Below are 115716 nucleotides of genomic sequence, written 5' to 3' on the forward strand. Positions count from 1 at the left end.
CACCCAACTAGTAAAAAAAATAAAAAGCTTAGTCAAAGAAATTCCATATCTTTATATCCCTCATCCAACAGCATTCAAGATAGTTGAAACTGATGCTTCAGATGTTGGATACGGTGGTATTTTAAAACAAGTAATTAATGGTAAAGAACGCATTATTCAGTATACGTCTGGTCATTGGAACCAAACTCAAATAAATTATTCTACTATTAAAAAGGAGATTCTAAGTATAGTAATTTGCATCAATAAATTCCAATCTGATTTATTAAATCAAAAATTTTTACTTCGTATTGATTGTAAATCTGCAAAAGATGTTTTACAAAAAGATGTAAAAAATCTGGCTTCTAAACAAATTTTTGCAAGATGGCAAGCTTTACTTAGTATATTTGAATTTGATATTGAATTTATTAAAGGAGATAAAAATAACATTCCAGACTTTCTGACTCGCGAATTCTTACAGAACGATGGGCAGGAAAAAGGATAAGGGCAAAGCCCCTAAAGAAGAACCTGAATCACCCACTAAAGCTCTCTCTGAGCATTCAGAAGATTTACCTAAAACCCTAAACACTAAACTTTCTCCAGATCTTAAAAAATGGATTGAACAGCTAAGTCAATCTCCAGAAGTGTTTAAGGCGTTACAAAGTATAGCGTCCTCTTCCACAGAGGCGCCAGGTATGTCTTCTACACCTAAAGCGATCGTACCCGTTCATGGTACGGCTAGTCTGTCTCAAACGGTAGGCAGTAAAGACTTATCAAATCCGTTGATGGCTGTGGATTTGCCAAAAATCCAATATACGCAAGGTATACATAAATGGTTTCTTAAAACTATTTTTCATTATGAAATTGAAATAGAAGATGGATATAATAACACTAATCCTTGGACTGTTTTAAAACAGTACTATCCTGAGGATTGGTACTTTGCTCCAACTGATCTTTCAAAACCCCAAGAATATTATCATAATATTCTCTTGGATACTGGATCTGTAAAAATTAAACATAATTATGATTCAAAAAATAAATCTGTTATTTTATATTCTTCACTTAAAATCCAACGGATTCTTCATCCCAAGGACTGGCCTAAACCCTCTCTTTCTACCCCTGTACAATTTAAAGTTTTATATAAACATGTCCACAGTACTGTATACAATTATTTTGATTATCGTGATGCATGGGACAAAATTTTTGCTATTCAAAATCCCACTGCTACGCATTCATGGTTAATCTATTTTGATACATCCTTTCGTACTGATTGTAAAGTGCCTAACTGGTTTAAAAAATGGTGGGAAACTAGGGGAATTTCCAATGAAATTATCCCTCCTCCAATCCAGGCATTATATCAGTATTTTAAAGCCCATTATAAACCCAATCCTGCAGAAGCCCATATTCCTTCCCTTATGTACTATTGTATGGCCTTCTTCACGCCCTGGGTATATCAATGGTATTTGGACACTCAGTATGCCGTAGGAACATACCAGATTCCTATGTTGGTAAAAAGACACAAGATTAAATGGTGGGGATCTTTCAAGAACTCTACCACGGAACTTAAAATTGATCTCTGGATACGTGATAAATTAAAACAGGTTTCTCCATTAACCTATGCAACCACTCTTGCACTAAAAGATCAACCGACTTTCGGAATCCAAAAAGCACAATGCCAAGCAAGGTTAGCTGCTGCTAAAACTCCAGATGAGTATAGAAGAATCTGCCAAGAAATGCTTCAGCATCTCTCAACAGATTCTGATTCTCCAGTAAAACCCTCATCAAGTAAAAAGCAGGCAGACTGTTCCAGTAAAATATCTAAATCAAGCAAACAGAAGTGGGCTGACATGGCTTCCTCTTCCTCATCAACATCATTCCCACTATCCTCCAACGAAGATAGTAATGATGAAATGTTTGAATCCATTATAGTCAAAAGTAAAGCTGAAAAGGCAAAAGAAAAATTAAAACAAAAAAGCAAAGCAAAGAAAAAAGAAAAGAAAAAGAAGGACACATCGTCCTCATCTGAGTAAAAGGCAGGTGAAACCTTATTTCACCATCATTCAACAGTAAAAGTTCAATCACTGTTTCTACAGGAAAAGCCAACGTATCATCCACAGTAAAGATTCGGTGGCAGACCAACAACTGTTCATCCACAGTAAAGGTCAACACTGCTCAAAATTCGGTGGCAGACCAAGAACTGTTCATAAATAGTAAAAGTAGAATAGTAAAGATTCTTTTCTATGTTATTTAAAGGGAGCCTATCCTCTTGTGAAGGCATAAGCTTGTATAACAATATACTAAACACCCTCTCATCCTCTCCCCAAAAGTTCTTTGTAAGCATTCAACGTTCGAAGTCTGGATTGTAAACTTTTAAATTGTAAGTTTAAATTTGATTTTCATATTTGAATAAAGTTATTTATTTAAATTTATAAATTGTTACTACTAAGCCCTGTTAAAGGCTTTCTTCTCTTCTCCCTCCACAATCTGACTTAGTTCTGGGGATCCCAGGCTAAGGTTGCAGGAACCCTCAACCTTAATTAAAATATTATTAATTAAAATTGGTTGAGTTAATTGATAAATACTATTTTGTATAAGTATGCTCTGTGGTTGCACCTCTGTGTGATCTTCCACATCAGAAATATTGTTCTTGATTGTTCATAAACATAAACTGTTCATTTACTGTTTAGATTAAAACGGATACTGTTCATCTTTAAACAATTACTGTTCAAATTAAAATTCTTTGGTATATCAGCTGGAAACACATAACCTCCTGGTGTTTATCATTGCACTTGATAAACAAGGGAAACTTTGTGCTACAACGCTAAGTACCATATGAATTATATTCATGTTTTTGTAAATTTAAGAGAAAATAATATTTTGATTACAATATATAATATTAATTTAAATATTTTTGAAATATTAATTGATTTAAATAATAGATCTATTTTAGTTGATATGTTCAATATTAATTTGGATAATATAAGTCATTTCTTGTTTGGTTTATAATAAATACTTAAATCGGACGATCTTGGAAGAAAATGGTATCAGAGCCTACGATTTAAGTATTGGTTACTATCACCCAATAAAGTGTTGATTGTTTACTATATTAACGAAGCTTTTAGCTTTGCCCACTGAGCCGATTCCATATGAACCCGTTGTAAGACCCATTTGTTGAAATTTGTTGGGCAGTGAAGGGTATAACCGGAGGGCATAATCGGGTAGCTTCTAAGATTCTTTAATATATTATACAATGGATCCTTTATTGTGTCGATCTGTAAGTAATGTTAAGTCGGATGATTCTGATTCCTCAGAAATAAAAAGAATAATAAATAGAAATGAATTAATATTGCAAGATTTTAGTAAAGCTATAGATGATTGGGAAATACCTAAACCAGAACCTGTTAGGATATATATATATATATATATATATATATATATATATATATAATTAATGCATGATTATATTTCTTTTTTAACAAGATTCATATCTAATACCAGCAAAAACTCTCTCTTCTCGTGTTCCACGGACGATCACTGGTAAGCTCTCACCGGTAGTTATTCATTTTCTTTTTTGTTTGGTTTTTTTCAATAAATCTCATATATGTTTATATATCTAAGTTATTGTTGCCTGTATGTTGGGATTTATTGTTGCTCATACGTTCGGATTTTGTCCTCAAATATAATTCTTAGTTATTGTTATCACCATTATGGTGATTTTGTCTAGTGTCTTTTATTATTTGGATAGTTATGCAGAAAGAACTACAGATCTCATCTCCAATAAATTAAAGAAATTTAAAAATAATCAAATCGAACTTGTAGAAAGACCGTGGAGTCGAACAGTGGCCATGAATAGCTACCAAGTGAAATTCTAGTTTGATTTTTCCAAAAAAAAAAAAAAATTCTAGCAAAATTAAATATCATTAAATTTTTCAATAATATTAAAAAAATGAATTCAATTATTAATTTTATTTTCCTGCTAAATTCAGTTAGCAGACAAGACATTTAGCCATATTTAACACATTTGAAACTATTGACTTTTTTCTTTTCAAAAAAAAAAAACTATTGACTTTTTAATTTATTTAAAGTACTATTTAAATGCAAAAAAGTAGTGAGGAACCAACCATGCCAATTTGTTCAAAGTTTATAATATTAATATTATTATTATTAAAAGAAAATGCATTTAATACCTGAGCTCTTGTATAACTGTTTTGTGTTGACAAAAGAAAATAAAATATTCTTTCAAAAAAAAAAAAGAAAATAAAATATAAAATGAAAGACTGAAAAGATGGCATTCATATTCATACCATCAACTGTCTGTCTATGTCTCAGAATTGAAGGGGTCCCTTTTCGGTTCACTAATGGCATAGATGTCGATTGACACAAGAACTGTAGCAGTTTATTTTGCAGATAGTAGCAGTAACTTCCAAAGAAGGTAAATATTTTGCACACAAAAATTACCTTTCGATTAATTAAATTCAACGTAGGATTTGTTTAATTTGTTCTTGTAGGGAATATATATATAAATGCGGATAATAAACAGCTCAGACACAAGTGGAAGATTATTCAAAGGCTTAGCATTACCAAATGGGGTGGCTCTAAGTAACGACAATTCGTTTGTTCTAGTTGCTGAAACAATGAGTCAAAGAATCTTGAACTAAGCCCATATCCGCAATGCATCTTGCTTATCTTGCCTACGACCCATATCCACAGTACACAAAGTTAAACAAAGGATGGAGAAAATCAGAAAGCGAAGGAGACAGATTATGAGAACAATGCACATCAAAACGTGTGCACGGCCAGTTGAATTGCTTGCTAATAACCACAAGAAAATACAACTGGCAACTGCCATAACTCAAAATTCAAATGCATTGGACTCTTCAATTTTTATACTCGTATATATAAAATATAGAGATAAAAATATAATTTTTTCCTTTTAATCCTGTATGCATATATCCATATGGGCTTAGTGTTGTAATTTCATTAGTAATTCACGATTTAAATCTTAAATAATAGATGAAATGATAATTTAATAGACGAAATCTAAATTATAAAGATAAAAATAATGTAATTTTTAAAATAAAATGATAAAAGTAATTAATTACATGAAAACATAAGGATAAAAATATTATTTGTCCTCAATAATATTCAGTGTCTTAACTTAAGGAATAAGTAATTGGGTATTGTCTTGTGTGTTTGTTTCTATGCGAGAATCAATCACATATTCTTTACACAGTATAGTAATAATATATTACAATATTTATAAAATATGTATTTTTAAATTATGCTTAATAACTGGTGTAGGATAACTGAAAATAATCGCTTGTCCGAATATAATTGGTATAAGCTTCAAAAACTAAATATTTCAAATAAAACACAAATATTTATTTATATTGTAATAAGAATTGATTTATAATAAAAATATATTTGATAATATCATTCAATATTTAAAAATTAAAATTAAAATTTTCATTTAATAATTTCATATTATTTAATAATAATAATAACTTATCAAAATATCACTTTATTTTTCAATTTTATCAAATGCCGACGTAGTTCATATTAAATATGGTGCTTTCGTGAAATAAAAGGTATATAAGAAACATACGCTTGGCATGGTCCTGATATTACAAGAAGCGTGCCGTCAATTTTCAACTGTTTTTTTTTTTTTTTGTTGGAGCAAATAATAAAAAGGAACCAACAGGCCCAGAGCCCAGGGAGCAAGAAAAATAAAAAATAAAAACAAGGCCCATGAGGAAAATCCATCCAAGTGAAGGTCACCAAACACAGCCCCATCTATAAAGCTTTGTCATCTCTAATCTCCCACTTTTCACTTTTACGATATATATAGAATAAACACCATAGTGAAGATTTTTTATCCTCGGCAAGGTGCACTTTTTCTGAAAAGCAAACAAAATGCAACTTAATTTGATATATACAAAGTTGAGAAATAGTTATGTTATAATAAATTAGTTATTTATTTATTTAATAAATAATATAAAAGTAATTACAAAATTTATATTTTAATTATAAAAATATAGAAACATATTATAATGTCAAACCATGCTTTATTTTTATTTAAATTAAATTCAAACATTTCTAAATTAAAACTAATAATATTAGTACACCAAGGCATAGTCTAGTGATAAGTACATAATATGACCTGGTAATAAATTCAAATTTAAATCCTCTCTCCAATGCTTAAAAAAAAATAAATAAATGGGTAATGTTAATTGGGTGTAAAACGTGTATAAATACTAAATAGTGATGGTTGAATTTCAAACGAGCAGAATAACTTAAAAAAAAAAAAAAAAAAAAAAAGAGTACATAATAAAATTATTATTTGTAGACACCTTAGTTCTTGTCATTCACAGTCAATATTTTATTAATAATATTGATATTAATTTTATATTAATATTTTAAATTTTAGAAATTTCTTTTATAAATACTTTAAATGACTACATATATTTTGAATTAAAGTGAATATCGACACAAAAGTAATAAAGGTTTTCAATAGCTAGGTTGTAGGATTAAAAAAAAAATAGAAACTCAAATTCCTTCTCCTTTCTTGATTGCATAATTTCCAACGGAAGAGAAGAACCAATTCTACAGAGAGAGATATTTTCTAACCTAAAATTAATTTTATCTTTAAAAAAATCTCTTTCGAAACCTTAACTAACCATGTCATATCTCTCTATCTATTTTAGATTTTGTAATGCAGATAGATATGAGTTTTTAAATCTCAAATTTGTGAGTTAAAGCTTTGTGTAAAATTTTTTTAAAGGGTTTTTAAGTATTCATCTTGTGTCTGAGTAAATCTTATGAGGACCGCTATAAATGTCGAACCGGAATAAATTTTTTCTGTTGATTTTCTCCTCTTTGCTTGACCTTGCTCACTCTCACACGTATATCTTGATTAAATAATTGCTCTGTGTGCTTAAATGTATAACTTTTGTGATTGAAATTACGTTGAACAAAAACTGATTTTTGAGATGCAGAGTTACGTTGTTTCAGTAAACTAGAATTACAAAATTTTTCAGATTTAATATTTAATTAAGAATGTTTGATTGTTTTTATGCTTAAGTGATTTATATGCTTTTATATTCTGGAAATTGATTGAAGATTATATTGCTTTTGCTATTTTTGGAAAAGGTCATTAATTTAAATGCTAAAAAATTTTATAATACCCAGTTCACTCCTATCGCCTATTGGACCTACACTAATTAATCTCTCTTCGTCCATCATCTCTGCAACTGAAATTCATATATATGTACCTCATAATTAAAGACCGAAAGGAAAGAAAAAGCCTCGTCACAAATCTTCAATGTCAAAGACTACAATTCCACGGTTTAAATTTTTCCCTTGATAAGAATCAAGAAATCAATTGGAATTACAAATACTAATGCTGCGTTTATGTCATACGTAACAACTAATAACTCATTAATTAACATAATCAATTCATGGAATTCTTAATTTTAATATTAGTAATTTGTCTCTAATTATATTAAAAATCTTAATTCAATTATTAATTACATTTTATTGCTAAAGCAAATTACAATCTTCTCTCCTTAACTCAACTGACCACATTGGAAACCAACTAAGTATAATTGTATGAATTACTTGGTTTGTATTTCTGTATCTCCTGTATATATAGATTACAATAGATAAGCTCTAGCTATTCAAATACATATTCAAAACAGAAACAGCTGTAAGGTAGTTACATATCCTTATCACGCCCCCACAATTCTACCCCGAAGGAGGTCGAATTGTTAGTTTTTCTTTGAAAACCTCATGCGGGCGTTTTGACAAGGCCTTAGTGAAGACATCGGCGATTTGATCTTTACTGGAGAGATACTTAACTCGAATTTACTTCTTACTAACTTTGTCACGTACAAAGTGATAATCCACCTCAATATGCTTCATGCGAGAATGAAACACCGGGTTTGCCGAAAGATACGTAGCTCCTATGTTATCACACCAAATTGTTGGTGGAGACGGATTTGGCAGACCAATCTCATTAATCAAAGAAAGCAACCAAGTGATTTCAGCGGTAACAGTCCCAAGTGCTCTGTACTCCGCTTCCGTAGAAGACCTTGCAACCGTCTTTTGCTTCTTAGTTGCCCAAGAAATCAAATTTGTACCCACATATACTGCCATTCCAGAGATTGATTTGCGGTCGATAACATCAGAAGCCCATGTAGCATCAGTATAGGCATGTATATGAAAATGTGAGCTACGTGTAATGTGCAACCCGTGGTCTTTTGTTTGCTGCAAATATCTGAGAATTCTCTTTGCTGCACACCAGTGTTTGATACTCGGACAATGAACAAACTGAGATAAATGGTGAACCGAGAAAGATACATCAGGCCTTGTAAGAGACAAATACTGCAGTGCACCAATGATGACCCGAAATAAATTCGAATCCTCAGCAGAAAGAGATGAATTATCTTGAACATTCTCAATGATAGCGGCTGGAGTGGATAAGCCTTTACAATCATGCATATTGGCTCGCTTCAATACTTCTGTTATATATTTAGTCTGCGTTAAAATTAAACCATGTGTCATTGGTTTTACCTCAATTCCCAGGAAGTAGTCAAGAGCTCCCATATCACGAAGTGAAAATTCCTGTTTCAAAGAAGAAATAATAGAATCCAACTTCGTATTACTACTCCCTGTTAAGATGATATCGTCAACGTAGACTAAACATAACACATGATATCCATTATGCTTGTAATAAAACAAAGAGGCATCAGCCGCTAAACTCTGAAAACCCAAATTTGTTAAAGCTTGAGCAAGTCGTTTATGCCACTGCCGCGGTGATTGCCGCAAACCATATAACGATCTCCTTAATTTGCAGACATAATCTGGTTTATCTTTATCTATAAACCCAGATGGCTAAACCATATAAACATCATGCTCCAAATCACCATGAAGGAACGCGTTACTGACATCCAGTTGGGAGATGCGCCAATTTTTAGAAACAGCATAAGAAAGTACAAGCCGAATTGTTGTGGGCTTGACAACCGGAGAAAATGTGTCAGTAAAATCAATTCCAGGCCGTTGAGTATACCCTTTTGCAACTAGGCGTGCCTTGTATCGGTCAATAGTGCCATCTGCCTTTGTTTTCACACGAAAAACCCATTTGCTCCTAATTAAATTTTGAATGCCAACTCGCGGAACAAGCTCCCAGGTTCCATTTCGAACTAGAGCATTAAATTCTTCCTCCATTGCATGTCTCCAATTCGGATCAGAAACTGCTTTAGTAAAACACGTGGGCACCTCCACACTTGTTGAATAATTACGTGGTTTCAAGCTCCCCGTCTGACTTCGAGTAACCATTGGGTGAGTACGAACTAAAGGCATCAATGAAGCAGTTTGTTGAACAATAATAGCAGGAACCTCAACAGCCACAGGTTCGGCAACCTCAAAATTTGATTGGGGAATCACAGCCAAAGGCTGAGGAGATACAGGCTGCGTCAACTCTGTGGTTGTTTGTATTGGAACTTGACCAAGAATCCCAGGAGATGAAGTTGGTGGTGGCGGTAGATAAATGGGAGTCATGTTTGATTGCGTGTGAACCATGGGGCCGGCTACCATTGGATCTGCAAATGGAAACACCTGTTCAAAGAAAGAAACATGGCGTGAGATAAATATTTTCTTGGTTGTAGGTTCCAAGCAGATATAACCCTTATGCTTTTTACTATAACCCATGAAAACACATCTTTTTGACTTAGGATCCAATTTATGCTTAGAATATGGTTGTAACCACGAGAAACATAAACATCCAAATGTACGAAGCCAATTATAATCGGGTTTTATTTTGAACAATACTTCATATGGTATTTGGTTTGTTGTAGATGGCAGCCTATTAATAACATAAACAGCTGTGTCAAATGCGTATGTCCAATATTGGTATGGAATATGAGCATGATGCAATAAGGCTCTGCCAATTTCAACAATATGCCTGTGCTTCCGTTCAGCACACCCTTTCTGTTCAGGAGTGTATGGACAAGACACTCTTTGTGAAATACCATGACTAGCCAAATACTTCTGCATTGCTTGGAACTCGCCTCCCCAATCTACTTGAAAACTTTTAATAGGCAACTGAAAATATTTCTCAACAAGAGTACGAAATTGAATAAATACAGGCAACACATTTGATTTATTACGCAAGAAATAAACCCAAGAGTATTTACTATAGTGGTCAAAGAAAACAACATAATAACGAAATCCATCTATTGATTGAACCGGGGAAGGTCCCCAAACATCGGAACAAATGAGTTCAAGAGGCTGACTAGCCAAACTAGAAGAATTTGAAAAAGGCAACTTATGCGTTTTGCTAACACAACACGCATGACAAGGCAATATAGAATTTTTATTAGACACTTGAATATTATTGAAAGACAAAACTTGGGTAACAGCACGATCATGAGCATAAGCAAAGCGAGCATGCCAAACTGGAAACTCAACCACATTAACTTCAGGTTTGAACTTGGAAAGAGGCATGGTATGTAAACCATTCTTACTCTGGCCGCGAAACAGGACCCGTCTCGTGTGGATATCCTTTATAAGAAAATAACCAGGAAAAAATTCAACAGAGACTCCATTAGTATTAGTCAAAGCAGAAACAGATAAAAGATTACGATGAACATGAGGAGAACAAAGAATATTAGATAGATAAAGTCTCAAATCTCTAGCAGAAACATAAGAATTGCCAACAGCAGAAATAGGAATTTCATTACCATCTCCAATTGTGATATTATCAGTGCCAGAATAGGGAGCCAAGTTGTCGATGTTTCCAGGTTGTGCAATCAAATGGTAGTTAGCCCCAGAATCCACAGTCCACTGTTGAGGTTGCGATGAAGATTGAACAGCAGCAACATGAGTATTTGGGCGAAAAATAGAACCAGAATTAGTCTTGGGTGATGGACACTGCCTCGAAAGATGCCTAGAGCCTCCACAGTTATAGCACGTAACTGATTGAGAACCAGAATTAGTGTGCCTTCCACGACCCCTGCCTCTGCCATAAGAACCAGAAGAATGCCGTGAAGATGTGGCAGAATTAGAATTCTGGAAATTTCCAGATTTGAAAGTGGACTACCGATTTGCAAACTGAACAGTAGGAAACATGGCAGAAGTGATAGAAAGCTTGTGCATATTAAGTTGCGTTTCCTCACTCAACATGTAACATCCCTTCCCGGTCCACCCGTTAACTCAAATGAACCGAGCTGAGACGCTACAATCTGGTTGAACCTATGTCCTTTCATGCTAATATCATGTTGTATGCTGATTATGATGTCAAGCTGTTGCTTTTTACATTAGGAAAATATAGATATGTACTTAATATTTTTACAAGACATGATACTAATTTTCAAAATGAAATGGGCCCAACTGTGTGCCCTGTACATGCCATGATAAGGATAGACAGAATCAAAATATCCAAATGAGTAGCTACCCTGAAGACTGAGTCTTCCACAGATGAACTGCAGCAGTTGTAAGCTGATTCTCTACGGTCCAGTCTCGAAACCTACGAGTTAAATAAATAACTCGCTGAGCAAATAATGCTCAGTGGATATCTCAATTTAATAAGAAATAAAACAATAAACATATAAGCACACATATCATTATACTTTCATGATTTTACCTGCTGTTCATGATGCTGTATAAATTTTGCAACTTTTATTAACCATCGTATACTTTATAAATAATAAATCACATAACTGCATGGCTCCATAAGGTTATAGTGAAACCAAAGTGATAAGAAAAACTGTATGAACTGTATGAAACTGGATGAATACTGTATGGCTGGGCTGTTATGGCCCGTATATAAATCATATCCACTCAACAGCCTGTAGCTGGAGTACCAAACTGTATGGGGCGCAGATCTGCTATCCTATGTCGCGACATAGTCTTATCTACGTGGTTTCTGCCTAACCTTAATGGAGCATATTATGTGTATTGTGATAATACAAGAATTATTTAGAAAATAGCTAATGAGGAATAATGCATACCATTGATAATGTATAAAGTAACTTGCATGGAAATACTCTAGCTATTGCACCCGCGATGCAATTCTTACTAATATTTATGTAACTAAATTTTACCATTCAGATTAAGGAAATATAGAGTTCTAGGTTGAATTTAGTGTTTAAATCACATGAAAATGGATGGAGAAAGGAAGGAGATGAAGAGAAAGATGAAAGGAGATGAAGAGGAAGATGAAGATGAAGAAGACGTTGAAGATGAAGATGAAGAAAATGAAGAAGGCAAACTGAAATGGAAGTCTCGTGTAGTCCAAATTTATCTTTGATTGTGTGTTAAAAATTACCAAATAGTACCTATATTTTCCATATGTTACATTTTAATACCTAAACTTTATATTTTAGTGCAAGTAAGTCCTACTCCTTATACTTTGATCTTTTTGTTTCATTCAAGTAAGTCCACTTCTTTTACTTATTTAAGTTACATCCCATTCTACCCCACTCTGGATTTAAATGGCTCGAACTGGGTTCTTGTTCGGCCCAACTCGACTCGACTCTATGCAACGATTCGATTCAGTAGGATGTTACACAACATCAACGCGTAAAGATCATCATAACTAATGGGATAATTTCGAGCCTAAATTGAACGGGAAAAGGGTCGGAAATCTTCACCCAATCCCTCAAGAATATCAGTGATCAGATCCTCGTAAAAAATAGGAGAACCCAGAGCTACTAGTTGATCAGAGATATCTCTTGCTCGATGCATGTATTCATCAACAGTATCGGTTCCTTTTTCCAATCGCCGGAGCTGTTTGCGGAGCTGCTGTACTTTGGTACGGGACCCAGTTGAATAAATGGTGGTGAGTTTGTCCCAAGCTGCTTTCGCCTTTTTGATGCCAATGACTTGGGAAAGGATTTGTTCACAAAGAGAATTCCGAATCCAGCTTAAAACAATCTGATCTTGCTGGAACCAAATTCGATACTTGGGATTGGGAGCATTATTTAGCAATTCCGACGGTGGATTAGGATTATCAGAAACATGGTCAACCAGATTATAGCCATTAAGGAGAGGCTCGAGCTGGCTCTTCCACAAAAGGTAATTGGCAGAGGTTAGCTTCAATGTAAGAAATTGAGAGACATTAGGAATAGAGAAAGACTCAGAATTTTCGGCCATTGGTAATTAAACCCTAGAAGGCTCTGATACCATATAATTGTATGAATTACTTGATTTGTATTTCTGTATCTTCTGTATATATAGATTACAATAGATAAGCTCTAGCTATTCAAATACATATTCAAAACAGAAACAGCTGTAAGGTAGTTACATATCCTTATCACACTAAGCAGCAGCCAAGACAAGACATACAGGCATATCTCAGTCCCTTTTTATTTTTAATTACAAGATAATTTTAATTACCTACATTTCAAATTATTGGCCTTTTAATTTATTTATAAATGCAAATATCTACAAACGAGGCCAATAATTTGCTCAAAATTTATATTATTGTTATTATTATTACTATTGAAAGAAAATGCAACTTTAATACCCGACATCTTTTTACTATCTATATTGTAATAAGTACTGAAAGTGGCAACCAACTGCATGTATCAGAATTAATGATAATAATAATTATAATAATAATAAAATGTACATAATGTTGACCTAATTCTGTAAACTGCTACCAGAACACAGACTTTTGATGGTTATAAATGCAGAAGCAGTAGTATACAAGTACTCATTTATATAAACGGGATCATCTTATTATTTGATCTCTTTCTGATCAACAACAGAATGAATACTTTAATTTTATCTTCTTTCTTCTTCGTCGCTTTTTTCTTCTTTATTTCTGCAGAGGGTATCATATCCTACTCTAATAAACTGCTAATAGTTTCAGAAGCTGATGTAATGAAGAGCTATACTCAACTTGATCTCCCTGGAGTTATTGGCCCAGAAAGTCTTGCCTTTGATTGCAATGGCAATGGTCCATATGTTGGTGTTTCTGATGGTAGAATACTCAAATGGCATCAATCCAACCAGTCTTGGCTAGACTTTGCTGTCTCCTCACCCAACAGGCAAGTTATTGCATATATATGTATATATGTTCATGCATGCATGCAGTATTTCATTTTCTTGCTATATATATATATATATATATATATATATATATATATATGATAGACAGATAGATAGATGTTGGGTTTGATTTGTAAATACATCATATATGCATATTTAGTAGGAGTAGAAAACTTGCAAGTGGTTACATCATATAGGCTATTCTACCTATTAAATTGATTCTAGCAAGTGGTTGCATCATATAAATTTTTCCTCTGCTAAAATTAATTTCGCGCTGGTTCACTGTCAATAGCATTTATTTGTTTATACGTGTATATATACATGTTTCATTATTTTTTTTGTTTTTTCAATTTTTCATAGTTTTTTTTATTAGTTGGTCAATGGGATTACTGGTTACCATATTTTTGCTCAGTTAGTGTTTTTTTTTTTAAAAAAAAAATCATAATAAAAAGAAGAGTACTTCATTAATAATTCAGAGAGAACAAATATTGAGGGAGGAAAATCTTAAACAAAAAGATTAGCAAATTGATAGTATGTTCGTGCTAAAGTATATATATGAACACTTATATTGGCTTGTCTTCGAATCCAACATACAACATGCTCACTTAGGATTTGCTTGATGTTGTTATTTGAATTACTGCTGATAAAATAATGTAATTATTACTATAGTATCTGGGCAATAATTATTATTCTAATTAATTTGATGTTTTTTTGAAACTAATTAGTTATTAATAAAAACTACCACCTAAGATATACGTGTTGGTTGAGATGATAAACGATTTCAATCTTGTACAGTTGCAGATCGAACGGAATTACAACTCTTGTTTATATAAAAAAAAATAGCAGCAATAAAAACTTTTTTAACAAGATTCATTGACACTATATATTATAAACATCTGATAACATTATCAAAGTGCTATAGATTCAATTATATATAAAACTTAAACACCATTAATGAATTTGTATTGTATTGTGTTTGATTATTAGGGACAAGAAAGAATGTGATGGCTCAACAGACCCCAACAAGGAACCAGAATGTGGGAGAGCATTAGGCCTCAAATTTAATCCTGCAACCTGTGATCTGTACATTGCAGATGCTTATTATGGGCTTCTGGTAGTAGGGCCAATGGGTGGTGTTCCTACGCAGCTTGCTGCTTCAGCTGAAGGAGTCCCTTTTCGATTCGCTAATGGCTTAGATATTGACCCAAAAACTGGAGCAGTTTATTTTACAGATAGCAGCATTTTCTTCCAAAGAAGGTAAATATTTTGTGAGCTCTCCTGTTCCTAAGAATCTTAACTACTATAACTTTTATAGCCAAACGATTTGTGGCACTCACTTACGATTTGTGATTAATTATGTTCTTGTAGGGAATATTTACGGGCAATACTCAGCTCAGACAGAAGTGGAAGGTTATTAAAGTATGATCCAAATAGCAAGAAAGTGACTGTGCTTTTCAAAGGCTTAGCATTTCCAAATGGGGTGGCTCTAAGTAACGACAATTCCTTTGTTCTAGTTGCTGAAGAAGGCATGCTAAGAATCTTGAAATTTAAGCTTTTAAATAATGATAATCATAATGAAATGCAAGAAGAAGTTTTTGCTGAACTTGGAAGACTCCCTGATAATATTAAGAGAAACGATAATGGAGAATTTTGGGTTGCATTAAACAGCGGAAGAGGAAAGATTCAAAAATATAAAGAGGAAATGATTAATGAAGGATGGGTTTTTAATGATACTGTAGGTATCAAATTTAGCGAAGATGGGAAAGTGGTGAAAATGTTGGATGGAAATGGTGGAGAGATTCTTGATTCTGTTAGTGAAGTTGCAGAATATGATGGAGGGTTGTGGTTTGGATCTTCTGTGCAACCTTATGTTGGTTATACCAAAATTTAGCAAATTTCAAAAGTCAATACAGTTTGTTTATACATCATTATCAAGTGGCTGACATTAAATGAAACGATTGGGGTGTTTTTTTTTTTTTTTGGAAAATAAAACGATTGGGGTGTAGTTATACTAGCCATTTGCATTATGATTGTAAGATAATATCATAATTTATCACACTCCAATCATAATGCAAATGCATATAATTTTTCTCTTTGACACGAGAAAGATAATTACCGCTCTGTTCTCAAATACATGTTAAATTTGAGTATTTTAAGTCTCTTAATAAATTGTTAAGTAAATTGTCTACATTATTCTTAATTAGTCATATACAAAAAGATAAAAATAGAAAAAATAATTTATTATGTGTGAAACCACCGATTTGATAAATATTTGAAATACAATAATTTCTCAAATATGACAAATATTTGGAAACGAAGTGAGTAACTCATATGCTACTAATACATTGAATATATATAGACATCTAATATTAATTTAACATTAATGACAAGATAAACGTTATCTTATCTATATAAGATAATTAACTATGATCTTCTAAATAATGATATATAATCATATGAATACGTGAACCAATATATATATATATATATATATATATATATATATATATATATATATATAATTAATGCATGATTATATTTCTTTTTTAACAAGATGCAGATCTAATACCAGCAAAAACTCTCTCTTCTCAGTCTTCCACGGACGACCACTGGTAAGCTCTCACCGGTAGTTATTCCCTTTTTTTTGTTTGATTTTTTTGTAATAGTTCTCAGATCTGTTTACATATTTAAGTTATTGTTGCCTATATGTTGGGATTTATTGTTGCTCATACATTCAGATTTTGTCCTCAAATCTAGTTCTGAGTTATTATTATCACCATTATGATGATTTTGTCTAGCGTCTTTTATTTTTCGGATAATTATGCAAAAAGAACTGCAGATCTCATCTCCAATAAAATAAAGAAATTTGAAGGTAATCAGATTGGACTTGTAGGAAGACCATGGAGTCGAAAAGTGGCCATGAATAGCCACCGAGTGAAACAAGCGATTGCATATGACATAAATATTATGTTCTGCCAACTCGATCAGATACTTCAAATTAAGATTGTGTTTTATGTTTTATTCTTGTATAAATGGTTTATTATTAGGCTTCCTATACAAAAATATAGAAACATAATGTTTTGTATCTCATATCTGTATACAATTTTCATTAACGAATTTTTAGTTTGATTTAAAAAAAAAAAAATACTAGCAAAATTAAATATCATTAGATTTTTCAATAATATTAAAAAAATGAATTCAATTATTAATTTTATTTTGCTGCTAAATTCAGTTAGCAGACAAGACATTTAACCATATTTAACACATTTAAAACTATTGACTTTTTTCTTTTCAAAAAAAAAAAACTATTGACTTTTTAATTTATTTAAAGTACTATTTAAATGCAAAAAAGTAGTGAGGAACCAACCATGCCAATTTGTTCAAAGTTTATAATATTAATATTATTATTATTAAAAGAAAATGCATTTAATACCTGAGCTCTTGTATAACTGTTTTGTGTTGACAAAAGAAAATAAAATATTCTTTCAAAAAAAAAAAAAGAAAATAAAATATAAAATGAAAGACTGAAAAGATGGCATTCATATTCATACCATCAACTGTCTGTCTATGTCTCAGAATTGAAGGGGTCCCTTTTCGGTTCACTAATGGCATAGATGTCGATTGACACAAGAACTGTAGCAGTTTATTTTGCAGATAGTAGCAGTAACTTCCAAAGAAGGTAAATATTTTGCACACAAAAATTACCTTTCGATTAATTAAATTCAACGTAGGATTTGTTTAATTTGTTCTTGTAGGGAATATATATATATATATGCGGATAATAAACGGCTCAGACACAAGTGCAAGATTATTCAAAGGCTTAGCATTACCAAATGGGGTGGCTCTAAGTAACGACAATTCGTTTGTTCTGGTTGCTGAAACAATGAGTCAAAGAATCTTGAACTAAGCCCATATCCGCAATGCATCTTGCTTATCTTGCCTACGACCCATATCCACAGTACACAAAGTTAAGCAAAGGATGGAGAAAATTAGAAAGGGAAGGAGACAGATTATGAGAACAATGCACATCAAAACGTGTGCACGGCCAGTTGAATTGCTTGCTAATAACCACAAGAAAATACAACTGGCAACTGCCATAACTCAAAATTCAAATGCATTGGACTCTTCAATTTTTATACTCGTATATATAAAATATAGAGATAAAAATATAATTTTTTCCTTTTAATCCTGTATGCATATATCCATATGGGCTTAGTGTTGTAATTTCATTAGTAATTCACGATTTAAATCTTAAATAATAGATGAAATGATAATTTAATAGACGAAATCTAAATTATAAAGATAAAAATAATGTAATTTTTAAAATAAAATGATAAAAGTAATTAATTACATGAAAACATAAGGATACAAATATTATTTGTCCTCAATAATATTCAATGTCTTAACTTAAGGAATAAGTAATTGGGTATTGTCTTGTGTGTTTGTTTCTATGCGAGAATCAATCACATATTCTTTACACAGTATAGTAATAATAGATTACAATATTTATAAAATATGTATTTTTAAATTATGCTTAATAACTGGTGTAGGATAACTGAAAATAATCGCTTGTCCGAATATAATTGGTATAAGCTTCAAAAAATAAATATTTCAAATAAAATACAAATATTTATTTATATTGTAATAAGAATTGATTTATAATAAAAATATATTTGATAATATCATTCAATATTTAAAAATTAAAATTAAAATTTTCATTTAATAATTTCATATTATTTAATAATAATAATAACTTATCAAAATATCACTTTATTTTTCAATTTTACCAAATGCCGACGTAGTTCATATTAAATATGGTGCTTTCGTGAAATAAAAGGTATATAAGAAACATACGCTTGGCATGGTCCTGATATTACAAGAAGCGTGCCGTCAATTTTCAACTGTTTTTTTTTTAACCCAAATGACACGAAAGAAAATGTCGTTAGATATTGATGCTCGTTCCATAATATAAGGAAAAAATGGGACAACCGCACAAATATTAAAAGATTGTAAGAAAATGTACTTTACAAGTTCAAAGGGGAGGCATAAAGTGATAATGAAAGTGAATACAAAACATCAAATAATGTAATTTTGCTTTAGCAAATGATGCTTTGCCCTTGCAATAAAGCTGATACTTTCAATGGACCCCCTAGTATTATATAACAAGTCTTAATGATAAAAAATTTTGAAATTTTATATTTTTTAAAGAAAATTATAAAATTTGTGTAAGTTACAATAAATTATTGAGTAAATTGACTATATTACCCTTAATTTAATATTACTTCTCTTAAAAAATCATTAAATTGAAGTAATAATTATTGGTTATATACAAAGGGTAAACATGAAAAAAATATTTATTACTATTCAAAACCATAAATGTGAAAAGTATTTTAGAACAAACTATTTTTTTAAATGTGATAAATATTATAGAACGGAGGTAATATATTTATTGCTTAAGGGTTCAAATTGACTTAAAACCATTTTGAGTGAATTTTAAAATCGATCAAGTTAAAACTATTAAGTCGAGCTAATTTTGAGCCTTGAATACTAGGGCTGCAAGTAGATTGTATCGGGTTGAGTTACTTGGTTTAAAGTACTTAACCTTGTTAACCTAATTCAATCCAACGAATGCCTAAACTCATATGTTATAAGCGGATTGGATTGGACCAGATTAGGATATGAATTCACATCCTGAAATAAATAATACATAATTCAAATAAGATACTAACTATTTAAAAAAAACTAATTAATAAAATTAAATATACTTAATAACATAATTATATTACATATTAAATTACGACGTAACAAATATTTTGAAAACAAGTTTTAATAATAATAATAATCTAAGTAGAGTAGTTCAGTAATAAAGAACATTCAATGGATTGATCGTCACGGCTCAAACTTGTCTATTCAAAATTGTCGAAACTAGCTAAGCCAAAAATTTATAAAGTTATAATCATAAATATTTATTTTTAATTGTGTGAAGAATAAGTTGGACTGTAATTTTGGGACCCATGGAATATTTATCTGTGCTCTAAAACGACCCCGTGGAGAGGAGAGGAAAAAGAGACGTCAAAGAGAGCAAGCATCAAATTTCTTCCCATTTTATTTGTGAGAGAACCTAATACTCCTTGCTTTAGGGCGGGAGATAAATAAAATCTCTTTGCCTTTTTCCTCTTTTGCCCGTTCGTGCCAAAAGTTTCATTCTTGAAAAGGAAAAAAAAAAAAAAAATTTCCCCAGATTCCTCTGGATCTATTCATTCTAACCGGTTTAGGCTTCTTTTTCAATCCTCAATTTGATTTTCGTTCAGAAATCTTTTTATTTGCTCGTTAGATCTGTGCTTTTTGTCAATCCAATTTCATAGTCATTGCTCTTAGTAGCAAATCAAGGTTAGCGCTTCTCCATTTATTGCCTTTCGCCAGTTTCTTGAAATCTGTTAAATATGTTATCATTTTTAATTCTTGATTTTGGTTCAGGTTGTAGTGACGCTTCATCAGGTTTTCGACGCAATATTTCTGATTATTTTCTTCTTCTTTTTTTTTTCATAATGATTTTTCTTTTGCAGAGGAATGGGGTATATAGGGTCTCATGGAGTAGCAGCACTTCATAGATATAAGTACAGTGGAGTTGATCACTCTTATGTTGCTAAATATGTGTTGCAACCCTTTTGGAGCCGATTTGTTAACTTCTTTCCTCTTTGGATGCCGTGAGTACATTCTTTATGTTTTTGGATTTTTTAGTACTATTTTCATATTTTCTGCATTGTTTATTTGGTTGGGTTGATTTAATTTATTGAAGTGGACCTCTTTCAATGTTCACCAGTTGATGTTGGATTCAAATGTAAGTTCTTTCTAGCATAGGTTAAGCTGGTGAATAGAGGAAAATGAGTATTGATAATGGGTATTGATTTCAGTCTCAAATGGTTTAATTCTGGAGTTAACTATGTGGATTTTTGAATTGGGGACTGGAATGAGGAATTAAGGTTGATTTTGTCTTTGAGCTTTTATTGATGTATCCACAAATGTTTTGGAAGTGCTCCTACTTAATATTGTGTAGTGTAATAAGCTTTGAAATTTACTATGTGAATGCTTTGTTGATGAAACACATGGTCATAACCCAGTTTCTCACTGTTGAACTAAATTGAGAATTTGGTGCTAAAGCTGCATGCTAATTGACCCTATTTAAACTATGCACCAGTTGGCCCTCATTATTTGTCTTTTTTTCTTTTTTCTTTTTTCTTTTTTTATTTTTTTATTTTTTATGCTTCTTGGTATCCCTGGTTGTTATATGTCTGGCATAACAAGGTTTGTCATGTTTAGCTTTTATTTGTGATGGTCCACCTACATAAACTTTGGCTTATGCGCCTAACTTTGATACTTCTTAAACACGCATTATAATAAGATATCTTGTTCATTTCTCTAAGAATATTTCATGATTTGAATGTGCATGGAAGGTTTTGGGACTTTTTACAGTTTATCCATGCTTATGCTTCACGTTAGATTCTTCTTAGAGAAAGATTTGTTCTTATTTGTTAATATTCTAATCTTGTCTTTTTTTTTTTCCCCTTTTTGCATATTTGTCTCCGGATCTTATACAGACCAAACATGGTGAGATAATATGCTCATTGTACTTTGATTTGTGGCATTCACTTGTCTAATGAAATTTTTTTGCTATTGTTTGCTAACCTTTTCTGCTTTGGGTCTTTTAGATCACTCTTACAGGATTCATGTTCTTAGTTACATCTGCACTGCTTGGCTATGTAAGCAGGATTTTCTTTGTTGTAAATTTTGTAGAAAACTAGTTGTTTGATTTAAGTTTTTCTTTTTTATAGTTTCTAATTTACATTTGGATCCCAGTTATATTCACCTCAATTGGATACAGCACCACCAAGATGGGTTCATTTTGCACATGGATTACTTCTATTTTTATATCAGGTGAATCTGATTCTCATTTGCCTCCTGAATTAATAATAATTTGTGTTATACTTTCGTTTGTAGAAGACATACTGAGTTTCTGTTATGGCTTTTACTGACCTCTCAACAATTTCAGACTTTTGATGCTGTTGACGGGAAGCAAGCACGGCGGACAAACTCATCAAGTCCATTAGGAGAACTTTTTGACCATGGTGATTTTTCTTTTATTATTAAATGATTTTCCTTTTTTTTTAATATTTAATATTACCAAGCGTTGCTGAAATATTTTTTTTTTGCTATTCCAATCTATTGCAGGATGTGATGCGCTTGCATGTGCAGTATGTATTTTCCATCATTGGTTATTGATTCTAGCAAGTGTAGTTTTTTTTAACATCTTGTTATTGGTTATTCCCAGTTTGAAAGCATGGCTTTTGGTAGTACTGCCATGTGTGGAAGAGACACCTTCTGGTTTTGGGTTATTTCAGCCGTTCCATTTTATGGTGCAACATGGGAACAGTAAGTGGTTTAAAAATTTCATTCTTTATTTTTAATGAATTGAATGCAAGAGTATGGTACTAGATAGGTTTCATTTCATTTCTCTCTGTCATTTGTTTTTGTTTAGCCCAAGTTGTCATTGCTGTAACTTTTGGATGTGTTATTGGTAACTTGCACTTTATTTCCTTTGATCTAGCTTTTTCACAAATACTCTTATCCTTCCTGCAATTAATGGACCTACAGAGGGCTTGATGATTATATATGTGGCGCATTTTTTCACAGCAATAGTTGGTATAGTCTTTCTACTCCCTTTGTTGTGCTTAAAATTATTCGTAAATGTACCTTTATAAGTTTCTTGATCACATCATATTATTACCTATCTCTTCTGTTTTCCTCTATCTTCTTTCTGTTTACTTATAACTTAAGTTGTTTTCATCTTAAGGCGCTGAGTGGTGGATTCATCACTTCGGAAAGTCTTTACCCTTTCTAAGTTGGGTGCCAATTGTTAGTGGTAAGAATTATGGATTTCTTGGCATCTTCTGTAATTCATGTAATGATGTACTGTGTGCTTCTCCTCTCTCCACTAACCCCTCAACTCACCTCTGGCCCTTCCTCTTGTAGAAACATGCTTTACAACTTCCATGAAAATTCTGATCGACCATTATATCTTTGAAGTAAAATATGTTAGATGCCTTAAGCTGGAGTTTTTTTGTTGTGTTTTTGTCGTATAATGTCCTTAAACCTAGGAATGTGATTTTCATGTGCTCATTTTTGAAAATTCTGTGATATTTGGAATGTAAAATGCATTTACATTTTATGTGTGTTTTCTTTTCTATTCTTTTTTTTTTTTTTTTGAATGATGGTGATGTATGCTATCCTTATTTTTATCATCTTTTATGCATGTTTCTTTAGTTGATAATGATAGCATAAGTGATTTGTGCACATTTATAATTTTTTCCAATTGATCGCTTCACCTTCTACTTTATTTTTTCCACTACACACTCTCAATTAGGATGACTAAAGTTTAGTTTAATCAAGCTCTGCACAAAGACATACCCAAGTTGCTGAAATGCTGTTTTAGTTTTTCTTGGTAGAGTCTCTATGAGAATGAAATACCATGCAACATTTAGTTATGATTTATGGTAATGATACAATGTATTCTGGAGGAAGAGTTTCTCCTATGAATCCTTATTTTTTTATACGCATGCAACGTTTCACATTATATGTCATTTCTGGACATTCTTCATGGTATATTGGATTTTCTACAGCCCCATCTGGAATATTTTCATTTCCATCGGTTAAGGATTTGAAGTCAGATGCCATTAAGTTGCTGGAATTCTTGCACTAAAATGCTCTGTTGTACTGATTTTTTAAGTTTTCTATTGATTGCTTTTGGAATAATGCATTATTACAACAATCACTGCTATCTGGTTATCGATTCATCTCTATCCTTATTGCTCAACTTAGCACTAAAATGTCAATTAGTACTTCCTTGTTAACTTTTTACTTGTTTTATGTAATTATTTTTCTATATGCAGCTGTCTTATGTTCGTAATTTGACTGACTCTTTTATTTTTTACTTCAGAAATCCCAACTTACAGAGCTGTGCTATTCTTCATGATAGCTTTTGGTGTTATACCAACCATTTCATTCAAGTAAGCATTTAAGCATTTCTTAAGTGACTGAAAATTTCATGTCATTTTTGCATGTCTAATTTATATTAATTTACTTTGACAATCATAAACATGATGTTTTTTGTTCTCATCTGGCCACTTCTAGGCTCGTTCTCCTGAAATTGTTTATTGCTACTTGTCCCTTGTTTTATTGCTTTCTTTTTTATTTTCTACTCCTCTATCCAATGGGGTGATGGGTGTTGTGGCTTTTGCTGTTTCCATATTGGCTTGAATTTAAACTACAATGCTACATGCCCAAATGTTTAGCATGAAATTTTTCACATCGGGTTCATTAAAGGTCGTATTATGTTATATATACCACTATAATGATTGCTGTTAGATTAAAGGTCTGCTCGAATTCCTTTATGTAATGTTGGTGCTTTTCTGCAATATGACCTTTTTCTGCAGCGTGTCCAATGTCTACAAGGTTGTACAGTCAAGAAAAGGCAGCATGTTACTGGCATTAGCCATGGTAAATCTGTAAATTCTGGAACATGCATTTCTTGATTATAATTATGCTTGATAGATGCCTTATTCTTGGTTCTTCTTGTCAGCTTTACCCTTTTGTAGTGCTTATAGGAGGCGTCTTGGTATGGTATGACTTAACCTGAAACATTATCTTGCATAATGTCATTTCTTGAGGTTCATATTGGTCTTTATTGAGGATCCTACATCTTATGCAGGGATTATTTGTCTCCGTCTGATATAATGGGGAAGTACCCTCATTTTGTTATACTGGGAACTGGACTTGCTTTTGGGTTTCTTGTGGTAAGACATGGCTCTTTTTTTTTTTATTTTTTTTTTTTTTCAAAATTTTAATAGCTCGGTATACATATATATATATGACAGCGATAATCTCCAAATGCTGTATAGTGGTTGTTGTATATGTCATCATCTAATGGGTTTGGAAATTTTGTTCATGAGTTAGGTCACTCAGCTTTATTGCAATTAATTTTTGGGTTATTTTTGCATTGTTTCAATTTAAAATAGTGATTCGAAGACATTTAGATTACTTGTTATGTCCCGCCTGATGCTATGATTTCCAGGTTTATCTCAGGTTAGAATAGCATTTAACTTTAAGCTTAATATTTAAGGTGGGCATGGATCTGGTAAAATATTTGCCACTTTTTGGTTTGTAAGATATTGTAGTGCCAAATCGTACACAAATTTACTTTGATGAAGGATCAGGTGCTTAAAAGAGGCATCTAATCTCTGGCATTTACAATAATAATTTTTTTAGAATTCTTTTCTAAATTCAACGAACTGCAGTGGACAATTAACCTTCATATATTGTTTCTGAGGAGAGTTTCTTTTGACAGGGAAGGATGATTCTCGCCCACTTGTGTGATGAACCAAAGGGATTGAAAACTAATATGTGCATGGTATGTAGCTTTGGATTCTCTACTATCTATGCTGAAAACCATTTAATATAAAAGGTGGTTTATGTGCATTAAAAGTTGGTGCGAGTTTGAAAGTCATGCATAAATACTTTGTTCAGACTATTCTGTAATAAAAAAGTGCAGGATTGCTTTCAATGAAATATTTATGTATGCTTGTAAAATTCCATTCAATTGCAAACGGGGTATTGCTGTGGGTTTGTTTTAGTTTCCGCAGCCTTTTTTATATCTACAACATATATTCAGTTAATTACTGGGTGAATCAGACAACTGAATTCTTTGTTTTTTAATTGCTGCAGTCTCTATTATATCTACCATTTGCCATCGCAAATGCACTCACAGCCAGACTGAATGATGGGTATGTGGTAGTTTGATTGTAGCTGCTGATTTGTAACAATAGACATTTCTTTTAATAATTGGCTGTCATAGAGTAATTATACCTTTTTGGTTGCAGAGTTCCTTTGGTAGATGAGTTCTGGGTCCTTCTTGGTTACTGTTTATTCACAGGCATGTTACATGAATTTATTTCTATTGAGAATATGAAGTAAATTCGATTTGCTAATGAAAATCCTTTGAAATGATATAGTTTTTGAGATATAGATGTAATTTTATTCTCTTTTGTGATATTCTGTGATATTCTTATATTTTATGCTAAAGAATTTTTTTTTCCACCTCAGTGGGACTATATTTACATTTTGCTACGTCAGTCATTCATGAAATCACAACGGCCTTGGGCATTAATTGTTTCAGGTGAGAATTTGCTTCGTTGGGATGTACTAAACATGGTTCTTTTAGTCAAAATCTAAATTCTGAATCGTGTTTATTTACCATTGAGAAGTAAGGGTTGATTTTCCTCTTGCATTCCTACAAAAGACAGGACCTTGCTTACTGACTCGTTTTCTCTCTCTAAATTGACAGGATAACTAGGAAAGAAGCTTGAAAATGCAGATTCTTATTTTTAGGTACAGCCTCATTAACTATGGTTGTTGAAATTTTCTTTATAACTTCTCAAAATTCTATAATTATTAATATTCAATGCTATATTTCAGTGGTTGACTGCTTTTGATGGACGCGAAATCTGTTTGCCCAATTACGATTCAGCTGGGTTAGGAGCAATGCAGCAAAATTGATGATTTGGTAGTTGTATCTTTTTTGGTTAACAATGATGATGGGGTTGTAACTGGATTCAGGGCACACAATCTGGTTCAACCATTGATGTTATACATTATTTATTTAAAATCACAAAAGAGTAGGCTGGAGGGATGCAAACCGTCATATAGTTATTGCTATATTTTTGAAGTTTTAAAGATGGGAGCTTGAGCTTTTTATACACAGTTGATGTGAGAGAGAGTTTATAGAGTTTAGAGGCTTGCTAGTAATGGGCCTTGGATATAATTAGTAATGGCAGCTTTCACCATTGATATCAGGGTAATTTTAATGCTTTTGTTAGGCTAAAGTACATTTTTATTCGTTAAATGGTGTTGAAACTAAAATTGTTTTGGGAAGCTTCAGCGGGGTTCCAACTTGCTAAAAATATTTAATCATATCTGAATGTACGAGAAGCGAAATGTGATTATGTATATATGCACTATGCAATTGGAGAAATACAAAATATCATATATAAATCCGGTTGTGAAATTTGAAAAAAAAAAAAAAAAAAAAAAAAACAAAAGGAAACACTAACATGTCACAGAGCTCAATAAATGATGATAAAGGAGATTAACCAAGAAAAAAAGATTCCAGGAAATCCTGCTTCAAACTTTATGAAATTGGAACGTCTCTCTCAAAACTAGATAAATGAATCAAATGACCAATTAAAAGAATAGTCCATTATACGCTTTTACTGAGCTTAGTACAACTTCAGGAGTTCAATTTATCAAGTATATTCGAACTTAATAACAACAGATAAATTTAAATACATAACAAAAGGCATTGAACTCTGCTCAATACAATCTAGCTTGTTATCCAAGTGTTCCACTAGGGTTTAATGAAAAAACTGAAATTAGCTACTATGCTGGTAGCGTATGATTGTCTGTTTGTGTTGCAGTATAAGAGGTCACCCTTCTTAACTTCAAGAATTTCTGTTTGTGGCAATTGAACTCAACTAAGCCCTAAAACTAGTATAGATATATCTAGGTGAGGCAACACTCTTGACTTGTGTGTTGCCAGGAATATGATACCATGTACATGTGAATGACTTACAATTTATAAGGCCTTCTCAAGCCATCTTGGCAATCTCAATGAATCTTTCATCCCAAGCCGTGTGAGGAACACAGAATATAAAAGGTGTAGCAAAAAAACAAAGAATCCACTATTTAGCAATACCTGTTTGGCGATTAGAAAATATATTGTCATAATTATTTTAAAAAGAACGAGAAGGAAATCACGGAGAGAAGGGATAGCTAAAGTTACCAGAATCCCAAATATAGCATATATCACTTCCATTGACGGAATCACATTGACACCAATGGCAGTAAATATTAATGTCAGAGAAGCATGAATGTTTATGGTAATCTGCAAGAAAATTAAAGAACTTCATAACCAAACTGCTGATGCAGTGACGCAGAGTAAAGGAAAATCAAGGAGTCAGAAGTAGACATTTACCAAAGTAAGTATGTTTTCTCTTATTAAGAATGAAGATGTAAATAAATAGCCCATGGCACCAATTGATCGAGCCTGCATTTTAAGAATGTGTCGATAAATGCAAATTTTGAAAACAAGAAAATTGGAAGTCTAAGGCCAAAGGGAGCAAACACTACAATTGTGCACAAAAATATCGAAAGACCCCAATCTGCTCTCAACCTGAAAAGATTCAAAAACAAAAAAATCCACCAAGTATTACTGTGACTGATTAATTTAAAATAAAATGGTCTCATGTTTTTGTTCTCTAGATAGGGTTTGCTTTAAATATAATTATTAATTATATGTCATAAGAGTAGCTGAAAGCTCATTTTTGGTATCATAATGGCAAAGCCACTAATTAAACTCATATGACAATGGATCACTAAAGAATGTAACTTTTACCAAATCCAGTTAGCCCGATGCTAATGAGAATTTGAAAATTAGTTTTCAGATAAGGAAAGTACAAATCAATGTGTTAAACTGTCAACAGTTGAAGGAATGAAATTATGACAAAATTATTTCAGGAATAAACATTATGTGATATTTTTTTAATATATTATTGTCACTTAAATATTAGATAAAATTGAGATATTCGATAGATAAGCAAAAACAAGTAGAAATTATAAAGCAATGACAAGTACCTCCACAATGAAGCCATTGTGAAACCAAGTATTCCATGTGTTAGCTGAAAAAAGGAAGCACAAACACAAACATTGTCAGCTATTTGCAGAGAACGACTAAATTATGAATTAATAGAAAGGCAGGCGTATTAAGGTAGTTCACAAATCATCTTGAGGTTTCAACAAATATAACTTCAAGTACACTTCTGCAAACTTATTTAATATGCTCATAAACTAATGCCTTGTCATTGTTATTATGATTGGAATCCAAATTTTAACTAAGTCAAGAGTATGAAACTTTACTTCTTTCGTTCATTCCACTAACCATGGATAATCAAATAATGACGTTATGTAAAGTAACAACCATTACTTAATGGGTTTTATCTTTCCTGTTATTTAACAGAGGTAGCAAACAATTAGAGTTAAAGCCCATTACTTAATCATGTAGTCACCTTCCCCTCCCCCATTATCCAACGAAAATCAAAGGTCTTTTAAGTTTCTCGCTCCTATTTTATGCTAAACAACCCAAATCTCTTGCAACTTTAAAGATCAACATTTGATTGTGCTTGCTAAGATGAAACACTGGCGCACAAAACTTCATTAAAATGGAAATGAAAAGAATAAAGGACTCCCAAAATATAAGTTAAAAAATCATAACGTTTTTAGCCTTCTTCTTTATGATACCTTTTGTGTGGTTCTATGACAAGATTTGAAATTTCTTTACTATTTACTTGGTTTTGCTTTCAACTTGATTGATAGATAATAAATACAATTATACTTTCATTCTTATTAATCCATTTTACACTTAGCGTTCCTAAATCTTTAGTTAAATCTATGTATTTTAGGCAAAATTTGAAAAACAAAATATATTGTGCTGTGATAGCTGCAACCACATCTGTGATGTTGCAGATATGCAATGTTAGAGACAGCCCCATTTCTAAGACACATGAAGACCACTGCAATTTCAAAGTATGGTCCTAAAACAGTAGGATTTAGTTCAAATTGAAAGCTACTAATATCTGGCCAAGTTCTAGGACATGCCACAACATTTAATGTTACAACTAGATCACCACACATGAACATCAATCAAAACACAATCAACACTTCATAAAAAGTTCTCTCACCAGATATGTTAAAGCTTTTAAGGGACCAGATAAGACAAATAGAAGCATAGCCGTTGCCACCTGCCACACTGCAACATCAGTCCAACAATAATGCAATAATTATGAGAATCAACAAGGTTTAGATTTGAAAAATGCAAACCATAGAAGGTTACAAACCATTGTTTTTCTCCCAGCTGCAACGCCCCATCTCATTGAAGATATTACTATTGGTAATGAAAAAAAGCATCCAAAGTAATTCTGTCCAAAAGCAACCCCTTCTAAGATACAAGTATAGCACAATGCAAAGAAACAGTTTATGAAACTTCAAAAAAGAGAAATCCCAAATCAAATATCAAAAATCTATTTCCTTCTTCTTCACTTTCTGGATAAAATAAGCATAAAAAAACGTATTAAGGACCCGCAAGGGCAGTGACACCATTGCACACAACTAACTCCCAACCAAAGAGAGACAGTACAGAAAATGCATAATTTTATTACAATTACTAACAGAATGGAATGCGTAAAGTATAAACACCAATAAAAAAAAAAAAATCTCCATTCATCAATTTTCACAATCCAGAATTTTAAGAACTTAAAAGATTATAAATGAAGGACCAAATTCAAGAGTCTATAATCAAATCAAGCAACCCGCTTTACCAAAAGAAAAAACCAAATACCCAATATCAATTGGAGTCCAATAAATCAAAATCGAACCTCAATTGAGAGGGAATTGCTCAAGAAATACACGAGCCCAGTTACAGCAGCAAACATGGAGCACTCTACCAATCTCAGTGTATTCTGGTAAACAACACCGTCTTGGGCCAAGTCCTCGAATTCTGTTGCATTGATTGCATCATCATCTTCTCGTTTTTGTTTTTTACGATTGAAAAACGAAGCTTCAGCTTTCGAAACACAAGAAATTTTGAAGCTGGCGGGTCCAAAGGTAGAAATTGGCAAGATATTTGAGGAAGAAAGAGACGTAAATTTTGTGAAAGGGGATTTGAGTCCACTGGAGATGTCATGAGGAGGGGCAACTGGGGAAATATGGAAAAACAGGGGTTGATACTGATGGATTATGTGGAGATTCATTTTTCATTAATGGAGGATCAAATGGAGGAAGGAAGATAAAGATAATCTGAGAGCGCGAGAAAGAGTTGTGGATGGATACATGACTCTGGGCTTTGGACTGGGCTTGTTAACCTGTGCCCATGTGTTTTGCGCAAATGGTTATTGGGACGTTTTATTGTATTATCAAATAGAAGTAGAAGTGTAGATCAAAGGCCCAATTTGTTATTTTTATTTTAGTACATCATATAAATAAAAAAAATATTAATTAAATATTTCTTATAATTTATTTCTAATTTTTAAATAGTTATAAAGAAAATAATGACATAAAATATTAATTTATGAAATTACTACTAATAGTTCTTTATAAAGTTAACATAATTACCGATGTTGATTGGAATAGAGTGATTGCTTATTTTTTCTTTGATTTCCAATAATTTAGATGACTCTGAATTCGGTATACTTTTGAATGATTGTAGAACTTTCTCTTGGATGTGTATTTATTAATTGTCAAACTCTCATTTTTTTTTTTCTTTGGTTTCAAATAGATTAGATGACTCTAAATTCGGTTTAATTTTGAATGATTATAGAACTTTATTAGTCTCTACACCAAATGTGGTTGTTAGATGGATTAAGAGACAAGCGAATATAGATGTTTGAGCATCCTATTTCTATGCTCGTTTTCAAGTATGGAATAGTGTTTCATACTGTTTGTTGCCCTATTATAATAATTAATGAAACAAGTTTCATTTTGCTTTAAAAAAAAATTTGCATAAAATTCATGATCATAAAAAATTCAGCCCTTTTCAACTTTTATTTTTCATTGGCCTCCCATTTGAAACGACAAGCAACAATGGCAATTTTAAAAACTGATGATAGTTTAAGCTTGGTATTTTATGGCACATGAATGAACAAATCCATGCATGGTGGTAGAATAAAATTTTATAGAACAATGCTACAAATTTATTTCATTATATTATTATTTTAAACTAATCAATCTCTAATATTGCCTAAAAAATTTCTACATTTATCCAAACGATGATTTGGAAGTGATCCAAACATCTAAGTCTTAAGGTTTAAATTTGTTGTATTATTAATTTATGGTATGTTTGGCAAAATTAGTTATTTTGATATCTGTTAACTATTTTAATAGCGTTTAGTTACTGACTGTTTGAGTAGTTTTTCATGAAATATTTGAAAGTTAAACGTTACATAAGTTAACTTTTCACAAAACGTTACCTTTAACCTCTAACCTTTAAAATCTAGTTCAAATGCTACGGTAATGAACACTATAAAAAATAGCGTTTAGCATCTTGTTACATAAAAGTCATCGTCGAACACAACTTTAAAATCTTTCAATCATTTTTATCATTTTTCCTACATATAAAAAGAAGAAAAATATCAATATTCGAATGTCCTAAACCGGGAAAAAAAAGTAAAACCTAGAATCACGTGGAGAAGAAATGTCTTAAAATATCTATTTCTTCAATAGTGGATCTATGCATTTCGTCAAAAAAAAAAAAAATAGTGGATCTATGCAATTTAAAAGCCAAAGAGGGTCAATTTACCTTCTTTTTTTCCCCCTCAATTTCCTTTAGTTTTAAATATTTTTTTCCTTATTTGGTCCTGTTAAAATTCAAAATAAACTCTCTATATTTACATACGTTGATCTCAAAAATTCTTTTTTCTAAATTTATCATCGTGCTAACTTTTTGATACTAAGACGGATTCAATTATAAATAAAAACAAAAGATTCATATAGTAAATTCCATATTAATTAGAATTTGGTTGTTGATGTTCTTATAAAGTACTCCATATGTCTCAAAATATAAGTCATTTAAATTTTTTATATAAAATTAAAGAAAGCAATCAATTTTCTTAAATTATAACAAAACGTACGATAGTTTGACTAAAGTACCTTTTATCTCAGAACCAAAGATAACTTGTGAAGGTAATTATTGTATCTAATGTGAATAAGGGTAACATTGAAAAAATATCATTCATTACTCATTGAAATACTCAAAATGACTTATATTTTGAAACACCCAGGAGTATTTAGCCTTGCAAGATGGTCTTTATTGATTCACATAGGATTCCACGTGCCTCATGCTACTCGTGTCAAAGCGTAAGCTAGTGATGCTTCTGGCTACTGGACTCTTGCCATCCAGGGCATAGCACTCTGCCACTTCGCCTAGCAGCATGATGCTTGTATTGCTTTCCTACAATCCAGTTTTCACGGTTTAGGCTCCTCTCATTTCGCTCACTGCTACTATAGGAATCCCTTTTACTTTCTTTTTCTTTAGTTACTAAGATGTTTTAGTTTTCTCGATTGTCTCTTACCTGATTCAGTAAATGGTTTATATTTTGAGACAAAGGGAGTATTTAACAAGAGGCAAAGGGAGCATTTAACAAAAGTTTTGAGAAAGAGCTAAATTTGATGGAGGATGGTGTATGGCGGGCCAAATGGCAAAAGTGGGCGGGCGGCCCACCAGACAAAAGCGCTTGAATTTCCTCAAAGCAAGGTTTTCCAGCCGCTCATTAGGCCCTCTACAGCCGTCACTACGAGCTTTTCTTTTTGACTATTATTTTCTCTTCTTGTAGCCTATCAACTTTTTAAGCATCTTCATATTAATTATGAGCTTTGGTTGGTACACTAATATTAAAATTGTGTGCACAATTGTAGATGATTTTTTTTTCATTCTAATTAAAAATATAAAAATATTTTTCAGTGAATTAATATATTAATTTATATTAAATTTAACGACATTATTAAAGACATATATTCTTTCTTTATCAAATGTAAACATGCCAATGAATATATGTTATAATTAAATTTATGTTCTTTAAGTGCAAATATATTTTATTTCCTCAATTTCAATATGAAAATTACATGTGAATTAGAAGTAATTAAGAAAAATAGAACATGAGAGTTGATTGATGAAGTAAAGTTAATGACAATATCTTGAACTAATGATCATCTTTGGGTGTTAGAATTATGTTGCTCCAAAATTTAGCTTCATTGAAAAATTACTCATGAAGTATCATTTTCCCATATAGACAGCAAGCTTAATAGTCATGTTAAGAATAATAATGGCTTACACCAAAAGGAAATTAAGTGGGCTTTGTCGAAAAAAGATAAGATATGCAAACTAATAATTGTTACTCAACCTTAAATTACAAAACTAGAAAAAAAATAAAAATAAAAATTAATATTTAATTTTAAATGTCTAAATTGTTTGCCTAGCCATGCAATATCACTAACATATACCCTTTTAAGCTTATGATGGGGTCCCCTAAATACAATTGGACAGCAAATATATATGTTGTCAAACCAAATTGTGCTCAATCATAAACCCATTTGTCTCTAACAAATTATTGGATATGGTTAGCACTTCATAAAGTTAAGAGTTAAAATTTTTATATAATTCATTCATTTTAATTTTTTTATTTAAAAAAAAAAATTGGAATATACTCTATTTCCAGATAAATTTTATCTCTAAAATTAAGAGTCGAAAACCCAAACTCAATATTATTAGGAATGTTTTTAAATTAAATACAACTCTGAAACATGAATTAATTTCAAGTAAATGTGACTATCACGTGATGTAATTAAAAAAATGACTATATACAAAAAATATATATCTTATTGACCTAATAACTTAATAGTCGCATAAATGTATTATAGTATTAGTTGTTTTTTCTATATAAATTTCTTAAGATTTATTCGGCAAAATTAGTTATTTTGGTAGCTGTTAACCGTTTAATTAGTTTTTTATAAAATACCAAAAGTTAAACATTATAAGGAATTAATCTTTTTTAAAATGCTACGTTCAAACGATACATTATTGAACACCATAAAAAAATAGTGTTTGACTTTTTAATTAAACCTGAAGCTATTGTCGAACACAACCTTAATTTGTAGGATTAAATTTTTTTTAAACTATTAGAGAATGAAATAACTATATGCAATGTAGAAATTAATTTGATGAGATTGAAAAAAAAAAAATTTTAAAAATGTTGCTTGGTAAAAGACTTTAGGTATAGATCATGAAAACCTTAATATATTTGGACATATATATATATATATAATGATCAATTGGTAAACAACAAAATAATTAGTGAGCAAAGACAAACGGAACATAATGATGATTATGAGCATTTTAAAAATGGATTAAATTAGACAAAAAACATTCCTTAAAAACAGTTGTTTATGTGCCCCAATGATATAATGCATGCGTGGGGCGCGTGCAACCCTCACCATTATGTTTCACTAGCAACGTGCTTCTTCCTATTTTATGCTGTTGTTTGTTTTCACTTAACTCCTCTTTTTTTTCTTTCCTAGAATCCAAGAATTCTATTTAAATTTTCCTTTTTTTTTCTTTTAATTAATGATTGAGCTCTATGCAAAAATGGCTCTAATCCCTTTCGTTATCGTTTAATTCTCTCTCTCACACACACAAATATATAAAGCTTGAACTCGCACCGTTAATGATTCAGTAATTGATAAAATTAAAAATATTAGTCAAATTAAAAAAAAAAACTCAAAAAATTTAGCCTTTTTTTTAAATACTTAAGCCTATATTATATTAAATTGAATATTATTTTATATTCATATAAAGATGAGTTTAATTGTGACTTTGATAGTTAAGATTTAATTATTGACATTTAGTGTAAGATTTTTTTTTAAAAGAAAAAATTTCAATAAATGTATAAATTTTGAAATATTTTTATAAAAATGAAATAAAAAATATATAAAGAAAAGACAGAAGGGAAGGTAGACATGAAAAATCTATTACATTCACGACACGTTTAAGGAGTGACACATGTAGACATCACCTCTATAGTTTTAGAGACTTTGAGGGTCTCAATTGAAATAGAGAGCATGCCTTAAAAACGTTGGTACTTTTATACTTACTCGTCAACATGATTGCCGATGCAGACGACCCTATCAGAACCCTACAATTTATATAATGCTACTGCATTAGAAAAGTCAAACCTTAGACTAGACTGTGTTTAGTTGGAAGTAAATAGGTTAATGACGTGTAACTTTCTGAAAAATATATAAAGAGTTTGTTTTTAGCGATTATTTTCTTTATATAAGAAATAATTTTCTTGGCAATTGTTAACTAAACGCAATGAATTACTAATTTATTTTATTATTTAAATATATTTAAATTTATATTATATATTTTTTATTTTATTCATTAAAATAATAAATTAATTTATATACTAAACACATTTAAATTACGTTTTCTCCAAAAGAATTACTCTAAGAAAAGTATACTTGTCGATGAGTATACTTTCTGTCAAATTTTTCCAACATGGGACTGGGACCCATGCAAGATGGATATGTCGGTGGGACACGTGCCCAATATCTACAAGAAAACGACATAGTATAAGAGGTGTCTTCTTCTCACAAGAGCCCGTGATGAGAAGTATATGACTGTTTGATGCATGTTTGACATTTTATTTTCTTGGTCTCGGTTGGGTTTGCGTTCCTTTATAAAATTGTAGTAGTAATGGATTACTCTCACAAATCCACCAATGTAATTAAAAAGAGAGACCTAACAATTGGGATTTGGGAGGCAAATTCATGTCTTTTTGTAGAGAAAAGTCAATACGCAAGAGTGCAAAATCCCTGAAAAACGTTTAACAAATTACATACCTCCAGATAGATGAATAATGGATTTATTCCACATGATTTGAAGACTTTTATTTAATTTTCTTTAATTTTGTGCGAAGTGTCTACTTTGTTTTTTTAGGATATATATGCAGCTTGTGAAACTTTTTTAGATGTGAATCTCGTCTTTTAAAGTTTAGTTTTTTTTTTTTTTTTTTTTGGAACACTAGATAAATTCAAGGGGTGCATAAAATAAACGTGATGAAATTAAGTTTAGAATAAAGACTCAGGGAAAGAGAACCATTAGGAAAATCTCAAATCCATAAACGTCATCATATCCACCACTGCCACCATTGTTGGATTTGAAGATTGGATTTTGAGAGAAACTCTTGAACTCCATATTTGAGTTCGACAGCAGTGAATTAGAGATTGTCCAAGTAATTTGTTGACAGATGGAGGGGGAAAAAAACTCTCCAAATCACTAGTCTTCTATGGTGTTATAAAACCCTCGTAGCATCTTGGAGTGAGATACAAGAACTCCATATGAATATATCAAGACAAGAACTCCTCTAGTGGATACCCCATGCATAGATTTGCACAAAACAAGAGGTTTACATTGGACAAAAGAGGGAATGAACCCTGGATAGAGCCTTAAAGGGCAGAGAAAAACTATAGAAAAAAAAAAAAAAAAAAAGAAGAAAATAAAGAAAAGAAAAGTAAATAAAAGCGGAGAGATGGCTATTATCGGTGAAGAATCATCCTTAACAGCCCACATAGAGTTCATTGGAAATGGGATTATAGAGAGAGTTGAGAGAAAACTTAGAAAATCTAATTTGGAATATTACTTTTAGAGTAATAAAATTTGTTCGTCTATTAGATTTAATAGTTCAAATGCTCAACAGACATTTTATCAGAAAATTAACATTTTATATAATAACAATTCTAACTTTACACTAAATCAGGGAAAGGCTTATCTGTTCACAATAGTTTTAATATTTTTATTTTTTTAATAAAATGATAAATTTTACTTTTAATAGTAGTAATAATTTTATTAATTAAAATCCTAAAATTATTATTTATTTTTTTGTAAATTGAACTTTTTTGTTCATTTGAAGGTAAGTTGAAATTTGGTGGCAAATTATATAGCATTTACAAACTCAGGGTAACTTAAACTTTGTTTCAATTTTTTTTTTTTTTTTATGTTTAGCATAAACAATTAATTTATAAATAATCATGTATAAACAACCAAAATAATTTATTAGCAAGCCACATATATTTGTTTACTTACTACTCAAAATTCCACCCCATTTCTTATAAGATTAGCAGATATTGTACTTTTTTTTTATTATTGATAAATTTATTTCATAGAAAAATTTTGATCTATAGGTCATTATATATTAGGAGTAAAGTTCAATTTGCACCCTGAACTTATAATCCTAAGAGAAAAAGTTCAAAATTGATCTTTTTAACTCAATTTGCTCCTTCAAACTTATAATATTAGAGGTTTTTTATACTCTTTGAGTCTAAGTTGTTGAGCGAATTCAACTGAAAAATCTATTTTATTTATTTTTTCTGAATTACAAGTTGGGTTTATTATGTTACGTGACCACCAAATCCACTGGCCAGTAGTGGTATTGCAATTTAGTACTGGAGAAAGTGAAAGAGCAAGCAGAGTAGCAGTAGCCAACCAAAATTTAAGTGTAAAAAGAGAATTTTGTTCACTGCTTTACTCAATTTTGCTGTTGGATTCACTTCCCTACACAATTATACCCGCTGCAGGAACTAGTGCTTCCCTTCATCACTCTTTTTGCTTTTTATAAGTTTTTCTACACTTTGCCCACTCTTCTTCAGAAGCAAAAAAACGTAAAGGTGACGCCTCTCTCTCTCTCTCTCTCTCTCTCTCTCTCTCTGCCTCTGTCAATCTATCAGTCCATCCCCTAAAAAACTTGTCATTGTACCTTTTTTGCTTGAAAGTCTCATCTTTCAAAATTCTTTCGTCTGAGTAGTCTCTTTCTCTAGCTGTTTAAGTTAAACTCTACTTCTCCACGCAGCCACCTCCTTTTCTTTCATTAATTGTACCCCTTAAAGCTACCATAGAAGGCAACTTTTGATCTGTGTATACATGCTCTGTTTTTCAATCTTGTTTCTTTGATTCTCTGTTTCTTGAAAATTTCAAGAAAACAATCTTTTTTGGGTTTCTGTTGTTTGATCTTTATTCGTTTGAGACTGTTTCTTGAAATATTCAAGAAAAGCAATGAAAGAGAGGGGCAAAGCAGTGGAGATTTATAACAACAACAGCAATAGTGACATGTATTTTCAAGATTATAGCACATCCTCATCTGATCTTCCATGCAAGAAACACCCATCATCTTCTTCAGTTGGAATTTGTGCATATTGTCTCAAAGATCGTTTAATGAATCTTGTTTGCTCAGATTGTGGAGAACAAAGGCTTTCTTCTTGTTCTTGCTCTGAGATCTCTTCCAATCGTAATTCTTGCACTGTTGATGTAGGCAGTGTTGGTCGAATCTCATTCTTGATAGAAAATGATCAAAGGAACAATGAAATTTCAAATTCCAAGCCCAAAATTGGAGAGAAAACAGAAGAAGTTAATTTCTTGCTTAAAAGAAGCAGTAGTAGCTGTGTCGAGATAAAAAGAAAAAGTGGGTTTTGGAGAATTGGAAAACTATTTAGCAAGAAAAGAGAAAAGGGTAGTTATGAAAGAAATAGTATAAGTGGATTTGAAGAAAGGAGTGACAGTCTTTGGGTTGTTGATTATATGGGTGTTTCTAGATCAAGGTCTCTTTGCAGTTTCAGAGGTGGCGGCGGCGGCTTTTTTGGATCAGAGGATGGAACCTTTTCAGGTGCTCGGAGTTCAATTTCAGGTGCTAGAAGTTCAATTTCTGCTGCAAGAAATTCTGGTGTTAATAATGGTTTGATTTTTGATCCTGAAAGGAAAAGTGGGTTTAGCAGCGAAACAGAGCCAAGAAAAAGTGGCTTTGACAGTGTGTTATTAGATTCTGATCAAAAACTTGATTTTTCTGGTTTTAATGGAGCAAATACTAACACTAGAAGAGTTTTTTCACTCAAAGAAGGAAACTTCACTACTATGGAAGATTCAGGCTTCATCGACTTGAAATTTGATGGTCTATCAGATTCAAACTCTGCTTTTGGTAGCATGAAGGGCAATAGTGATTTTGTGGCAGTTCAAGAACAATGTGGAGGCAGTTTTGGGAGTTTTGTTGGAGATGGGATGTTCAGTAATGGAGGATCATGTAGAATTACAGTTAGTGACAGAGGGATTAAAAGGAGCAGGAAAAGTTTCAAGAGCTGGAGATGGATTTTCAGGCAAAATAATTCAGATGCAAGAAAAAAACATGAAGAATATGTAGTCAAACCATTAGCATAATTAGACCAGTTTAAATTTATTATCTGCTTTTTTTTTTTTTTTCTTATGTTGTGTATTAATTTGGTCACATCTTTCTGCTTTCTATTTTGATCAAGTTTAAAGAAAAGAAGTGGGAATTAGAACTTTTGCTTGAGTTTCACTTGAAGATTAGGGGAACCAAAGGGAAAAAGAAAATTCCAATTGCTTGCCCTTTTCAGTTCTTTTTCTATCCCCATGACTCTGTATATAACATGGCAAAAAAAAAAAAAAAAATTGTATATTTCAAGATTGATACCAGAGGGTTAATTAAACGCCAAATGCATAAAACTATCTCTTAAGTAGTTTTTAATGTTAATTTTTACATTTACAGTTATCGGTAATATATTCTTTAAATTAGTTTTAAGAGATTAAAATATTATTGTATAAAAAGATAATTTATGTAATATTTAGTTTTTAATATTTTATGAAAAATTATTCAAATAGTAACAGTTAAATATTACTAAAATAGCTAATAGAAACTAAAATAATTAAAATTCAAAATTAAAATTATAACTTATAAAATCATATCTTTTATCATTTTAATTTATAAAATTATTTTATTAAATGTTCTAATTTATAAAAATAAATCAATTAAATATTTATTAAACAGTTTAAAATTTTAAAATTATTATTTTAAAAGTTGTAATAACTATATATCAAATTATATAAAATTATAGCAATTCACAGTTTTGAAGTTACATGTATTTTTTAACAAAAAATTTTTGAACGAGAATTCAATTTCAGCACTAGGCGTATTAAAAAAAAAATAATTAAGCGAGACTATGGATTAAGGAATTTGTAGAAAAAATTAAGGATAACCTTACGTCTAGATTAAGGAAATTGTAAAAAATTAATTTGACTAAAAAAATAAACAATTTAAGCGAGAATATGGATTCAAAAAACACAAAAAAAAAAAAAAAAAAAAAAACTCAATTTATTTATTTAATCTCAAAAAATCTAACGTGATAAATCTTTGACCAAGTCATCAAAACATTATCAAATTATTATCCATGAAAAATTGCCTCTGTCATGCTCGAATTTTAATTAAAGACTGGCCATTTGATATTCAAATTCAAGATTGTAAATCAAGTCAACATAAGGAAATGATGTTAAACCTTCCTAGCAATTTGACCACAAACTTCCGATCCCAAATTCTATCTATATATGCATCAGTTCTTGATAATCTTGTTGATTTCCACCGTTGAAAGAGAAGATGTATGTAACAAGGCGACTCTCTTTCTATTTGAGAGATCCTTCAGCTCTATCTTTGCCACCTCCTGAGGGTCCGAATTCTGGGATACTCGTCATACAAGATGAAGAAGCACAACCCACTTGCTGTTTTGGACTGTGCTATAGCGACCAAGTAAAGAACTTCCCTTTCCCTCAAAATTATAACTTAAACGTCCGGTACACAACTCAAGCTGGTCAACATCAAAGTGTTTCTGTAAACCGTGTTGCTTTCATTCCTGTTCTTAATCAACCCTTGTCTTCCAATCAATACTACTGCATAGAACGAGCAGGGAAGAATAAAGGGTACGTCCTCATCCTCTATCTTTCCTTTTTTTTTTTTTTCTCTTTTCAATCTGGTTTATACACGGCTATTTTGAACTGTGAATTCCAGGAAAGCTTATATAAATTCAAAGGAGGAGGACAAAACGACATGCTGTTTCTGCAACTGTATTAATGATTTTGAACCAGCACCATTAGCTCCTCAAGACACATATCAACAATTCGAAATTCAACGTAGAGATTGGGGAGGTTTTGTCGGGAAATCCACAACTTCAGATGGATACCCTCCAAATTTCTTAAGAAGAAAGGGTTGGAGATTATATACAACATCTCCGCTCAAGTTCGATTTAAACGAAGCACAAGGCGTAGACAACACTCTCCGTTTTCGCCTTCCAGACTCTAGCAACATTTCCTTGTCACAGAAAACTTCTCAACCTGTTGTAGTGGGAAAATGGTATTGCCCTTTCATGTTTATTAAAGATGGAGCAGTTCAAGATCAATTTGATAGTTCAAGATACTATGAAATGACATTGCAGCAAAAATGGGAGCAAATTTTCGCCTGCGAAAATAATAATAATAATGAAGGGAATGCTCCTGTTATCGTGGATGTTGCAATTGAAAATGAAGTAGTTAAGATTGGTAGTGAAAAGATTATGTATGGTGATGATAATTTAGTTGACGGAGTGATGTGGTTTGGTAATGTAGGGTTAAGTTCAGTAATTATTGAGAGAATTAAGTGGGAGGAAGAGAGGTTTGGGTGGATTAGTGGAAGTCAAAAGGAAGTGAAGATTAAGAGAGTTGAGGAATTTAGAGGTGCAGGTGAGTGGAAGAAATTTGGTTGCTATGTTTTGGTGGAGAGTTTTGTATTGAAAAGAATGAATGGAAGCTTATTATTGACTTATGAATTTAGGCATACTCAACATGTTACTAGCAAATGGGAATAGTGGTGTTCTGTTCTTTTTTTTTTCTTCATTTTTTAATGTTTAATTAGGTTTGGGATGATGTTGTATTGATATTGTATTGTTTTGATTTGGTATGTAAAATTGAATGTATTGTACTCTATTGGATTGGATAATAATGATATTGTTTATTTTTCTTTTCATGTTTAGTGATATACTCACTAAAGATCTATCAGGTGGTGGTCTGATTAGTCTTCTTATTTATGCAAAGAGTGTAAGATTTCAAGTTCGATTACTTTCCAACAATTTACTACTTTCGGTTATTACTTTTTTCTTTCTTATTCCCTTTGTGACTTAAAAAGAACAGTAAATGTCAAAAATTTTAAGAAGGTGAGGAGTAAATCCACCTACTTAATCCATCCTTTGACATTTCAATAAAAATTCCTTAAAAAACAGATAATCTAATGAGAGTATCTTTAGATAATAATAAAATATTGTTATAAACCATGTTCTATAAATTTCATGAACTTTTCCTGTAACCTTGACCTAAATTTTTAATTTTAGTAGAACAAATTATAGAATTTTGTTACTTAGACAATTATAAGTTCATTACAGACATGTTACCACTTTCCAAGAAATATACTAGAAACTAATAATAATCAATTTTGCTTCTGATTTAATGTTTTCTGTCTCAAATTTTCCTTTGTACTAAATCAACAGGTTTGACTAGCAGCTACTAAATGGATATCTTCTTATTACTTGTTACAATTTGTACATCTCAGTTTGACCTTTTCAATTTCATAGCTTATCTATTTTACACACGCATATTGAAAAATCATCCTCATTTTATTTTAGGAAATGTATGTGACAAGGCCTTTGTCTATGTACAGAAGTGATCCTTCTGCTCTTTCATTACAACCTCCTGAAGGTCCAAATTCTGGTATTTTGGTCCTTCACGATGATGAAGAAGAAGACATAACTACTTGGCTGTTTTGGATTTTGCATGTGCGGGAGCTATCGAATTAGAGACTTCCCTTCCCTCGGAACAAGAACTTAATTGTTGAGTACTCAACACAATCTGGGCTGCAGAAAAGTACTATAAAAAAAGTTATATTCATTCCTGTTCTCAATCAACCATTGTCTAGCAATCAATATTATTGCATAGAGCAACATGGAAAGCATAAAGGGTATTTCTTAAATTTCCTTTGGTTTTCTGTTATGGAAAAGCACAAACCTATTTTTCTTTTCTTGTATCTGTTAATTAATAGAATATATTTTCAGGGAAGCTTACAAGAACTCAAAAGAAGAGGACATGACAACATGTTGTTTTTGTTGTAGATTTGTTCCTGATATAAAACCTCAACCATTAGATCCTCATGACATATATCAGCAATTCAGGATTGAACATTGGGGGTTGGGGGTTTGCTGCCAAACCTGTAGCTTTAAATGGGCACCCTCCAAGTTTCTTAAGCAGAAAAGATTGGCAACTTCAAACTGCAATTTCACCTAAACTGGAATTAAATGAAGCATTAGGCCTTAACAGGGCTCTTAGCGCCCGCCTTCCAGGCTTCGACTTCCCATTATCAGAAAAAATATAAAGTCCTGTGGTAGTAGGAAAGTGGTATTCTCCTTTCATGTTTATTAAAGATGAGAATATTAAAGATCAAGTGAATAAATCAAGGTTCTATGAGATTACACTTGAACAACAATGGCAACAAGTTTTTGCTTGTTAAAATAGTAATGAGAGCAATAATGCAGGTAGATGTTTTTGAAAGAGAAGTTGCTGCAGTTGCTGGCATGGAAGATGGAGAGATTAAGAGTAATGTGGTTGATGGGGTGATTTGGTTTAGGAGTGGTGTAAGCAATTTAGGGTTGATTTTAGTAGTTTTTGAGAGGATGAAGTGGGAGCAAGAGAGGTTTGGTTGGGTTAGTGGTAGTGAAAGGAGATTAAGGATTAAAAGAGTGGAGGAGTTTAAAGGAATTGGCAAGTGGAGAAATTTTGGTTGTTATGTTTTGGTTGAGAGATTTGTAGAAAAAACATTAATTAATTAAACGCATGTTTGGTTATGGATTATGTAGTTCTGTTTTCATTGGAATAAAAGTGCATTCTATTTGATTGTTTTTGTTCTTTATTTTGTTTTGGCATTATAAAAAGATTATTCTAGTTAAAAGAAAAGTTAAAAAGTTTTAAAGGAAAATTAATTTCCTTTTTATATTACAACCTTATACATATATTTATTAATTCATATATTATTAATGATCACAATTATTAATGGCTCCTTATCATCACTAGTCTTACTGGCGACAAGCATCCATCGTATGGATATTGACTATCATTTTTTTCTATTTTAGATAGTAAGATTATTATTTTTTATGTAATATGATTTCTGATCACACCGTGTGATTATTATAATTCATAATTTTATATATCTTTTATATTTAGTAAAAGAAATTTTTTTTTATAATTTCAAATATTTTAGAAATTAAAAATTGTTATATTTTAAAATTAATTTTTAATAAAGCAAATAATACAAAATGAGTTGCTTAAAAAAATTTTTCTAAAGGAAATGTTCCTTTAAAAATATTTTATAAATAATATTAAAAAAAAAAAAAAAGGAAAGGGCCCCAACAATGACAGAGATGAGCCCAGTGCAGTGAGCTATGCAAAACCCTAAAAACCTTAGTCACAGGCTCACAGCTTCATCAAGCACCATAGAAGGGTTTCTCATTTCTGCCATTCTTGTTCATATCTTTCTCTCCCCCAATATATAAATGTTCTCCAAACTTCAAGAGTCTTGTCTTCTATTTTTTCCCTTTCTGTGGTAGAGCTCCATTTTTTGGGAGAGCAAGAAATTTGAAAAGAGAAAAACAAACAAGAAAAAACTCTGTTTTCTTGTAGTTACTCTGAATTTTGGAAATTCATGGCGAATATAGTTGATCAAGATCAGCAATGGCTTCTCAACTGCTTGACTGCCACTCTTGACCCCAACCAGGAAGTCCGTTCATTTGCCGAAGCTTCTCTGAATCAGGCCTCTCTTCAACCAGGTTCCTTCCTTAATCCTCCTTTAGATTCTCATTCCTTTTTTTTTTTTTTTTTTTTTTTGTTCTTTGGTGCTTGTTGTACTTGCATTCCTGTTTCTATTTGTTGATTAGTTTTAACTTTAACGAAAGTCCAGTACATGGGGAAGTAATGGGGTGCAGAGTGAGAGATTTATAGTTGGAAATGAACTTTGATTTTGAGTCGGAGAGCTCTTTCTGTTGAAATTTACTTGGGGTTGTCGAATTTAAATGGAAATATACAAATGAGCATCATAGAATAGATTAGTGTTCAATGCAGATGATAAGTGTGTTATGAAGGCTCTAATGTGGAGAATAATATGAAACTTAGATATAGCCGGTTATGGGAGTTGATATAAGGTGAAAATGATAATAGTTTTAAGGATGAAGAGACTTGGATGGCATCAAATAAGGCATTTCCAGTAAGCTAGAGAGTTAAGAGGCCTAAAGCCTGGATACTTGCGCTTATATTGTTACATCTTTAATGAGTGTTTTATGGTTGGAACAGGAAAAGAACTTGATATTGAATAAATTAAGGTCTTTTCTGAAAATCGTGTTCTTATAGTTTCCAGAGACGGTCTCTTCTAATTCGTGTACTTGGAAGATTATAGGCCTTTTAAATTTTTAGGTTGTCTTTTTATTTTATACTTTTGCTATGGGTACTTTCTTTATATACATTTGGTGTTTGTAGCGTTCTCGCCTACAAAAGAAAGAGAAAATTGAGATGGTTCTAATCAAGTGGAAAGGAGAGATTTCTCTTTTGGTTGGCCTGGGTGCGACATGGACCTGTTAGTGCATATTTAAGGAATTAGCAAGGATTTTATTCAATCTGAATGCTCTAAGCGGACATGAAGAAGTGGAATATGTAGTCTAGTAGAGAACGTGGGATGGAAAGAAAGGAAAAGATCAGTCTAAGATTCTTTGGAAAGACATGAGAGCCTATGATTCATGTAGTTAGAGTTACAAGCTATTATCCATAACTGGACTAGATGGATATAAAGAGGTTCCAAATATGATGCTTCTTGGCTGAGTATAGTGATAGTGCATGCCTCATCCAAACTCTTGCCTCTGCTTGAGGGAGCTCTATCTTTTTTGGAATATGAATTGGGTATATGAGAAGCATGTTCCAACTTTTATTTTTAAGCTCTATTGCACTGTAACTGTCTCTAATGTTATTTTCTCTCCTCTCCCACTCCCCCTTTGGATCAGTTCTGAGAGTGAATTTGAACTTTTTGTTGTACTGGTTTCTTGCTTGGACTTTGATGTAGCATTAACTTTGCTGAACTAGTTGTTCCAACTTATCTTTTACTTGTTTTTTTCTCTTTTCCAATTTTTCTTTGAGAATCAATAATTTAACGCGACCCATTAAAAGGCTATAGGGTTTGTTTAAGGAGTGAGTTGTTAAAAAAAAAAAAAAAAGAAAATTAAAGGAAGCTGTACTAGTTAGTGCACTAATGTTTTAATCTTGGACAAATCTCAAGCACTTTCAATATGTACTGGTGGGTACAAAATTCCTTGTTTGTGGAGTAGATGAGTTAAGGATGAGTTGTCTAAAGTAGCATTATTTGATTTTGGAGCCTTGGTGGAGGAGAGGGGGGTGGGGGTGGGTGGTGGCTTTTTATGGTTGTGCATCTTTGAAATTTCAATTTCTAGATTTTATTTTTGATGTCTATGGATATAACTGTTCAAATGTCAAGTTCTATTATTGGCTTTAATTGGATAAAATGCAAATGCGGGTGAAATCATTTTCAATCGGAAGGTCAGTTGGGAGACTTACGTGCTTACAACCATGGTTTTTTTAACTTGGAAAGCAAAATCCATCGTCTTCAAAACTGGGAAACCTATGATTGATAATTTTTTCTTTAACTGCTGAATCATTAAATCACCTTGTTGCATTGTATATATGGATTACTTATGACTATGGAAACTAGCTTATACATTAATGGGCATCTCATTGGTTGCTTTTTAAGTGGAGGGAGAGTTTTGAACTTGGAAGGAGATTAGCTTGGTATGGGAATAATAGAAATTCTTTCATGCTTCATCTCACTATTTCTGGGCTGTGTATTTTCAGGAAAGGAATTTTCTCTATCCACACTTGGAGATGTATGGCTTTTGCTTTTATAGTTTAGGCTGTTGATCATCATTATCTTGTTGATACACATGCTATCATAGATTCAATTCTTCGTCTTGGTAATTGATTCATTTGTTTGTTCACAGGTTGTCCATATATTGTTATCCTGTGTCTTTATTGTTGTTTTATATATCATGTGGTTTTTAGTGCTGTTTTTTTTTGGTTTCTTTTCTTTATTTTTATAAAAAAAAATTACAAGCTCACATTTTTCTTGAAGGTTTTGGAGGGGCACTATCCAAGGTTGCTGCAAACAGGGAGCTTTCTCCAGGATTGCGTCAGATATCCTATTTTTTAATTACTGTTATTGGTTATATATTCTGCTTTGTTTATTATAATACTCTCCTCCAGTTTCTCTTCCTGGTATTGTTTAATTGCCTGTCAATGTGGTAATGTATTTTTTATCTTATTTGATGACAAGGGAAAACATTCATTTTCCATCTTTTTGAATGGTATGTAGCTGTTTTTATTTTGAGCTACTGGATTTAAATATCGCATGTTGTCCACTAGATATCCACATCTAGCTTAATTGAGGAGTTTCTATGTCTTGTGAGCTTTAACATAGTATTACTTAGCGGCTGTTCTTCTAAAGCAATTCATCAAAAAACACTGGCAAGAAGGTGAGGACTCCTTTGAACATCCGGCTGTATCAAGTCAAGAAAAGGTATCTATCACCTTTCCCCGTTCATTTCCCATTTATGAAAAACTCATATATGATATCCTGAAACCCTATTGTCTTCTACCATACTACTTCTTTCATTTTGCCCCTTATCTAGGCAAATTCATGAAGTCAATGATTATGCCTTTAACTGCGTCACTTGAATAATATTATGTGCAGTTATTTGATAGACTGAAATTCTAAGTACATTCATCTCGAGGGTTTCAAATGATGTACGGGTTGTGATATGTCAGAGTGTCAAACTCTATTAATCTTGCTATTGATTTTTGTTTTTAAAGCTCATAAAATGACAAATCAATTTTAAGACAATGATTTAACTAACTTAGCTTAATTAAGGTGTTTTTAAAAATTATTTCCATGTGTATTCGGTACACAAACAACAACAACAATTAAGCCTTAGTCCCAAACTAGTTGGGGTCGGCTTATGAATCTTTTGTTTCCAATATTTGCTCTGATCAAATTAGTAGCAGTGCAAGCAAAGTATAAATCAGGAAAAAAATGATATTACGTGTATTCAGTACATGTATACAAAAATTAATAATTCAAGTAAACCCAACAATGTGGTAGACATTCTTGTGAAATTTAGTTTGCATCACATTAACAACATTGGTAAAAAGATTTGGGGCTAAATGAAACTTCTGAGATGCATGAAGTATTTTTCTTATGCATGTTGTTGATATGTATCAATTTGATTTCAAGCCAACCAGATTCACTGTTATTTAATCCTTTGAGCTACATTTTCATTTTGGTTTAGGTCTTAATATTTATAGCCCAATGTAACCTTTCATCATTATTGTGTTCTCAGGAAGTCATACGCAGGCTTCTTTTAGCTTCATTAGATGATTCTCATAGGAAAATCTGCACTGCGATTAGTATGGCTATAGCATCAATTGCTATGTATGACTGGCCAGAGGGTTGGCCTGACTTGTTGCCATTCCTTCTGAAGTTACTCACTGATCAAACTAATATGAATGGAGGTAAGCATTTAGAAATTTCATTTTCAGTTGAATCTCTGTCCTTTTTTTTTTTTGTTTTCTTTCTTTCTTTCTTTTTTTGAATAAATCAATTGAGGATATCATGATTATAATCTGCTGCTGGTAGAGATATTAATGCCTCTAAAACTGAGACATGTGCTCCAAAAGATTGTGCTATCACCACTATTTGGGGTAACTACTTTATCACAACCAATTTTGAAATAATTAACTCTATTAGAGCCAACTTCTTGTTCAATAAATTTAAGGTTATTATGGCCTACGGGTGTTAAATACTTGGATATATTTCAATTATTTCATGTTCCATTCATAACATGTAAGATGAATCCTGCTTCAGTTTAGATTAAAACTATGATAATTATATTGACATTTGTAGTACGTGGAGCTCTAAGGTGCTTGGCTCTTCTGTCTGGCGACTTGGATGATACAGTTGTGCCATCACTAGTTCCTGTCTTGTTCCCATGCTTACATACGATCGTATCTTCCCCTGAGGTTAGCATTCAGTCTATTGGTTAATGTTTTACTCCTACAAGAGGTAGCTTTTGCTAGTTATTTCTTTATCTTGTATGTACTTTTTCTGTTTAGTTATTTAGTTGTACAAGACCCTCATGAGAGTAAACATGAAGATATCTAGAGAATTATGTGGGTAGACCCATGAATGGGCATGTTTGCACGCTGCTAGGTGACTATGGCATCTAGCTTTGCCATTGAAGTGACTATTTCAATGGTATTGTAGCAGCGATATTTGCTTGAGTTGAGATTGTTCTGACATTTACTTCCAAATTTTATGTTTCAGTATCTGTATAATTTTTAAGATGAGAAAATAAAAAATGCAGCAAATAAGTAAGAATTCATGTAAAAGATTCAGCTTGCATAAGCCATTGACTCACTAATACTGCGACTGTTATAGTTGAGGACTTCAGCTGATAAAGTTAATTGGTTAAGGAGCAACATAATACACAATACTGAAGGAAAAGAAGTTGCCCATTAACACAATATCAGAAGACCCAATTAACTCTTTATTTTCCCTACAAACTCACTTAGAGATTTTGTTTCCATCTTGTTGTTTGGATGGAATTGAATCCAGTGCATTTAATATCTGATGCATAGCTCGTGTTAAATCTCTTCTTGAGGTTATTGCTCTCTGGAGTGTAAATTAAAGTATTTCTTTCATTTTATGCTGTATACTTACTTTTCCAGTGCTGTTGGGGCAGATATATGACAATTATTTGCGCACAAAAGCCCTTTCGATAGTTTATTCTTGTACATCCATGCTTGGGGTTATGAGTGGTATATACAAGGTATATTCTTCACATGCCCGTCTTGTATTTATATGTCATTTGTGTTTGGTTCTGTTTTAGTTGCTTCTATTATTGATTAAAAGATCTAATACACTGTTCAGACAGAAACCAGTGTGTTGATGGCACCAATGCTTAAACCATGGATGGATAAGTTCTCTATGATCTTAGAACAGCCGGTACAATCTGAAGATCCTGATGATTGGAGCATGAGAATGGAGGTTTGATCGGTTTCTTGTACTAATTTTCTGTCTTGGTTATTGATAGAAATAATTGCATCAGTGATAATACATATTGTGTTATTAGGTTTTAAAGTGCTTGAATCAGTTTGTTCAGAATTTCCCTAGCTTTACTGAAAGTGAATTTGCAGGTGGGTTTGTTATTTTATTAATACATGAAGCTTACATCTCAACTATTTAGAAGTTTGCTTGTTGATAATTCTATTATCACTCATTGACCCATTACAATGTGTGTTTTTGCAGTTATTGTGGGACCTCTGTGGCAAACTTTCGTAACATCTCTAAGAGTTTACAAACAGTCATCAGTTGAAGGTACAGAAGATTCCTATGAGGGTAGATATGATTCGGATGGTGCAGAGAAAAGTCTTGATTCATTTGTCATCCAGGTAATAACATTCCTTGCAATTCTAATCACTAAAAATTCATCTGCTGTTAATTAGTGAATAAATAGTATATTGATTTTTTTTAGTTAGTCTCGTATCAGTAAATGTGAGATTTATCATATTGATTGATACATGTAATTCACTTAAAATTTTCTTCTTGAAACGTTAGTTATAGAATATGTATATCTGAAGGTTCATCACAAATACATTTCTTCATGACCTTCTGCTGCTTCCTCCTGTGATATCTTCTTGCGCATGTCCAAATGTTTGTGTTTAAAATTTTGCCTTCTAAATTTTGCCAAAGATTTCTTTGTTCTATGTTTCCTCATAATTTGAGCTATAATTGTGGCTTGGATATTTGGTCTGTCAACCTTATCAGATTGGATTAAGATTCATGTTGGGAGCTCTTACATATAAGTTCATTGAAAGTGCGAAAAAAAAAAGTTCAGAAAATACCTTATCATTTGATTTTTTTTTTTTTTTTTTTTGACACTTTTCAGACTAATTTATTGTGTGATTTTATATTTCATTGTCAGTTGATGCTGCTTGTGCCGATATCACTAAAATCATACTCTTATGGTGCTTGTGTTTTGGAAAATGACAATTAGACTCGAGTATTATTCACATAGTAATTACTTAGATGACCATATGACATTTTCTTAGCATTACATTTACATTTTTTTCCCTTTATGAAATATAATTTTATCATGGACAAAAAAAACGTAAAGTGTACTATCTAATTCATTTCTTAGACACGTTATAAATATCATTAGAAGAACCTTTGATTTCATATAATTAATTATTAACATAATGTTAATAATATTAGCCAAAATGGTATTAAAAAGAAAATAGATGAAATTTCATGGTACTAAAACAACTCCAAAAAAAAAAAAAAAAATCTGTTCTTCGAGTGTCAAATTGTTAAACCACAGGATATCTTTCTCAACTTTTCCAAAATGTAGAGCAGTTTGGCTAGCTCTTCAATTTAGTATGCTCTTATATTCCACTAAAACTCTGCATTAGTGGTGAGGATTATTTGGTTTAAACTGAAAAATCGAATTAAACTAATAAAATTCGGTTAAATGGCTTCGGTTTTTAAAAATTTCAGTTTGTTTTGGTTTTATATTCTATAAAAATTCAGTTTTTGGTTCAGTTATAGTTTTTCAAAACTGACAATGCTAAAAAACCTGATTAGCTATGGTTGTCATTCTTACGTATATAGGCCATATCTTCTTAATGTTGTAGTTAATTAGGCAATTTTAAAGAAACTCAACCCTAGTTATACACTTTATTTTCATTGTTTTGTATACATTTTATGGTCTACTAGAATTTCTATATTTCCTAAAAATCTGGGTGTGTTAATTTTTTCATTATTTAATATATAATTTCCATATTTCTCTTATTTTCATTCAAAGATATTTTAACTATTTCCTGTAAATTTAAGCTTTAAATTAAGCAATCAAGTTTTGTTTTTACTATTTTGGACTTTTAACCTGTTAATTGTGCTAAGGTCCAGTACAATACGCTCTAGGCATGACCATGGTTCCAGAACCACCGGTTTTGAGTTCAAAACTGCTGGTTCCAGTTATTAAAAAGTTGGTATTGGAACCGAACTGCTTTTAAATGGTTTCTAAGACGGTTTTGGAACCGCCGGTTTCGGTTTTTTCCGGTTTTGAATTGAAATTAAATAATATATTATAAACTTCTTAAAATATTTTTTAAGATTTGGAGCTTGAATAAATAATAATAATAATAATAAATATTACTATTGAAAAAAACTAAATCAATATAATAAAAATTCTTCAAAAAATTTCTTTAAAAAACTATAATAAAACAAAAAAATAAGTTAGAAAATTTTTTAAGAACGTGTTTTTCACGGTTTCAAACCAAAATCGTCGGTTTTGATTTCAAAAAAATGAAGAACCGGAACCGAACCTTGAAGTTCACAATTTCGATTATGGTTTTAGAATTAGAACCATTGACCACGGTTTAGTGCCGGTTTTGACCGGTTCGGTTCCGGTTTGAAACTGAACTGTGGTCGTAATAGTGCATGGTGACAGAAGTGAATTTTTTCTGTTTGGTTCAGTTAAGTTTTTCAAATCAGATTTGGGTTGTTTGGTTTTGAGGAATTTCAAACAGAGTTGATTGAATCGACAGAAGCCTCACCCCTATATTAGATCGAGAATAATAGCCAATTACAAGGAACCTCCATCCTCATTTTCCTTGGATGTCATTCAGTTGAGCATGGTGAATTCAACATTTCAAAGTTAGTAGATGCTTGTTTATTGAATAGTTAGATACAAGAACAAAGAATTGTAGGTAACCATTAGCTGTTAGATTATGAACAATTACACTAGGGTTTTTTATAGCTTCAATTACTAAGTGTAAGCAAGTATTTCGGTCATGTAGGAGTGTGTTTTCCCTCACTAAGAAAGTATTCTTGGTTCATACGTTTAATGGTTTAGAAGTATATTGGAAGTTGAGTTTTCTTTTTTAGTAAACCATAGTCGTGATACGCTACCCCTAAGGTACTATGATGATGATGGCATGCAATCCAAATCTCTAAAATCAGGGTTCCCATTCTGTTTTCACCTTTTCAAGTTAATTTGCAAGTACTTCAAATAATATCTAATGAGGATGAAAGAGTATTGAATGATTTAGTTCGAATCGTTTGAACAAGCAAAGGGTAATGAAAAGCCAAAGTTGCTGTAGGAATTGCAAAGAAATAGAAATGACAATTGGAGAGAAGTTGGGGTAATTGGGAGGTGGGGACTAGATATTTACTTGTTATTATAATCCAATAAGTTATAATTTGAGCGAATGAGGTTATAGCCGTTAGAGGACTCCTTGTATTCTTTAAATTGTTTACTGATGCAACAATTATTTGTTTTAATTGTTCAAGAAGAGTATTATTTCAAACTCACCCACGTAAAATTTCTCTTACCAAAACTAGAAAAAACAATTTTGACAATTAATGATAATATTAATAGTTATTATTATTGTTATTATTATTTTATTAGTAACGGAAAGCCTAGACCCAAAAATGTATAATTTACGTACTGAGAACTAAAATAGCATACCAGCTACGTCTACCCCTAGTACACCGTATATCTAGCTAGGTGGCATAGTTTGTAGTCCGCACCCATACTTGTACCTTGACTCGAAACATACCACGTCCCAGATAACTATGCACTAAACCATGTCCTCTATTCATAATTACATGTTATATTCCTGAACAGCATTAGTGAATCTGCAATCTGGAACTCTTGTTTTGAAATGTTTTGAGTACTAAGTTTTAGTTTCTTAAATGATTGATTTCTTAATTTCTTGTGCTTGCAGCTTTTTGAGTTTCTGTTGACTATTGTTGGCAGTGCAAAGCTAATGAAGGTTCAGATCTAACCTTGTTATTGCATTTCTGCTTGCTTTAGCCTTCTTTTTTACCTAAATATTGAATTCAGGCTTATGAAACATGCTTTATTCAGGTTGTTAGGGGTAATATCAAGGAGTTGGTTTTTTACACCATAGGTTTTCTGCAAATGACTGAACAACAGGTGGTTATGCATTACAAGTTCCTGTTCACTTATTATTTTGCTTCATGTGTATCATATAGTGGTTATTGACACTGTAGGATGATAGGTTTATTTTAGGAATGGATTTCTCTCCTTTTGTTGAATACAAAGTTGGTGACTGGTCTCATATTTTTTTTGGGAAGATATTTCGGGCAATCGGGCTTTCTATAATTCATTGATCATGCTGAATTCCATTATTGTATATCCTCTCCCATCCCTTATTCCGATTGCTCTCTGTTAATTCAACATGCTTGATACTACTATTATTATGGTTCTGATGCTGAAGTTTTCGTTTTTCTTTCTTTTTCTATTGTTTACATTATACCTGTTGCTTAGATTCATACGTGGTCGGCAGATGCTAATCAATTTGTTGCTGATGAGGATGATGTCACATATAGTTGTCGTGTTTCTGGTAAGTGGCTTTTAAGCCACTCAGTTGCTGCTCTATTTCAGTAGTGGAACTTCAATAGTTTTCTTTTCAGAGAGATGCTATTAAAACAAACCAATGGAAGTTGCAAATTGTCTAAGGAGTTCCATAACAATTTTATAGAAGTGGAATATTTGAATTTATAGATCAAATATATGTTCGCCATGTTTTAAAGATTTGTTTTGCCTCATCTTCCTCTATTCTCAAGTTTCATGACTTTCTCATTAAAGCTAATGAAATGAAGGGCAGCTGTTATGGCGCTGCTTGACTTAGGGTAGTTTTACTGCTATTTACGGTGTTTTTATTTAGTTATTCAGTGTTTATCATGTTATTATCAGTTTCTTTGTTAGTGGCTATTAGTGGGGTGGTTAAGCAAGTAACTTATTGTAATGGGTAGTTATTAGTGGGTAGTGGGTAGTTTTAGCTTTACATTTAGTTGTTTAAAAGGCTGTTATATCAGGAAAAATGTAAGCAGAATTTTATGAAAAGGTTTTGAGTTCCTAAAACTCAGAGATTGTAGAGTTCTCTCTTAACGAGCTCTAGGAGATTGCAGATTCTCTCTAAGTCTGTCACCACTGATAGAGGGAAGAAAACTCCTTCTAAGATACCCATCTCAAACCTGATTCCCCTAATTCAAAGACCCATAACTAGATCCTAATTTGGGACCATAACAATTGGTATCAGAGCCAACAGTTATGGGCGAATCTGTTCAAGACCAGCTTACCAAACTCTTCAATTTACTCTTATCCGAGCAGCAGGCCAATCAGACCCGTAGTGAGAAGGTTGAACAACTTCATGCCAAATTGGATGCCATGTCTTTTGACTTGGAATCCATAAAGAAGGGGCTGACTTCCTCAAGTGCTCAAAGTCAAGCACCGAAAGCAAAGGGTCCAATAGGTTCAGCAGGACTAGAATCTCCTGGGGGCACTACAACTGTTTCGAAATTCACGGAGTTGGAGGTTCTTGGACCACCTATGAGGAGTAATAATTTAGGAAAGTTGGCAAAATTGGAACATCCTAAAACTGCCGTAGAGCGAATAGTTTTCCAGCAAATGTTTCAAGTCTCAATAGTTGTGTGTATAGAAGATAGAGCGGAGCAAAAGAAAGAAATAATCAAACATCAATTGTTAGCACAATTGGAGGGTCTTGCTTGTGATTTGGCAGCCTCTAAATGGGAAGGGAGTGGGAAGAAGCAATTCGAGAATGACATAGAGGAAACATTAGAGGAGCCATTTGATCCAGGAATATTAATTAAATATAGAAGCACAATAAACAGCTCCTTATTTGCAGAATAATAGAGGGTGATAAGGATTCTGTTTGCATCACATTTTCACAAGTTGAAGATTGCATGTCATCCATCCTTTGCGCTTGAGGACAGGCGCTTTTCGAGGAGGGGTGTAATGTTATGGCGCTGCTTGACTTAGGGTAGTTTTACTGCTATTTACGGTGTTTTTATTTAGTTATTCAGTGTTTATCATGTTATTATCAGTTTCTTTGTTAGTGGCTATTAGTGGGGTGGTTAAGCAAGTAACTTATTGTAATGGGTAGTTATTAGTGGGTAGTGGGTAGTTTTAGCTTTACATTTAGTTGTTTAAAAGGCTGTTATATCAGGAAAAATGTAAGCAGAATTTTATGAAAAGGTTTTGAGTTCCTAAAACTCAGAGATTGTAGAGTTCTCTCTTAACGAGCTCTAGGAGATTGCAGATTCTCTCTAAGTCTGTCACCACTGATAGAGGGAAGAAAACTCCTTCTAAGATACCCATCTCAAACCTGATTCCCCTAATTCAAAGACCCATAACTAGATCCTAATTTGGGACCATAACAGCAGCCTTTCTCTTTCTTAATAAAATGATTTTGGTTCTTCAATTTGGATTGATTTAAGAATGGGAGGAAGATACGTTCTGATTTTGGCTGGAATTGTGTTCACGATATTGGGTACTAGCCCTGCCTAGCATAAGGCCTTAAAAAATATGAATCGCATATTCTGAAGTGTCATAGACTAAGTTAATTTACAATCTTCTGAATTCATGTATATTGTATATGAGCGCATTGATGTGGAACAATAGTCGTTATTATATACATATATATATCTTTGGTTTTTCTTCTGGCTTAAATTTTCTTTCCTAGCTGTATAATATATATTCTATAATGTGACTTTGCCTCAAAATTGCTACTGGCAGGTGTACTTCTATTGGAGGAGATAGTGAACTCATTTGGTGGAGAAGGAATCATTGCCATTATAGATTCTGTAAGAGAGATATTCAATGAGTCTCAACGAGAAAAAGCTGCTTCTTCAGTAACTTGGTGGAGAGTAAGTGAAGGAATTTTATTTTCTTGTTGAATGATCATCTTGTAAAAGGTAACCTTGGACCTATAGCTTCCTGCACTTCTGGCTTTAAACTCCTTGGTCAACAATACTTTAAGTTTATATCCAATTAGTATTATATATACAAGACTACTCGATCATCCTCATTAGCTTCTAAAACATTTGTGATTTTATACTAGAAGTTACTGTATTACACGAAGCTGTGAGCCTTAGGTGCTGAGTTCTATTTAATCTCCTAACATATTTACATAGCATTCCTAGTGATACCCAAGCAATCTTTTCCTATTTAAATCATCTTTGGCAGTATCTGTTTTCTTCATGTGGATTGATTTCGGCTTTCTAAATGACTTTTACTTTTAGGATTGGTAGTGGGTTTTGCTTCTTGTGCTGTTATTGATGGAGGACTTGGAAAGCATTTGGATTTAGGAATTAGGCTAGGTTTTTCAGAAATCAAGAATTAGGGATTAAACTAAACTTGTGATCTTATTTTCTTTTGGAATATTAAAGGAAAAATCAATTAAATGAAAATAAACAACCGAGTATCATGACTACACTAATAGGATCTAGTAGGACTCCCTCTTATCAAGCAAGGCTCATACTTTTGAGTTATAATTGTATCTCAAAATAAGAGCATAAGTTGCTGAAATTTTATAGCTGAAATCTGAAATTAGCATTACAAGCATGAGTATTTATAGACTCAAGCAAGTAATCCTAAATCTTGGACTCCAATTTCATGTAAAAAGTTGGATAAACCTTTATTTGGCTCCTAGGTTGACTTTGGAGTAGTAATAGAACTTAAAAGACTCCCCCTTTATTTAACACTTATGGTGACTAGGGTAACTAAAAAAAACAGTAATATTAAGACTTGAAAATTAGCCCTCAAAATTGACAAAATCACAGAAATACTCCTGAATCTGCAACAAATTAATCCAATCCTCATGTGGAATCCCCCAAACCATTAACCCACCAACTCAAGCCTTGAGGCTGGTGAAAATTTTCCCCATCTTATTTCTTCTACAGACTTACCAATCATATTATCTTTTCTTGTAGGAAATCGTTTTTCCTCTAATTTTGACTCATCACTGGACTTCAAAATTAGTATCTAAAGTTTTAAGCTGCTTTACAAGACCTATGTTTTTATCAAGTTATTTTCCATTCCCTTCCACATTTGTGCCAATGTATCCGGGATGAGGCTGTGTCTATTGTGTTTATATTCATGTTATATCTGTTCCCATGACAAAATATTTTAGGTAGTTAGGGGATTTTTGTTTTTTTGTTAGTTGTTTACTTGTACATGATGATTATTATTCTCTTTAAAGAAATTGGTTGTAGCTTTGCACTTAAACTACACCAGCACTGATGGAAGCAGTTCTAGTGCTTGTTTCGGATTTTTTTTTTATCTGATCTTATTTATCTTTTCCATGACGAAATATTGCAGATGAGGGAGGCTGCACTCTTTGCTTTGGCTTCTCTGTCAGAACAATTACTTGAAGCAGAGGTTTGTATTTTTCATATTATGGTTTTGATGGGCTTTTTTATTTGTTTTGGGGCGGCAGTGATTTCTTTGTGACATGCTGTTCCCTGAGTATTCGCCTTTTCTGATAGGCTTCAGGGGTGAGCAACATTGGCTTAGGAAGCCTTGTAGAGCAAATGATTACTGAAGACATCGGAACGGGTGCTTCTCTCTTTTTCTTTTTTCAGCTGTTTTCTTTTGTGCCAAACTGAAAATTGTAGGTTTAATATTGAAGGTAGACAATATTTGGTGGTATTGTTTTTGTTGTGCAGGAGTGCACACATATCCCTTTCTTTGCGCTCGTAGTTTTACATCGGTTGCTAAATTCTCCTCTGTGGTATTGCTACTATATTTCCTTATCTTTCCATAACATGACAATATTTTGGGGAAAAATTGTTAGTCAATATCAGTATTCTACAGATTAGCCATGGAATTCGCGAGCAGTATCTCTCTGCTGCAATCCTGGCAGTTGGCATGAATGTGTAAGCTAAACTAATATAGAGTGATATCTATGTTTCTGATCAACAAGTGTAAGAATCTTATGACATTTTTCGTTTTAGCAGTCCCCCACCTGTAAAGGTAGGTGCTTGCCGGGCACTTTCGCAACTGCTACCTGAAGCTAACAAAGGAATTATCCAGTCTCAAATGATGGGTTTATTTTCGTCGCTTACTGATCTTCTTCATCAGGTATTTTGTAAATAGGTTTTGAAATTTTTCTTATTTTAATTGCATCTAAAAGTTGCTATAAGATTCTGCTTCACAGGCATCTGATGAAACATTACACCTAGTACTAGAAACACTGCATGCAGCCATTAAGGCAGGTAGGTATCAGTAACAATTGTGGACTTTAGTATTTTACTTTTCTTGTTACTGGTTTCACTGTTTGCATTTGTTGATTGTAGCTCATGAAGCATCGGAGTTGGTTGAGTCTATTATCGCTCCTGTAATACTTAATATGTGGGCATTGCATGTTTCTGATCCCTTTATCAGTATTGATGCAATTGAGGTTCTGGAGGTAATAATTACCTTTCTCTGTGTTTGATTTCTTTTTCTTCTTTTAAAGTTTCTTTTTCAATTTTATTGGCCGACTACTCATGTTAGGCGGATAATGTTGGTAATTGGATTGGATTAAGTTAAATTTATCATTGTTATTTTCTTCGGATGTTGTGTGAATTTCATTGGTATGTCATTGGATTAATATTCAAATGCAAAGACATTACATTTCTTTTAGCAGGTGGAGAGACATTCTTAAATACTTTTCATTTATGATTTAAACACTCTATTTATTCTGAAGCCTGTTTCTGAAATTATGAGGTTTGTTACGTATGGTAAAGTGTTAAGAGCTAGAGTGAGAGTGTTGCCTACTTTTTATGGCATTAACTGTTATTGCAGCATAAATTGCTTATTTATTTTTCAATGGTTTTATTCTGCCCCTTGGTCTTGTATTTCATCGAATAGCTGTCATTGTATTATCAATCAAACTTGGAAACATTGATAAATGCCACCAGGAGGTTTTAGAACAATAAGCCTTAGTCAGTCAGTGGCTGGTGGGATATTAGTAATATCACTATTAGCCGTCTCAAGTCGACTGACAACCAGCATCAAATAGAGGAAATATGTTATGAATTCTTTTTTTATTCAACAAACTTTTATAACCATTTCGCATACAAAGGACCAACTATTCTTTGACATCATATTTATGTGGTGCGCATGTGTGTTAAGGTTCATCACCACGCAAGGATAAAGCTGGTCTAAATTTTCTTCCTACCAGTTATAGTGCCTAATGTAATGTTGCAATTTTGTTCTCGGATTTAATTTCTTCCTGATCTAGATTTTTCTTAAAAAGAATTTATGGCACTGCTGGCTTCAACTGATCCTCATATTGTTATGATTGAATTGTGGTACACTGGACTATCCTTAAACCGTTAGAGTCAAAAGTCTTAGAAAAAAAATACATGAAAATACAGAAAATGTTTTGGCAATGAGAGTTTATCCAAAATTTCTGGATTAATCATATTAGTATTTGTGCCACCGACATACATGAATTTTTTAAGATTTTAATTAGATGATATTCTGCAATTTGTTTCTATGTATCTGTATCTTATTTTTAACTTATTATATGTCGCTCAAAATTTTTCCAGGCAATAAAAGAAACTCCTGGCTGTATTCGTCCATTGGTTTCTCGAATTTTGCCGCATATTGGTCCAATCTTAAATAAAGTACGGTCATAAATTTTCCTAAAATAAATTGTTTTTGGTTTCTTTTATGATAAAAGGCACGGTTTCTGATGAATCTTGCTGATTTTCAGCCACACCAGCAGCCTGATGGACTGATAGCTGGATCCTTGGACCTGGTGACTATGCTATTAAAGGCAAGTTAGACACTAGAAGGTTTTCTTGTATTTAAATTTAGCAAATTAATTTTCCTGTGCAATTGTTAAGCAGCGCCATAATTGTGATACCTGTTTTGCTAATTACAGTTTGTGATAGCATTGTACAGAATGCTCCAAGCGATGTAGTAAAAGCAGTGTATGATGCTTGTTTTGATGCTGTTATCCGGATAGTCCTTCAAAGTGATGATCACAGTGAAATGCAGGTTATTTCTTCTTTTTACATTAGATTTTGTAACTTTTTAGTTAATTTTAGTTTTTTGAATTTGTTAAATGGATAAATGACTTGTTTGTATAATCGACCAGAATGCCACTGAATGTTTAGCTGCTTTTATATCTGGAGGAAGACAAGAAATACTTGCCTGGGCTGTTGACTCTGGATTCACAATGAGAAGTTTGCTTGACGTAGCTTCAAGGTTGGTGATTTTCCTTTTTCTTTGAAGTGATTCTACAGTTTCTCAATTTCTTGGTCCATGTTCAGAATGGGAAGACGCGTAGGGGTTTGATGACAGATGTGTGTTATTTGGAGATAATAATGGTGTTTTGAGATATATTCAATCACTACCGTAATCGTTCTTAAACAGTTCTGCTGATGATTAAAATGTCCCCCAGCTTCGAATATCATTTATGTGTGGTGTGTTGTATTCGAAATCAAACAACTTTGGTTCTGCCTCAAATCATGAAATGTGAATTACAGTGGTTCATTATTGATGCAGCAATGCTGCCCTACTTATAATACTTGTTGTACTTACAGTAAATGATATTTGATCATATTTTTTTATCTTGTCTGTTACCTTCCACTAGCGGCTCAACTTGGTTTTGTATTTGGTTGTGGAAGCTCTTCATACTCAGATTCTGCATCTTTTTTGCCAGGCACTGATACAGCCAGCTAATACAGCAAGTTAGGCTCGTGGCAAATTTTTGCAGTCCCATTTTATATTGAAATTTGGGACATTGTTGCTCTTTTATTCATGCTATTCATCATAAATGTGTACAAATTTATCTGATATGCTATTCATAATGTGTGCAATTTTACATGATAACAAGGACATGATGGTTTGTTACGATAATACCCTAGATAGAAATCTTACCATGAAAGATATTCTTAGGAACATTTTGTAAGACGTATATTGATATGGTAATTGTAGATTGTGGTTTTTTGATACCAACTTCTGGACTTTGCAGACTCCTTGACCCTGATCTGGAAAGCTCTGGATCTCTTTTTGTTGGGAGTTACATTTTGCAACTTATCTTACATCTGCCATCGCAAATGGCACAACATATCCGAGATCTTATTGCTGCTCTAGTTAGACGAATGCAGTCAGCTCAAATAACAGGATTGAGAAGCTCCTTAATACTTATTTTTGCTAGACTGGTATGCACTTCAACACTTGTCACCTCATTCTGAGTGGACTTGAAAACTTTCCATTGATAACATTTTTTTCGGGGGCAGAATTGCTAAATGATCATGTTAAATTATCATTCTTACAAGCTGTAAATCATTTTACTAGTGTTTTCTTTTGCATTAATGAATGAAACTAGAACTGAGAAAATACTTTTCGCGTGAAATTCTATTTTTATATTGGCTATTTAGCAAGAAAAACCTCTCTAGCTATTTGGAATTTTTCTCCAACTGAATTGCCTATGTTTGTACTGTATGAACAAGACCTCAGCTGCCTTTTCTTTGGCCTACCTGCAGTTGCTTGAAAGTTAGTTTGTCAAATTTATCTGTCTTGCACATTTTGGGTTCTAATAGGCTGCCTTTGTGATATTTAAGCATGCACTCCATGTGGTTTTATGGATTGACATTTGACTGTTCTGCTCTAAAATGCAGGTGCATACGAGTGCCCCTAATGTTGAACAGTTCATAGATATGCTGATCAGTATCCCTGCTGAAGGCTATAATAATTCCTTCATTTATGTGATGTCTGAATGGACTAAGCTGCAAGGTAGCTATCTTTTTAGCACACTCTTTCTCCTTCATAGTTAGCAATATTTCCTATCAGATCTTTTGTTTGTTGTTTTTAAACACCACACTGAGAATGTCAATTATGCACAGCCATGAGACATTGATAAAAAATATGATTCCTTTCCTTTGATCTAAAAGATTTGTTTTTGCTTGAGTGACACAAAACTGATAATTTTGATTTTTTTCTACAAGTGAAACTATTATAGCCTTGTTGTGGTAATTTCATTCATAATTGATAAAGGAGGATGTAAATGCAGTGCTCTTTTTATGAGTTAAACATTGTATATTGATTGGAATTGTCTTAATAGTGGTCTCACAGTGTTCTCCCCCCCCAACCTTGATCTTTGTTCTGCCTTTCATTTTAGAATAATATTCTCTCATTGACTTGCCTCACTACGTATATGGTTTTTTGAGCCTAAATTTACTGATCTCTCCCCCCCCCCCCCCACCCCCAAAAAAAAAAAAAAAAAAATCCTTGTTGAGCTCAGGGGAAATACAAGGGGCCTATCAAATTAATGTTACAACCAGTGCTTTGGCTTTGCTGCTATCCACGAGACATGCTGAGCTGGGGAAAGTTAATGTACAAGGCCATTTGATTAAGGTTTGTTTTGACCATTTGCTTTAACAGGTATATTTAGGTTTTTGTTTATTTGTTCAGGATTTACTTTTCTTTATGTAGTCTACTGCAGGGATAACTACTCGCTCAAAAGCTAAATTGGCTCCAGATCAATGGACTGTTGTGCCACTTCCTGCTAAGGTATTTTCTAGATCAAATTCTGGCTTGAAACTTTTAGATGGACAAGTTGCTAGGCAGGGGCTCTCGTTTGGTAAGTTTGATACATGATATGTTTTTTTAAGCCAAATTGCCTAGCAAATGCTTTACAGCTTGTTTAGGTTGTGGGGGTTTTTGAGGGTAAGGTTAAGTTTTGGATTTTTTTGGGAAGACAATTTGAGGGAGGGAAAGATCTTTTTTAATGGTTATTTGAGAGGTTGAAAACCCCCAAAACCTTCCATTTTCTACCCACCAAATTAGGGGGTTGGGGAGAGAAACATTTTAGTTTCTTTTATTATCCATATATTTTTTTTTTAAATCCCAAATTCCCCTTTCAATTTTGTTTTTAATATTTTTTTTTTTCCTTCTGCCTCCTTTCTTCATAGTTTTGGAAGAACTAATTTAATATCCATAAATTAATATTTCATTAAAAAAATTTTTTAATCGATTTATATTTTAAAAAAATAACTATCGTGAGAAAAATATTTTTGAAATATTCATATTTAACCTTTACCTTTGGATACCCTCAAACAAAATAACACAAGGTTATTAACCTTCATATAACTTACCTTCTTCCCAAATATAAAAAGATCATTACCTTACATTACATACCTCATCTTACTTTACTAAATCTTGCTTACCCTATACAATCAAGGCCTTACTCATTGAACTAGATGAGCAATCTCCTGGGAGAAGTTCCATGGGCAAAAATTTTTGGATATAGAAACAGTGAGTAATTTTCTTTATTTTGTAGATTGCCATATGTTGTAACCATGGGTGTTGCTTCCTGTTGTAATATACAAGTTTTCACGTGAATGATTATTCATTCCCTAAGATTTTCTTCTTTCCAAACAGAAATCATAGATTTCTTGTCCTGGTTAATATCAGATAACAAATATGAAAAATCACAAAAGCCTTTTCTTTTCCCTTTTGTTGTTCAGATACTGGCTTTGTTGGCTGACGTGTTGATAGAAATCCAAGAGCAAGTGCAAGTACCAGGTGGTGGTGATGAGGTAGGTCAGATTACTTTTTCAGGTTCATTTCGCACAACTTAGCCATAAGAATTGGGTTTATCTTTGAACCAACTATTGTGGCAGGAGAGTGACTGGGAAGAAATTCAGGAAGGAGAAGCGGAACCTGGAGATGATTTGCTTTACTCGGCTGCTGGTTCATCATTTAGTCGAACCACGTATGATCAACTTGAAGCAATGGCAAAAGCTTTTAGTGAGGTTGGTCAACTCAAAATTTTCTTCTTTCCTTTCCCTGCAAATGCACTGCCCCTTTTTTTTTTTTTTTTTTCTTGTGTCTGACAACACTAACAAACTCTTGACATGGATATGAAGAATCAAGAAGATGGGGATGATGATGACCTATTGCATGTTGCTGATCCACTGAATGAGGTGCGTTTTTAGCACAATTTATGTACATTCCATATTTGTATTTTATCCTATGTTAATCGCTAGATATATGAATTGACAGATTAATTTGGCGAGCTATCTTGCTGAGTTCCTTGCTAAGTTCTCTTCTAGCGACAAAGGGCTATTTGATCATCTTTGCCAGGTCAACTTGCATTCTCCTAAAAATCAGTTTATGATATCTGCAAAAAAATTTTCGAAGTAGTATTGTACTTAAAAGTTTTGAATTGCAGGGTTTAACACAGGCACAGCGAGATGCCATTCGAACAGTTCTAGAGCATTGAAGTGTTTATTGTGCGTGGACCTGCGAATCTGATTGTTGGGTCGTATTCTGTGCTCTGATTCATTATTTTTAAAATATTTTTCCAGAATATTAGTGGGGTAGAGTGGAGCAGGTGATGGCAAAGGTTATTTGATTGATTGATCATAGAAACTACTGAGTTGGTTTTGTAAAGCGACATTGTATCCTGTTATAGAAATTTTGGTTACTGTGCATATGTTACTTGCTAGTTCGATGAAGAACTTCCTTTTTTTTTTTTGGCCCTTTTAAGGTTCTAAAACAACTTGCCCCAAAAATATTTTCTACATTTTCCGATATTTGAAGTGCTTAAGAAAATCAGTTAATAGAATATATTTTTCTGGTGAAAGGAAAATTAATTTTTTTTTTTTTTTTAAAAATGACTTTTCATAAAGAGAGGAAAATATTTTTCGAAAATTGATAAATTTTATAATTTTTTTTTACTTTGGTTTTTATGTATCTTAATTCATATCTTTGAATTTAAAAATTAAGTTTTAATATATGGTAAATTACGATTATAATAATATAGACAATAATGATTATCATAATAACTATTGACTAATAATTTTATCTCAACAACCAATTATACCTGTCAGCATGACCAACCCGTTTGTCTAAGCAAGCTTTCTGAAATCTATGGCCTACACCTTCACTCTGTAAACTCTTCTGAAATGTTGCATAGAAAAACAGAACATTCTATTTCTTCACTAGGATTGGATTATAAATTAATTTTATATATTATTATTATTATTATTATTATTATTATTATTTGATGAAGTTATCCAGTTCTGAAAAAAGAATGTTGAAAGGTAGCTTAATTGAATGGATGTTATTGTTTGAGTAGTGACATAAACGTAAGTGGACGAATGAGACTTTAACCTATTTGAATTGATTGATTTATATTTTTATTGATATAGATGAAACTCTAATTAGAAAATCATTCATATTTTCAAACTCACTATTTGGTGATTTAACATTTCTTGAAGATTATAATTACAAAATTTTTACATTACAAGGAATATGATTTACATTTTCATCTTCATTATTTGGTGATTTAACATCGCCACAAGACTTCAATTAGCAAATTGATATATAATTTTTTTTATAAGGAGGTTGAATCGATTAAAATAACATTTTCGGCTATATAACAGGGGCTAAATCATTAAAAAAAATTATAAACTTTGCGAGTAGTTTTGATTGTACTTTAAATTTAATTTTCTTCTCCTCATACCATAAATTTCAACTTTAATAATAAAATATTATTTTATATATGATTAAAATAAAATTGTATCTAATTTTATTTTCAATAAAATATTAATTGAAAATAATATTTATTCATTAAATTAAGTATAATTTGAAACTATAGTGTATTGTAATTAAAAATGAAATTCAAGATATTAGAAGAAGAGCGTTGGATTTTATAATACAATTAAAACTACATGCAAAGTTTGAGGTTTTTTAGCGATCAACCCCACAATAGGGAATAGTACTACTTGACTCACTAAATCGGTGAAAATCAGTTGAAAAAACTCAAACCCAACATCTTTTATTTTTTATATACATATATATTAATTCATCTGAGCCACCAAGTCTCACCGTCACTTCTGGAATTGAAAGAACAATACTTGAACACTAAAACTTCAATTCCAGCTGCATCAGCTAAAGTTTTGCGTGGACCTATCAAATCGCGGCAAAGAGGACATGTGGTTGATTTGTAACCAAGCCATCTATCGAGGCATACTCTATGGAAGACATGGCTGCACCTCAATTCTCTAATTTCTTCTCCATTTTGAATCTTGGAAAGACAGACAGCACATTCTTTAGGGTTATCTTCCTTGTTCTCATAGTAGCTAAGGTTTAATTCTTGGAGAATTTCAGGAATGTCAAGGCGGTTATTGGAGAAGAAAGAGCAGTGAAGGAAATTCCATGCCCATTTCAAATAGCTAGCTATCAAGACCAAGTAGTTACACATGATCTTATAATTGCTTAATCAATGGAAGTAAAGATTAGAGAATGAGCAGAGAAGAGAAGAGAAGAGGAGAAAGGAATAATTAAGTTAGCCAAGCGGATGGGTGCGGGTATTCATAGGGAGTCCTTTGCATTTTGATTCCGAGATGCTGTGAGCAAAAGTACATTGCTTTATAAAATGGACCAAACCATTAATTCCGGATAAAATTTTAAAATTTAGGAACAAATTTATAAGGGCAAATGCAATTTTCATTATTTAAAATGATAAAAAGATAATAAATAGTTGAGGCTAACATTTTGGTATAAAATATATAAAAGTAATATTATATATCAATCATTAAATTTCTTAAAAATTGGTTATTAATTAGATATGGGCACAAAGAATATATTATAGTCTTCAACTAATTAACATAATTCTTTTTTTCGAAATAAAAATAATTAACACAATTCTCAAAATTGAATTACTAATATATATATATATATAATTTCTTACATGACAAGAAGTATTGAACTCTCAGTTCTTAATTAGATTTACTAACAATTTTTTTTACATATAAAAAGAAATAATGACGTGTATATATATATATATATATATATATATATATATCACTTGTTCTTTCTAACACTATCAGCTTTCCTCAAAGTTTTAGCTATCAACTTCTGAGCTTTGTGGTGCTTCATATCCATTCTTGAGCTCTCAGTCTTTTCAATTTTGTTATATAAATTCTTGGATTTAAAGATTTTAAGTCTAGATTTGACAGCAGCAATCAATTTCACTAATCTTGTCATATTAACAGACACTTAAATTGTTGAATCTTCCGGTCTCGACTCGGATCACCTCGTTAAATATGTTTAAAACGTGACTTAAAACTGACCTATCATACCACTTGGCTGCATTGTCAAGGAAAAAAACAAAAGGAGAAGAAGAAGTTATAACCACAAGAACAAAAAACGAAAGAGACAATTATTAAGGAAAAAAACAAAAGGAGGAGAAGAAGTTATAACCACAAGAACAAAAAACGAAAGAGACAATTGAAAGAGAGAGTGTCTGAAATCCTAGACAAAGGACAAAGGACAAAGGACATCAATGAAGAAAGAAGAACAAGAATTTATATGGAAGAGGAAAAAAACTCACATGTTAATATTCTCAATGTAGAAAACTTATAAAGTCTAAGTAATGAGTGTAATGGGTAGCAATTTTAATCAATAATTGATAGAGTTTCACATTTCAGAAAGGAAATCAATGGCATATATATAATTTTAGCTTTGACCATGTCTGATTTCGATGTGCAAGATCTGTTCTTGTGATCTCAATGTGAACTGCAAAACCAAATTAAGGTCATAGAAATTGGGGAAGTCATGTCCACAAATCATTCATGAGAATAGGTTACTATACTAGGTTAATGGTGAAATATTTAGCTCAAAGTACAAATATTAAAATCCAAACAATGACTAATTCCTTTTTCAGCATTTTATTTAGATATTTTTGAACTTTTTCTTTCCTTTTTTTTCTATGTTTTAATTGGATATATGTTTTTTAAAAAATTTCTCTAAATAGATATATATACCACTTTCAAAATTTTTGAATGTTTCCTTATTTGTAAAATAAACATATTTATTTATATAATTTTTTTTTTCCTTTACCCTTTTATGTTTTAATTGGATATTTTTTTGAAAAATTATTTTCTATACCACTTTCAAATTTTTGAATTTATCTGTAAAATACCCATATTTATTATATAAATTTCTTTATTTTCTTTATTTTTCTATGTTTTAATTGGATATATTTTTTTTTAAAAAAAAAATCATTTATGTAAATAGAGATATACCACTTTCAAATTTTCGAATTTATTTGTAACGTACCCTTATTTATTTTTTTTTTTTTTTTACGTTTTAGTTGGATATATTTTTCTATGGAAGACATGGTTGCATCTCGATTCTCTAATTTCTTCTCCATTTTCAATCTTTCAAAGATGGACAACTCATTATTACAGTTCTCTTTCTTATCGTCATAGTAGCAAAGGCTCATGAATTCTTGGAGAATTTCTGGCATGTCAAGGTGGTTATTGGAGAAGAAAGAGTATTGAAGTAAGAGATTACATGCCCATTTCAAATAGCTAGCTGTCATTAGATTGAGTAGTTAAACATGCACGATCTTATAGAGGACAAAGGCATAAAAACTGTTATGCCTTCGCATACTGTCACAAGTAAACTCCAGTGAGTGCGGCCATCGCCTTCGTCAACGTCACTGTTATTAACGGAGAAAATAATCAGATTTTTTAAAATTAGGTTTAGAGGTTGAAGGAAATCTTTCCTGGTTTTGTAATCTTTGCAATTTGCCAACCAGAATGAAACAGTCAGCGAAACCAGAAGAATATCGCCGGAGTTGCAGACTGATAAGGTAAATGTGTAAAGTAGAATTCGATTATCGAGTCGCTTAGATAAAATGGACCTTGAAGCACGTCTACGTCCATGGATCCGAAAACCTTTGCTTCCTCGATTGTTAGAAGATAAAAACACGTATAATATTGTTATTGCTCAAACCACTGAGGTCCTTCTAACCAGTAAGGTCCTTCAAAAGAGGCATATCTGAATAATTTCTGGTTCCCAGATGGAGCCTCCTACGGACATGCCAGATGATTTACTGACTAAAAAAGTGAAAAACAATGATCCTCAGCTTGTAGGGTGACTGGATCTTCATTTAGAGATGTGTTGTTGCGTAGGAATGATGCTGTTATGAGTGATGCGGATGTAAGTGATGAGGAAGTTAACTCAGATGGGGATAACATGAGCATAAGGGAGGAGCAATCTGAAGAGCATTTAGATGAGCCTGTAGTGCGTAGCAATGACAATGGTTTTGAGATCCTTCCTAACGATATTTTGGTGGATTCAACTGGACCTTTCCCTGTCATTACACTTTCCCAGGACTTGAAACAGAAACTTAACAAACCTTGGCTGGATTCAGTGGTAGTGCGTCTGCTTGGCAGATCGATAGGGTATAAAGGATTGTGTTCTAAGTTGCAGGCTCTTGGAAACCGGTTGGAGACTATAAGGTTATAGACTTGGCTAATGGCTATTTTTTGGTCAAGTTTTTCAACCGTAATGATTTTGCAAAGGTTCTTCTACAGGGACCGTGGTTAATTTTGGCCATTATCTTATCGTTCAGCCATGGAGTTCGCAATTTCGTTCCTGAGATGAGGGCCTCTCTTCGGTGGTGGTGTGGGTCCGTTTTCCGGACATGCCTCTTCAATTCTATAATAAGAAGTTGTTGAGAATTATAGGTAATCTAATTGGCAAGACTGTCAAAATACATTATAATACTGAGGATATTAGCAGGGGTAAGTTTACTAGAGTAGCGGTGGAGGTTAACATTGAAAAGCAATTATTGGCTAAGCTTTTAATTGATGACCACATGCAGAAGATTGAGTATGAAGGTCTGCAAGAGATTTGCTTTCGTTGTGGTTGTTTTGGCCATACCAGGGAAACTTGCCCAAAAGGTCTTGATGGAACTAGAATTGAGGACATTGTGGATCCTCCAGTTCCTGCTCATGTACATTTTTGGCTCAGGGTCTAGGACCATGCAGAATCAACCAGAGGAAGAACGGTTTGGCGATTGGATGGTTGCGCCAGGGAGACGGCAGCGGGGAGGTCCAAATAAGGTAGGGGATCGCTTTGGTGGTCCTAAAAGATCCCAACACGCTGCTGGAATCTCGTGATCCCGTTTTGAGATTTTATCAGATATGGCAAAGGAGAACTCTACGGAAGATATTGTGCTAGAGGACCAGCAGGAAGTTATGAAGTCGACTCCTTTGGCGGGAGAGTCTAGATTTGAAGGTTTTGCTTCAAAAGGGGGCCCTAAAGGTCCTAAGCATGCTAATGGGCTAGAGGTTGTGGGCCCAAGTTCTTGTCGGCCTGTCTCCCTTTCGCCCCAGACCTCCACATCGAATGGGCCAATTTTAATACAGGATGTTGGACAGTCTGGTCCCTCTGAGACTGCTTTTAGTGATTCTAAAGAAGTTCCAAAAACACCATTGAGCCTGCAGAATATGCCTAAGAGTGCTGGGGTTGGGCTTCAGCGAGTCCAAACTTCTCTGGCTGGTAACCACACTGTATTGGCTATTGTACCTCCATCGGTTGTCTCTGATGGTATCCCTGATACCCCTGATATTCCTTTAATCACCACTATGACGGAGAGAATGGCTAGCTCAGCCAACGCAAAGAAGCCCCTGGACACGAGAATCCGTAAACACCAAAGCAATTTCAAGCGCAAACAGCAACCTCCCCTGCCTACGCTTGCTGATTTCTTGCCTGTCGAGGACGCTCTTAAAAGCATCGCATCGAAACTTGATCAGATTGTCTCAGTTTCCGAGGGGTTTGAGGAAGTTCTTCCTGTCGATGCTGTTGAGTCAGATCAAATTGAGAACTATGAGGATTGTCAGGGTGATGGCTTTGACTCTGTGGAGAAGGTCTAATTTCTTATGTCTCCCATGATGCTCAGAGCTCTCTTCTGGACCTGCCAAGGTGCAGCTAGCTCGAAGTTTTTTCAGGTTCTTGGAGATTGGGTAGTTATGCATCGTGCTAATTTGGTTGTTCTTGTTGAGACTAAGATCAGTGGTTTAAGGCCAGACCAAACTATTGCACGTTTGGGGTTTCCTAATTCGCATCGTGTGGAAGCACAGGGGTTTGTTGGTGGCATATGGGTTCTTTGGAAAGATGGGTGGAAGGTGAGAGTTTTGCGCAATCATCTTCAGGCAGGATTCTTTGCCTTTTTTTCTTACTGCGGTATATGGGAGTCCTTTGCATGCTTAACAATCTTGCTTGTGGTATGAATTAGATAAGATTCAGCAATCCCTCTCGGGCCCTTGGTGCCTTGGGGGTGATTTTAATGCTATTTTATACGCTGATGAGAAGAAAAGAAGGGTGCCTAGTGGGGGCGGAATAATCCGTTTCGTGCCTGGTTTGACAAAGCTCCCCTTATAGACTTGGGTTTTTCTGGTCCGAAATTTACTTGGCGTCAGGATTTGTTGTTTGAGCGGCTGGACAGGGTCATCCGTAATGAGGATTGGTCTAATATTTTTGGTGACTCATCTGTCTCTCATTTGCCTAGAATAAAGTCTGATCATAGACCTATTCTTTTATCGAGCTCTTTGGGGACCAATGGCTGTAGGGTGCGTCGGGAGTTCAAATTTCTAAATGCCTGGCAAGATAGAGATGGTTTTTCGCAATTTCGAGCTGCTAACTGGAAGGCAGAGGATAATGTGGAAGGTGCATTATCTACTATGGCAACTGATATTGAGCATTTGTACAAGGATTCAGGTGGTAGTGTGGTGACTCGTAAACGGAGAACCTAGCGAGGTTGGATGGGGTTCAAAGGGCTATCGAGTGTTTTCCTTATGATGCCCTTGTTGATCTGGAGCAAGAGTTGCATACTAAATATGAAAATATTCTGGATGAGGAGGAGATGTACTGGCATCAGAAATCAAGAAGTAAGTGGCTTTCATGTTGTGATAGAAATATAAAATTTTTTCACACCATCACTATGCAGCGGCGGAGGCAAAACAAAGTTGCTATGCTTAAAGGGCCTGATGGAAATTGGTCTTTGCACCAAATAAACAGCATATTGGCCTTTGCTAAGCAGGTTCATAATTCAAATCTACAGGAAGTTCCTCATCAGTCTGCTATTCGTAAGGATTTATGGGTGGGCTGGTCCTTTCCTGTGTATGGGCAGGTTAAGATTAATACTGATGGCTCTTATATGGCACAGTCGGGCTTGGCAGCTGCAGGGACTCTGATAAGGGATCATAAGGACTCTTGGTTGAGTGGATTTGCAGCAAATATAAGTGTTTACTCGGTGGGTATGTCTGAGTTGTGGGGCTTGTTGCTTGGGCTGGAGTTAGCGTGGTCTAAAGGGTTTCCGAGCGGTGTTATGTGAGGTTGATAGTCAGGTGGTTTTCAAGTTTATAATTAAGGCTTGTGCTGTGCCTTTGGCTTACTCTGAAATGATGTCTCGTATCCACAATATTTTACAGAGGGAGTGGCAAGTTTCTATCTATATTTATAAAGAAGGTAACAAATGTGCTGACTGGCTTGCAAGGTTTGGTTCTCAGCTTCCTAGTGGGTTTTCTACTCTCCTTTTGTCTGATATTAGTGGGACAACTTACCCACGTAGTGTTTTGGCTTAATAATATGAATCTTTCTTTCTTCTTCTTCTTCAAAAAAAAAAAAAAAAAAAAAAAATTTGGTTCCAGGAATTCAATAATGCCTCGGTTTCTTTGTGGGGTTAGTTTTTGAAGCAATTGTTTATTTATTTGTTAATTAATGATAATTTTTATTTTTATTTTATTTTTTGAACCTTTTTCTTTTGAAAAGAATAATTCCTTACATCAACATAGTAATTAATTCAAACATATTTGAGGGTATAATAAACCAAGCGAATAAATAAAAATAGACTAAAAGACTTGAATTCAATATATATTTAAAACACACATTGTCATTTATTGTTCTTCTAACTATTTACATGTATCTGAAAAATATATTTATTAAATTTCTTGTGTATATATTCAATTATTCATTATTACAAAAATCACTCTCCAATTCCTTTTTCTATCATATGAAATAATGGTTGAAATAAAAAGTACTTTCTATCATATGAAATAAATTTCATATGGTTTCAATAAAAAATACTCAAATGACCAAATCATTTTTCTATTGAAGCACACAAATCATTCGATGATTTTGGTGCATAAATGCTTCTAGTTAAGCAATAAACACGTGTTAAAATTTCTCAGTCACTCATGAATGTGCACATTTAGTTCATAAACTATAATTCTTTCCCCTGAATGGGTGAAGCAATTCTATTTCAATATACAATACATATGTTTCATACTTCCACGGCGTTTTTTCAGCTCTTCAATATAATTGTTGGAATTTAAATTTACCTAGTACGTATTTTATTTATTTGCTAATGATTTCAATTTTTTTTTAATTTAGTTCCATATTTTTTGACTTAATTTTATAAAACCCATATGGATTGTAGATCCTCTCATGATGTTAGTTAACATTTGTTTTTTATATTAAGAGCTTGTAGTTTAGATTATGATGGTTATGGAATTCAATAATCACCTTTATATTGTTAAAATTTATTAGATATCCAACCATAGATAAATTGAAATAAAATAATTAATACTATCTTTAATTTTATAAATAAAAGTATTATTTAAATAAAAAAATTAAAAACTGTGAAATTTAACAGAAAGTTGAGTAGAACAGAAAAAAATTGTCAGAAATAGTATTACTAATTCGGTTTGCAAGTTAAATTTTTAGGTAAATTGTATATTGGAAACAAATTTTTAGCCAATTTGAGTCCGAAGAAAAGAAAAACGTGACTGTTTGTAAGTTGCACGCGCGAACGTGCTGCGTGAGAGACATATTGCCGTGTTTACAGACCCGAAGCTGCAGAATCTCGGTCTTTAGAGACAGATCAGCAAAAATCGGACTTCCTGAATTCGTTTCGTGTCAACGCAGACCACTAAATTATAAAAAAAAAAGTAGAAAACAAAACCGAAAAACGCATGCCTTTTTCTTTCTCTGTCTCCGTCCACAAAAGCCCACGAGCATTTTCTTTTCTTTTTCCTTCGATCTCAACAACAACAATGGCGGTTAATCCATCGACTCACTGTACGCCTCCACTGGGTCGGTCTCTAGCTCCTCGGTCGCCACCTCTTGCCGCCTTCAATCGGGCGTCATCGCTACTCACTTCCTTAAACGAAGCTTCGTATCCTAGAATCGTCTCGGTTCGTTCCCAAATGCCTAGTTCGGATGGGTTTGGGCACATGAAATCCATGGTGGAATCTGAAGCTCTAATTGGATCATCTGGTGCGTCTTCATCATCCGCGATTGATTTCCTCACATTGTGCCATCAATTGAAGGTAAAGAACCACAATGCTTTTCTATTCTTTCTTAGTTGCCCAACAAAGAGATTGAATTTTGGCAAAATGAACATTTATGTGTGATCACTTTGCCTAGAATAGAAAGATGCACTTTGTTTTTTTTTTTTTTTTTTTCCGAATAATAATCTCTCAGTAGTATATGAAATTGGGTCTACCAAAGTCTATATAACTTTTGGTGTAACCAAAGAAATTTGATGATATTGTCTTCTGATTAATGCATGCACAGATAAGTTTATTGTTGGATTGGTTTTGATTGCATTAGAAAATAATACAAGCCTTCAAACCCTTCTTTGGATATGCTGGAATTCAAAACAGTTGCTTTTGTTTTTTGGTTTCATTTCATTTTTATTAATGATAAAAAAGTGGATTTCGGTTCCCTTTTAATTGTATAAGAAGGTATTTTAGATAATGGGAATTGGAAAGACATGCTTTCAATACCTATTTTTATTTCCACATGGGGACTAACCATTAGGAATAAGGTAGGGGAATGGGGAATGATTCTCCAGCTCCACATTTTACATCCCCAATTCCTAGCAGTAACCAGACAGGATGATTTCTCTCTGTTTATACCACTGAGTATAATGGTTGTTCTGTTCATGAAATGGAATGTTACAATAACTGCCTAGATGTATAATTTTTGTTATTTATATGATCTACAATAAGCTTTGTGTGAAATGTATATAGGCCTAAATTCATTTTTAGTGAAATAACATTTGGAAGTAAAAAAGGATTTCTAACCTCTATCCGTCTTTCCTCTCTTGTAAAGACAACAAAACGGAAGGGATGGATCAACCATGGGATAAAGGGTCCTGAATCAATTGCTGACCATATGTACCGCATGGCATTGATGGCTCTCATTGCGGGCGATCTTCCTGGTGTGAACCGAGAAAGGTCAGACTTTGTCATGTCATGTCAATGTCTATTCTTTTAATCATTTTTGTGACTTCCATTATAGGCATCTAAATTTCCCTATTATATCCGTTTATTATATAAAAATTAAATTGGCAGTGTTAATTATGACTGACATACAAGGCACTAATTATGCATTTGGCACATGTATTGATCTTATGGGATCCAGTTATGTATTAGTTTAGAGAAGTTATTGATCTCTTAGTTTATCAGCTAGCTAAATGCTACACATATTAAATATTTGTGATCTTTGGATTTATTAACTGGCTTTTTTGCATGTTAGAAGCTATTTAATTTAGTTTACTATTGAGCACACCAAGGCATAGCCTAGTGGTAAGTGCATATACGAACTGGCAATAGATCCAAATTATAATTCCTCCTTTAATACTAAAAAATAATAATAATAATAATAGTTTACTTTTGAAATGTGTAGACATGTGTGTAGCAAAAAAGTTTAGGGTAATTAGTTCTCAACAATAGGAATAGAATTGGGTGTTATGATTGGAACAATATAAAATAATTGGTTTAAAGAAAACTTTAGAATTAAAATTCTGAAGTTTTGAAAGAAAAAATGAAAGAAAAAATGCAGCACAAAAACTGACTATTGTTGTCCTATTTATAATAGTTAGGACAAGTCCTTATTCTAGATTGAAAAATTTCCTAATTAGTTAATTAACTTACTTCGTAAGAATCCTAAAGAAAGATAAAGAAGGAAAACCGAAAAACTTCCTAACTAATTAACATAATTTATTGGAATCCTAAATATATATATATATATATATATATATATATAAAGAAAAACTGAAAACTTCCTAATTAATTAATATAATATACAGGAATACTAAATAAAGAACGAAAACTAAACTTTGTAATTTAACTCGGATTGTTCTGCATCCTCCTCAGGTCAAAAAATAACTAGGCTCCAATGAGAGAAGTTTATATATATAAGCATAGTTGTCAAATCGAGAATCAAAAATCTTTTTTTTAGAATTGAGAATCAAGTCGAATAGTATAATTCAATATAACTTTTCAAAAATTAATTAAAAATAAATATATATGCATTTAGGAATATATTTCTTATTAATTTTTATCAAAAGATACTAGAAATTTTATTGCAAATAATATATTTATGTAAATTTCAATTCCAAATCATATACTAAACACAGAATGGAAGAGAATCTAATGATTTATGTAGTTGTCAAGTTCAAAATATTGAACTCGCTATCTATCTACATAAATAAATAAAATTTGAAGAATTTGTTGAGACGACGCAATTCTAAAACATTGGTTTGCATAATAAATTATTGATAATATCATTAATATTATTATTGATGCAGTGACTTTATTATTATTAATCATATTAATAATATTTTTTTAGTTTTTTAATAGTTAATAAAATAAATTATGTCATCAATATTTTGAAAATATTTTAACTTCTTTTTTTAGTATGTGATAAAACGTTTCAGTTTCTTTTAATAATTAATGAAATTAATAATATCATTAATATTATTCAATGTAATAATTAAAATTATAATATAACTAATATCTATATATGAATTATAATGAAATTAATAATATCACTAATTATTTTTCAAGTTTTTCCATTTTAGAAGAAATTACTTCTTTTTATCCGTATCATTTTGCCTTTTCATTTCATTTTTTTAATTTTTTGATTGTTTTGTAATTCAATTTTCTTTAGACATTGATGAAGCTGGAATTAACATCGTTTGCGATATTAGAATATATTTCAGTTCTTTAATAATTAATAAAATTAATAATATCATTAATATTCTTTCAAAGTGTTTTAGGGTTTTTTATCATAAATAATTTAATTAATAATATTAATAATATAATTTTAAATTAGTAAATAAAATAATTACATTATTAATATTTTCAATTTTTCCAGAAAATTGTCATTAATATTTTTTCAAATAATAAAAAAAAATTAAATATCAAAGCAACGCTTGGCTATGTGACTAGTTATGTTAAAATTTTAAACCAAAAACAAAGTAAAATTATCAAGCCATTAAATTTCCTATCCAAATCCATATTTGTTGATTATCATTTTCAAATTCAATCCATTAATCATTTTCATCTTCTAGTACAACTATATCCCTTGCTCTTTTTCCTCTACATTGACTTTTCTACTTGTCTTATCGGTTATAAGAATTGTTGGGCATGAGATTCAACTCAAATTATAAGATTTGAATCACATGAATTGTAAGATTCGTGCTCAATTTCGATCCACTCATAAGATTCAAATTGTTCAGCAAGAAAATTGAATCAGATCATACGATTCAGATCGTGAATTGTAAGATTTTGATAGCACTATGCATAAATCATAAGAATAGGATCAATTCATCTAAACTCTTATTCAAAATACCACGTGCTTAAAGCTTTTGCGAGAGCAAACACCAATAGCCATTCAAATAAGCCATCCTTTTTTCAAACGAGCAAAGTTGGTTCAAAACAATGACTTTTACTTATTTGCACTAGCCTTCTACTAATTAGGTATGTTACTTGGATATGTTATGGAACCTCATGGGCTACTTGCATCGGCCAATTTGGTTGGTTTGCTAAAGTTTCATTTAGAATGAAATTAATTGCATGATGAGCATCTTTTAGTGTAGGGATGTTTTTGGCAATTCAATGCTATTAATATCAACAAGCAAATGCTTTTTTGAAGAATAACAATTTTTCTTTATTTCTTCGCTGTTGTGAGCATTAAAACTAAAACTTCTTTCTTCTTTTCACTCTCTTTAGGATCATTAACATCCATCTATGTTGTTCTTTCCATTGCTACTTTTCTGATCTACTTTAGTAGTGGCATATTCATAAAAATCAGGAATTTAAATAGTAAATCACCAATCACTCTTCTAATCTACTGCATTTGGATTTTTCATGAATCGTTTATATACTCCTTTATGTATTCTTATACATAGTCAAAACCTCCTTCTGGAAACTTAAAGAGATTATGCATCTTCCGGCATATCAATTTGTGCTTTCACAGATCCCTGACGCTACAAGGCTTGTACAACCTGGTCAGATCCTCAATTATTCTCGGCATCTCAGCAAATGTATTTGTTGGCGCCTCGACCAACCATAGTTTAGAAATAGAAAAGAAAACATCCTACATTAATTTTCAATCTTTTGCACTTTGATACCACTTGACAAAACAGAAGAGTTTTAAGGCAATTATTTCTCAATAACTAGGGCTAGAATAGGGTGATGGTGATTGGAACAATATAAAATAATTTGTTTTTAAAGGAAACATTAGATTTACAATTTTGAATTGGAAGAGAAAAATACTATACAAAACTAATTCTAGATAAAAAACTATTTCTAGTTAGTTAATTAACTTACTGTATAAGAATCCTAGATAAAGATAATGAAGAAAGACTGAAAAACTTTCTAATCAATTAACATAATTTATAGTAATCCTAAATAAAGAAGGCAAAATAAAAGAACTTCCTAATTTCACTTGGATGCTCCTGGATGTGATGAATTAATTGTTACTCCTGAAATAGTGTTTTTCATTCAGTACTGGCAAATGACAAAAGCAAAAATTTCATCCTTTTTATGGCAGTTGCTCATTGAATACCTTTGTCCTCATTGGAACAGGTGTATAAAGATTGCAATTGTGCATGACATTGCGGAAGGTATTATTTTGATTTCTTGTAGTTCCTTAAGTCCTAATATGATTAACCTAGTATGTTATTCATATTAGTTTGTAATTTAGGAAGATGAAATAGATACAGTTATAGGTACATGGGTGGAGAAAAGTCTTAATCGTGTAGCTAAATTTTGCTCTGAATCCGCAGTGACAAGTTAAAGTTGCCTTTTTAAAGCATACAGCTCTAATTTCTACTTGAACCATTTTGACTACTGCACCAGAAATATATCTTTTACCAGATTGTAAAAGAAGACTAAATATTGGAAAACTCAACTGTGGCATATTTGGTTTATGAGCAAGTACAAGGTGGTTCTTTTGCTTGTAATTGGCGGCAAACTGCTGGGTCAGGCCTAAAAGGTGTTAAATAGAGGGAGAAAGTCGAAGCAAACGATGTTACAAGCACCACACTGCATATCCAAGCATAAACATAAATTTTTCAGAAAGCAAGGGCATGTAGATTCTACAGGTTTATGAATGTCCTGTTACTACAGAAATTTGTTTTATTTATATATTTTAATAACGAAAGGGAAACTTGGTTGTGGGATGGAGGGGTTAGGGGGTACACCCAACAGCAAAACCATAATAGATTGATAATTCCAAATCAACTTTTGTCTTTTCTTTTTTCTTTTCCCTTGTACATTTCTACTTGTTTTTTCCCTTGATATGCTGACATTTTGTTGGGTTTTGAACTTTGATAGCTATTGTTGGAGACATAACACCATCTGATGGTGTGCCTAAAAAAGAAAAAAGTAGACGCGAGCAAGCAGCTTTAAATGAAATGTGTGAACTTCTTGGTGGAGGAATGAGGGGTACTTACTAATCCTTGTTATCTCGGCAGATCTTAAATTGCTGACAGTTTTATATTTGAATTCTGTGTTACCTACTATTTTCAAATTGTAGCTGAAGAGATCAAAGAACTATGGGCAGAGTATGAAAACAATGCTTCCTTAGAGGCCAACCTTGTGAAAGATTTTGACAAAGTATGTACAAATGCCATTCAAGTGGAAAATCTCAAATTGTGCTAGAAAAATGTGTGTGGTTTAAATAATATTTACCAGTAGGCGTTCTTGCTATTGTTATGTGCAGTAAAATTTCTGTTGATATAGGATAGGCTTGAAGCTAAATGCTTTTGTTTATCATGATTTCTGTATACACTTGGAAGTGTTGACGGCCCAGTTTCACCCAAGATTTTCCATGATTAACATTAAGACCATCCTGTTTGGGGTGTTTATATAACCTACACAGAGTTGAGTTTCTGAATCCCTGCATCTGCTGTTCCCTTCACTTTTGATGCATGCAGCACCACATGATATGAAGTGTCTTGTTTTGTTTCTGCATTTTAATTTTTTTTTTTTTTTTGTGTGTATCCTTTACTGCATTGTATCCCTAGTAAGATTTTTACTGTCTTGTGTTTAGGTTGAGATGATTTTGCAAGCATTGGAATATGAAATGGGTAAGATTTATAAGCAGTTACCTACTTATTATGCACGGGAGCTATGTTCTCCTTCTCATTTATCTTCTTGTTTTTGCAGAACATGGAAAGGTTTTGGATGAGTTTTTCCATTCAACGGCAGGTAAGATCTACATTTGTTCATCCCAGCAGAGTATAGCTGAAACTGACTCTTTAATCTTACTTGATCAATAATACCTACTTGCTCTTATTTTACAACTCTTCTTTTGTAGGAAAATTTCAGACTGAAATAGGAAAAAGTTGGGCAGCTGAAATTATTTCAAGAAGAAACTCTAGATTGGCTGGCAAGCTACATTGATTGTATGGTTTGGCCACAGTTTCCATCTTTCTGTGTCGTAGGGCTAGTCTCTTTTGCTACTTAAGACTTCCTCACTTCAAACACCCTCACATATGGTTGCCAAGGTAGGCCCTTGATTGCGGAAACTCTAGCTTGTAAGTGGAAGCATCGAGTTGCTTATCATAATATAACCAAAGGTTCAGATTTTTGAAATCCTTTTGTAGCCACTAACAAGATCTCCACATAATTGTACTAGGGCCTGGGTAGTGTCTCACACAGTAACTTTAGCATTTGAAAGACAAATCTAATAATGGATGTTTTTGGAATACACAAGCTGATGCTTTTCCACCCTCTCAATTTAGCAATAAGCAATTTTTTTTTCTTTTTTAATTGGGACTTCTTTATATAATACTGGTTCCCACATGATGTCTAAAATATCTGTTTGCAAGGTTTGGGTCTCCAAGAAATTCATTCGAGAATTTGTGCTTTTCTTGTTGCATAAATTGACTGACAAGTGAAAATCAGCTGTTACATTTTGTTATTAGAAAATTGGTTAATATACTTGAATTTCAACTGTGGATAAATTATAATTAGAAATATCAATTTCCTATTAAATCCAATCTACTTACTTCTCGGATCTTTTTGACCACCATAGTTTTTATAAATATCGTTATTTTAGCGTATTGAGCCTTGCTATCAATAAAAAAAAAAAAAAAATACTAATTATCTCATATCTGTAATGTGGCAAAAGAAAAAATATAGGGTATTTCTGTGGCTTAGCTCCCTATGTGGCACAGGGCTCAGTGTAAGATTTTGTCCATGATCCTCTTACGTTTTCTAAAAGTTGATCTAAGATCTAAGAATGAAGTGTCTGAAAGTCAATATATGCGTAGACTTTGGGCTATTGAATTGACCCAATGTAAAGTCAGCCCTGAACCCTTTTTCATTTTTGTGAAATATATGAGTCGCTGGTCAACCCATTTGACTTTTGATGATGTACTATTACAGTTATCACAGGTTGCTTAATAAATGAACGTCCATCCTCTCTTTTCTTATCTCCTTCGCTGCAAAAATACGAACGTAGCTCTTAACCAACGGTATAGTTGGTTGATGGGAGAGCATTAATTTTCAGCTCTGAAGTATTCAACTCTGGATCCTTGTAGAATCTAAAAATACAGAATCTTCGACACGACGGTATATGCTATATAAAATAAAATATTTTTTGTTAAGTCTTCTCCATTGTTTGAGAGGTCACCGGTGAGTTTTCTCACTGTATATTAAAGTATGATTTATATATTCCGTCTGGCTATTTTTGTTTCAGCTCTGTAGTATCTATAAGGTAATCAATGTAATGAATATTCCGTTTTTTTTCTGTAAAATAACTTGCTGAAATTATTTTTATCTTCGAAAAATATTGTTCAAATGATTTATTTTCCGTTATTTGGTTGTAATATTAAAAATTAGTTAAAAATATTAAAATTTTTATCTCATTAGACCATAAAAATATTAATAATAATAGAAATTTTATAATTTAAAATTTTTATTGTTAAATATGAAAATAATGCAAAAAAAAATATAAAATATGAAAGCCACCAGTGGCCGGTGGCGGTGGTCGGTGGCGGTGGTCGGTGGTAAATAGTGACTAGTGGTAGTGACTATAATGATTAATAAATTAAAAAATATGAGATTTATAAAGTTTGTTAATATTCAAAAAATGTTTTACTCTCGCGAGAATGGAAAGTTGTTTTCCTTAAAAATAGTTTAATTTTCCTTTGATCAGAAAAATATTTTTCATTGACTTATTTTCCTGAACGCCCTAAACAACGGAAAATTATCCTGCAAATTATTTGCTGGAAACAAAACGGAGCCTAAATCACCCTAAATTATAAAATATTTCTTCATTTGATTGGATTACCTTTTATTTCATTTAATTATTTTAATCTCAATAATTTTCTTCATTAATTTGTCATTGAAATTTAAAGAAAAAGAAAAAAAATGATAAAATGAATTTTAGGCAATTGTGGACAATAACTATTGTGTTTAGTAATTAATAGAGATAAAAAATTAATACTTACTAATTTTCTATGAGCCATAGATAATTTTAGACAATTGTAAAAATAATTATTGTGTGTAAAATTTGAAAAAAAAAAAATTCTTCAATGTTATTTAAAGAGATAATTTTTCACGAAATAACTTGTAAAAAATTACAAATGAAAATGGAGCCATAGTTTTCGAAAACTGGTGTATAATGCATTTCAGCATTTGCTTGCATTTTGTTAAATGGACTGTGAACCAGTTAAAGCGCACGTGCAAAGTCATATTCATTGTCGGACTGTCCTTTACTTTTAGCCTCACCGACACCATTAAAATTTTCCTACACCCAACCCTATGGTTTGACTCCTTTGATAGTCCAATTTCTTTTTTCTTTTTATTAAATTTTTGAACAGTTTTTTTTTTTTTTCTATTTTCAGAATGTACTTTTTTTTTATTTATTCATTTTTATATTTTTCTTTTTATGCATTTTCTTTTATTTACGCTCGAATTTTTTGGCGTGCGAAATTAAATTTAATACAGTACTCTATCGTGTACTGTTAATTTAATGTAATGATTACAAAAAGAATTTATGAGAAGCTAAGAATGATTATTGATTTGAAGTTTGTTTATCAATTATAAAAAAGAGAAGTTAGATTTATCACGGGTTGCCAAATGCCAATATTCTTTGAATAATTGGAGAAGTTGTCTACCATTTCACCAGGCATTTCTGCTTCTGTAGACCCCACCGTTTAATGCCTATTGACCACCACCAGATCTTCATCTTCACACGTATTTTTCTCTGTCTAAGCACCACACTGGAAACAAACCCTCACAACATTTTATTCTTAAGGGTATTATTTTGTTCTTTTTTTTTTCTCAATAAAATGATAAAATACCCTCTTTTAAATCTAAAAATGGATTGATCTATACAATATGTGTAAATAAATATTTATAAAAATCAATTTATTTATTTATTTATTTATTATTATATCTTAAATAACTCAAGTGCTGATGCATGCTTAACTTTAGAGATGAGCTCAAATATTGGTTTTATATAAGATGAAGTTTATGTCACATTCACTCGATTATAAAAGGATTTTTGAAGCAAACCATGTGAATTCTTTTAAAAATATTTTCAAATGCATAAATTTCTAGGTAATCTATAATGCTAATAACGTGATTTTCATATACTAGTAGACTTCTAAAATAATAAAACCTTCCTTTTCTGAACATTCAATTAATAAAACTCTTCAATAATAAAATTATTTTTTGTTAGTTTAAAAAAAATAAAAACTTATGGACTTACTTGAAAAAAGTATCATTATGGTTGTGTTCAGCAACAAGTAGCTTTTAGCGCTTTGATTAACAATTAATTTTCGTAGTATTCAGAAACATAACATTGATAAAGTCCTCTATAACATTCAGTTTTTTAGCATTTTACTAAAAAAGCTGCTAAAACAAGTAATTTTATCTAAACAATCATATATCTATATTTATATTATCACATGTTATATACTCTTTTACATCATATGAGGTAAGAATTGATTCGTTCTAATCACAACAACAATTTATCATTTGCTTGCCTTTGTTTTTATTAGGAATTCAGAAAACAAAATTAGTAACTAGATCCACCAAGGCTACAGTCTACATTGATCTGTTTCTTTTGAAAAATTCAAAATATAACAGCAACATGCATTAATTTAATATAAAAACTGTGCTGAAATTTGGATTTATTATTATTATTATTATTATAGTTGAGTTTGAACTTAGGGCTCCAAAAGAAAAGTCTACATAAAGAGACGGAAAAAAAAGGATTTATTTATAATAAATAACTATTAATTTCCCGATTTAATCATCTCTTTTTATTTAGTAAATACATTCTAAAATTTAACTTTGTTAAATATTTAGTCCTTCATCCACAAAAATTTCATTTTTATTATTAAATGATATATTAAATAGTAATTCAAATATTAAAGACCAGATAATTAACTATTACAGAATATTTAACATCTACAATGACATTTTTTGAACTAGAGTATTAAAAAATTTAACGTGGTTAAATTTTAGGGACTAATTAATATATATGTCAAATAAGATGGGGTGAAATTGAAATTATGATTAGATTTGAGATTAAAATATTATTTACCTTTTCTTTTTGCCAGAAGACAAAATTATCTTTTGGTGAGGTGAATATAATATTTGTTTGAAGATCTTAGTAAATTATTTTCAATCTTTGACACATAACGTAAAGAAATAGTATAATTTATTAATAATTATTAATATTAGAGTCTATAGTTTTGGATGGTCATCTACTTGACGTTGCCATGAAGCAACTGTGCTTAAAAATGAATCTTGAATATTATATGATAATATTGATGATTATATCATTTTTTTATCATGTTCATATTCAAAACAACACAATCTGATTATTCTTTCTTTCTTCTCGTTCTTTGAGGGTCTCTGTCAATATTCAATACTTCATTGGATTTGGGACCCCACAATCCGTGTTCCTGTAATTTCCTATGCTAGAAGAGAGAGAAAGGTTCAAGAGCGAGCCAAAATTGTCTGCAAAATTCAAAATAATCCAGTAATGACTTCAATGTTTTTCTAAAACAAGATAAAGGTAAGACTTTTTTGGGGTTTTGGTGTTTGGGTTTCCCTTTACAGTCATTTGTTTGATAAAAGTTTTGAACTTAGATACATTGCTACACTGATACTAGTAACAGTAGGGGTTTCTTCATTATAAGTTTATAGATTAATTATACTCTGATTCTCTGAATTTTGTCATCTTTGTATTACTAAATTTGCTTAGTGAATTGGGTTTGAAGTGGGGTTTTTTGCTTTGGTATTGATTGTGGTCTGATTTTTAGCACAAACACTGTTATGCAATCTGGCTTTCCTTAGAAACCGTATTTACTCAAAAGCCTGAACTTTGATTAGGGTTTTGCTCTAACTTAGCTGGTGAAGGTTGTCTGAAACCAAAGAGGTTACTGTATTCTAAAGAATGAAGGTTTGGTGATTTCAGGCTTCTTGGTTGGTGAAGTTTGGTGACTCAGATAATCTATCTATTCTAAAGTTTTGACTTTTAGTTTCAATTGAAATTGATCATTGGGTTCTGATCAAAATTTTGTTTCTGCACTTGAATTGGTATGTGAATTTAATGACTTGAAAGTTGGAAGTTGGCCATCTTAGATTTGATAATATATTGATGGCTACAACTTCACCCCCAAATTCATCCCCTTCTGCTGTTCCACCAGCTGCAACCACTACACCACCACCACCACCATCCACTGCTAATTCTCCACCCTCCAACTCTACTCCTCCACCACAGTCTTCCTCGCCTCTACCAGATCCTCCTGCAACTTCACCACCTTCACAGCCCAATGTCGATCCTCCTGACCCCCCTACCCCTTCTCCTCCATTCTCCCCACCTCCTCAATCCTCTCCTACTGGAGGAGCAACTCCTCCTTCCAGTTCAACAACTCCACCACCACAACCACCACCGGCGGCACCACGTCCTCCTCCTACAGCTTCACCTCCACCGCCTACGGCTAATGCTGATCCTCCAACTCCTAGTCCTCCTCCACCACCACCACAATCAGCAAGTCCACCTGTGAGCCCACCTTCACCACCAACACCATCTGATCCCCCAAGTTCTCCACCACCACCATCCAACCCACCTAGAAGTCCTTTGCCACCATCATCAACACCACCACCACCGACAAATTCACCTCCAACAGCATCACCAAATCCACCTCAAAATCCACCGCCACCATCGGAGCCACCTAAGAATTCACCACCATCTCCACCATCATCTAAGCCACCTGAAAATTCACCACCACCATCACAACCACCTAGCAACTCTACCACCCCACCACCAGTAACTGTGCCACCTCCCAGAAGTTCACGTCTTCCTCCAGCATCAATTCCACCTACAAATTCACCTCCTCCGCCCGCACCAGTAGCCCCTACTCCCAGAAATGCGCCTTCACCTCCTCGAGTAACATCTCCACCTCCTTCTCAACCAACACCTGCACCATCAAATGCAACTCCAAGAGCATCACCCCCATCACCAGTGATAAGATTCGTTCCACCTCCTTCACTCAATTCTCCACCATCTTCTTCTCCTTCATCATCTGACAACAATACTATTCCTAGTGCACCAGAAAGTTCAAATCTACCTAGTGGGGGCATTGGCACGGGGGCTATAGTGGCTATTGGTGTGGCAGTAGGTATCATAATGCTCAGTCTTGTTGGTTTGGCTGTCTGGTGTGTGAGAAAGCGGAGGAAAGCGGCATTGGGACTCAATGGTGGTTATATTATGCCATCCCCTCTAGGTTCTTCCTCAAGATCAGGTACTTTCTTAATCAGCATTTTCAGCATTGTTTCTTTAGAAAATTATGAACTTGTCAGATGATATCATTAAATACAGAGAACTGCCTGGGATGTGTTCTCATACTCTGATATAAATTTTGCAACCTGAAATGCTGCATATGACTGATTATCGAATGTTTATGAGGATATTGTTGCTAATTGTTTGATAATTAAAGAAGGTTATTCTAAACCTCTAGATAGTTAATTCTCATATTAAAAACAGAACGTGGATGAAGCTTGTTGATAGCTTTATCAAGATGGTAATTTTCCATGTTTTTGGGCATATTTGCAATTGAAGAGATTGTTGATAAGAAATTTGAAGGTTTTTTTATTACTTTGTCTCCAGACACAAATTTCACAAAGACACATTCTACAACAGCTCCCCTGATGGGAAGTGGTTCTAGCACCGATTTTGTTTATTCACCAAGTGAGCCAGGCGGATTAGGCAATTCAAGGTCATGGTTTACATATGAAGAACTACTCAAGGCCACTAATGGATTTTCATCCCAAAACCTTTTGGGGGAGGGAGGATTTGGTTCTGTATATAAAGGTTCCCTACCTGATGGGAGGGAGGTGGCAGTAAAACAGCTTAAAGTTGGTGGAGGACAGGGTGAGCGAGAATTTAAAGCTGAAGTTGAGATTATTAGTCGAATACATCATCGCCATTTGGTTTCACTTGTGGGTTACTGCATCTCTGAGAACCGAAGATTGCTTGTATATGACTATGTACCTAACAATACCCTTCATTTCCATCTTCATGGTAAAGTTACAACTTATATCTTACATTTGATGGATAAAAATTCCATATGGTTGTTTATTGGTTATGTGTGTTGATTATTACATTTTATAGGGGAAGGTAGGCCGGTTTTGGACTGGACAGCTCGTGTCAAGATAGCGGCTGGAGCAGCACGTGGAATAGCTTATCTCCATGAAGATTGTAAGTTTTTTTTTCATTTCTTGAGTTTTGATCTTAGGTGAAATTCAAATTCACAATTATATCCCTCAAAATTAATTGAAGATGCTATGCGCCTGTTTTCTTTTACTCCTCATCAGCATGTCCATTTCAAAATTATGCTGTCTGATAAAGTGGAAAAATTGTTCAATGATGTTCTTTTGCGTTTAAACTTCCAAATATTTCCCGCAGTGTACACTGAGCATGTTTTCTTCTTTTCTTTTTTTTTTTTTTCTTCCCTTTGGGATTTAAGCTTATTTGATGAAGATATTTAATGATTAAGATTCTTCTCCTCATCATTTTGAAATGACAGTTTTCCCCTTTTCTTCTTCTTTCCTCCAATTTTTGTTCTTTCAATTTCTGGTTGACCAGGGAAGCCCAAGATCTCCATGGTCACCCTCGTTCATTTCCAAATGCTATGACCCAACTTTAGAGGGAGGGGGGGAGGGGGAACCATTCCATTGGATCTAGAATATGAGAATGGATAGAATTCTTGCTCGATCAAGTCTCTAATTTATCCTTTTTTATGGGGCATAAACCCTTTAGGTGCCCATCATTTTGATCTTCCCCTCTATAAAATGGGTTTTTTTTTTTTTTTGTTTTGTTTTGTTTTTTTAGGAGAGGTGGGGGGCAAGAGAAAAGAAACATCTATCTTTATTGCTAATGAAACTTATCAATCATGTAATGCATAATCATTGACACTTTTCTCCGCTTGACATTATGAATGATGCCACAATCCTTGTGCTTTTGTAAGCTCTTGGTTTCAGTCATTATAGGTAGCTGTTACTGATTTCATTTATTTTTATACATGTAGGTCATCCTCGGATTATTCACAGGGATATTAAGTCATCAAATATTCTTTTGGATAACAACTTTGAAGCGAAGGTATGACTGTTTGACCCTCTTATTTATGCATTACTTGTTTCATGTAGATTATGTTTCAAAGTTTCTAGATTTTACTTTGTAGGTTTCGGACTTTGGGCTTGCTAAGCTAGCTCTTGATGCAAATACCCATGTGACCACACGCGTCATGGGGACTTTTGGGTAGGCAGTATATCTAGTTTTCATTTAGATTCCCATTACTGCAGGACTTTCTGAGACTGAAGGCAGATATGGCTATGTGTATATAGATCAAAATGTTTCTAATATTTGATTGTTCATACAGATATATGGCCCCTGAATATGCGTCAAGTGGCAAATTAACAGAGAAATCTGATGTATTCTCATATGGAGTGGTGCTTTTGGAGCTGATCACTGGACGGAAGCCTGTGGATGCATCCCAACCTTTGGGTGATGAGAGTCTTGTGGAATGGGTAAATAACTTGATGTCAAACTTCTTATTACTATTTTACTGCTGAACAACCTCATCTTAATTTCCTATGTTATATAACCACGCATAAATGATCCACTTCACGAATCTTTGCTGCTGAAGTTGAAAATCTCTTAGTAATGCACCCTTAGGTTTAGTTTGAATAATTCATTCTTCTGTCATTTGTGCTATATTCCTTTCCTGAATGCTCAATTTTGTTTGGTGCAAGAATTTGATGTTGATGGTTCAACTCTTATATTAAAATCATAGTTACGAAGTGATAACAATGGGATGATCTTCTGCTAGGTTGAATACAGGCTAGGAGAAATAAAATGCTGTAGAAACTTATTTCCTAGCTTCCTATTTACTTGTATTGTGGTTTGCATACAACTGGTATATTATCCTTTAATATGTGTTGGCAGGGTTTCTTCAAAGTGTTATGATCCTGCAAGGACTCCACTTATATAAATGTTTTTTTAATTGAATAATATATCTCAATCTGAAAAATGAGAAGGGCTGTTTCTGTGTCTGTGTGTGTGAGAGAGAGAGAGAAGGGGGGGGGGGGGGGTGAGAGGTGGGGGGACCCATTTGCTGATAGGCAAGTTGCTAGGCCTTGTATTAAGTTCAGTGGATGATGCAAACTTCTAGATATGGAAGGAAGAAAACGTAATTGTGAGGTTAAACAATGGTATTGAAATAAGTCGATTTCTGCACTTATCTGAAGTTCATTTTTCATCATTTACCCACTTTTTTTCCTTCAGGCTCGGCCTTTGCTTGGTCATGCATTAGCCAATGAGGAATTTGATGGCTTGGTAGATCCAAGGCTTGAAAAGAACTATGATGAAGGTGCAATGTTTCGAATGATTGAGGCTGCTGCTGCCTGTGTGCGCCATTTAGCTGCCAAGAGGCCACGGATGGGACAGGTACTTGTATATTTCATTAAAAAACATCCCCATGTGTAGAGATGGCCATATTACGGTTCCGGGAACCGGAACCGTCGGTTCGAACCGGTCCGGAACCGTAGCTGGAACTGGGCCGAGCCGGAACCGGAACCGGAGAATTCCGGTTCGGTTCTGGTTCCAAATTTTCTGGAACCGGAACCGGCGGTTCCAGAGAACCGGTCGGAACCGGACTGGAAACGCCGGTTCCCCGGCCGGTTAGAACCGCCGGTTCGAACCGGTTCGAACCGGCGGTTCTAGCCAAACTGTCAGGTTTTTTTTTTTTTTTAAATTTTGTTGTGAAATCTCTTAATTATGTTCAAGTCTTTAAAAAAATAAATTTAATTGAAGTATTTTTTAATTTTTTTAGGTGTATCTTTTAATTTTTTATGTTCAAATATATATATTTTTTAAAATCAGTCTTCAAAATTTAAAATTTAAAATTATGCGATTCGCCGGAAAACCGATCGGAACCGTCGGTTTGGTCACCGTATCGGAACCGGAACCGGAACTTTTCGGATATTTTCCAATATTTTTCTTTTGCTTCTCAGATTGTTAGAGCTTTTGATAGTTTAGCTACTGAAGATCTAAGCAACGGAATGAAAGTTGGGGAAAGTGAGGTATTTAATTCAGCACAACAATCTGCAGAAATTAGATTATTTCGAAGGATGGCATTTGGTAGTCAGAATTACAGTACAGATTTTTTTACCCAAGGTAGCTCAGATAATAGAGGATGAATACTAGCAGAAATGAATATATAACAGTAGGGTTTGACAATTAACAATAGAGCCTTGTTCAAGTTCAAGATGATTTAGTTGGAATAGGCCTCACCTATAGATGTACAGAGTGTGTATATCTGAAAACTTTCTCATCTTGAATTGGGACTTGACTTCAAACCCTCATTTACTACTTACTAGGTCATTTTAGCTTTTGCACATAAAAAAATGTGATATTCTTTTTCTTGTAACTAGCTCGCACAAATTTTGTCCTTACAAATCTTATTATGTTAATAAAACTACAACGCAATTTTGTTCTTTTCTTCTTTACTTCCAGGACTCGTGCCATTATCAGGCATTTGAGTTGGGTTTCTTCTTCTTTTTTTTTTTTTTTTCCTGATTTTGTATAACAGTTTTTTGAAAATGGTAAAGTTTTCCAATCATCATGTACAAAAATATAGAATGGAAACAAATGATTCATAATGCGAACTCCGATTAATTTGTGATTAAGGCATAGTTGTTGTATGTACATAAACAATTCGTGAAGCCATAAATTACTGTGAGTAATTTAACTTCAGGTGAGGATCTCAGAATTGCTATCTGCAGGTTTTAATTCTTCTGTTATGATCTTACCCACCAGAGAGCTCAGTTCCAAAAACATCTCTAAAAATTTTTCTTTAAAGGCTCATATCCTCCACAGATACTGTCAACTCGACCAAATGAGTTACGACAACTCGGCGAAGAGTAGATGGAGAGAGAATTTTTGCATATGCTTTGCAAGAATCTCAACTAAATGCTTTATAGGGAAGAAAGTAAACAAGTTCTTTGAAGACATACTCCAAAACGCAGAAGGCAAGCTTTGAAGTCATCCAAGTAACCTCTCAATTCCCACAAAGAGTGGAGTTAAAGAAACAATAATACGACAACCCATGTTTCTTTGCTTCCAATATTATATTATCTCGAATGATCCCAGCAAAAAAGCTACGCCTGCAATTTTCAGGCAACACAAATGTGCAATCTTTTAAGCCATTACCAATTATCACCCTCTTTTGCAGCCCTGCCACATATAATTTCTATTTGCTTTACCCTTTCTCCTACCCTCCTCAGAGGACAAGGAACTTATTCCTTGTCAAGGCATGACTTTTATATATCATTTCTCTTTCTCTCTATCATCTCCTTTCTCCTTCCATCTACTACAGCCATGGAAGACCTGAACATGCTCGCCGCAGATTGTGTAGTCATATCCTGCTGTTGCCAATGCTTGATATTTCAACTACTCATCTATTTCTTTCTTCAACTTCCTCGCAAAATGTTTAGGAAGACTAAAGAATATGCTTTGAAGAAATTTCGGATTCGGTATAGAAAGAAAGGAGAGAAGGGAATAAAATCATTTGAAGGTAAATTTGAGGATGGGTTTGTTGAACTCCAAGAAGGGTCTATAACAATTCAAGTAGAAGATTTTTATGGAAGAAATGGTTTTGGAAGTGGTTGTATGGAGGAAGTCGAGAGAGTAATTGGAGAATTTTCAAGAAAGGGAGAATTTGCATTTGGAAGTTTTTGGGGTAGAGGAGGAGGATCTTCAACATGTGTAGCTAAACAGGAAATTGATTTTAGACTTGTACAATTTGAATTAGTTGAAATAGGTAATAATTCTTTTAGATACTCAAATTGATCTTAGCCAAATGATGAGTTCTACTGATAACTTATATGAACATAATTGGTAGCTTAGCTCCATTTGATTACAAATGGGATTTCGGTTTTCCCTGCCTAGATGCTGGTCAAGCAAATGTTCTTGTTTTCCTTTCTTTTCTTTCCTTTTCTTTTCTTTTTTTTTTATTTTTTTTGGTCTAACAACAATATGTTACTAGTTTAGCGGCAAGTGTATATCTAGGGATGGCAATGAGACAGAAATATACCAGGTTTTCTAATATATACTCCCTCCATTTTACAATTTTAATTTTAATTTCTTTTTAAATGTCCCAAAACAACAGTTCTATTTATTTAAAAAAAAAAAAAATTGAAATACCCAATTTCTGCATGATGAGGTGCTAACATAGAAATAAAGAGAACTAATAGTATATGCTATTTGACTTTTAATGTTTGAAAGATTCAAATTCTGCATGATGTATGAATAAGGAATTTTCTCAAGAATTTTATTTGATTTAACATGCAAAATTATTAACTAGTCAAACACTCCATGACATGAAAATTTCAAAATAATTGAAAGATTAATATTATATTTAGAACCTTGACCGCACTAAATTCTTTTTATTTATTAAAAATTTTTGAAAAAAATAAAATTAATATCCTAAATTAATTAAATTATACTTTTCTCCGTCAATAACAAATGAACTAAAATTCCCCCATATAATTTGTCAAGTCAATGGAAGCAATGCAATAATCTAGCAATCAATTCTCCTTGAGACAACTCATGACAATCCACCAAATAAACATTTTTAGCTTTTTTTTAATTTATTTTCTATCTTTTAATGTACAATTACAATTCATTTATGAATCAACAATACCCTGTTAATTAGATTTGGTGGATCCTTCCATGATTGCCTTAATGTTGATGGTAAAGGTGGAGGCTGTAGGGCCAAAAGGTGTCCCTCCCCACTCCCTTAATAACTTAATTATTAATCATTAATGCTAAGATTATATCTAAATTAGTAAGTAACAAAGCAAATAATGCCCCAATGATACCCACCAACCATAGGTCTCATGAGGGTTCCCAACCTTATCAAATATAATTATACTCCAATAAATGGACGCGCTTTCATTTTGAACCATTCCAAATTATAAGAGAACAACGAAGGAGAAAAAAAATAAGCCCCACGTCTTCAACAAACCAAAGAACCAATTACCAGAACTCAAAATAAAACCATTTCCCTTCTTTAACTTTAAACCTTAAAAACTGAAAAACAATCTTCCATTGTAATTTCTTTTTCCTCTTCTCCTTCATCACCATTACATTTTATGGCCATAATGGCTACCCTTCAATCCAACCAGCTCAGGCAGCTCAAAGACATTTTCCGGAGGTTCGACATGGATTCCGATGGTAGCCTAACCCATCTAGAGCTCGCTGCCCTTCTTCGCTCTCTCGGCCTAAAACCTACCGGTGACCAACTCCACCTTCTGCTATCTAACATTGATGCGAATGGAAATGGGTACGTAGAATTTGATGAATTGGTAACTGCTATATTGCCAGACATGAATGAAGAAATATTGATAAATCAAGAACAGTTAATGGAGGTCTTTAAATCATTTGACCGTGATGGTAATGGGTATATAACTGCCGCTGAACTTGCAGGATCCATGGCTAAAATGGGTCATCCTTTATCGTATAAAGAATTATCAGAAATGATGAGAGAGGCTGATACAAATGGAGATGGTGTTATTAGTTTTAACGAGTTTGCTAATATCATGGCTAAATCTGCCACTGATTTTCTTGGTTTGGATATTGCATGCATAGTCGACGTATAGCTGCTGCTGTTCTTGGGGATGATGAAGAATTTGCAGAAATGGTGATATTGGATGGTGATAAAGAGATGGTTTACATTGATTCTGTTTTTTTTCTTTTTGATTTTCTTGTGTGTGTTGATATGTAATTCTTGATGAGGGTCTGTTTCTTGATAGGATTTGATTGAAGGAGGAGAGCTGTATAATTAATGACCAATATGCATATATGAAATAAATCAATCACACACTTGATTAATATTATGATTATCTCACTTGAATTTGTTATTATTCTGGTGACTTTTGTTTTATTTGACATGAAAATGACTTTGAAAAGCCTAATTAATTAGTTTTTCCATTGTCGTCCTGGTTTACACTTGTATCTGATCCAGCATTTCAAATTTGAATGACCATATCCAGTTCTCAAGAAAGGTTGCAGCATATTTGTTTCCTGTGTAAAATGGCAGGTTATTAAGACATGAAGCATCAAGACTTCTCGCTTATAAGTTATAATAACTAATTTTTGTTAGTTTTCGGATTTTCCACCTGCCAGAGGCAGAACTAGAAATTATTTTTGAAATTCTTAAAATATTTTATAGTTTATAAGAGCAAAATGTTTTTTTTTTTTTTTTTAATTTCTAGAGATCAGGTTCAATCCTGTCCATGATTATTCTCATATCCCATCCCATTTGAGTGTAAAACTAATTTCATTTCGAAATTCATAAGTATGAGTTTTTTTTTCATATATCAAACTCGAGTTATAAAGCCAGTTAGCAAAGAAACCATCTATTCATCAAATTTTCAGATTCAGCCTTCAAAAGATCAACTCAGGCATGCTTTTTCACTTCATGAGATTCAACGAGTTTGTCAGGCACAAAAAAGAAAGACAATAATGATCTCTTCAACCCTGAAATAACTTATCAAGCAATGCAAGAAAATTGAAAGCAAAGTCTTAACTTCTATAAAGAACTTGAGCTACCATGTTAGTTGTATATTTATGTAAAAACCAGCATTAAACAAATCTGTAATGAATTTTTCTCACATCTGCACTAAATACATCTGATACAAGATTAATTGTACAAAGAGTATACGTATGGACTAAAAATCTAAAAATCACTATGTACGGCTCGAAATGCTACTCAATGATGCTTACTAACAGTGTCATCTACTATCCTTAATCCATGGAGCATAATTTCCAGTCGAATAAAAGGGCTAGCTCCGAGATTGCAGTACACATATATACAGCAGGGAGGGTTCAGAATCTGCTAGACATGGCAGCAAATCTCAAAACTGTTGTCATACAAGAATGACTAGCTAATATCTTGAGTTATCTCACTCCTCTTTTAATGCCCAGTTCCGGCTGCTCTACGAGCTGTAAAACCCACCGTTGTTGGTCGTATTGAACTTTGGCGCACCATTTCACAGTACTCGGGATCATTTGACTGACCCTCATAATTCATCCACAGTATCATTTGATGATACAAGGGAAAGAACCGCATTTGAATTGCTGAGAATGAGAAATACGGGACTAAGGCTGTGATCACAATAAATAGTGTGAAAAGCCAGTATAAAGGGGCTGGGGCAAGAGCTTCAACGAAAATCTGGTAAGCATTGCCGGAGAATGTAGGAGTGATGGATCCATATATCAAGAGAAAAATGTACCAGAACGCAATAGAACCCCAGATTAAGGCATGCTGTATGATGGTGAAATAACGAACTGTGAGTGCCATTTGTAAGTTCACAGCCCATACAATGCATGTGTACATCATTGCTCCAAAGATATCTCGCCCAACAGTTTTCCCATCATCGTTGAATGCTTGGTGTTCCATTGCTTTTGCGCTTAAGAAGAAAATGATAATTGCAGTGTAGAACGCATTAAACATCCAGCTGAATATGCGGCGCCAGCTGAAGAGTACATTTTGTACCCCTTCTTGGTACAATTGAGGAAACTGCCACAAGATTGATAAATGGTGAACACATGTTGCAAAAATTGAATGAGTTGAAAAACATTTCAAATGAGTCTACAGAAACTCCATATTCACTATTCAATTGTAAGGTGCAACCACAAGTATTGAGGAATGCATATCTTTGAGAGGTAAAATATTTATTAGGAACACCAGAGTGACATCCCACTGCAAATTTATTCAAAAAAAAAAAAAAAAAAAAAAAAAAAAAAAAAGACAAAAATGAAAAATGAGAAAGCAAAACAACAGGACCCTTGAACTATAATTTAAAATTCAGCTTGTCTAGTAATTCCAGGAAGAAACAAAACATCAGGGGCGGATCCACATAGGGTGTTTTTTGAAATTGAACTTTTTTCCCCTTAGAATTTTATATATATTATCCAAAAGTATTCATATTTGCCCCTGAAAATTTTCAAAATTCAAAATGTCCCTTCAAAATTTACATATATATTCAAAAAAATATCCATATTTGTCCCCCAATAGTTTCTAAAAACTCAAATTTCCCCCTAACTTTAGTATATTTTTGAAAAAATATCCATATTGACCCCTAATTTTGCTTTCCATTTTTTTCTTTCTTTTTTAAAAAATTTTTGGCCCCTAAGAATAGAATACTTGAAGTCTAGTTCTGCTCCTGCAAAACACTCAATGAATATAATAGTCGTGATACTTTATATAGAATTAATATCTTAACCTATACAAAACAAACTATTAATTCATATTAGAATATCTGAACCATAGCTTCTCTATATCTTGTTTATACCCCTATATGCTACCTACAACATTATTGGTTATACAGCAACAAGTAAAAGTTTACAAACCAATGGTTCTTGCTAGACATGATAGCTTTTAGGCTGAATATCAAAAGGGCGAGATTGGAGTTGTTAAACAGTTTCAGTTTGAGGGAGCAATAATTAGAAAGAAAAACAAAATAGTTGGGGCAATAGAGAGGATTAAACACAAATGCATCTGCATAGTCTTTTATGTACTTCTACCAGCCTTTTTATGCGCTATACTCTTATATAATATAAAGTTACCAAGATGTTTACATTCCTATACACTTAAGTAATCATAGAATTGATTCTTTTCATTCAGTTTGGAGATACCTTGAGGGTAGATGCTGCCGGTACATCCTGTTCAAAAATACCCAAAGCAATCACGGGAAGTGACGTGAAGAAGACACTATACAGGGACATAAACCAGTCATTGTAAGCAGGTTGTGCAGAGAATGTTGCAAAAGCTTCATATAAGAAAAGGGTGAAGCCAAATGCGATGTTTTTGTAGAAGAAGTAGCATATCTGCCAAAAAGAACAAAAAGTTATTGACAAGCATCATAAAAGAGTTCAAAGTTCTGATAAGAAAACATAGAAGTCATGTTGATACCAAAGATATATGAATGACATTACCATTGCTGAGATCCTCCTGTAACACCAGTGTCCATGCACAAGTAGCAAACGCTCCAAATATCGAAATTGAGCAATTGCAACGTCACTTGACATAACAGCCTGCGTTAGAAAAATGCAATGAAAATTGTCAATAAGCAATAAGAATTAGAAGCATGGATATTCATATTTATAACTTTAAATTGATTATAAATTGTAAAAAAGAGCACCTGCATTCCTTCAACACCACTAATTCCAACTCCAATATCTGCTTCTTGAAGCATGCCCACATCGTTGGCACCATCACCAATTGCCAATGTTGTCTTTCCAGTTCCTTCTTTCACTAGTCTAGTAACCTGTGTTTTTGAGGTTGACCGTTTAAATCATTCCTTAAAGAAAAGCATGTAGAAGAAACATTTTGGAAATCTAAAAATAGGGAAATGAAAGAATGATAACCTACCAATGCCTTTTGTTTTGGTGATGAACGACAGCAAATCACAGATGCACAACCAATGGCAAGTTCTAGAAACATTGCCTTCATATCATCCTCTAAAGCATAAGTGAGTGATTTTCCATCAATAATTAGTGCAAATGCGTCAGAGTCTCCAATTGATCTAGTGATCTGAGCTTTTCCATCAATTATTTGACGTTGAACAATTTCCTTTGATGCCTGGAAAAATTAGTCAGGACAAACCTTAAATACTACAGAATTCAAATTATTTGAGATACAGCTTCAGCTGTGCTCCTTTCACTCTAAAATAACACCGAGCATAGCACAGATGATTGAGATTTTCTAAAGCATAGAGTTTGTACCAAGTGTGTCAGTATTATCACAAAGCACAAGGAACGTATTACTTCAAACTACTGTTTGACTAAAGCAACCTTTAGATACTATATTCTTCAAGCAACATTTTTGTTAATTGGCTAATTAAAACTAATTCCTTTCCAAGAAGTGAACCACCTGACCTGGATAGAAACCATTTATGATGGGAAGCAATCTTTACCTTGGTGATGGCTTCCTTGTCTCCTGCTTTTTCCAAAGCTTGAATCTCTGGAGTATCCAAGTTGATTACAATTTGCTTCATTCCTTGTCTAAGTAAACTACACGCATAACTGCACATTCACATTTTTTGTGTCAGAGCCTCCATGCAGTAACAGGAAATATAGGCTTCATTTCGCAGCCTCAATACATATATTCAAATAAAAGTCGTACCCAATGTTGATGGCAGTCTCCATTTTGTCTCCTGTTAAAACCCAGATCTTAATTCCAGCTTGGGCAAGTTTGTCTATGCATTCAGGGACCTAGTACGTGTAACAAGAGAAAAATCACTTCCAAATCTCTGAAGATATTTTTCTATTTTAAAACTTTTTAATCTATTTTTTATCTACTCACCCCATCTTGGAGTTTGTCCTCAACAGCAGTTGCACCAAGAAGAAATAGATTCCTCTCCATCTTCTCTGCCAATTCTTCAATCAATGCTTCCCGATCTACACTTACTGAATTCTTAGCCTGGGTGAATTTAACATTGAAATCTTTGTATTCTTCTTCATCAAGTTCACGATAGGCTAGTAACAGAGTCCTCAAGCCTGCATCTGCATACTCATTCACATGAACCCTCGTATTCTCTTCAAACACCCTACCATTAAGGGCAAGCCTTTCAAACATGACACTGCATAGGATAGAGAGTTGTAAAGAATTTCCAATATAAGCAACGTCAAATGTAATGAATTACATGAAATCAAAAGTTTCAAATTAGCAGATCACAAACCTGTCAGCTCCTTTACAGAGAAGTAACAGCTTTCCTTCCTCAGTTCTTACTATCACAGACATCCGCTTTCTTGCGCTGTTAAACTCTAAAACATTTAAGAGTTTATATGACCTGCATAAAAAAGAACTTGTTCAGTAGGTACTTTAGGAATCAGTAATGACCTGCATATTTGGATGCTCAACTGCCTTTCAGATAGGGTTGTAATGCATATACCACGTTTAGCCGTATAATAATGTATATCATGGTTAAGGATAGTTTCAAGACATGTCACCTACGCTTTTTAAGTGAAAACCACAAGGGAAAAATGTATAAACTCAAATATTTTAAGCATTCAGTAAGAATGCTTGCTTATTGCAGTCAAGGACTGAAAATCTCAAAAGAAGATACTGTACCACTGTAGAGGCAAGCAGACGAGAGTAAAGACAGCAGCAGAGCCGCCTCATCATGTGAAAATAAGGAAGATAAGCAATTTAGCATACTCTCTAAAGGCACTGGAAGAATGAAATGTGACGTGGTTGCTTAAAATCTTGAGAAAGTTATGATGACTAAAATCTTGACAATTGACAATGCTATATGAAGGAAATGGAAGAATAAAAGTACCATGATTACTAACCTTTGTACTTTCATCCCAGAAGCCAGATCCAACTCACGCACTGAGATGCTTGTTTGAGTTCTTTTATAGAATTCAAAACCAAATTCTCTTGCTGCAATCACAAATGCTGCTTCGTCTGGTGATTCAGCTTCGTATGAAATCTTCCCAGTATCTTCATCCTCTTCAGCAATAGCAGTATGACAGACTGCCAACAAATGGAAAAACCTCTGTATGACATCAGCATGAGGTTCGTGAATCCATTTTCCATCCATTATCCTTTCATCTTTAAAATTAAAGCCCTTAACACCTGGTTTTGTATTGGCAGAATCCATGTTGTGATCCCAACCGTTCATTTTTTCATGAGCCTCTGGATTACCTTTTCTTTTACTCATAGCCCTCTCCACTTCTGTGACACTACGGCCATAAGCAGTCCCAGCCACAGTGAACTTGATGAACTCCATGGAATTGCAAGTCAATGTCCCAGTCTTGTCGGAAAGTATTGTATCCACTTGCCCAAGTTCCTCGTTCAAATTTGAGGTACGGGCATGTGCTGGTTTGTCAGTCTCCTCATAATACATATGAATATCTTGATTGATGAAAATGCATTGAAGAACTTTAACAACTTCAATTGACACATACAAGGAAATGGGGATGAAGTAACTATATAGCAGTATGGCAGTCAGAAAGTGAAGAATAGCTGCAACTACTGGTTTATTAGGATCAAAGTAAACTTCAGAATCATCTGGCCTAAGATACCACCTCTTCATTCTACCATTCTGCAAATCATCTTCAGTTGTAATGCCAAAGACAATAGACCCAATTAATGACATAAGAAATACAACACCAAACAAGAGGTAGACGATAAGATCCATTTTCCTTTCAATTCTACTTCTCTTTGAAGGAGGGGCAGTGGCATTTTGCATAACCTTTGTGTCGTTTCCGGTGAAGACAACTACTCCATATATGAAATCTGTATTTCTGAGTTTTGAGTCTCTAAGGAGAAGCTGTTGAGGACTGAGAGGATGCTGGTTTTCTTCAAAATCCAAAGTTCCAACAAAGGCATATAAATTTGCATTTGGATCTTCACACTTTATAGTAGCCTTGAAATCCTTGTAATCGGAATCCTCATGTAAGAAAGAAGTTGCCTCAACTGCCTGTTTTACTTTCAAATTTGTCTCCCCGTCAAGGTTCATGGTCTCAACATAGCAGACTGAATCCTCATAACTAGAGGAAAGCAAAAGGAGATCTGCTGGAAAAAATTCATCCTTCTCCACCTTCACTACATCTCCAACTCTCAGATTCCTCCATTCAGTTTGCTTAAAAACACCATCACCTTGATGCACTTTAACTTTTCTATTATTGACCTCAATATCCTGCGGGATTGAGCTTAAATGAATCAGTGCTGTTCAGTTTGATACCATGACTAGTTAAAGAAAGAAGATTAAATTTTGCTCATCCTTTCTGAAGCGTGTAATAAACAGAAATGTCAATTTACATTGACCGTAAGAGTTGAAAATCTTAATGCCAATGCACAAATAATCTGCAGGTTTATATCCTTACATATAAATCCTTCCTTTGAAGACTGGTGTCATGTAAAAACCCCATGAATTATCTAATTCTAAAGCTTGAATTTTTCAAAAGAGCCATAAATTAATTATCTGATACAGAATACATTAATGAACCTCAATATGCTTTAGAAATTGTGAACTAAATAAAATTCCAAAATCTAATGCATTATTTTATACCATATTCAACAAATAGTGCCAAATCCAGAAAAGCAAAAGTGTTAATACCTGCTGTTTTCGCTTCCAATCTTCAATTCCTTCTTTGACCATGGTGGCTCCAATAACGATAATGAGAGGGATAATAGTACTGACAGCTCCATAAGGAGAAAGAGGAGTGAAGGATAAGATGCCACTAACCAAGAAGTAAAAATTTGCTACTCTTCTAAACTGCTCAAACAATGATTTGGGCAAGAAAGAAGCGAGAGTATATTTTGTAGTTCTAACATAGTTGCTGCTATATTTTCTAATTGCAGACTCAAAACTGTCAGGTTCATTGCAGAAAACAACTCTTGAGAAGCCTGGTCCCCCTATCTGTGAATGGTCATCTTGAAATGAAGACCTTCCACATCCAAATGAGTAGATCTTGCTAAGACGTAATTTCTTCCTTCTACCACCAGCCATTATTATCTCCACTGCTTGTAGTATTCAATGTTAGCAAACAAAGAAGACGACTTTGCTGCTTGAGGGAGATAAATGCAGCTTCTAGAAGAGGAAACAGCTCACGAGAAATACACAAAACCTTAATGATACAAATTCCCAACTATAATAAACTCAGTTTTGGTGTCAACAACACAACTCTATTTTGCCCTGTTTGGAGAGCAGCTTTTCTCTTCTAAATGCGGCTTCTATTACGAAAGCAAGTTAGCAGAAGATACCCAAAAGTAGAATAATTCCAAGAATTCCAACAAATCCCACTAATAATAGCTAAAGTTACTCGTTGAAGAACAAATGTCCTAAAAAAGAGAACCAGAATCACCAACTCCCAAATATTCAAAAAAAAAAAAAAAAAATTAACGCAAAAACCCAGAAAGATAAAAAAAAAAATTAAAAATAAAAGAATATAGCTAATAATACTTATAAAAAGAACAGAACCCCAGATAAAGCTAGAGGCCAATTTGCTTGAAAGGCTCAGAATTCAAATCCCAGTAAGAGAAATTTGGAAAAACAGCTATGGTAATAAATAATGAGAAGAAAGGAGAAGAACTTTGAGAGGGAAAAAAAATGAAGTATAAACACAGGAAGGCTAAAACAGAGGAAAAGAACAGAGGATCAGACAAGACAGGAGTCTTCTATGTTTATAGAGCTTATTTGTACAAAACCCAACAGGGAATTAACTGATTAACTGTAATCTCAGCCTAAACCAAAGAAAGCAAACTAATTTTAAGTTATCAAACAAGAGAAACAATACTGAAATTGGAAGTTGTTAAAGGTCATAAATAGACCATAATGTGAACAAATAATCAATGGAACTACAATAATCATAATATGACAATAAATAAAAAGTAATAATATTCTTGTATTTGAATTTTTCTTGAACAAGAAGAGGAGAAGAAAGAGGAAATGAAGAAGAAGTGAAGAAGAGATGGCGCAGGTGAGACGCTTTGAACGAAGACTAGGATTGGATCTCGCATTTCTTGACTTTCTCTCAATTAATTACCGATTAAAAAATTAGTATTAGTCTTTTTTTGACAATTCAAATGATAATTGGATATTTATTTCTGTGTTTATATGTGCAAGAATTTTGTCAAAATACTTTGCCTCCAAATGCAATAAAGAGAAGGGAGTGCCCAAAAGAAAAGACTACTGTGCTCTTTATTTACAATTATTCCTTTCTAGAATGGTTAACACGGTTTTCCTTTTTTTATTTTTTTTAAATAATTCTAAAAATATAAATATATAGGTTCAGATATCATATAAAAAAATTTCTGGGGTCTTTAGACGAGCAATATGAAATATGAAGGTTGAATAAAAAATATTTTTCACATTATTTTTTTCTATACTTATATTATTGGACATTGTATTATTATTATTATTATTATTTAAAAAAAAAAAAAAACAACGAACAACTTTTTATTTAAAGAGAAAAAAAATGGAAGAAAATGCGTCATTGTTTGCATTTAAATTAGGTTAGTTATTGGCAGATGACAAGGTGGTTTTCCACTATTGGTATAGTCAAAAACAGATTCAGAAGGGACAGTTAGGCCCTCCAGATATAAAATTTTGCTTTATAAAAAAAATTGTTTTTTAATTTTATTTCCTTAATTTTTTTTATAATAATTTTAGAGTATATATTGTTTAGAGCCTCTGATTCTGTGTGATACATGATCCTGCAAATCCTTTTTTTCACCTTAAATAGCATATTTAGGTAATTTTATATCTATTGTGAGGCTAATTTAGTGCTAATAGATTTATAAAATATGATTTTTCATATCTTATGAGGATAATTTTAGTATTGATTGACTTACGAATTATGCTTCTTCACATGTTGTGGACATTCACTGGTTGTAGGATTGTCTTGACAGACTTATTTTCTTGATTAATGCATGATATTTATAGAGAAACTCCTCCTAATAGAGTTTCAGGCTTTTTTCTTTTTCCTCTTACCAATTCTGACTAGAAACCGATCATAACAAAATCGTACTGTAGATGATTACCATAGCTAAATCGGAATTTATGATTTATGAGCCAATTAAAATTCATATTAATGTTTAAAAAAGAATATGAACCGGCGAAGAATTGTCTGTGTAATCGACGGCTTAGTCCAATTTGATATAATAGACGTGCTATTATATGATATACTTGACTTAAAAAACTTGAAAAAGTGAAAGTAGTAAAAACAAATAATGAAATACTTAGTCTAAAATTATATTGGTAGATACAGATGAGAGTTTCTTTTTCCTCTTAAATTTTTTTATTTAGTCCAAAATTACAGTATTTGAAATATTTTTTCCTTTCAAGTTTTTTTTAATAATTTATTTGATAAATATTTAGATAAAATAAAATCATAATTTATTAATCATTTTGCATTTATTTGTAAGGTTAATGAATTTTATGAGTATAAGAATTCTCAACATTATTTGAAATATTGCTTAGAAAAGGTTATTTGAAATAAATTCCTTAATATTTTTCAAATACACATTAATTTTTTCCGGAAAAAATATAACATAATTGAACGAAATTTGCATAATTTTTTTAGAAAAAAAAAAATGCATAGTGCTGGAGCTACATTGAAATCATCATGACTTGAACCGTTGGTTCATCAGATCACACTGAAATCAGTCGAACTGTATGCTGATTGAAAGCATCGATTTAATGGATAATTCAAATTCAACATTTTATCAAATCCGAACCACGGTTCAGTTGAATCCGCCGTACCTGGCTCGCTATGCGTAACAAAAACAAAAATTAGGTTCTTAATGAAAAAAGACAAAATGTTGGTTGGGCACGTGTAAGATATTTGATGGGCGTTGGTGGGTCTTCCTTGTAACACAAGATGCGCCGTCATGGCGGGGCGGGAAGTATCGTGTATGTATGGTATGGAGAATCAATACAATCACGCTCTTTAATTTCATTTTTTCCATTTTTTTCTAAAAAATAAATAAATCTTTTTTTACAGTAGTAAGATAAAAAAATTCTAAACATGGAACTGTAAAAACATAGTTACCAATGGAGGAAAATGCTTCCAAATATATTTTCAAAAGAGAAACCTTTTGTTTTTCATTTTTAAGGATTTAAACTTTATGAATTCAATTTTAGCGATTATCAAACTTATAATTGTATATTCAACAAGATATTGATTAAGATGATAAGCAAACTTAATTTTCATAAAAATGATAATACAAATTTAATTTTCAAAAATCACATATTGCTGAGAGAGCCAAAAAAACTCTTACGTTTTACGACACGAGAGAATTAAACATCTTGATTGTAAAAAAAATTATAATTAAAAAAACTTGTATTATTTAATTAATATTATAACAAACCATTGGTGATTTTCAGGAAAAATAAAGTAAATAGTGAATTATAATATTAATATAAATAAATCAATCATTAATTAATACAAATAATAAAGTATTAAATTAGCTCTAAAATCATAATATATTTTCTTTTATATAATTTCTTTCATGACATTACATTTTCCCTAATAACTATATGAATCAGGTATGCGGTTATTGATTTTCTTATATCTCATAATATAAGCTTAAATTATTCTAAAAAGCATATATTATACACTATAAATTGATAAAAAAAAAAATTTAAGAAGTACATAGTATGTGAAAAATTTTGAATTTATAATCTAATTGAATCCACCAAAAAATCATGTTAAATAAATGGCTCTATTGAAAAATATTTCTAGCTTCGTCATTGTGTATAGCGCGTTATATTTTTGTCCAGCTTCATAATTGATGACTGATTTATGGATTCAAAACTAATCTTAAATAATAAAATCTATCATTAAAAGTAAGAAAATATTTGTGAAAGGAAAGAGAAAAATTCTAAAAATAAAAGACAAGAAGTAAAAAGGAATAGAAAATTTCATCAAATTAGAGAGAGAATTTAAAGAAATATATAGTAAAATTCCCAATTCATTGGAAAATGAATAAATAGACATATAAAAATGTTTGAACATAGTAGTACTAAAACACTGTAATGTAACGAGAATTGTTTATAATTAAGAATGGGACAGAAAAGGGAAGATTTTGAGAAATGGTGAGAAGCTATGAATGAAGTAGTAATTTAGTGATTAAGCTTTGATTTTGTCTTTATGTTGCCTATTATACTTTCTAGTAAATTTTAATTATATAATAAATCAAATAAAATTTATTTTTCTACTTAATTATATTTGCTCCTTATCTCTAGGGAATTACACTATTGATGTAAATATCTAATTTATGTGGGTACCCCATGTGATCTTAAGATGACAAACAAGTTTAAACGAATTAAACTTTATTGAATTTCAGTTTTAAAAATTGAATTTAAATTTAATATATTTATAATTTATATAGAAAAAAATTGTAATTTGTTTATATTAAAAATTCAAATTTGAGTTCAAATTCACTCATTTATAAGTTTATTGAGTAAATTAATGAACCAACTTGAATCCCAAATTGTTGATGAGCGATTTGTTTCATTTATAATTTCAATTGTCTTTTTTTCTGTAAAATAATTACTGTGATAATATCATTTCTATTTTTAATTTTAAGCTACGCGCTTATTGTTTAAAAAGAAAAAGAAAAAAAAAAGAAAAATGGTACACGCTTTAAAAAAAAAAAAGGGAAGTCTTGAATCAAACGAGGTCAAAGGTCCTACAAGAAAGAGCACGTGTGAATTTCTGCCACATGGAAAAATTCTGAACCGACAGAAAAATATAAGAACAGAAATAACAAGGAAACGACTGATGACAAGCTGCGAAACAGCAACTAGACGACAAATTTCAAACCAACTCCACACACATATATGTATATATATAACAGTAATATGACCGGTCCGTACAAAGAAACCATGTGTCGTTTTGTCATAACTTTCAAATATTAAAAGAAAAAATGTCATGCATGGGTTGCAAACTTCAAAGTACGTAATTAAAGTTGAATTTTAGTTTAGGATATATTATATATATATTTTTTGACAATTCAAAAGTGGTTTTTATATAATTTATATTGAAAATAAGAATATTATTAATTAAAGTTGGAGAAACAACATTCCATTCCAACGAATCAGTCATAGAATCAGCTGTATGTAAAAGTATATGAACAGCTTGATTTGCTAAGTTCTTAATAAAATTAACATCTATTGTAACAATATTAAACATAAGCATCCTAAAATCTGCAATAATATTACCTGCGTAAGATAAATCAATACCATGTCGTGACAACCATTAAACAATCACTCTCTAGCAGCAACACTCTATGTGAAAATCCTTCCTTCAGCCAACTAAGCACTTCCCTCATACATGCCTTCGTCGTAAGTTCTACAAACCGGGAGACTATTAGAAGCAATCCTCCACCGAACATTGAGAACCTTCGCTGGAACGCTCACATGTTAAATCTGCTTCTATAACCCCCTCGACAAACTAGCTGGAACCGCTCGCTGCTGATGAAGCAAACGATAGCCGCTTTTCACCGAATAAACACCATTATTCTCCCACACTCACTGCCAGGAATCAACGATATCAATTAAAGGCAAATCGTATTCGTTTTAGAAGAGCTAACTAAGCAGTAGAAAATAAACCAGCAATAGCTTCCTCATCCCAAATATTTGAGTTAGGCATTAATTTTAGTTTAGGATATAAAAACAAGCTTTGCTAAGTCAAGAAACAATAGTAGTTCAACTTCAATAGCCCATTTGGAACCAATGAAGTGGAATTCATTTGAAAATCCAATATTTTGTGTTTAGAATGAAAAAAAATACATATTTGAATTCCTGGAATTGAATTATATGGAAATGAGTATATCTAATTCAAATTCTACTAAAATTGATAGAATTTCTAAATGAATTCCACAAAATTGAACCATTAAATTTTCATTGACAAAATTACCCTCTATTATAAACTCAATTGTTTTTACTCTTTTTTTTTTTTTTTAAATTCCTAACAACGTTTTTTTTTTTTTCTTTTACTCATTTTTTCCCTTATTATTTACTTTTTTTTTTTTTTGTAAAATTCCTACTAACGCTTTTTTTTTTCTTTTGCTCTTTTTTTCCCTTTTTGTTTATTTTTTTCGGAAAATTCCTACTAACGTTTTTTTTTCCTGAAATCTGATAATAACTAACATTATTTTTTACCTCCACTATAAACTAGTAATAACGTTAATTTTTTTTAATCTAGTAAAAACGATAGTTATTACTGTGAAACTATAAAAACTGACTATCAACAATTATTTTCAAATGCAACTGAAAACAGTAATAACTCCTTTAAATATTTTTATAGTTTTCAAATTAATTACTCAAATTAATAAGACTTTTAACAATTAAAATAATTATTATGTGAATGTTAATACTTAAATAATTAATTAAATAATTAAAAACATAACATGTTATTATATTGTATATAATAAATATAATTGATGTTTGTTATTTATTTTTATTAAATTATTATGTCAATGGTATTATAAAAAATAAAGACAAATGAATTTTTATTTAAGACTTTATTCCAATCATAATTTGATAGAATTTAATTGAATTCCTTATTCTAATTTATCACATACTAAACATGAGAAATTTATTTATAGATGAATTCTACTTAAAATTAATTTATAGATGAATTCTACTTCGAATTCATTTACAAATGAATTCTACAATCATGATTTTTTTGTTCCAAATATAGTGTAAATAAATAAACAATATTTGAACTTTCGTTTACATGGTCAACGCATTGTTATTGAATTAATAATTCAATTTTTAAAGCACATCAAGGCATAGCCTGATGGTAAGTGCATATATAGTCTTAACAATTAATTCAAATTTGAATTCCCTTTTTTAATATTCAAAAAAAAAATTCAATTTTTAAATATATGCTTTGTTACGTGATATGTGAACAATTCCTAAGTAAATGAGTTATATTACCCCTAATTTAATATACCCAAACACCGTAAAAGGTAAACATGGAAAAAAATTATTACTTATTGAAACCACAAATGTTATAATTACAGAGTATTAGTTTTTTTTTTTGTCACAATATAAAAATGTTGAAATATGAAGTGCCAAAAGAATAATTTTTAAGGTATTGGGCAAGAAAATTAATATTTATATTATTTTTAATTTTGTGATATTGATGTTATTTTACATTAATATCATTAATAATATTAAATATTCTTCAAAATTTTAAATAAATTTTAACTCAATAATTAATAATATTTTTAATACTAAAACTTTTTATTTTATTTTTTTAAATATAATAATATTAAATGTTCTTTAGTTTTTTTTTTAAGTGTCACAATATCAAAATATTGAAGTGTTGAGGTAGCAAAATAAATAATTTTTAAGTACTGAGTTGACAGGAAAAATGGTTTTATGTTATTTTTTCAATTTTATATTTTTAAATTTAGAGTTTAGTTGAGTAAACATTAGTATCAATATCATTAATTACGTATTATTCAGTTTTTTTAATTAACTAACTAAATCATTAACCATCAATATTATTTCAAAATAATAAAATTTTTTAGTTTCTTTTTTAATAGTTAATTAAATTAATAATATTATTTAATAATTCATTAATAAAAATTTTGAAAATTTTTCCTTATACTATTATAAATTTGTAAAATAAATATGAATAGAAAAAAAAAGTACTCATAAATTTAAACCTAAAAGCTATAATGATGTTGTTAATTATTGAAAAAAACTAAAGAGATTTATTCTTTGGATTACAAATTATTGAAAGAGTTAATATAATACAAAGTTATTATAGAGTTATTAATTATTGAATTCAATTAGTATATACAAGTAATTACTCCGCATAATTTAATATAATGATAAAAATATAAATATTAAATCATACGATGTTATTTAATTTTTAAAAATAATATAATAAAATTGCATATCTGCAATATGACTAATTGAATGAATAAAAAATAAATTATTTTTTCAGACGAGTTTTACATATAAGGTAAAGAGTTCAAAATCTAAAATCATTATTATTTAGAGAATTTTATCTAAATATAATATTCGTCCATCGAAATATAAAAATACAAAAGAAAATTGATTATTCAATAAAAAAAAAAACCTATATTTAAGTAATTTGGCTAATGGTTATCCATGAGGGGAAAAAAAATGAAAAGAAAATTCTTCCTAACAAAAAGAAACTAGAGCTACATTGCTGCCGGCCGGCCAGTCATGCTCCACCTAATGGGATTTAAACAAGAAAAATTTTCAAAAAAAATTTCTATATGCTTTCCTCATATTATTATAAAATAATGTCGCACTATGCAAAATATATATATAGGCATTGGGAACTAAAAAAAAGGACCTTAAATTCGAAATTATTAAGTAAGCATATTTACTTATTTAGGAGAAAAAAACATTAATTTTTGTGAACCTATATTAGTATTAGTTACCCTCATTTTTGAAATATTTAATAGGTAAAATTTAATAAATTAATTAACTAGATGTGTTATGGTATGTTTTCTCATTAGTGTGAGGAGTGAAATAGAACATCATATTATCTCAGTCATTGAGTCTTCTAACAAATAAAAAAAATTATAAATTAAAATGTTCAGTGAGATAGTAAAATTGAGTGCATCGTAAAATTCCGAAGTATTTTTTCTTCTATAACTTATTTTTCCCCCTTTTGCTATGGTCTCATTGTCATGCATGTCAAGTTACCGAGAAAAAAAGGACCAAAAAAAAAAACAAAAAGTCAATGTAGCAAATTTATTCCTCACCGATATATTTTATATATTCTTAGAATATCCTTTGTTAAAAATTATTAATAATTATTTGGATTTTCACCATTTTTTTTAATAATTGATGAAAATGTAAATATCAAGATATTTAATTGTCAAAATTGGGGATCAATGTAGGCAAAACAAATTTTTAGCACCTCAATAATCAAAACTTATAAAATTGAGATATTTTTATGGGCATTTAAAAATATCATTGATATTTTTAGAATACGCTTGAGTGAAATTAAATGTTTTGTCTAGCAATAATTTTGAATTAGCTTTTAGTGTTTTGACCATATCAAAACCCTATCTCTATTAACTGTAGTGTTCGTAACATAATAATAAATTGAAGAAGTTTTTTTATGACAATCATTCACATTCTTTTTTCCCTCCGAATTAAGCTAATTAAATTGATAAACAATTATTTTTATCGAACACTTCTAATTTAAACACACATATAAACAACTACTAATTAAAAGTTAATAGCTAATATTACATAACATATGGAACAATAATTATTTCTATTTTTACTGGTATGTATGATGCTTGATTTGATAAGTAATTAATATTCGTCCATCGAAATATAAAAATACACATGCAACACAAAAGAAAATTGATTATTCAATCAAAAAATCTACATTTAAGTAATTTGGCTAATGGTTATCCATGAGGGAAAAAAAAAAAAAAAGAAAAGAAACTTCTTCCTAACAAAAAGAAACTAGAGCTACATTGCTGCCGGCCGGCCAGTCATGCTCCACCTAATGGGATTTAAACAAGAAAAATTTTCAAAAAAAATTTCTATATGCTTACCTCATATTATTATAAAATAATATCGTACTATGAAAAATATGTATATCTATAGGCATTGGCAACTAAGCAAAAAGACCTTAAATTCGAAATTATTAAATAAGCATATTTACTTATTTAGGAAAAAAAACATTAATTTTTGTGAACCTATATTAGTATTAGTTACCCTCATTTTTGAAGAAGACGAGGTAATTATCGACAAACGAGAGAGAAAAAATAAGAAAAAGAACAGGTAGACTTCTAGAATTCTACATACTACGTAATTACAATAGACAAAAATGAAAGATTTCTTGAAACAGTGTCCTCCTTTGGTCTTGACTTCTAGAAAACCATTATCTGTCAAGATTAATCAAGTCAAAAGGATCAAACCGATCCTACTTATTGGGTCCAAAAGTTGTCTTTGATATTATAATTGTTTCGTTAACCTATGTATATTTTGGTTTAATAATAAAATAATATGAAAAGTCAAATTATTCATGCTAAAATGATGACAAAAAATTTTCATGTTAAAGACAAAGCTTTTATTTTTACACGAAATTTATCTATAAAATTTAAAATTGTCACTGTTTGAAAAATTTTATCTGAATATTATTTCCGTTTGAATATAAATTAATCAAATTCACATAATGGAACGAGAACACATGTGATGCAAGGAAATAAAAAGAAAAAAAATTTCTAAGCCGCCAGATATTGACCTCTCTCCCATGGAATGAAATTCTTGAAATTAAAATGTTTATTTGGCTCAGAATGTTCTAATTGTCAATTATCCTTTATCTTGGAGTACTATTACGTATGTATATATTATAATTTATATATGGTTTTTCAACAAGCGAGTTAGACAAAATCCTTTACAGTTTAAATACATCACTGTCTAATTTTCAAAAAAAAAAAAAATCAAAATTATTGATTAATTTTCAAAAAAAATAAAAATAAAAGTTATAAAAGTTAATACATTAAGAGTAAAGCGCTCCCAACAACTTTAATCTCATTTAAAAGAGAAGAATGTTAAATCACTTATTCCAACACTCGTTAGTAATCAATAAAAAATTTTTTAATACCATGTCTACCAAAACCTATAATATGAATGAATACTATTGTAATTTCATCTGAATAGTAATATTTTCTCTCAAATATGTCTTATTTTCTTTTTAATTTGGAGAAATTCAATTTTGATGGGCTCAAAAGAAATTTTTTATATGCATTTTCTTTCCTTCAATATTTTTTTCTTATTCTCAAACAAGGTAGAGTGATTTTACATCAATATTTTTCTTCCTTATTTTATTTCTTCCCACATTTTCCTCCCATCTAAACATAACGTAACAGCTATAACTTATTGAAATATTTAATAGTGTAATTTAATAAATTAATTAACCAGATGTGTTACGGTATGTCTTCTCGTTAGTGCGAGGAAGGAAATGTATCGATTTAAGGGGAACTATCTATTATATAGCTCATCATGTTATCTCAATCATTGAGTTTTTTAACAAATATAAAAAATTATAAATTAAAATATTCGGTGAGATAGTAAAATTGAGTGTATCATAAAATTCTAAAGTATTTTTTCTTCTATAACTTCTTTTTCCCCTTTTGCTATGGTCTCATTATCATGCATGTCAAGTTACGGAGAAAAAGAAGAAGAAAAAACAAAAAGTCAATTTAGCAAATTTATTCCTCACCGATATATTTTATATATTCTTAGAATATCCTTTATTAATAATTATTTGGATTTTCACCATAATTTTTTTTAATAATTGATGAAAATATAAATATCAAGATATTTAATTGTCAAAATCGGGGATCAATGTAAGCAAAAAAAGTTTTAGCACCTCAATAATCAAAACTTATAAAATTGAGATATTTTTATGGGCATTTAAAAATATCATTAATATTTTTAGAACACGCTCGAGTGAAATTAAATGTTTTGTCTATCAATAATTTTAAATTAGCTTTTAGCGTTTTGACCATGTCAAAACTCTATCTCTATCAATTGTAGCGTTCGTAACATAATAGTAAATTGAAGAAGTTTTTTTATGACAATCATTTACATTCTTTTTTCCCTCCGAATTCAGCTAGTTTAAACTGATAAACAACTATTTTTATCGACCACTTCTAATTTAAACTCATGTATAAACAATTACTAATTAAAAGTTAATAGCTAATATTATAAAACATATGGAACAATAATTATTTCTATTTTTATTGGTATGATGCTTGATTTGATAAGTAATTAATATCACATTGGCAATTTTAATTAATTGCAACAAACTAGGTAGGATTCATTATTTTTTTTTTTGAAATTGAGATATGGAGGATTCGAACTTGAATTTATTGTGAGGTTATACATACACTTATTACTAGATTATATCTTAGTGTACAGACATAATTCATTAATTAATTACCAATATTATAAAATATGA

The 115716-nt window shown here is 32.2% G+C and overlaps 11 protein-coding genes and 1 pseudogene across 15 annotated transcripts; 10 read left to right on the forward strand and 2 right to left on the reverse strand.

Annotated features, from left to right (window-relative positions):
* The first annotated feature begins 13717 nt into the window (after positions 1-13717).
* LOC105641935 (protein STRICTOSIDINE SYNTHASE-LIKE 10) lies at positions 13718-16228 on the forward strand. The gene is made up of 3 exons (XM_089726565.1): positions 13718-14027; positions 15016-15285; positions 15397-16228. Exons 1-3 carry the CDS (start codon positions 13747-13749, stop codon positions 15917-15919), a joined length of 1074 nt encoding a protein of 357 aa, XP_089582691.1. The 5' UTR covers positions 13718-13746; the 3' UTR covers positions 15920-16228.
* A 3884-nt stretch (positions 16229-20112) lies between these two features.
* Positions 20113-26933, forward strand: LOC105641936 (choline/ethanolaminephosphotransferase 1). 2 transcript variants are annotated; one of them, XM_012226590.4, is made up of 20 exons: positions 20113-20418; positions 20595-20735; positions 21627-21636; positions 21738-21788; positions 21886-21963; positions 22079-22154; positions 22258-22280; positions 22358-22458; positions 22634-22728; positions 22880-22948; positions 24023-24092; positions 24519-24582; positions 24665-24705; positions 24794-24878; positions 25430-25492; positions 25807-25865; positions 25962-26014; positions 26185-26257; positions 26426-26469; positions 26557-26933. In XM_012226590.4, the coding sequence occupies exons 2-19, from the start codon at positions 20599-20601 to the stop codon at positions 26445-26447; spliced, it is 1170 nt and encodes a 389-aa protein (XP_012081980.1). In that variant the 5' UTR covers positions 20113-20418; positions 20595-20598; the 3' UTR covers positions 26448-26469; positions 26557-26933. The 2 variants fall into 2 exon arrangements, with proteins under 2 accessions (XP_012081980.1, XP_089583088.1); XM_089726962.1 differs by lacking the exons at positions 20113-20418; positions 20595-20735 and having other exon boundaries at positions 21612-21636.
* A 388-nt stretch (positions 26934-27321) lies between these two features.
* Positions 27322-30994, reverse strand: LOC105641937 (uncharacterized). The gene is made up of 8 exons (XM_012226593.4): positions 30567-30994; positions 30030-30110; positions 29874-29933; positions 28771-28814; positions 28267-28309; positions 28112-28183; positions 27920-28021; positions 27322-27832 (listed from the first exon to the last, which is right to left on the reverse strand). The coding sequence occupies exons 1-8, from the start codon at positions 30939-30941 to the stop codon at positions 27713-27715; spliced, it is 897 nt and encodes a 298-aa protein (XP_012081983.1). The 5' UTR covers positions 30942-30994; the 3' UTR covers positions 27322-27712.
* Positions 30995-38305: 7311 nt separating this feature from the next.
* Positions 38306-40067, forward strand: LOC105641938 (micronuclear linker histone polyprotein-like protein). The gene has a single exon (XM_012226595.4). It carries the CDS (start codon positions 38792-38794, stop codon positions 39941-39943), a length of 1152 nt encoding a protein of 383 aa, XP_012081985.1. The 5' UTR covers positions 38306-38791; the 3' UTR covers positions 39944-40067.
* A 928-nt stretch (positions 40068-40995) lies between these two features.
* LOC105641939 (uncharacterized) lies at positions 40996-42572 on the forward strand. The gene is made up of 2 exons (XM_012226596.4): positions 40996-41494; positions 41583-42572. Exons 1-2 carry the CDS (start codon positions 41175-41177, stop codon positions 42412-42414), a joined length of 1152 nt encoding a protein of 383 aa, XP_012081986.1. The 5' UTR covers positions 40996-41174; the 3' UTR covers positions 42415-42572.
* Positions 42573-43227: 655 nt separating this feature from the next.
* LOC149493015 (uncharacterized) lies at positions 43228-44453 on the forward strand (annotated as a pseudogene).
* Positions 44454-48066: 3613 nt separating this feature from the next.
* On the forward strand, positions 48067-66020 carry LOC105641940 (ARM repeat superfamily protein). Of its 3 annotated transcripts, XM_012226597.4 has the most exons (31): positions 48067-48218; positions 49039-49210; positions 49602-49717; positions 50440-50526; positions 50628-50744; positions 50830-50893; positions 51006-51148; positions 54485-54532; positions 54628-54696; positions 55051-55126; positions 57322-57452; positions 58906-58965; positions 59073-59142; positions 59253-59317; positions 59401-59462; positions 59544-59667; positions 59744-59801; positions 59883-59995; positions 61122-61199; positions 61289-61351; positions 61480-61575; positions 61676-61785; positions 62555-62744; positions 63204-63318; positions 63827-63939; positions 64018-64095; positions 65052-65123; positions 65208-65339; positions 65454-65510; positions 65590-65670; positions 65759-66020. In XM_012226597.4, exons 2-31 carry the CDS (start codon positions 49108-49110, stop codon positions 65807-65809), a joined length of 2742 nt encoding a protein of 913 aa, XP_012081987.2. In that variant the 5' UTR covers positions 48067-48218; positions 49039-49107; the 3' UTR covers positions 65810-66020. The 3 variants fall into 3 exon arrangements, with proteins under 3 accessions (XP_012081987.2, XP_089583019.1, XP_089583020.1); XM_089726893.1 differs by lacking the exons at positions 48067-48218; positions 49039-49210 and having other exon boundaries at positions 50426-50526; XM_089726894.1 differs by lacking the exons at positions 48067-48218; positions 49039-49210; positions 49602-49717 and having other exon boundaries at positions 50426-50526; positions 50632-50744.
* A 9293-nt stretch (positions 66021-75313) lies between these two features.
* Positions 75314-82460, forward strand: LOC105641941 (Metal-dependent phosphohydrolase). Its single transcript, XM_012226598.4, has 8 exons — positions 75314-75719; positions 76507-76631; positions 80271-80308; positions 81021-81131; positions 81223-81302; positions 81739-81775; positions 81855-81896; positions 82006-82460. The coding sequence occupies exons 1-8, from the start codon at positions 75363-75365 to the stop codon at positions 82089-82091; spliced, it is 876 nt and encodes a 291-aa protein (XP_012081988.1). The 5' UTR covers positions 75314-75362; the 3' UTR covers positions 82092-82460.
* Positions 82461-86441: 3981 nt separating this feature from the next.
* Positions 86442-92711, forward strand: LOC105641943 (proline-rich receptor-like protein kinase PERK9). 2 transcript variants are annotated; one of them, XM_012226600.4, is made up of 9 exons: positions 86442-86727; positions 87045-88459; positions 88825-89238; positions 89329-89415; positions 90245-90315; positions 90398-90474; positions 90596-90743; positions 91501-91662; positions 92229-92711. In XM_012226600.4, the coding sequence occupies exons 2-9, from the start codon at positions 87313-87315 to the stop codon at positions 92412-92414; spliced, it is 2292 nt and encodes a 763-aa protein (XP_012081990.1). In that variant the 5' UTR covers positions 86442-86727; positions 87045-87312; the 3' UTR covers positions 92415-92711. The 2 variants fall into 2 exon arrangements, with proteins under 2 accessions (XP_012081990.1, XP_020538098.1); XM_020682439.3 differs by having other exon boundaries at positions 87130-88459.
* A 142-nt stretch (positions 92712-92853) lies between these two features.
* LOC105641944 (uncharacterized) lies at positions 92854-94344 on the forward strand. The gene has a single exon (XM_012226601.4). It carries the CDS (start codon positions 93403-93405, stop codon positions 94063-94065), a length of 663 nt encoding a protein of 220 aa, XP_012081991.1. The 5' UTR covers positions 92854-93402; the 3' UTR covers positions 94066-94344.
* An 825-nt stretch (positions 94345-95169) lies between these two features.
* LOC105641945 (Calcium-binding EF-hand family protein) lies at positions 95170-96113 on the forward strand. The gene has a single exon (XM_012226603.4). The coding sequence runs from the start codon at positions 95370-95372 to the stop codon at positions 95874-95876; it is 507 nt and encodes a 168-aa protein (XP_012081993.1). The 5' UTR covers positions 95170-95369; the 3' UTR covers positions 95877-96113.
* Positions 96114-96787: 674 nt separating this feature from the next.
* On the reverse strand, positions 96788-104843 carry LOC105641946 (putative phospholipid-transporting ATPase 9). Its single transcript, XM_012226604.4, has 11 exons — positions 103347-104843; positions 101575-102926; positions 100962-101072; positions 100586-100862; positions 100406-100494; positions 100197-100305; positions 99653-99862; positions 99423-99548; positions 99217-99315; positions 98917-99108; positions 96788-97798 (listed from the first exon to the last, which is right to left on the reverse strand). Exons 1-11 carry the CDS (start codon positions 103737-103739, stop codon positions 97193-97195), a joined length of 3564 nt encoding a protein of 1187 aa, XP_012081994.1. The 5' UTR covers positions 103740-104843; the 3' UTR covers positions 96788-97192.
* Between the last annotated feature and the right edge of the window lie 10873 nt (positions 104844-115716).

This window comes from Jatropha curcas, chromosome 10, assembly GCF_041381405.1.
Source record: "Jatropha curcas cultivar XTBG-Jc1 chromosome 10, XTBG_Jcur_1.0, whole genome shotgun sequence".
NCBI classification, from domain to species: domain Eukaryota; kingdom Viridiplantae; phylum Streptophyta; class Magnoliopsida; order Malpighiales; family Euphorbiaceae; genus Jatropha; species Jatropha curcas.

Coding starts and splice junctions, on each gene's coding strand:
- LOC105641937 (XM_012226593.4), bottom strand. CDS start 30,941: ATGAATCTCCACATAATCCATCAGTATCAACCCCTGTTTTTCCATATT. Junction 28,184..28,266: donor CGATATTTTTGTGCACAATT/GTAGTGTTTGCT, acceptor CTTAAAATGCAG/GCTCGATCAATTGGTGCCAT. Junction 27,833..27,919: donor ATGCTATATTTGGGATTCTG/GTAACTTTAGCT, acceptor ATCGCCAAACAG/GTATTGCTAAATAGTGGATT.
- LOC105641944 (XM_012226601.4), top strand. CDS start 93,403: ATGTGCAATCTTTTAAGCCATTACCAATTATCACCCTCTTTTGCAGCC.
- LOC105641939 (XM_012226596.4), top strand. CDS start 41,175: ATGTATGTAACAAGGCGACTCTCTTTCTATTTGAGAGATCCTTCAGCT. Junction 41,495..41,582: donor CGAGCAGGGAAGAATAAAGG/GTACGTCCTCAT, acceptor TGTGAATTCCAG/GAAAGCTTATATAAATTCAA.
- LOC105641945 (XM_012226603.4), top strand. CDS start 95,370: ATGGCCATAATGGCTACCCTTCAATCCAACCAGCTCAGGCAGCTCAAA.
- LOC105641940 (XM_012226597.4), top strand. CDS start 49,108: ATGGCTATAGCATCAATTGCTATGTATGACTGGCCAGAGGGTTGGCCT. Junction 51,149..54,484: donor TTGATTCATTTGTCATCCAG/GTAATAACATTC, acceptor TTGTGCTTGCAG/CTTTTTGAGTTTCTGTTGAC. Junction 61,786..62,554: donor TTGCTTGACGTAGCTTCAAG/GTTGGTGATTTT, acceptor TGGACTTTGCAG/ACTCCTTGACCCTGATCTGG.
- LOC105641943 (XM_012226600.4), top strand. CDS start 87,313: ATGGCTACAACTTCACCCCCAAATTCATCCCCTTCTGCTGTTCCACCA. Junction 88,460..88,824: donor AGGTTCTTCCTCAAGATCAG/GTACTTTCTTAA, acceptor CTTTGTCTCCAG/ACACAAATTTCACAAAGACA. Junction 90,316..90,397: donor ATAACAACTTTGAAGCGAAG/GTATGACTGTTT, acceptor TTTACTTTGTAG/GTTTCGGACTTTGGGCTTGC.
- LOC105641946 (XM_012226604.4), bottom strand. CDS start 103,739: ATGGCTGGTGGTAGAAGGAAGAAATTACGTCTTAGCAAGATCTACTCA. Junction 99,863..100,196: donor ACAAGGAAGCCATCACCAAG/GTAAAGATTGCT, acceptor TAATTTTTCCAG/GCATCAAAGGAAATTGTTCA. Junction 99,109..99,216: donor ACAGGAGGATCTCAGCAATG/GTAATGTCATTC, acceptor TCTTTTTGGCAG/ATATGCTACTTCTTCTACAA.
- LOC105641941 (XM_012226598.4), top strand. CDS start 75,363: ATGCCTTTTTCTTTCTCTGTCTCCGTCCACAAAAGCCCACGAGCATTT. Junction 75,720..76,506: donor CATTGTGCCATCAATTGAAG/GTAAAGAACCAC, acceptor TCTCTTGTAAAG/ACAACAAAACGGAAGGGATG. Junction 76,632..80,270: donor CCTGGTGTGAACCGAGAAAG/GTCAGACTTTGT, acceptor TCATTGGAACAG/GTGTATAAAGATTGCAATTG.
- LOC105641935 (XM_089726565.1), top strand. CDS start 13,747: ATGAATACTTTAATTTTATCTTCTTTCTTCTTCGTCGCTTTTTTCTTC. Junction 14,028..15,015: donor GCTGTCTCCTCACCCAACAG/GCAAGTTATTGC, acceptor TTTGATTATTAG/GGACAAGAAAGAATGTGATG. Junction 15,286..15,396: donor AGCATTTTCTTCCAAAGAAG/GTAAATATTTTG, acceptor ATGTTCTTGTAG/GGAATATTTACGGGCAATAC.
- LOC105641936 (XM_012226590.4), top strand. CDS start 20,599: ATGGGGTATATAGGGTCTCATGGAGTAGCAGCACTTCATAGATATAAG. Junction 22,155..22,257: donor AGGAGAACTTTTTGACCATG/GTGATTTTTCTT, acceptor AATCTATTGCAG/GATGTGATGCGCTTGCATGT. Junction 22,281..22,357: donor GTGATGCGCTTGCATGTGCA/GTATGTATTTTC, acceptor GGTTATTCCCAG/TTTGAAAGCATGGCTTTTGG.
- LOC105641938 (XM_012226595.4), top strand. CDS start 38,792: ATGAAAGAGAGGGGCAAAGCAGTGGAGATTTATAACAACAACAGCAAT.